The following is a 144,179-nucleotide window of genomic DNA, read 5'->3' as shown; positions in this document are numbered from 1 at the left end:
TCTGGAAGGTTTCTCGTACCGTGGCTTTTTCGTATCGAAGATTTAGGTTAGGGACCTTTAAATAGGCGAAGAGGCGGAGTCGGAGGGGTTACGGAGCCGCCACACAATAGGGGGCGCCCCCCACTGGGCCGCGCCAGCCCCATGTGTGGGCCCCCTGTGGCTCTCCTCTGGTGGCTCTCGGGTGTTCTGGAAGCTTCGTGGAATTCTAATATGCTGGGCGTTGATTTCGTCCAATTCCGAGAATATTTCCTTACTAGGATTTCTGAAACCAAAAACAGCAGAAAACAGAAACTGGCACTTCGGCATCTCGTCAATAGGTTAGTTCCGGAAAACGCATAATAATGACATAAAGTGTGAACGAAACATGTAGGTATTGTCATAAAACTAGCATGGAACATAAGAAATTATAGATACGTTTGAGACGTATCAGCCGGCCCAGCAGCGCAGCGGGCCGCCCGACAGCGTGGGGTCCACGCGTCAGCGTGACTTAACCGCTGAAACGGTACGCGCCTTTCCGCGCCGTAGGATTAGGCGAGGATCGGACGGACGACGAGCGTCGTCGTCTCCGACGAGAGATGGCCACTGGCGCGGCGACGGTGGGGGGTCGTAGACTCACCGGCGGCGCGGCGATGGTCGGCGACGAGCAGCGGAGTGGTTGTCGACGATTGTCGAGGGTGCTCCTCGGCAATGCCCTCCGATAGGGGCTTAGGGTTGATGGAATCCTGCAAGCTGGCACGAGTCATCGGTTCACAGACAAGCGGGGAGAGCGATTTACCCAGGTTCGGGGCCCTCGATGAGGTAAAACCCTTACGTCCTGCCTGTCTGTTCTTGATTATGATGAAAACAGGTTACAATGGGGTGCCGAATAGTTCGGCTGTGATCTCGTCGAGATGGCTAATTGCTAGGGTAACCTAGCTCTAAGCTCCTGTTGGCTAAGATTGCTCAGATTGATTGTGTCCCTCGATAGCCCCTCTCCTGGTCTTTATATAGGTGGCCAGGTCACGAGAGGTCTAATCGAGTACGAGTAGGTTTACAGTAGATCTATCTCTAAACTTTCCTTGTTCGGCTTCTTCCGTGTTTTGTACTTCAAGTAATCTTCCGCCGCACCGTCCTAGTGGCCCATCTTGCCATCGGGTACCTTCATGGGCCTTCAGCTGGACCGTATAGGGTAGAGCAACATTGGTTACCCGAAGGGTAGTGCCCACGTCAGTAGCCCCCGAGTGTCTAGCCGAACATAGTTCGGGTAGAGACTGAAGCATGCCTTCTTCCGACGTCCTTCTCTTTGATCATTCTTGCTTTTCTTCTGTCTGTATTATTCTCTTCTATCGGGTGCGCGTCAGCGCTCCCGATGGGAGTAGCCCCCGAGTCTAGGTACGGATGTTTACAATCCGTGCGTAGACTCAAGTTGTACCACTCGAACATCTTCTGCCGAAGTTTTTTCCTGCAAGTCTTCGTAAGTCATCCGATATATTTTCTTTATGCAAGAGATAATGAATAACGTGCCCAACTTTTGTTGGTTAACTGCCGATGGCAAAACAACGTTACCCTACACAGAATCAAGTCCCCGGGCATGATCCTGGAGTGTGAAAAAAGTTCTGTCGGGTGCGCGTCCAGCGCTCCCGATGGGAGTAGCCCCCGAGTCTGGACACGGGCGTTTTCGTCCGGGTGCAGACTTGAGTCAAATTTTTCCTTCGAGTCCTCATTCTGTCGGGTGTGCGTCCAGCGCGCATCTGTACCTAGACTCAAATTGTCCATTCGATAGCTTTTTATTCCTTCGTATGCAATTATTTTGCATGACGTCATTGATGACGTTTTTCTGACACCTCAATTCTGACTGATAAGACGTGACCCGCCGGCCCTTTTTTCGAGCAATTCCTGCTCTTCTTACACGGTTAGCGAGGCACCTCCTCGATTTCTGCAACCATTAACTGAAGAAAAGGTCCACTAGCAGTACGAGGCCTTCCTTAAATCTTCCAAAGGATAGAAATCCCTAATCTTCTCCTTCATTCATCACAACATCCCTTCGTTGTTCTTCCTCTTCTCCCTTTCGCAACTACTTGCGCCGCCACCACTGCTTTCCAGGTTTTCCCAGATCTCGTGATGGTGAAGAAGAAGAACCCTAGCGCCGCTACCAGCTCCACGAGCGGAGGCGCCGCCGCCAAATCTTCCTCGATTCTTCCGAAGGAGGGCGCCCCAAACGCTCCTCCCCCAGCTCCGGCGCCGCCGGCGCCACCGGGCTCAGTAGCCAGGCCCGGAGATTGGATAGCATCGACCGTCACCAGGCGTGACGAGAAGAGATCCCGAAGCCTGGGATTGATCTCCTCCGATGAGGGGAATGTGATCTTTCCAGGTGCGATTTCTCGACCTAATCCCCCTGCTGGCTTTACCGTGATGTTCTTATCGTTCTTATATCGGGGTCTTTCGCTTCCCGTTCACGAATTCCTCCTCCATCTCTTGCGAACTTACGAGATCCAACTATGGCAACTCACTCCCAACTCAATCCTCCACATTGCTGTGTTTATCACCCTTTGCGAAGCATATCTGGGCATTGAGCCTCATTTTGGGTTGTGGAAAAAGATCTTCCATGTGAAGAGATACAGCAGTAGTAACGGATCCTTTGTCACCGGAGGAGTGGGATTTGTAGCTCGTTCGGATGTCAACTACTTCAATTTCCCAATGAGAGAGTCCGTGCAAGGGTGGAGATTGAAGTGGTTTTACGCCAAGGACTCCTTGTCACCCGAATCTCAGCTTCCTCGCTTTGTCGATGTCCTTGAAGCCAAGCCTAAGAATTCCTGGAAGAATATTCTCTCTCCCGACGAAAAAGTAGCAGCCGATGAATTATTTGCTAGATTTCTTCGAATCAAGGAAGCTGACGGCCAAACTATGGTCGGCACAGAGGTGGCGGCGGTGTTCCTGAAACGTCGAGTCCAAGCAGTCATGGCCAGAGTTCGCCCAATGTGGTTGTATTCTAGTCCGAAGGATGAGACCAGAATTAATGCTGCCGAATTGTCGGAAAAGGAACTGCTCGATGAAGTCTGTCGCCTCACTTTCTTTAGACAAGAAGACTTGATCCCATTGATGTCTTCGTATACTCCTTTTGATGCCGATCATCCACCACCAGAGGTAACTTCCCTTCTCAAATTCTTATTATGCTACTATTTACTTAGTCGACATAATTGCCGCTGTTCTCATCTGTCTTTTCTTTGACAGACCCTTGTAGCCTCCGGAGACTTGCATAACTCGCCAAACAATATTTCTGAGGGAAGAGGCTCTTCAGAACCTGTTGATTTTCACACTGTCGAGCATACAAGCCCGAAAAACGATCACAATGATCCGATAGATTCGAAACCGTTCACACCAATCTCCCTCCATCAGCCGATGATACTTGCGACACAGAGGGATCAGTGCGTGATGATGACGCTGATCACGATGCCTTTGTTAATGCAGCTGTGGAGGAGACCAGGGCTCCGCCTATGAAGAGATCAATCGGCGGCTTTGCCGATGAAGATGATCTCCTCGATATGTAAGTATCTTCCTCCTCTTTGCTATATCTTGCCCCTTTGTTTCTCGCATTCTTCTCATAACTTTTGTCGATCATGTCCTTCTTGTAGTGACGAAGTTTTCGCTGAGCCTCCATCTAAGAGGGTCAGATCTGATGCTGTTTCACCGGCCGCCGCGGCTTCCAAAGCTTCTGCTCCTAAAGCAGCACCTGTGGCGCAAGCATCGACTGCTTCCTCCCTTTCTAAGGGGAAAGATGTTCCTGCCGCTACCACAGCTCCTCCTTCTGTAAGTCCTTTTCGAATATGATGTGAATTCCTTTGGAGTATGCCTTGCCTAATGATTCTTTGTAAAACACATTTTATTTTTTCTTAAGGACCTGCGAGGTGTGATATCCTCTCTAGAGGCCTTCGCGTCTCAATTTACCTCTCTAGAGGCGGACAAAGCTCGACTGCAGGAGGAAGTTAAGTCTTCCTCTTCAAAGTTGGACGGCGCCATTAAAAAGGCTGCCATAGCTCGCCAGGAGGTCGACTCCCTAAAAGAGGAGTTGAGCAAGCTGACGGAGAGGCTGAAGGAGGAAGAAGCTCGGGCAGCTGAAAAGGATGAACTCCTTCGACAATCTGCTTTGGCTCTACTTGGTAAGCTCTTTCACACATCTCTGTCGATTATTACTCTTATGAATCCATTTCTTTATCAATGATTTTCTCCAATTTGATTTCTTGCAGAAGCCGCCAGTATCCTGCTACTGCTTTGGACGAAGTTCCGAATAACTCCCCGGCAAATGGTGTGTCGATGGCTCTCGCCTCCCACCAGCTTATCCGGGAGCTTCTTAACAAGGGAAAGGGTGCCCTGGCACGGATGCATTCGATGATTTTCCCCAAGGTCAAGCAGGAGAAGACTTTGGGGCAGCTGATTGATGCCTTCGCGGTTGACACCAAGGAAGTTATTGAGGTATTCAAGCGTACCTCGCGTACCTATGGTGCCCTCCTTGCCTTCCAACTTATGATGGGTTACGGCTTTAAGGCTGACATCGAAGAAATGACTAAGGAGTTGCCGAAAGAAAAAGATGGGCGATTTGTTGACTTAAGCGCCTTTACAGTGTCTGCCCGTACTTGTGCTCGCCAGCTCCTCGAACTAGTTTCGTCAGGAAAGACGTCGGCTGGCCCCAGCCTATCGACTCAGACCCAGGCTCCTTGATTGTTGTAATCAATTTTATCCTCGGGCTAGAGTGAAACATTATTCTGTTGCAAAAACTTAAGTTTGTAATGAACACTGTGCTGGCGATGTTGCCAGCACACCTTTGTCATAATATCTTCACTTGTACTTCTCCTGATAGGAATTACTTGTACTTCTCCCGATGGGAGTTACGTTGGATGCTTGATTTGACCATATTCGTCATCCTTTTTAACGCTGTTTCCTGCAGGTTTTCCCGGTGCCCTCGTTTGTCGACGACTCGTCGGGTGTTCTTCCCGAAGGTGATCGGATCCAGCGGATGAAGGATCAGATCACCCAGATGGAAAAGTACCTACGCAGTATGTATGCCCTAGCTGCTATTGTCAATAAGAAGAGCGAGATTGCATCCGACGTGGAGCGATATGCCCTTACTGAGCTGCATAAAGCTACCGAGAGCTTGAACTGTGAGTTTCTTGATCCCTGCGCCCTCTTGTCGACAACGCCTTATCTGATCCTTCATTTATTTCTTTGCCAGTCATAGCTCTGAACCGTGCGAAAGAAAACAAACGGATTCATGAGCGAGTGCGTGCATTAACCCAGCTATCCTCAGCCGAAGAGATTTTCTGGCGGGAGCACTCGAAGGCTTCGGCTGTCGCGCAATTTCAGGATCGGGTTCAGTAGGTCCACCACTTTTTTGACAAGTGCTACAAGGCTATGAGGGTGGTTTGGAAAACGATGTTCCCTTTGAACGCAGTTCCTCCCACGCTCCTTGCATTGATGTCTGAGTTTGGTAATGCCAAGAAGACCCGAGACTTGGTGCGTGCGCAAGTTTTTGCAGGGGCCAGGTTTACACTTGCTCTTGTACTCGCCCGTTATCCCTCAGCGGGTTTGTTGTCGATTGCCAACGCAACTGGAGACTTGGAGGCACTGGATCCGAAGGTATTGTTGCCTGCCAACATAATTGTCGACAGACTCGAGGAGGACTCAAAGGTTCCTGAAAAAAGAGGAACTCCGCAAAGGTGATTTCAGGGATTTAATGTTTGTTTTGTAAATAGATAATTTGGCTACTTCATCCAAGTTTTTGGATTATGTAATGATGCCTTTTCATTCGGTAGATACATGCATATGTACTTTTACCATGTTATTGCCGTTGGCAAGTTTTGACTTGAGCGAATCTGAGTTGCTCGTTTAAATGTATGTATATTGGTTGGTTAGCAAATCTTTTGAGTGATTAGCTCGTGTTGCAGGTTTTGCTAAACCTGTTGTATGCGCAACTTTTCTTTCAACCGTTTTATGTTTCGACAGGCACTCCCGAATATTTCGGGTGTAGTGGTTCTGCCGATGAGCCCGTTGTTCCTTGATATTTCCATAAGTAAAATATCGAACGTGTGTTGTGTTTATATGTATTTCCAAACTCTTGCTATTTACGACACTCGTAGAGGCATCTATAGTAGAGGGAAAGGTGAACGTCTTTTAGCACTCGTAGAGGCTTTTTGAAGCACGATCTTCTGCCTCGTACTATGTTTGCATAGTGATGGGGCTTGGAAGTTTGTAGTTACTGCAATGCTTAACAAAGAAGAGAAGCTTAAGTTCTCATTAATAAGGTAAGCACGAGGCTAGAGGGCGAAAAAAGGAAGGCCCTGTTTAAGATAAAGGAAAAAAAGAAAATGAAGGCTGATAAATTGCTTAAGCAAGGAAGGGGTTCTTCTCTTCTTCTGGCTTCTTCACCACGTTAGTGGTTGCTGCAACGTTGTTTATTTCATCAGGGGTTTGGGCAGTGGTTGTCAGTGTCTTGCTGTCTCCTATGCCTTCTGTGCCATCAACTGCCGAACCTTTTGCTGCCGAGGCTTCTGCTGCCGAAGCTTCCGCTGCCGAAGCTTTAAGGGCAAGACCGGCTGGCTTCTTCTTGGTTTCCCTGACATCTTTTTCCTCCTTGATTTCACGTAATGACAGCTTGGGTAAGGGATCGACGATTTCTTGCTGTGACCCGATCTTTGCAGCAATCCTCTGAAAGTCGCGATCACAATTGTCCGAGCGTGAAAAACTTCCATAGACTGTGATGTTTGTCCCGTTGTTCCCAGGCATTTTCAGCTTGAGGTATGCATAATGCGGCACAGCCATGAACTTGGCATACGCTGGTCTCCCGAGTATAGCGTGATACTGTGACTCCCAGTTCACCACTTCAAACTCGATCTTTTCCTTCCTAAAATTGTCGGCTCTGCCGAAGATAACATTCAGGTAGACTTTGCCAAGAGAGTAGCCCGGTGCAGTTGGAAGGATCCCATGGAAGCAGGTGTCTGTTTCTTCCAGCATCCTCATGGTGATCCCCATACTTCTGATTGTGTCGACGAATATCAGATTGAGCCCGCTTCCACCATCCATAAAGACTTTGCTCATCTTGAATCCCCCAATTTGTGCTTCAACTACCAAGGCAGCATGTCCTGGTTTTGGTATGGTCATCGGGTGATTTGCTCGACTGAACGTAATGTTCTGAGAAGACCACTCGACATACTCGGGGATGTTTGCCATGATGCTTTCTGCCAAGTTGATCTCTCGGGTGAGCTTCTTCATCTCCCTTTTCGAAACACCTGTCCTATGGATCATGCTCATCTGCCCACGTGGTGGTGGGAATGCCTCGTTGGGTTGGTGAGGTTGAGCCTGCTGGACTTGGTGCTGCGGTGGAGGTGGGGGTGGCGGTGGTAGCTGTTGCTGGCCTGACTGCTGGATGAGTTTGTGCATGTCAAGGAACTGCCGACAGTCCCTGAGCAGGTGACTCGACTTCGTTTTGCCGTCCTTGGAATCGACATACGAATGCAGGTAACAGGGGGCGTTGATCTGCTCAGCGTAGGGTAATCCAGGAGTCCTCTGCTGTCATGGTTTATAGTTGCCACGGTTCCCAGAGTTGTTCCGATTACCGTCGTGTCGATCGTCTCGATCGTCCTGTCGATCGGAATACCCTGCGGCTACCAGATTGTTATCATCATAGTTGCGGTTCTTTCTTCTTTTGTGACGATCCCTTCGGCCACCCGAGTCGTGCTTCGGCTGGTCATCGTCTTCGTCGTCACTGCGCTGTCGTGGCCTTCGTACATTGTCCTCGCCATCAGCCCAACTGTTGGCGATTTCCATTAACTTGGTTATAGTTTTTGGCTTTTTGCGCCCGAGTTCTTCTATGTAGCTCTCCCGCTGGACGCCATCGCTGAAAGCGTTGATTGCTCTGTCGATAGATACGTCTTCGGCAGCGTTCAGGAGTTTTGTGAATCTCCCGATGTATGAACGCATCGACTCCTTCTGCTTCTGTCGGCAATTCCGCAACTCTTCGATCCCAACGGGCCTCTTGTATGTTGCTTGGAAATTGGCAACGAAGGCATCTACTAGGTCGTCCCATGATTTAACGGAACCTTTCGGCAGCCCCCTTAGCCAGGCTCACGCTGAATCCTTCAAGTAGAGCTGTAAGCATTGCATTGCTGCTATCTGGTTTCCTTTGTGCAGGATCACAGTCTGCAGGTAGTCGTCTATCCAGGATCTTGGTTCCTGCTGCCCATCGTACTTGGCAGCGTCGGTAGGGGTAGGCTTGAACTTTTTGGGCGGCATCGTTTCACGGATTTTGTAACTTAGACAGTCGGCTCCCCTGAGCTTGCCGTCGTACTCCTGATCTTCATCCGAAGAATCGCTATCGTTGTCCTTTCTAGCGGCGCGTCGTCGCCTTGCTTTGTCGATCTTGCTCTGGGTGATTTCGTCCCGAGCATCTCTCGCATGATGTTTCGAACCACTGCCTTGCACCGTGGTCTTTTCCTTTTGCGGGACTAGGTTGTTCCCCAATATCGCGAGACTCTCCAGGGCACCTCGATGAGCTTGAGCCATGGATCCTTCGGGGCGCTGGTTGATGAGGTATGCGGCGAGGTTGGCCGTTGCTCCTGCAACGGTTTTCGGCCGTGGCATGCCCGCGGTATCCATAGTCATAAAGGATTTAGTCAGATTCGACGTTATTTCTCTGGCGTCATCTTCCGAAAGCCTGGATAGTCTCGACCGGTGCTTGCCTGTTCCCTGATTGTTTCGGGAGGCACTCCCTTGCGAGCCCCTTCGCCGCTCACTAGATCGATCTGCCGCAGATAGGCGTCTCTCGAGGGTGGCTTGCTCTTTCGATAGGTGCTCCCGGTTTTTCTCTAATATAGAGCGATAAGCATTGAGGGTTCCAACCGAAGTTCCTGCGGGGAGTGGTGTGTTGTTGAGTACTGCTGCCCTGGCTGCTACCCACTCCTCATCCGCTATGGTGTAGTCGCTATCGCGGTTGCTGGCGCTGTTTTCAAAACTTGCCCTTCTACTGGAACGGGGAGTATGGTCCTCGTCTCCTCTGCGCCTTGTGTTTCCCGTGTTATTGGCGACATAAACCTGATGACGTGCCGTTTTTTGGGTGGTTCCCTGGATGATGCTGTCGATACTGTCCTCTCCCAATGAATACTGGGCGTTGCAGATGAACGGCGTGTCGCTCAATCCCAGCCCGTGCCTAGTGTCGCAGTTCAGGCAGTAGTACGAAGTTAATTCCGAAGATGTGGGATCGTCAGACCCCACCAACATGGAGGACACCGAGCGGGGAGTCGAGGGCACGGGTGAGCACGTCGATCCTGTCAGACCAGCCGATAGGTCGATTGACGATGACGCGATTGAACTCGTCGATCCGGAAGTGGGCGATTCCAGCAATCGAAGGATTCCTTCTGCGTTGACGTTGTAGTGGACGCTGCCGAAGGTCATTGATGTCTACGCCCCCTCCTTTTCCTGTAGACAGTGTTGGGCCTCCAAGAGCAGAGGTTTGTAGAACAGCAGCAAGTTTCCCTTAAGTGGATCACCCAAGGTTTATCGAACTCAGGGAGGAAGAGGTCAAAGATATCCCTCTCATGCAACCCTGCAACCACAAAGCAAGAAGTCTCTTGTGTCCCCAACACACCTAATAGGTGTACTAGTTCGGCGAAGAGATAGTGAAATACAGGTGGTATGAATATATATGAGCAGTAGCAACGGTGCCAGAAAATAGCTTGCTGGCGTGTAGTTGATGGTGGTAGTATTGCAGCAGTAGTAACGCAGTAAAACAGTAAACAAGCAGCGATAGCAGTATTTAGGAACAAGGCCTAGGGATTAGACTTTCGCTAGTGGACACTCTCAACATTGATCACATAACAGAATAGATAAATGCATACTCTACACTCTTGTTGGATGATGAACACATTGCGTAGGATTACACGAACCCTCAATGCCGGAGTTAACAAGCTCCACAATTCAATGTTCATATTTAAATAACCTTAGAGTGCATGAAAGATCAATTCGACTAAACCAAATACTAGCATAGCATGCACACTGTCACCTTCATGCTATGTAGGAGGAATAATACACATCAATACTATCATAGCAATAGTTAACTTCATAATCTACAAGAGATCATAATCATAGCATAAACCAAGTACTAACACGGATGCACACACTGTCACCATTACACCGTGTAGGAGGAATAAAACTACTTTAATAACATTGCTAGAGTAGCACATAGATAAATTGTGATACAAAATACATTGCAATCATAAAGAGATATAAATAAGCACTTCACTATGCCATTCATAACAGTGAATAAGTATTCTGTGAAATATAGCCTAAGAGACCCACACGGTGCACACACTGTCACCTTTACACACGTGGGACAAGGAGTCTCCGGAGATCACATGAGTAAAATTCACTTGACTAGCATAATGACATCTAGATTACAAGCATCATCATATGAATCTCAATCATGTAAGGCAGCTCATGAGATTATTGTATTGAAGTACATAGGAGAGAGATGAACCACAAAGCTACTGGTACAGCCCCGAGCCTCGATGGAGAACTACTCCCTCCTCATGGGAGCAGCAGCGGTGATGAAGATGGCGGTGGAGATGGCAGCGGTGTCGATGGAGAAGCCTTCCGGGGGCACTTCCCCGTTCCGGCGGCGTGCCGGAACAGAGACTCCTGTCCCCCAGATCTTGGCTTCGCGATGGCGGTGGCTCTGGAAGGTTTCTGTGGGTTTCGTCAATCGTATCAGGGTTTTCGCGACGGAGGCTTTAAATAGGCGAAGAGGCGGCGCAGGAGGGCTGAAGGGGCGACGACACTATAGGGCGGCGCGGCCAGGGCCTGGGCCGCGCCGGCCTATGGTCTGGGGGCCCAGTGCCCCCCCTCTGGTCCTTCTCGTGTGTTCTGGATGCTTCCGGTGAAAATAGGAACCTGGGCGTTGATTTCGTCCAATTCCGAGAATATTTCGTTACTAGGATTTCTGAAACCAAAAACAGCAGAAAACAGCAACTGGCTCTTCGGCATCTTGTTAATAGGTTAGTTCCGGAAAATGCATAATAATGACATATAATGTGTATAAAACATGTAGATATCATCAATAATGTGGCATGGAACATAAGAAATTATCGATACGTCGGAGACGTATCAGCATCCCCAAGCTTAGTTCTGCTCGTCCCGAGCAGGTAAAACGATAACAAAGATAATTTCTGAAGTGACATGCCATCATAAACTTGATCATATTATTTGTAAAGCATATGTAGTGAATGCAGCGATCAAAACAATGTATATGACATGAGTAAACAAGTGAATCATAAAGCAAAGACTTTTCATGAATAGCACTTCAAGACAAGCATCAATAAGTCTTGCATAAGAGTTAACTCATAAAGCAATAATTCAAAGTAAAGGTATTGAAGCAACACAAAGGAAGATTAAGTTTCAGCGGTTGCTTTCAACTTGTAACATGTATATCTCATGGATAATTGTCAATGCAAAGCAATATAACAAATGCAATATGCAAATATGTAAGAATCAATGCAAAGTTCACACAAGTGTTTGCCTCTTGAGGTGGAGAGAAATAGGTGAACTGACTCAACAATAAAAGTAAAAGAATGGTCCTTCAAAGAGGAAAGCATCGATTGCTATATTTGTGCTAGAGCTTTGATTTTGAAAACATATAGAGAGCATAAAAATAAAGTTTTGAGAGGTGTATGTTGTTGTCAACGAATGGTAGCGGGTACTCTAACCCCCTTCCCAGGCAAACCTTCAAAGAGCGGCTCCCATTTTATTTTATTTTTGGATGGCACTCCTTCCAACCTTTCTTTCACAAACCATGGCTAACCGAATCCTCGGGTGCCTGCCAACAATCTCATACCATGAAGGAGTGCCTTTTTATTTTAGTTTTATTATGATGACACTCCTCCCAACCTTTGCTTACACAAGCCATGGCTAACCGAATCCTTCGGGTGCCGTCCAACAATCACATACCATGGAGGAGTGTCTATTTTTGTTAATTAATTTGGGACTGGGAATCCCATTGCCAGCTCTTTTTGCAAAATTATTGGATAAGCGGATGAAGCCACTAGTCCATTGGTGAAAGTTGCCCAACAAGATTGAAAGATAAACACCACATACTTCCTCATGAGCTATAAAACATTGACACAAATCAGAGGTGATAAATTTTGAATTGTTTAAAGGTAGCACTCAAGCAATTTACTTTGGAATGGCGGAGAAATACCATGTAGTAGGTAGGTATGGTGGACACAAATGGCATAGTGGTTGGCTCAAGTATTTGGATGCATGAGAAGTATTCCCTCTCGATATAAGGTTTAGGCTAGCAAGGTTGTTTGAAGCAAACACAAGTATGAACTAGTACAGCAAAACTCACATAAAAGACATATTACAAGCATTATAAGACTATACATCGTCTTCCTTGTTGTTCAAACACCTTACTAGAAATTATCTAGACCTTAGAGAGACCAATTATGCAAACCAAATTTTAGCATGCTCTATGTATTTCTTCATTAATGGGTGCAAAGCATATGATGCAAGAGCTTAAACATGAGCACAACAACTGCCAAGTATCACATTACCCAAGACATTATAGCAATTACTACATGTATCATTTTCCAATTCCAACCATATAACAATTTAACGAAGAAGAAACTTCGCCATGAATACTATGAGTAGAAACTAAGGACATACTTGTCCATATGCTACAGCGGAGCGTGTCTCTCTCCCACAAAGTGAATGCTAGGATCCATTTTATTCAAACAAAATGAAAAACAAAAACAAAAGCACACAGACGCTCCAAGTAAAGTACATAAGATGTGACCAAATAAAAATATAGTTTCAGGGGAGGAACCTGATAATGTTGTCGATGAAGAAGGAGATGCCTTGGGCATCCCCAAGCTTAGACGCTTGAGTCTTCTTGATATATGCAGGGGTGAACCACCGGGGCATCCCCAAGCTTAGACTCTTCACTCTTCTTGATCATAGTATATCATCCTCCTCTCTCGACCCTTGAAAACTTCCTCCACACCAAACTCGAAACAAACTCATTAGAGGGTTAGTGCATAATCAAAAACTCACATGTTCAGAGGTGACACAATCATTCTTAAAACTTCTGGACATTGCCCAAAGCTACTGGAAGGTAATGGAACAAAGAAATCCACCCAACACAGCGAAAGAAGCAATGCGAAATAAAAGGCAGAATCTGTCAAAACAGAACAGTCCGTAAAGACGAATTTTAAAATGGCACCAGACTTGCTCAGATGAAAATGATCAAATTGAATGAAAGTTGCGTACATATCTGAGGATCAGTCACGTAAATTGGCATAATTTTCTGAGTTACCTACAGAGAATTAGGCCCAGATTCGTGACAGCAAGAAAACAGTTTCTGCGCAGTAATCCAAATCTAGTATTGACTTTACTATCAAAGACTTTACTTGGCACAACAAAACACAAAACTAAGATAAGGAGAGGTTGCTACAGTAGTAAACAACTTCCAAGACACAAATATAAAACAAAGTACTGTAGCAAAATAACACATGGGTTATCTCCCAAGAAGTTCTTTCTTTATAGCCATTAAGATGGGCTCAGCAGTTTTAATGATGCACTCATAAGAAATAGTAGTTGAAGCGAAAGAGAGCATCCAGAGGCAAATTCAAAACACATTTAAGTCTAACATGCTTCCTATGCATAGGAATCTTGTAAATAAACAAGTTCATGAAGAGCAAATTAACAAGCATAGGAAGATAAAACGAGTATAGCTTCAAAAAATTTAGCACATAGAGAGGTGTTATAGTAACATGAAAATTTCTACAACCATATTTTCCTCTCTCATAATAGCTTTCAGTAGTGTCATGAGCAAACTCAACAATATAACTATCACATAAAGCATTCTTATCATGAGTCTCATGCATAAAATTATTACTCTCCACATAAGCATAATCAATTTTATTAGTTGTAGTGGGAGCAAATTCAACAAAGTAGCTATCATTATTATTCTCATCATCAAATATAGGAGGCATATTGTAATCATAATCAAATTTATCCTCCATAACAGGTGGTACTAAAAGACCAATATCATTATCATAAATAGGAGGCAAAGTATCATCAAAGAAAATTTTCTCCTCAATGCTTGGGGGACTAAAAATATCATGCAAACCAGCTTCCCCAAGCTTAGAACTTTCTATATTATTATCAACAATGGTGTTCAAAGCGTTCATACTGATATTACTACCATCATGCAAATAAGATTCCATAGGTTTTTTAATTTTCGCATCAAACAATCCATGTTTTAAATCAGGAAATAGAATAAGAAGATCATTCTTGTCCATTATGCCAAACTAGTGTAAACAAGAAACAAAAAGATGCAATTGCAGGATCTAAAGGAAATAGCTTCGAGTACTTACAACGGCGAAAATAGCTTAGTAGCCGAGATCCGGAGTGTGAGTACCTTTTACCTTTCCTCCCCGGCAACGGCGCCAGAAAATATGCTTGATGTCTACGCCCCCTCCTTTTCCTATAGACAGTGTTGGGCCTCCAAGAGCAGAGGTTTGTAGAACAGCAGCAAGTTTCCCTTAAGTGGATCACCCAAGGTTTATCGAACTCAGGGAGGAAGAGGTCAAAGATATCCCTCTCATGCAACCCTGCAACCACAAAGCAAGAAGTCTCTTGTGTCCCCAACACACCTAATAGGTGTACTAGTTCGGCGAAGAGATAGTGAAATACAGGTGGTATGAATATATATGAGCAGTAGCAACGGTGCCAGAAAATAGCTTGCTGGCGTGTAGTTGATGGTGGTAGTATTGCAGCAGTAGTAACGCAGTAAAAAAAGTAAACAAGCAATGATAGCAGTATTTAGGAACAAGGCCTAGGGATTAGACTTTCGCTAGTGGACACTCTCAACATTGATCACATAACAGAATAGATAAATGCATACTCTACACTCTTGTTGGATGATGAACACATTGCGTAGGATTACACGAACCCTCAATGCCGGAGTTAACAAGCTCCACAATTCAATGTTCATATTTAAATAACCTTAGAGTGCATGAAAGATCAATTCGACTAAACCAAGTACTAGCATAGCATGCACACTGTCACCTTCATGCTATGTAGGAGGAATAATACACATCAATACTATCATAGCAATAGGTAAATTCATAATCTACAAGAGATCATAATCATAGCATAAACCAAGTACTAACACGGATGCACACACTGTCACCATTACACCGTGTAGGAGGAATAAAACTACTTTAATAACATTGCTAGAGTAGCATATAGATAAATTGTGATACAAAATACATTGCAATCATAAAGAGATATAAATAAGCACTTCACTATGCCATTCATAACAGTGAATAAGTATTCTGTGAAATATAGCCTAAGAGACCCACACGGTGCACACACTGTCACCTTTACACACGTGGGACAAGGAGTCTCCGGAGATCACATGAGTAAAATTCACTTGACTAGCATAATGACATCTAGATTACAAGCATCATCATATGAATCTCAATCATGTAAGGCAGCTCATGAGATTATTGTATTGAAGTACATAGGAGAGAGATGAACCACACAGCTACCGGTACAGCCCCGAGCCTCGATGGAGAACTACTCCCTCCTCATGGGAGCAGCAGCGGTGATGAAGATGGCAGTGGAGATGGCAGCGGTGTCGATGGAGAAGCCTTCCGGGGGCACTTCCCCGTTCCGGCGGCGTGCCAGAACAGAGACTCCTGTCCCCCAGATCTTGGCTTCGCGATGGCGGCGGCTCTGGAAGGTTTCTGTGGGTTTCGTCAATCGTATCAGGGTTTTCGCGATGGAGGCTTTAAATAGGCGAAGAGGCGGCGCAGGAGGGCTGAAGGGGCGACGACACTATAGGGCGGCGCGGCCAGGGCCTGGGCCGCGCCGGCCTATGGTCTGGGGGCCCAGTGCCCCCCCTCTGGTCCTTCTCGTGTGTTCTGGATGCTTCCGGTGAAAATAGGAACCTGGGCGTTGATTTCGTCCAATTCCGAGAATATTTCGTTACTAGGATTTCTGAAACCAAAAACAGCAGAAAACAGCAACTGGCTCTTCGGCATCTTGTTAATAGGTTAGTTCCGGAAAACGCATAATAATGACATATAATGTGTATAAAACATGTAGATATCATCAATAATGTGGCATGGAACATAAGAAATTATCGATACGTCGGAGACGTATCAGTCATCTCCATGTTTCCTTGTAGATCTGAAAAGTTCGAGCGAGAGGAATCGCTGTGCGGAGTGAACTCGTAGGAGCCGAATCGAATCGGGCTTCCCTGGATCGGCGATGATGGTGTCGACGAAGTTGCTGATGAAGTTGTCGGCGAAGCCACCGGTGTCATGATTGGATATGCCGATGCCCTGCCTTGTGCCGACAGGTTTCCCACAGACGGCGCCAATTGTCGAGGGTGCTCCTCGGCAATGCCCTCCGATAGGGGCTTAGGGTTGATGGAATCCTGCAAGCTGGCACGAGTCATCGGTTCACAGACAAGCGGGGAGAGAGATTTACCCAGGTTCGGGGCCCTCGATGAGGTAAAACCCTTACGTCCTGCCTGTCTGTTCTTGATTATGATGAAAACAGGTTACAATGGGGTGCCGAATAGTTCAGCTGTGATCTCGTCGAGATGGCTAATTGCTAAGGTAACCTAGCTCTAAGCTCCTGTTGGCTAAGATTGCTCAGATTGATTGTGTCCCTCGATAGCCCCTCTCTTGGTCTTTATATAGGTGGCCAGGTCTCGAGAGGTCTAATCGAGTACGAGTAGGTTTACGGTAGATCTATCTCTAAACTTTCCTTGTTCGGCTTCTTCCGTGTCTTGTACTTCAAGTAATCTTCCGCCGCACCGTCCTAGTGGCCCATCTTGCCATCGGGTACCTTCATGGGCCTTCAGCTGGACCGTATATGGTAGAGCAACATTGGTTACCCGAAGGGTAGTGCCCACGTCAACGATGGTGAAGCAGATGGAAGCAGCGGCGGCGCCTGGGGTGCACTGCAATGGCTCCTCCCCTTCGCTGGACTCCGGCGGGCACCGATCTTCCAATTCCAGCGAGGGAGTGGCTAATGTGGAGGGGAGAAGGGCTAGGAATGCTCAGTGGTGAGAGGGAGGAGTGATGGTGTGGTGAATTTGAAGAGAGGAGGGCTCCTTTTATAGCGGCGAGGCAGTGTCGCGGTGCTGTGGCGATGTCATCCATGGCGACGCGGCTACAGGGACGTAGGGGCACTGGTGATGATGCACGCGGGCAGGCGACGTCCTGGCGATGACGCAGCGCTTGAATGCGCCAAAAATGATGCGCTGGCGAGCTCGTGAGCTTGACGGGAGCTTGCAGGTCAGTGGCGGGTCTCGTCGACGGTGACGACGGCCACATCTCTCCCGCGGTCAAACGGTCGTGTCTGGGTGTCTCCTGGTGGCTTGGCGCAGCGACTGACAAGCGGCGGAGGCAAGTGGTGGCGTGGAGCGTCGGGCGACGTCATGCTCTGGCGTGCCCGTGGCGTTCGCCGTGCGCACTCTGGCGTGCGCGTCACTGGCACGTCTGGGCGTGGCTCGTTCCGGTCAATGCGGTGCACGAATTCGTCGAGTGTGGTGTCTGGCATGATCAGGAGAGTGAGAGGGAGCTAGAGGACATGGTGGTGCAGGGTGGAGGTGACCAGAGAGAAGGGTGGCATGGTGGTGCATGGCACGCCACGACATGGGCTGGTTTTGGTCATAGTGACCAAGATCCAGTGCTTGCAGAGGCTTGGACTGGTGCTGATGGGTGAGGTGAGGTTCCAGAGCAGCAGAGATGGCCAGGGTTGGACTTGGTCCAAGGTAAGAATTCAGTATGGGCTTCAATTTCATCCCTGCCTGCAAGGTGTTTGTGAAAAAGGCCGCAAGAAATTTACTTTTGAATTTTGGAAATATTTTTGGTGGATTGTAATCTTATATTATTTGAAGTAGAATGGAGGTGGTGGTGGTCAAAATGGTGTTGAAATGCAAAATTCCAAAATGCATATGATCTTCATTTTGCATTATGGTTCCAACTTTGCTTGCTCACCATTTGAATTTGAGAAAGAATTTGTAGGGGTTGTTTTGGGCAAAGTTGTTCACCTTGATGTTGTCTTGGATGAGGTGCAAAGAGTTGGCAAAGTTTAGTTTGAAAAACTTCCAAACCAGGGGCTCAAAGATGGCATCAGGCTAAGATTGTCAAAATTGACCAATATTGTATGTGAGTTGATTTTCAATTCAAACTTGATTCAATTTGAGTTTCTTTGTTTCCAAAAGTGTTTATAAGTGTTTAGTAACCATTTCCAACCAATGGTGCAAGCCAAAAGGGTCTAGGTTAAAGATTTGCAAAATTGGCCATAGCCACATATAGGCGATGAAGTGCATTTTTCTTAATTTCTTATTTTCCTTCTATTTGCTTCACTTAGGCATGGTCTAGGGTCCATTTAGGATTAGATGAGGTTTAGTGTTGGTTTCAAAACATTTGGGCAAGGTAGAGGTGCTTAGGTCAAGTTTTGGCAAAATGGCTATGTGCCACATATGCCTCTATGCATATGTTTATTTTATTTTTGTTTCTCACTTGATTGGGTTGGTAAGTACTAAGTTAGGTTTGTTGGTGTTTACAAAACCTCTAAACAAGGTAGAAAATCCTAGGTAAAATTTTTACCAAAAATAGCCATAGGCACATAGGCCCTTTTCTTATTTAATTTCAATTCTTTTTATTTATTTTATAAGAGATGGTGACAAGAGAGATGAGGTTTAGGGTTTTGGAATATTTTAAAGTAGTTCACATAAGCATCATGGTAATAACACAAGCAATCATCATGGCAACATGCACACTAAAATAATTAACAAGGTGATTTATATGCATAGCACTATATGGAGATAAAAAGTTTTTGTTGGTTCTCAAATTTGTGCTTTGGAAACTCTCCTTTTCTCTTTATTGAAAAGTTGGGATGTTACAAACCCTTCCCCCTTAAACAAATCTCGTCCCGAGATTTTAAGAAAAGTTAGGTTCTTAAGAGAGATTGAGAAATTGGATTAAGAGGAACACATACTTGGCATGGCTTGAGGTGCTTCATGTGCTTCTGCTGCATTCATGTGGTAGAGGTGGCCGTTGCGGTTGTTCCGGTTCCTTCTTGCTGCAAAGCGACGCTGTTGCTGGGCAGGTGCAGCGGTGTTGGCGGCAATCTTGGCAAGCTTCTTGGGGCACTCATTGGAGTAGTGACCCACAACTCCACATTCATAGCAGTTGATGGTGGACTTGTCCTTGGGGTTGACGGGAACAGCGTTGCTTCCAGTCATTGGGGCAGTATTGGGGTTGTTGTTGTTGCCATTGGGGTGGTTGTTGTTGTTGGTGTGGTTGCCGTTGTGGTTGGTGTTGTTGGTGTTGTTGTTGCTGTTGTTGTTGTTGTTGTTTGGGCAGTATGTCTGAGCAGGGGGCTTGTTGTATCTTGAGGCAAATCCTCCAGTTGAGCTGTTGCGGTACTTCTGGGCGTTGTTGGGTCCATTCTGGTTCATCATCCGGCGCTTGCGGTTCTCGTTGGCTTGATGCAGTTTTCCTTCCATTTGTATGGCTGAGTCTACCAGGGCTTCTAAGTCAGCGAACGGTATGTTCACCAACACCGTTTGCATCTCATCGTTTAGTCCGTTCAGAAATCTCTCCTTCCTTTTCTCGTTGGTGTCGGTCTCATCCGGGGCGTACCTTGATAGAGTAAGAAACCTGTCGCGGTATTCTACCACGGACATTCTTCCTTGCTTGAGTTCGCGGAACTCGTCTCTCATCTTCTTAATCAGTCCTTGGGGCACGTGATACTTGCTAAACTTCAGCTTGAAGTCTTCCCAGTTCATTATTTGTCCGGCATTCATTGCGCGGGCACTTGTCCACCAGGCTCTGGCAGGTCCTGACAGATAGTGTGTGGCAAATAGCACTTTCTCTGCGGCTTCAACTCCCGCAACTTCTAAGTTGTTCTCCATGGTCTGGAGCCAGTCGTCAGCATCAAGGGGCTCTTCTGTCTTGCTAAACATTGGTGGATTAGTGTTCTGAAAGTTCTTCAACTTGGATCCAGGGAGATCATGGTTCCCATGGCCTTGATTATTCTGAGCTATCTGCTGCAGTGCGGCGATATTGGCTTGACGTTCAGCTCTCTCGGCTTCGCGGTCTGCCATCATCATCTGGAGCATCTGCATCATTGCATCTTGGTTGGTGGTGCGGGTTGGTGGGGCCATCTGATCATTGGGGTAAATGATAAGATAAGAGGGAAATTTCTATGGTTTGTTTGAGTTAAAGTTCACAAGGTTTCAAAACTTGAGTAGTGTTGAGGGGGTGCAACCAACAACACTTTTTCAGTCATACCAAACATCACATATTACAAAGCTAACACACCGTTGGTTTTAAGAACCATTCATCGCTCTACGATACAAGGGGATCCTGATACAAACTCACACCTACACATGTGATCAAGTGAAACTACTACTCACTATCCACATCTATCGGGGTGTGGTTATCTTCTCAAGCTTCCAGAAACTCATAGTCTTCCATATCAGTGTTCTCATCTTCCTCAAGGTCATCGTCATCACTCATGAAGGCTTCTCCTCCCTGAAGGTCTTCACCTTCCTCTTCCAGCTCATTCAGCTGGTCCTCTTGGGCTTTGACAGTTGCCTCCAAGGATACTATCTTTGCGCGGAGGCGCGCAATGGTAGCATCCTTCTTGGCATGCTGCTTGCGGAGTGTCTTGCGCTCATAGGCAAGGATCCTGACGGTATCAGTCTGCCGCGCTAGGTGGGCGCAAATCTGGTTGGTGTAGACGCGATAGTTGTCCAGCTCCTTCTGGGTGTCATGCAGCATAACATCCAGGTGCTCCACGTGATATTTCAGCTCCGGGTGGGGTGACAGTGCCATGGGTCCTCCGATGGAGTCATGCATTGCAAGGTGAGCAAAGCGAGTCCCATAAAGCTCAATCACATGCTGCCCACACAGACGGGCAAGTGCTTCCTGCATGGCTCTAGCAAGTCCGGCTAGCCAGTGGCTTTCCATGACAGAGAAATGGATCCTCATAGAAATAGGAGGCTCCCGCTTGCCTCTCAGGTCCGCAGTGATAACCCACTGCAGTTCCCTTCCGGGCTGGTCGTCCATTTGAGTTCCAAGGAACTCCGGGTGCGGGCGTCCAAGATGCTCAGACAAATCGTCTAAGTCCTTCTGGAACATCATGTTCCCACCATTCCCCGACCGGTAAAACTTGGTGTTGTGGGGCAATGCCATCTGAAAATGAATTGGATGAGTAAGTTAGAGATGGTGAACAAGTGTGACAAAATTTTATGTGTAATTTCAAGAAAAGTATAGCATGAGTTTCTCTTTTGAAAAAGATCTCAAAGGTAAGAGTGGGAATAAGTTTTCAGAGATATTTACTTCATTGGTTTTTGAAACTACATTTTTCAGACGTCAATTCTAACTAGGGTCTCCTAAGGTCAACAATGGCTCTGATACCAACTTTGTCAACACCCGGATTTTTAAGTCCAGATGCCTATTATGCCATTCATCGCAATCCCAGGAATATTGTTTTTGCAAGACATAATAGATTGATATCACAACACATCATTCATTACAACACATAATCGTCTTACAACAAAGGATCACATGATCCAGTCTTAATACATCATAGTGGATCTAGAGATCCTATTACAAAACACATAGCGGAAGCGAAGTAGCGGTCTTGGTTCATCTGTTCCACAGGCAACAATTGACGTCAGGAGTGGTCCTAGTTGTCATAGACATCCTGCTGTCCATCTTCCTCGTACTGCTGTTCTCCTTCATAGTCTGGCCATTTGAATAGCCAGGGACAAAGCCATGAATACTTTAAAGTACTCACAAATTAATACTAGTGTAAGCACTATCAACTATAGTAAGGGCGTGCTAAGCTCTAAGTTTATTTGCATAAAGCCAATTTTAGTTCACAAACATTTAGTAAAATCCTCTTCATTTGCTAACTAACTCAAGTGGGAACCTTAGTGTCATTCCCACAACTCTGTTGTGATTCAAGTCAACATTCACCTTTTCAAATTCAAATCATCAGTCACCTTTCACATGTCACATTTTGAAAATGATCTGATGACGGAACAGTATGGCCTTTCCAACCGTCCATAACCGTGGACGCGGCTATTCGAATAGTTTTACACTCTGCAGAGGTTGCACACTTGTGCCACAACATTTGATTACATCCGTCAGGGATAACCCTGAATAATCGTAACTCAGTACACGGATCATCAACCATAACCTTTCACTTACATATCCTAGTATAGGCACCTCTCCCCATGTGCTTGGCCTCCCAGTGAAGACAGACAGTCAGCCTGGGAACTGCACAGGGCTTGGACCGGACATTCACCTCATTTCACGTCATTTCTCATCATTGCTTTTTTTGTAGAGGCAGCTTTCAGCATAACCCCGATGACGCTTGTTTAGAGGGAACCCATACTAAGACACATAAACTTCCAGTTAAGCCCTACCCATAATCAGGTATTGTGGGGGTACTTGTAAATTGGAATGGTATCGCATCCGAACCCAACCATCAGTTTTTGTAAAGTTCACCATGTCATTCATAAGTCATATTCACCTTTAAAATCTTTCAATAGAATGACTCATCATTCCAAGGTTTTCAAAGTAATTTCATTTCACATGTTCCCATCTAGAGTAGTCAATTTTTATTTGTTAGCACTAGCAACTAGTCATGAGGGGTGCTAACTAGCTTTGATTCCTCTAGGCTAAATTTGATACTCTTGTACTACTCCATATCTAGACCAAGTGAATCATAAATCAAAAAGGAAACTTTGATAAACCAAAGTCAAAAACTTGTAAGGTAAAAACTTGGGATAGGATCATTAAGCATAAAGTAAATTATGATGAGGCCTTGCTCTTGTAGAGCTTTGCCTTTGGGTAACTTGCAAGAGTATAGCTTGCCTTGGTTGGGGAATTGGTCAAAGTGGTCTTCTTCTCCTTCAAGGTAGACCTCCTCCTCCTCTTGATACTCCTCGGTACTAGCGTCTAAAATACGAGGTATACAGTCATCATACCAAACTTAAGTACTAGACTAAGCACACACATGAGTCACACAAACTTAGGCTAGCATCACACATTACTAATAGGTTGATTGACTTTGTTTTCTTCTTTAACAAAAATAATTTCCTCTCATTTTATTATTAAGATTTAATTTCCTTCATGAACAAATATATGAACTAGGTTGACCAAAGTCAACCTCTTCATACTCATCCTTTAAGAAAATGATTTAAATGAGGTGAAGCACCTCATGCAATTTAATACCAACCTAGCAATGATTTAAATCATCAAACAATTTTACATGAGACCTAATAGACCAGGGTCTCTATCTCATTTGGAATTGTTTGTGACAAGATTTAAATGAGAGAAACACTCCCATACTATTTAATAAATAATTTGGCACCATTTTAATTGGACTAGAATAGCCATAGAGCCATTTTTTAAACTAGGCCATGATCATACAAACAACTATGTGATGTTTTTGCATATTCTTATAGACAATATGATATGTGATTTTTGAGAGTTGGAATCAACTCAAAAACATGTTTGGTTGATTTTTAACAAAGGTTTGAAGTTACCAAAGGCCCTGCCTTGTTTATTTTGTCACTTTAATTCTACACCAAATCTAGGGTTGAGACCAGTGTAGTGGTGTAGAAAATTTGCTCAGCTTTCCAGAGATATAAAATTTGTGAAAATTGGCCAAGTAGATTTGTCCCTATTAAATTTTGAAATTGGCATCAGATTGCAAATTAACCTAAACTGGAATTTAAATTTCAAACGAAATTGGGCTGGCGGGAAAGTTTAACAGGCTACGCAGAGGTGAAGGGAAATGGGCTGGCCCAGCAGCGCAGCGGGCCGCTCGACAGCGTGGGGTCCACGCGTCAGCGTGACTTAACCGCCGAAACGGTACGCGCCTTTCCGCGCCGTAGGATTAGGCGAGGATCGGACGGACGACAAGCGTCGTCGTCTCCGACGAGAGATGGCCACTGGCGCGGCGAAGGTGGGGGGTCGGAGACTCACCGGCGGCGCGGCGATGGTCGGCTGTTGCGGTCAGAAACCCACCGGCGAGCAGCGACGGGCAACACAGGAGAGCCGGGAGCAACTTAGGGCTGCGGCTGGCCCTGGTCCCTCCGAGCGACGGCCCGCAAAGACTCCGGCACGCACGTCCGATGCTGGTGCAAGGGCGTGCCACCTGACCTATACCTGGTCAGGAAGGTGATGGAGATGCCTCGCTTAGTTTCCTGCATGGCATACACGTAAACATTAAATACGAGCCTCGATCGGCTCTCAGGTTGTCCTGTGAATCGGCTCAAGGAGCCGATCCACCCATGATTCGTACGAGGTGCACGAATATATGGTGGTCCTGCTTGATCAAGATAAAGCTAAAACGATCTACGACGATTTAGGGTTTTCACCACATAATCGGAACGTCCTACTCACGATTGGGCCTCGCGACCACGCACGGTGATCGTAAGCCGATCCTAGACAAGGCCTAAAAACCAACACGAGGTTCATCCTCGGAACATCCTGTCTAGGGCTAGCAAACTACACCCTACGTGCCGCTGGATCCTCCAACCCTTTGTAAGGCCTAACTATTGCAGATATTAAACTAATCCTTGAAGAACAAGGAGCAACCATAACGGATCGGATCTACTAAATAATGATCAAGCGGGGTGCCGCCCCTACGCCTAAGATAGGCGTAAGGGCGGCTAGATGTCTGATGGCGTGTATTTCACACGTTCGTTGGGCAACCCCAAGAGGAAGGTATGATGCGCACAGCAGCAAGTTTTCCCTCAGAAAGAAACCAAGGTTTATCGAACCAGGAGGAGCCAAGAAGCACGTTGAAGGTTGATGGCGGCGGGATGTAGTGCGGCGCAACACCAGGGATTCCGGCGCCAACGTGGAACCTGCACAACACAACCAAAGTACTTTGCCCCAACGAAACAGTGAGGTTGTCAATCTCACCGGCTTGCTGTAACAAAGGATTAACCGTATTGTGTGGAAGATGATTGTTTGCAGAAAACAGTAGAACAAGTATTGCAGTAGATTGTATTTCAGTAAAGAGAATTGGACCGGGGTCCACAGTTCACTAGAGGTGTCTCTCCCATAAGATAAACAGCATGTTGGGTGAACAAATTACAGTTGGGCAATTGACAAATAAAGAGAGCATGACCATGCACATACATATCATGATGAGTATTGTGAGATTTAATTGGGCATTACGACAAAGTACATAGACCGCCATCCAACTGCATCTATGCCTAAAAAGTCCACCTTCAGGTTATCATCCGAACCCCTTCCAGTATTAAGTTGCAAAGCAACAGACAATTGCATTAAGTATGGTGCGTAATGTAATCAACAACTACATCCTTAGACATAGCATCAATGTTTTATCCCTAGTGGCAACAGCACAACACAACCTTAGAACTTTCTGTCACTGTCCCAGGTGTCAATGCAGGCATGAACCCACTATCGAGCATAAGTACTCCCTCTTGGAGTTACAAGCATCTACTTGGCCAGAGCATCTACTAGTAACGGAAAGCATGCAAGATCATAAATAGCACATAGGTATAACTTTGATAATCAACATAACAAGTATTCTCTATTCATCGGATCCCAACAAACGCAACATATAGAATTACAGATAGATGATCTTGATCATGTTAGGCAGCTCACAAGATCCGACAATGATAGCACAATGGGGAGAAGACAACCATCTAGCTACTGCTATGGACCCATAGTCCAGGGGTAGACTACTCACTCATCACTCCGGAGGCGACCATGGCGGTGTAGAATCCTCCGGGAGATGATTCCCCTCTCCGGCAGGGTGCCGGAGGCGATCTCCTGGATCCCCCGAGATGGGATCGGTGTTGGCGGCGTCTCTGGAAGGTTTTCCGTATCGTGGCTCTCGATGCGGGGGTTTCGTCTCGGAGGCTATTTTTAGGCGGAAGGGCAGGTCAAGAGGCGGCACGGGGGCCCCACACCACAGGGCCGCGCCTAGGGTGTGGCCCCCTCGTGGCCCCTCTTCGTCTCTCCTTCGGACTTCTGGAAGCTTCGTGGAAAAATAGGCCCCTGGGCTTTGATTTCGTCCAATTCCGAGAATATTTCCTTACTAGGATTTCTGAAACCAAAAACAGCAGAAACAAAGAATCGGCACTTCGGCATCTTGTTAATAGGTTAGTTCCAGAAAATGCACGAATATGACATAAAGTGTGCATAAAACATGTAGATAACATCAATAATGTGGCATGGAACATAAGAAATTATCGATACGTTGGAGACATATCAGCATCCCCAAGCTTAGTTCTGCTCGTCCCGAGCAGGTAAAACGATAACCCAGATAATTTCTGGAGTGACATGCCATCATAATCTTGATCATACTATTTGTAAAGCATATGTAGTGAATGCAGCGATCAAAACAATGTATATGACATGAGTAAACGAGTGAATCATAAAGCAAAGACTTTTCATGAATAGCACTTCAAGACAAGCATCAATAAGTCTTGCATAAGAGTTAACTCATAAAGCAATAATTCAAAGTAAAGGTATTGAAGCAACACAAAAGAAGATTAAGTTTCAGCGGTTGCTTTCAACTTGTAACATATATATCTCATGGATATTGTCAACATAGAGTAATATAATAAGTGCAATAAGCAAGTATGTAGGAATCAATGCACAGTTCACACAAGTGTTTGCTTCTTGAGGTGGAGAGAAATAGGTGAACTGACTCAACATTGAAAGTAAAAGAATGGTCCTCCATAGAGGAAAAGCATCGATTGCTATATTTGTGCTAGAGCTTTGATTTTGAAAACATGAAACAATTTTGTCAACGGTAGTAATAAAGCATATGCATCATGTAAATTATATCTTATAAGTTGCAAGCCTCATGCATAGTGTACTAATAGTGCCCGCACCTTGTCCTAATTAGCTTGGACTACCTGGATTATCACCGCAATACATATGCTTTAACCAAGTTTCACAAAGGGGTACCTCTATGCCGCCTGTACAAAGGTCTAAGGAGAAAGCTCGCATTTGGATTTCTCGCTTTTGATTATTCTCAACTTAGACATCCATACCGGGACAACATAGACAACAGATAATGGACTCCTCTTTTAATGCTTTAAGCATTCAACAACAATTAATTCTTTTCTCATTAGAGATTTGAGGATGTTTGTCCAAAACTGAAACTTCCACCATGGATCATGGCTTTAGTTAGCGGCCCAATGTTCTTCTCTAACAATATGCATGCTCAAACCATTCAACTCAGTATAGATCGCCCTTACTTCAGACAAGACGAACATGCATAGCAACTCACATGAAATTCAACAATGAATAGTTGATGGCGTCCCCAGTAAACATGGTTATCGCACAACAAGCAACTTAATAAGAGATAAAGTTCATAATTACATATTCAATACCACAATAGTTTTTAAGCTATTTGTCCCATGAGCTATATATTGCAAAGGTGAATGATGGAATTTTAAAGGTAGCACTCAAGCAATTTACTTTGGAATGGCGGAAAATACCATGTAGTAGGTAGGTATGGTGGACACAAATGGCATAGTGGTTGGCTCAAGTATTTTGGATGCATGAGAAGTATTCCCTCTCGATACAAGGTTTAGGCTAGCAAGGCTTATTTGAAACAAACACAAGGATGAACCGATGCAGCAAAACTCACATAAAAGACATATTGAAAACATTATAAGACTCTACACCGTCTTCCTTGTTGTTCAAACTCAATACTAGAAATTATCTAGACCTTAGAGAAACCAAATATGCAAACCAAATTTTAGCATGCTCTATGTATTTCTTCATTAATGGGTGCAAAGCATATGATGCAAGAGCTTAATCATGAGCACAACAATTGCCAAGTATCACATTACCCAAGACATTTATAGCAATTACTACATGTATCATTTTCCAATTCCAACCATATAACAATTTAACGAAGGAGAAACTTCGCCATGAATACTATGAGTAGAAACCAAGGACATACTTGTCCATATGCTACAGCGGAGCGTGTCTCTCTCCCATAAAGTGAATGCAAGGATCCATTTTATTCAAACAAAACAAAAACAAAAACAAACCGACGCTCCAAGAAAAAGCACATAAGATGTGATGGAATAAAAATATAGTTTTAGGGGAGGAACCTGATAATGTTGTCGATGAAGAAGGGGATGCCTTGGGCATCCCCAAGCTTAGACGCTTGAGTCTTCTTAATATATGCAGGGGTGAACCACCGGGGCATCCCCAAGCTTAGAGCTTTCACTCTCCTTGATCATGTTGCATCATACTCCTCTCTTGATCCTTGAAAACTTCCTCCACACCAAACTCGAAACAACTCATTAGAGGGTTAGTGCACAATATAAATTAACATATTCAGAGGTGACACAATCATTCTTAACACTTCTGGACATTGCATAATGCTACTGGACATTAGTGGATCAAAGAAATTCATCCAACATAGCAAAAGAGGCAATGCGAAATAAAAGGCAGAATCTGTCAAAACAGAACAGTTCGTATTGACGAATTTTAAAATGGCACCAGACTTGCTCAAATGAAAATGCCCAAATTGAATGAAAGTTGCATACATATCTGAGGATCATGCACGTAAATTGGCTTAATTTTCTGAGTTACCTACAGGGAGGTGGACCCAGATTCGTGACAGCAATGAAATCTGGAACTGTGCAGTAATCCAAATCTAGTACTTACTTTTCTATCAACGGCTTAACTTGGCACAACAAAACACAAAACTAAGATAAGGAGAGGTTGCTACAGTAGTAAACAACTTCCAAGACACAAAATAAAAACAAAGTACTGTAGGTAAAAACATGGGTTGTCTCCCATAAGCGCTTTTCTTTAACGCCTTTCAGCTAGGCGCAGAAAGTGTGTATCAAGTATTATCAAGAGACGAAGTGTCAACATCATAATTTGTTCTCATGATAGAATCAAAAGGGTACTTCATTCTCTTTCTAGGGAAGTGTTCCATACCTTTCTTGAGAGGAAATTGATATTTTATATTACCTTCCTTCATATCAATAATAGCACCAACAGTTCGAAGAAAAGGTCTTCCCAATATAATGGGACAAGATGCATTGCATTCAATATCCAAGACAACAAAATCAACGGGAACAAGATTATTGTTAACGGTAATGCGAACATTATCAACTTTACCCAAAGGTTTCTTTGTAGAATGATCAGCAAGATTAACATCCAAATAACAATTTTTCAGCGGTGGCAAGTCAAGCATATTATAAATTTTCTTAGGCATAACAGAAATACTTGCACCAAGATCACATAAAGCATTACAATCAAAATCTTTAACCTTCATCTTAATGATGGGCTCCCAACCATCTTCTAACTTTTTAGGAATAGAGGCTTCACGCTCTAGTTTCTCTTCTCTAGCTTTAATGAGAGCATTTGTAATATGATGCGTGAAAGCCAAATTTATAGCACTAGCATTAGGACTTTTAGCAAGTTTTTGCAAGAACTTTATAACTTCAGAGATGTGGCAATCATCAAAATTCAAACCATTATAATCTAAAGCAATGGGATCATCATCCCCAATGTCGGAAAAAATTTCAGCAGCTTTATCACAGGCAGTTTCAGCAGTTTTAGCAGTTTCAGGCAGTTTCTCGCGCTTTGCATTAGAAGTAGAAACATTGCTAACACCAATTCTTTTATTAGTATTAGTAGGAGGTGCAGCAACATGTGTAGCATTAGCATTACAAGTGGTGGTAATAGTCCAAACTTTAGTTACATTCTTTTCTTTAGCTAGTTTTTCATTTTCTTCTCTATCCCACCTAGCACGCAGTTCAGCCATTAATCTTATATTCTCATTAATTCTAACTTGGATGGCATTTGCTGTAGTAACAATTTTATTATGATGATTTTCATTAGGCAAAACTTTTGATTTCAAAAGATCAACATCAGCAGCAAGACTATCAACTTTAGAAGCAAGTATATCAATTTTCCCAAGCTTTTCTTCAACAGATTTGTTAAAAGCAGTTTGTGTACTAATAAATTCTTTAAGCATGGCTTCAAGTCCAGGGGGTGTGTTCCTATTATTGTTGTAAGAATTCCCATAAGAATTACCATAGCCGTTGCCATTATTATAAGGATATGGCCTATAGTTGTTACTAGAATTGTTCCGGTAAGCATTGTTGTTGAAATTATTATTTTTAATGAAGTTTACATCAACATGTTCTTCTTGTGCAACCAATGAAGCTAATGGAACATTATTAGGATCAATATTAGTCCTATCATTCACAAGTATAGACATAATAGCATCAATCTTATCACTCAAGGAAGAGGTTTCTTCGACAGAATTTACCTTCTTACCTTGTGGAGCTCTTTCCGTGTGCCATTCAGAGTAGTTGATCATCATATTATCAAGAAGATTTGTTGCTTCACCAAGAGTGATGGACATAAAGGTACCTCCAGCAGCTGAATCCAATAAATTCCGTGAAGAAAAATTTAGTCCTGCATAGAAGGTTTGGATGATCATCCAAGTAGTCAGTCCATGGGTTGGGCAGTTTTTAACCAGAGATTTCATTCTTTCCCAAGCTTGAGCAACATGTTCAGTATCTAATTGTTTAAAATTCATTATGCTACTCCTCAAAGATATAATTTTAGCAGGGGGATAATATCTACCAATAAAAGCATCCTTGCATTTAGTCCATGAATCAATACTATTCTTAGGCAGAGATAGCAACCAATCTTTAGCTCTTCCTCTTAATGAGAAAGGGAACAATTTTAGTTTAATAATGTCACCATCTACATCTTTATATTTTTGCATTTCACATAGTTCAACAAAATTATTAAGATGGGCAGCAGCATCATCAGAACTAACACTGAGAAAATTGCTCTCGCATAACAAGATTCAAGAAAGCAGGTTTAATTTCAAAGAATTCTGCTGTAGTAGCAGGTGGAGCAATAGGTGTGCATAAGAAATCATTATTATTTGTGGTTGTGAAGTCACACAACTTAGTATTTTCAGCGTTGGCCATTTTAGCAACAGTAAATAAAGCAAACTAGATAAAGTAAATGCAAGTAAACTAATTTTTTTGAGTTTTTGATATAGCAAACAAGATAGCAAGTAAAGTAAAACTAGCAACTAATTTTTTTGTATTTTGATTTAGTGCAGCAAACAAAGTAGTAAATAAAACTAAGCAAGACAAAAACAAAGTAAAGAGATTGAGAAGTGGAGACTCCCCTTGCCGCGTGTCTTGATCTCCCCGGCAACGGCGCCAGAAAATATGCTTGATGGCGTGTATTTCACACGTTCGTTGGGCAACCCCAAGAGGAAGGTATGATGCGCACAGCAGCAAGTTTTCCCTCAGAAAGAAACCAAGGTTTATCGAACCAGGAGGAGCCAAGAAGCACGTTGAAGGTTGATGGCGGCGGGATGTAGTGCGGCGCAACACCAGGGATTCCGGCGCCAACGTGGAACCTGCACAACACAACCAAAGTACTTTGCCCCAACGAAACAGTGAGGTTCTCAATCTCACCGGCTTGCTGTAACAAAGGATTAACCGTATTGTGTGGAAGATGATTGTTTGCAGAAAACAGTAGAACAAATATTGCAGTAGATTGTATTTCAGTAAAGAGAATTGGACAGGGGTCCACAGTTCACTAGAGGTGTCTCTCCCATAAGATAAACAGCATGTTGGGTGAACAAATTACAGTTGGGCAATTGACAAATAAAGAGAGCATGACCATGCACATACATATCATGATGAGTATTGTGAGATTTAATTGGGCATTACGACAAAGTACATAGACCGCCATCCAACTGCATCTATGCCTAAAAAGTCCACCTTCAGGTTATCATCCGAACCCCTTCCAGTATTAAGTTGCAAAGCAACAGACAATTGCATTAAGTATGGTGCGTAATGTAATCAACAACTACATCCTTAGACATAGCATCAATGTTTTATCCCTAGTGGCAACAGCACAACACAACCTTAGAACTTTCTGTCACTGTCCCAGGTGTCAATGCAGGCATGAACCCACTATCGAGCATAAGTACTCCCTCTTGGAGTTACAAGCATCTACTTGGCCAGAGCATCTACTAGTAACGGAAAGCATGCAAGATCATAAATAGCACATAGGTATAACTTTGATAATCAACATAACAAGTATTCTCTATTCATCGGATCCCAACAAACGCAACATATAGAATTACAGATAGATGATCTTGATCATGTTAGGCAGCTCACAAGATCCGACAATGATTGACAAGGGATTAACTTGTCAATGCCTATGGATTGTAGGCTAGGGTTTAGTTAGAAGTAGAGGGCAAGTAGATCTCGAAGGTTTCAGCCGAAAAGTACTCGACGACTATGAAAACTAGGGTTTGCAGACAATGATTCGATTTATTCTTTGTCCCTCGACTCCCCCTTATATATGAGGTGGAGCCGAGGGATTCGTGCTATACAAGTTTACATAGTCCGGGACGGTTTCTAACTCATCCCGCCAGATCACAAACAACACTTCCTATTACAACTCTATCTTTCCTTAGTAAATCTTGGGCTCCCGAATCTTCTTATTCTTCGGGTATTGGGCTTCCAGTAAACCCCGGGTACCATCTTCGGCAGGCCCATTTGGGATGCCTATGTCAGTAGCCCCCGAGATTTTGCTTGAATCGTAGAGTCAGGGAAAATCTCCATTGTTTATTTTTACTCGAAAGCTTTAACCTTTTATATTTCTTCACATAAAATTCTATATTGTACAGGGATACTGGTAATTGGGGCTAGTTCATCTGACGGATCAGGTACTAGTTAACTGCTCTAGTGGCAATCCGCAAAAACCTACTTCAAAATCACGTCCCCGGACATGATCTCGGGATCTTTGGTGTAAACGTCGACGAGTGCCGCTTAAGGTCTTACCATTCTGTCGAGTCCCGATCAAATTTATCGGGTACCTAACGCGTCCGTTAGGATTTTTCTTCGTATCTGTTGATACGGATAAAAATGTGAGCGCAGTCTTTGGCGATGCCACGCCCAGCGAAACGGATCTGGGGTCTTACCTTCGCAAATTTTGCGGCATTCAGTAAATTGATCGCAACTTCGGCGTTCTGAGAATATATTGTCGAGTGCTTTTCGGCTGTTGGAATGGCACATTTTATCGAGTCATATATGACTTATATTGTTCTCCGATGGGAGTATATGTAGAGTTAATTATAACTCGAAATATACTCTCTTGTTTTTCTATTTTTGTTAATTTCATCGGGCACGCGAACAGCGTTCCCGATGGGAGTAACCTCGAGGCTACAACCAAGAACTTGTGCTTGGTTGTAGGCTCAACATTTTAGTCCACCTTGTCGCTATATTTTCATTACTTCCCAATATGATCTCTTTCTTCTTCTCTCTTTTTTTATCTCTCGGGTGCGCGAACAGCGTCCCGATGGGAGTAGCTTGAGGCTACAGCCAAGGACTTGTGCTTGGTTGTAGGCTCCCGCAATTTCTATATTTGTCATACTCGAAAATTTACTTTTTCTGAAGTAGCCCCGAGCATTTGGGCAAAAACTTGTATTTGATCAAAGGCTCCCGAAGTATTGAATAATTCTTTCTGTCGCCACTTTTCTTTTATTTTTCTTGTCGACATACTTCCCTTAATCAAATTTACTTCATCTTTCTCGAATAGTCGTGAGTTCTCTGCCCTGTGGGTCCATTGCTTCGACCATGTTGACACGTCGTGCAAGTGGGGGACACACGTCCTCCGCTTTCTGGCGCACGTACGGTAACGCCTATCTCAATAAAAATACTGTTTTGCCCTTGTGTCTAGAAGATCCATTCTCACCACACGATTTCTTCATCCAACGGCACACTGCTTCACCCGATTCTTATATAAACCCTTCTTCAACCTCCGTTCATCCTTGCTTGCGCCGCTTACTGTTCCTCTTCGCAAAACTTCCCTGCGCCCAACTCTCTCCAATCTTCCGTTCGCACATACATTGCTCTGCCCACTTGCCGTTGATGCCACCGCGCACGCGTCGACTCGCCACAAGACGCCGGAATCCAAGATGGCCGCCGAGGATTTTGAGTGGGAGAGATCCAAAATCTCCAATCAAGACATCAACACGCTGAAGAGGCTCGGCCTCATGACGAAGGAGGACGCCATCCGCTTTCCTAGCGAAGAAAGCTACCCCAAGCCTCCAATGGAGTATCGGGTTAGTTTTGTTGATCACCTGATCCGCGGCCTTTCAACCCCAATCCACGATTTCCTCCGCGGCCTTCTTTTCGTTTATGGGATTCAACCGCACCGGTTGACTCCCAATTCCATCCTTCACATTTCTATTTTTATCACACTTTGCGAATGCTTCCTCGGAATCCCTCCCAATTGGGCTCGTGGAAGCGCATTTTCCGCCTCCGCCGTAATGGCTCCCACAACGTCACTTATAACATAGGTGGCGTTGTTATCTGTGTTCGGACTGATGTCGATTATTTCGACGTCAAGTTTCCCGATTCTGTCCAAGGATGGCGCAAAAAGTGGCTCTACATCCACGAAGAAAGCGCCAATTCTGTGGAGCACAACATAGTTCCTTTTGACGGAAGTGCCGTGATTCAGCGTCGCCGTTCTGGGATGCCGAAGCTTCGAAGAAGAGAAAAGGCGACAGAGGCGCTCATGGCTCGTATCCGTCATCTTCAAAACACTCGAGGCAAAGAGCTATCTGGTGTTCAAATTACTGCCTACTTCCTTAGGATTAGAGTGCAGCCTCTTCGGGCTCGCAAAAATCCCCTTTGGACGTATTCTGGTGAAAATGACGCCAGCAGAATCTCCAGTGATCTTTCTGTAAAGGACTTGGAAAAATTGGTTCGAAGAATTTCTCGATTAGGCAAGAAGGATACTATTCCCTCCTCCTGTCGAGTGGAACAATACAGTGCTTCCAATCCTCTTCCCGAGGTATTTTCTCTTCTCGAAGTTCTATCTTGTTACGAACTGTTCCTCGTATCTTATTGCGGTGGTATCTCACTTATTCTCTTTTGTCACTATTTCCTTGTAGAATCATCCTACTATGGCTTCCCTTCCTCCTCTTCCCGAGGATGGAGAGGTGGAAGAAAGAGCCGTTGTCGATGATGTCAACCAGAGACCCCCTCTTTTGTAAATGAACCCGCATGATTCTCGAAAATCTGCGGGATCTACCGAGAAGGATGCTGCCTCTCGAAGATACAACATCAGCGCAATCTCCTCCTCCTGCTGTTTCTCCGAAGAGCAAAAGGAAAAGGAGCAATGCCGAAGATTCCGGGACCTCGAAACCCGAAGAAAGCTGCTCTGCACCTCGAAAAGCAGCTTATGATCCATACATCGAGAGTATCATCACTCGTAGGTTCCTTGCTCTTTTCCTTTTTTATTTGAAGAATTTTATCTTGCCTTGCTTTTATGCTGCCGCTATTTTGTCACGGTGATGATGAAGAAACACCAACTTTAGATGTGGCTGCTCGAACGAGCACGTCACATACTTTAGTTATTTCAGAAAAACCAGCTTGAAGGGGAGGAATCGTCGCCTCCTCAACAAAATGTTGATACATCTACTCCTTCGAGCCCCGTGCCCCTTCACCAAAAAGGGCACGGGTTGAAAAGATTGTTGATCCTGCCCCTCGGTTGGGCAGTTCGTCGCCCCGCTCCTAGATGATGTAAGTTTGTCGACATCTATATTTTCTTTATTTTGTTTCTTCACATCTTTTTTTTTTATTATTTTTTTTTTTTTTTTTTTATGCCGATTTTTATATTAATTTTTTAACGTTTAAAAGCCTATTATAAAGGATCTTATCCGCAACGGTTCCCAATTTATTGGGTACCGTGAATATGGTAAAAGACCCAAAGGTAACGAATTTCATACTTGTCGTTTTTCCTTAATTTGTCACTCCCGTTACTTGCCGCGATTTTTGATCTTTCTTCTCTCTTTTTTCCATATCTCGACAGAGAAACTTGCAGAGGATAACGAAAGCGCCGACGCAATGGCTCAAAAACTTGAGCAAAGTGAGGCGGCTCGCAAGAAAGCCGAACTCGCTGATAGCAAAGCCAAGGTCGAAGCCGATGAAGCTAAGGCGAAAGGCTGCCGGTGTCGAGGAAGCTGAGAAGAAACTTGAGGATGCGACAGCTGCCTTGGATGAGCACAAAGCTGCACAAGCTTCTCGTGACGAAGGAATCCTCAAGCGTTTGAAGTCGCAAAGTCGACGTACTACGAGTAATATTATCAATCCCTTTTATTTCTTGCACTTCCTGTTTCTTGGTTGTTGACTGATGTCTTGTCTCGTGTGGCAGCCCAAACAAACCAGGATTTTGATCTGGATAATCCTGTCAACGATCCTCTCCTTGACGCACTTTCTCTTCTGGAGTTTCACGGGCGCGAAATTCGTGAAGGCGTGGCAAATGCTAATGCAGGATTGTCAGCGTTGTTCCCTTATTTCTTCCCGAAGAAAGAAGAACCCGCAACTTTCCTTAACCTCGCCAAGATGTTTAATGCTTCGGAAGACCTGGGATTGAAGATGCGTCGGGGAGAATATGAAGGTTCTTTGTCGAGAATCTTGTTGCCCTGGTTGCTTGACAGCCAACAGACGCTTGATTGGATGAAGGTTGGCGACACCCGATCGAGATAGAGCAGTCAAGATGGAGGTCGCTGATCAAGGCGGCCAAGCCCAACACGAAGAAGATCTTGGCGTATCTGGGGATCAAGCCAGCTTCAACTCCTAGCTCCTCGAGGCCGGAGGTCTAGTTGCATGCCTCTGTTTTTCTTTCTGTTTCTTTTGCTTCTGTCGCCAAAGTAGTCATTTGGCGACACGTACTTTCTTAACTCCACTGTAATGCCCTTGTAATTATTCCAAGAGATTAATGAAGACTTCTATCTTTGCTTGTTATTTGATGTTGTCTTGTTTATTTTTCAGTTGATATTTGATAACTATACTCCATCTTCTGCTCCTTCCAATGTTTCGCCTTCTTCTTCCCGCGAGGAAAGCTTTTGGTGATACCGCTTCTGTCGACGATACCTTGTCGCAAGAACTGGATGAACTTCGGCAACAACTTCAGTATGCGAAGAAGCAAACACTTGTGATGATGGAGCAATCTCGTAAGTCATCTGAAGCCGAAAAAATTGCTCTTCAACAAGCTCGCGAGGCTGTAGCTGCTAAGGAAATTGCTGCTTCCGAGGCTGAAAAGGCGACTATTCGAGAAAATTTCATGCTCGAATTAATGAATGAAGCCAAAGCAGATATGTCGGGTATGCCTGTTTCATCTGCGATATCCTTTATCTGCATACTATTGTTTCTTTGAAGGTTTCCGTTTTTTGTTTTGATAGGTGCCTTTGCGATGCTTGCTGCCGAGGAAGAGAGGGTGAATGCTAGGACAACCCTCCTTGTTAATCTCTCCTTGGACCATGGTTCTTTGTTTTGGGCTACCCCGGAAAGGACCCGCCAAATTGTCAGATTTCAAGATCGCGCCTCTCAAACTCGTGATTTCCTCGACTTCTGTACCAAGACCTTGTCCATGGTTTACAACTCCATGTTTCCTCGGAACGTCCAACCAAAAACTCTTCCTGAATTGATGGAAAGGTTCAAGGATGCTCGCAGTATCCATGATTTTGTCAAAGCTCAACTAGTAGCCGGCGCCCATTTGCTCTTATCATGCTCCAAATCTGCCACTCGAAGCTTGACCTTACCCAGGTTGTCGAGAAGGTTCACCAAAAAGTAAAACGTCGGAGAGTTGGTGTTGACAGGATTAACACGAAGGTTACGCCTATAGCCGAAGAAATGATTGAGGACCTACTTCGGATGGATGCCGACTTTTTTGCCGATGGCCATTATGCCGATTTTCTTGGTGCTGCTCTGAGGAAAACAGGGTTACTCTTGATGACATATTGAATCAAGACTAGTTAGTTTCTTCTTGTAGATATTTTTTCTTTGTAATCCACGACTATATTGTAAAGCAATCATTATATTTCTCTGTTTGTTTAGCCCCAGTGTTTCGGTGACTCTTTACTATATTTGTATACTTGCGAGGTTTTGAACCAAGGCATTTATATATTTAAGGCGAATATGAGCCCCCAAGCTTTTTATTGAGTACTATTTTGTATTTTTGTTGACTCACGAGGTATTTGAATACCAAGGCAAGTTTTTCCTTTTGTTGATGAACTATATTGAAATTCGTCGGAGCGAAGACTTTGGTCATGTCGATAAAGAAGAAAAAGTTATATTGTCACTATCTTTATTATATTGCAGCACCGCGAGCCCGCCTCATTAAAAACCTTCTCCGGCCCCACTCGGTGCCCCGAAGAAGGAAAAGAGTGCGTCTGAAAACTCGCGGGCGTTTCAGTACATTGAAGCTTTACAAAGACTATATTTTGACTCTAGGCGTAAAAACGCCTAAGTTGCGCCACGTTCCAGGGGTTTGGCTCCTCCACCCCTGTCTTCTTGTCCTTTATTCTGTATGCTCCTCCTCCAATTACTTCCGTGACAATGTAAGGGCCAAGCCATGGTGACTCGAGTTTTTCATGACTTTTTTGCGTGAGCCGAAGAACTAGGTCTCCCACCTGAAAAGATCTTGGCCGCAAACGTCGACTGTGGTAATTCTTCAAATCCTGTTGATATTTGGTTACCCGAGATAATACTTCATCTCGAGCTTCATCAAGTGCGTCGACGTCGTCTTCTAGCACTCTTCTCGACGTTTCTTCATCATATTCAGCGACACGTGGAGAGTTGTGCTCTATCTCGATTGGTAGTACTTTTCGCTCCATGAACCAGGAAAAACGGAGTTTCTGCGTTGCTGTGTTTGGTGTTGTTCGGATGCTCCACAACACGCTTGGTAGTTCTTCTGGCCATGTATGTCGAGCTTTTTCCAGTGGTCCTAATAAGCGCTTCTTGATACCATTGCAGATGATGCCATTGGCTTTCTCGACTTGCCCATTGGTTTGAGGATGTGCAACTGACGCAAAGTTCAGCTTAATACCCACCTCTTCGCAATAATCTTTGAATTCATGGGATGTGAAGTTGCTGCCGTTGTCCGTGACGATCTTGTGGGGCACTCCAAATCTGAAGACGAGGCCTTTTACGAATTTTATCGCGGATGCTCCATCTCGGTGAATTTATCGGCTTCGCTTCTATCCACTTTGTAAACTTATCGACAGCTACTAGCATGTACTCCTTTCCTCCTGGCCAGGATTTGTGTAACTTACCCACCATATCAAGTCCCCATTGAGCAAAGGGCCAAGACAATGGTATTGGTGCTAACTCTGCTGCTGGAGAGTGAGGTTTTGCGGCGAACCTTTGACATGCGTCGCAAGTTCTTACTATGTCCTTGGCGTCCTCGATTGCTGTCAACCAGTAGAATCCTGCCCGAAAAACCTTGGCTGCGATAGCTCGACTACTTGCGTGGTGGCCACATATTCCTTCGTGTACATCCTTCAGGATTATTCTTCCTTCTTCGGTGTAACGCACCTTTGCAAAACGCCTGAAATACTTCGCTTATACAATTCTCCCTTGACCACCGTAAAAGCTTTGGAGCGTCGAATTACTCGCCTTGCTTCAACTGGATCATCGGGTATTTCTTTCCTCATGATGTGTGATATGTACGGCTGCATCCACGGTATCTGTATCACCATGACCAAGTCCTGATCCTCTTCTTCGTCCTCTTGCTTTTCCTTGGCAGCCCCCGAGGGTTTCTTCTCCTTCTTTTTTGACTTTGTTGGCTTAGTGGATCTCTCTGTTATCTCTTCCCAGAATACACCCGGCGGACCGGAAGGCACTTTGTGACCCGATGTTTGCAAGAACGTCGGCTTCGTCGTTGCTCAACCTGCTAATATGATTTACTTCGCATCCATCGAATAACTTCTCAAGCTCGTTGTACACCTCCTTGTATGCCATCATGCTATCATTGATTGCATCACATTGGTTCATAACTTGCTGAGCCACCAACTGTGAGTCGCCAAAGATTTTTAATCGAGTTGCTCCGCAGGCTTTCGCCATCTTCATCCCGTGTATGAGGGCCTCATATTCTGCTTCATTGTTAGATGCGTTAAGGAACGTCATCCGGAGGATGTACTTCAATTTGTCGCCTTCGGGTGATATGAGTACTACTCTGCGCCAGCTCCTTCTAGTCTCTTGGACCCATCAAAGTTCATGGTCCAAGTTCTCGATAAATCTGGAGGTCCTGTATTTTGCAACTCCATCCATTCTGCGATGAAGTCCGGCGTATTTGCGACTTTATTGCTTTTCTTTTTCATACGTGATGTCCCGAGGGAAAGTTCTATTCCCCAAAGGGAGACACGACCCGTAGCTTCGGGTTATTCAAGATATTTGACAAGGGAGCTTCATTGACCACTATGATCGGGTGTGCCGAAAAATAGTGGCGCAATTTCGTCTTTGTCGTGAACACTCCATATGCTAGCTTTTGGTGCGAGGGTACCTTTGTTTTGAAGGTGACAAGACTTCGCTCACGAAGTATACTGGCCGCACTCCATGGATTTTCCCTTCTTCCTCTCTTTCGACAACTAATACCGTGCTAACCACTTGGGGCGTGGCTGCAATATACAGCAGAGAGGTTCCTTTTCCTTTGGAGCCACCAGGATGGGTGGTGTCGAGATTTTTCGCTTCAGATCCTCGAAAGCTCTGTTGGCCTCTTCGTTCCACTGGAATTTATCTCCTTGTTTTATCAGCGCATAAAATGGTAACGCCTTTTCTCCTAACCTGGCGACGAACCTGCTCAAAGCTGCGACTCGCCCGATTAGCTACCGTATTTCTTTCAACTTTGTTGGCTTTCTCATTGTTACTATGGCTTGTATTTTGTCGGGATTTGCTTCAATCCCTCTTGCCGAAACTAGAAACCCCGAAGTTCTCTATTTGGGACGCCAAAAGAACACTTCGTCGGGTTCAGTTTGAGGCAGAATTTGTCGAGGTTGTCAAAAGTTTCTTTGAGATCCTCGATCAATGTTGTCCCCTTTTTTGATGTTATGACGACATCATCGATGTATACTTGCACGTTTTTCCCGATCTGTGTTGCTAAACACTTCTGCATCATCCTCTGATATGTTGCTCCCGCATTTTTTAGACCAAAGGGCATTGTTTTGTAGCAAAACACGCCGTAAGGTGTAATAAACGCTGTCTTGGCTTCATCATCTTCTTTTAATCTGATCTGGTTATAACCAGAGTATGCATCCAAGAAGGAAAGACGTTCGCAACCTGCCGTGGAGTCGATAATTTGATCGATCCTTGGGAGGGGAAAGTGATCCTTAGGACAATGTTTATTGAGACACGTGAAGTCGACGCACATGCGAAGGACTGTCGTGTTTTTCTTCGGCACCATCACTGGGTTAGCTACCCATGTGGCTTCAGAGATATTTCTCGATAAAACCAGCTTCTTCGAGTCGATTTATTTCTGAAAGCATGGCTTTGCGGTTTGGTTCGAAAACGCCGCAAAGGTTGTCCGATTGGTTTCGCTGTTGGATCCAAATTTAGGTGGTGCTCGGCAAGTTCCCTGGGTACTCCTGGCATGTCACCGGACACCATGCAAAGATTTTCCAGTTCTCACGGAGGAACTTGACGAGCGCGCTTTCCTATGCGATATCCATATCGTTTGCGATAGATGTCGTCTTTTTGGATCTGTCGGGTGAATCTGCACCTCCTTAGAATTTTTCTCGTGTTGAAAGTTGATTCTTTATTTGGCCTTCCAGTCTGGGCAAGACGTCGTAATCAGTCATGCTTTTTGACGCCAAGTACTCGGCTTGCATCCCGAAAGTTTCTGCCAACCTGTGAAAATCTTTGTCGCACTTATCGGCTAAGGCAAAGCTTCCCTTGACTGTGATTGGTCCTCTTGGTCCGGGCAACCTCCACAACAGGTATGTATAGTGTGGTACTGCCATAAATCTAGCATATGCTGGTCGTCCCAACAGAGCGTGGTATTGTGATGGAAAATCCACGACTTCAAATTCGAGCTTCTCGATTCTATAATTTTCTCGGGTCCCAAATTGAACATCGAGATTGATTTTTCCCAATGGATAACTTGGTTTCTCTGGTGTAATGCCGTGGAACCTTGTGTCTCGTTGGTTTCAAGTTTGCTAAGGATATGTTCATCTTCCTCAATGTATCTGCATACATGAGGTTCAAGCTGCTGCCGCCGTCTATGAACACTCGAGAGACATCAAATCCTGCGATAACTGCGGCGAGAATAAGTGCTGACTGCCCTGGTCGAGGAACTTGCTGCGGATGATCCGCTATTGTGAAGCCGATATCTTGTCCTGACCAATTAAGGTACTCAACTGTTGGTGGAGGCATTTTCTCTGCCATAAACACCTGTCGTGAGATTACTTTTTGAGCTCTATTGGACGGCCTTCCCTTCTGAATCATCAACACTGCTCCGTTGGAATTAGGATCAACATAGGGTGGTGGTGCAGGTGCTGCCGCTATTCTTAGCTGGTGTCGATTGTCCTCTGTAATCGCGGGAGGTGGCGGGAGATGAACCTCGCTCCTAGGCTCCCGAGGGTTTCTCTGTGCTGCTCGAGCGTGAGCATTTTCTCGCGTATCCGAACATTGCACGAAAATTTCGACAGTCTTTCTGCAGGTGCCCTGACCGTCTTTTCCCGTTCTTTGTCGAGGAAGAAATGCATCTGGCACGGTCCGTTCAGCATTTCCTCGGGGGACACGAAAGGTCTTGGAAACCTCGGCCCACTATTTTGCCTGTTGCGTGAATCATCCCTATTATCACCTCGCTGTTCACTGCTTCTCTGGTAATCATCTCTGTTGCCTCCTGTATTTGTCCGAAAACCTGCCGAAATTTGTCCTGGGGCGTCGTAGTTCGATACGTCCGAGGAAATCTTCGCCTCGGTTGATAGTTTCGACCACGGTCCTCCTCACGGCGACCTGTGTCGTTTGTTGTGGACAGCGTCTTCTCCATCTGCCCATTTATTTGCTATCTCCATTAACGCGGATACTGTCCTTGGATTGGTCCTTCCCAAATCCTCGACAAAGTCTCCACGCCTGACTCCTGCGACAAACGCATCTATTGCTCTCTCGTCAGATATGTTTTCTGCCGAGTTTTTGATGATATTCCACCTCTGGATGTACTTTCTCATTGGCTCATCTGGCTTTTGTCGACACGCTCTCAACTCCTCTAACGATGCGGGTTTTTTGCACGTGGATCTGAAGTTCTTGACGAACACGTCCTCGAAACTTTCCCAGCTGTCGATGGATCCTGGAGCGAGTTTCTTTATCCATGATCGTGCGGCACCACTCAGGTGCACCTGGATGCTTTGCATGGCTGTTGCCCTAGTTCCTCCTGTCAGCTTCACCGTCTCCAGATAGTCGACTAGCCAATCCTCTGGATCTTGAAGGCCGTCGAATTTCTTGAAATTATCGGGTAACTTGAATCCTGAGGGGACTCGCGTTTTCGGACTCTCCTCGTGAAGCATGGTAAGCCGCACATATCTTCGTCGTTAAGTTCGGGGATTGCCGATGATCCCTTCGCTTTGCCGCGCTCTGTCGACTCTTGCTTGTGCTGCTGTGTCTCTTGCTCCACTTGGCCCTTCGAGTCTTGCCGCTGTTGCTGCTGCGGGTCGCGGACTATTTTGCCTTGCCACTCCTTCGGGAGGCGTTGATATAAACGCTGTCCCCATAGCTCCAACTCCTGCTACCGCCATATTGTACAGTGTTTCCCTTGGGTCACCCGGAGGTGGTTTAGATGCAAGGATAAAAGCATGTGTCGCCATATACCCAGCCTCTGGTGTCTTAGGGATGATGTTTCCTCTTGTATCTATCGACATAAAGGACATGTCGAGGTTTTGAACCAAGTGCTCTCTTTCCGCTTCGGGTATGTGTTGCAGTCTTGACCTTGCTCTATTCCGCGCCTCCCGATGGCTATCACCCGTAGTTCTAGATTGTCGACTTAGATCTGCCCTTCTCCTGCTGGATGCAGAAGCTGCCTCCTTTCTCCTGTTCAACTCAGTACCTGTTTTTCCAATTCCCTGGCAGCTCGTGCGAGCCTATATTGATATGCTTGCAATTCTTCTGGTGTGGCTGTGGTAGCCATTGGTTCTGTGCCGTTCATAGCTCTCGCAGCTCTGTCCCACGCTGCTTGTGAAAGTTGAACTCTATCTCGCGGCTCTGGCCCGACGTATTTGTTGCCCAAGCCTTGTCGCAGATTGGAGGGATCGACGTATGGATTTCCCAAACTGTCGAAAGCCTCAGATGTCTCTTCTTGATCTTCAATGGCGTAAATCTGATGATACTTTGTACTCAGATCTATGTTGGGTTTGGTGACATCGTCGTTGAGATTGATGAAGACCTTGCCCACTGTCAAAGATTTGTCGATGAAGTCGTAACTGTCGACATTGCTTGAACCATCGCTTATATATGAATCCGCAGATGACTCAAACGACATGTCGTTGAAGATCTTGGCGAGTTTCTCTCTTGCTCTGATGCTGACGTAGCGTGTCGCCGAGGTTTCTTCTTCTCCTGATTCGTTTGACGATGTATAGCTTGAAAAATCGGAATCGGCCACTGATGATTCCGACGAAATCGGAATCTCGACACGATACGATCCTTCCTTCTCGACGCGAAAGTGGAACCTTCCGAACGTCATCTCCATGGGCTCCGCCAGATACGCATATGCATCCAAACGGGAGGGTGGGTGAGGAACAAAATCGACAAGACCAGTAGCGATCTGTTTACCTCGATCCATTGTGTTGCTTGCGGTTGACGATGTCGAAGATCTTGAGCGTGCCATCGAGATCAGCTCCTTACGCCTCTAATTCCCACAGACGGCGCCAATTGACAAGGGATTAACTTGTCAATGCCTATGGATTGTAGGCTAGGGTTTAGTTAGAAGTAGAGGGCAAGTAGATCTCGAAGGTTTCAGCCGAAAAGTACTCGACGACTATGAAAACTAGGGTTTGCAGACAATGATTCGATTTATTCTTTGTCCCTCGACTCCCCCTTATATATGAGGTGGAGCCGAGGGATTCGTGCTATACAAGTTTACATAGTCCGGGACGGTTTCTAACTCATCCCGCCAGATCACAAACAACACTTCCTATTACAACTCTATCTTTCCTTAGTAAATCTTGGGCTCCCGAATCTTCTTATTCTTCGGGTATTGGGCTTCCAGTAAACCCCGGGTACCATCTTCGGCAGGCCCATTTGGGATGCCTATGTCAATGATAGCACAATGGGGAGAAGACAACCATCTAGCTACTGCTATGGACCCATAGTCCAGGGGTAGACTACTCACTCATCACTCCGGAGGCGACCATGGCGGTGTAGAATCCTCCGGGAGATGATTCCCCTCTCCGGCAGGGTGCCGGAGGCGATCTCCTGGATCCCCCGAGATGGGATCGGCGTTGGCGGCGTCTCTGGAAGGTTTTCCGTATCGTTGCTCTCGGTACTGGGGGTTTCGTCACGGAGGCTATTTGTAGGCGGAAGGGCAGGTCAAGAGGCGGCACGGGGGCCCCACACCACAGGGCCGCGCGGCCAAGGGGGGGGGTGCGTCGCCCTAGGGTGTGGCCCCCTCGTGGCCCCTCTTCGTCTCTCCTTCGGACTTCTGGAAGCTTCGTGGAAAAATAGGCCCCTGGGCTTTGATTTCGTCCAATTCCGAGAATATTTCCTTACTAGGATTTCTGAAACCAAAAACAGCAGAAAACAGCAACTGGCACTTCGGCATCTTGTTAATAGGTTAGTTCCAGAAAATGCACGAATATGACATAAAGTGTGCATAAAACATGTAGATAACATCAATAATGTGGCATGGAACATAAGAAATTATCGATACGTTGGAGACGTATCAATGTCTAAGGGTTGCACTACGACAGCATATGATACGAAGAACAATGCTAACCCTAACACACCTAAGATAACTACGTTGCTCGCCATCAAAAAGGCTTCAGTACGAGCAACGCATGAACAATGAATAAGCTTGTACTGCCTAGATCGCAAGATGCGATCTAGGCAGCATGATGCTTACCGGAAGAAACCCTCGAGACGAAGGAGTTGGCGATGCGCCTAGATTGATTTGTGGTGAACGTTGATTGTTGTTTTTTTCATAAACCCTAGATACATATTTATAGTCCGTAGACTTTCTAACGTGGGAATAATCCCAACCGTGCACGAGACAAACTCTAACTAACCGACACGTATCCTAATATATTACAGATACACGGGCAAACTAGCCCAAACTTTGCATAACAGGCCGATTCACGTATTTCTTCCATGTATATTCTTCAAGTCCATCTTGATCGCGGCCCACCTCTGACTCGGTCAAATTCTGGTGATAACACATGCCCCCCTGGTTTTGGAATTGATAATTCCAAAATCACTCTGATTCTCTTCGTCGGGTCATGTCGTGGCAGAGCAGAATCGTCACAGTATTCTCCATCATGATGTCTTGCCTTCTCAACTTCTCTGCAAAATTTGATAGCTTTAGCACCACTTCCTTGAAAACTGCAATGGCATTAAATCCCCATTAGGCTCCCCCTTATTTAATTGTGCCGACTGATTCGCTTTTTTATCCCCCTCCTCTGTTCTAGCTATCGGCACCGAAAGGCCCTCTTTCCCTGTAGCAATGTCTTCTTCTTCCTCCGTCTCCTCCGGCCTCTCTTTCCAATCTTCTTCCTCGAGTGAGCCGATGTCAGAGCCCGAGTGGGACTTCGACCTCTTGTCAGATGGCGACATGCCCCTGACTGATGGGGAGGGCGACCTCCAGTTCCTCATTGAAGGGGAACTGGAGAGCGAGAGCGAGGATGACCTCCACTCATGGAGGAACCCCACTTCCTCCGATAAGGAGGAGGAAGAGGGAGACGAGGAGGAAGAGGAAGAAGAGGAGGAAGACGACTCCTCCTCCGCTGGGTACCCGCCGGCGAAGCGCTTCCGTGCTTGGGCGGACAGTGAAGACGACGATGATGACGAAGAGGAAGAAGCTCCGGCCGAAGGCTGGGGCAGCAGTGACGAGGAGCTCTCCGGAAGCAGCGCCGGCGGCAGCTACGACGCCGACGACGAGGGCAGCGAGGATTAGTAAAATAGGATCAGTAGTATGCGAGCAATCGGCTCTTCTTTTGTTCCCCTTTTCTTTGAGCAATCGGCTCTTCATTGTAAAAAACCCTCCTTTTATTAATGAAGAAGTATTTCCAGTCAACTTTTTGCCGATAGTCAAAGTCAAACGATCTCCCAAAAGAGCCGATGGCATCGCATCGGTCTCTACCATAAAAACACGAGTCAGGTCGACCTAGCCGCCCCTCCAAACGGTAACCTGCGACCTCCGCCTGAGAAAACAAACTCAGATCCCCAAATCGCTGCCTGAGCAGTTCCAACTCACGGCCACCTGCATCCCAGATCTCGACCGCGCCGCCCCCAACTCTACAGCGCATCCAATGGCGGAATCATCCAATACCAACGCCATGGTCTCCGATCTGAAGGTAATCCTTAATCCCCTCTGGCCATTCGAATCGACGTTAGGATTAATAGCAAACACCTGAATTAATGTTTTGTTCCGTTATTAATTTAGGTTTCAGACATCCTACTGCCACATCCTTCTCTTGCAAATTCTATGTGCCTCGGTCCTCGTTCTTCCGAGAGTCCCGCCCTCTTAATTTCATGCGAAGCTAACAGAATCCCCTTCGTGAATCAGAACTTAGATCTGACTTCCTGGGCCGACTGCCTGCGAGCCTGGCCTAATCCTCCTGAGGGTTGGGTGGCATGGTACAATAGAGTATCCAAAACTCATTATGCCACCTGGGAAACCATAGGGATAGCCGATGCCTTGTCATTATCATTGTCTCCTCTTGAGAAGAATGAAAATATTCTGAAAACCATCGGCTACTTCTGGTCTGACGCACTGAACTGCTTCATGTTTGGCCATGGCCCTATGACACCAACTCTGCTAGATGTGGCCATGATCACAGGCCTAGACATTGCATCCCCAATCCCTTCTGCATTCAAACTGCCGAAAGTCCCTTTCACCCTTTCTTCTAAAAAAGAGTGTACCAGCTGGGGTGCCTACCTCACTCGTTATATGAAAACCAAGGGCCCTGTGACAGAGAGAGAACACACAGCCTTCCTGAACTTCTGGTTGGAGCACTTCGTATTCTGTGGCCCATCACTTGCTCCTACCAAGAATTACCTTTCCCTGGCCTATGAACTTGCCAAAGGCACCCAACTTGGCCAAGGCAAACTGTTTCTTGGGGAGGTCTATCGATCTCTCCAACTGATGTCTGTCAAACTGTTCTCTCAAAAGACAGTTAAAACTGGCGGCCCCTGGTGGTTTATTCAGTTATGGGCGCAGCTATACTTTCAGAACCAGATCCCAGACTTCCCACCTTTGACCACCTGTACCTTTCCAGATGCTAATGGAAAGGATATGAGTACCTCGAATCGGATCATCAAGCCTGGTTATGAGTGTTACCAACCGGTAGTGGTAGCCCGACAGCTTGGTCTTGGACAGGTGCCTCCACACTTCTTCCTACACCACCCGGCCAAAGCGTAGCTGAACCGCACGACATCCTTACTGGCCAAAGGTGTTATACCTTCTTTGATGCTTTGGCCATTCCAATTCCCCACAACCTCCGTTTCTCCTTCACTACCGATGGTTTCGAGACTTGGTGGTCCATGTGGAAGACCCATGTCTTCAGAAGGGCTCTAGGACCGCTGTTGAGACAACTTGATGCCGAGTATGACGTCCCTGCAGACCAGGTACCATTAAACATTTCTTGTAACGGCTTCTGGTGATTGTCTGTGACCTGACTCCATCTCCTGGCAGCAACAAGATGGTCCGGCTCCCACGCAAGCCGATGGCTCCCCCTTCGTATTCCTTCCTCCAGCCCCAGTGGTTCTCTTCTGCCAGAGCTCGCCCCCCTGAAGAAAGTCATAATGCAGAGTCAGCCGATTTCACCGAAATCGGCTCCCAAGAGTAAAGCATCTTCGGGGCCAGTTGCCCCCCGAGCCTCGACTCAGGCGAGGATGGCAGTGAGGAAGGTGGCTGCCAGGAAGACCCTGAAGCGAAAAGCTACTGCCCAAGAAAGCTTGCACGTAAGTTGATTCGTGCCCTGTCCACATTTATCCCCTGGTGGTTTATTCAGTTATGGGCGCAGCTATACTTTCAGAACCAGATCCCAGACTTCCCACCTTTGACCACCTGTACCTTTCCAGATGCTAATGGAAAGGATATCCGATGCACCAGCTATGGCCAAGCTTTGTATGGTCTCCCAGGCAGCAGGCTGATCCCTAAGGAAGCAGCAGGGTGGTTCAAGATTTTCTTCCAAAGTTTGGACAACCCCCTGTTCTTTCCTTATACTGAATCAGAGCACTTTGAAAACCCAGTCTCCTTTCGATTGGATAACTTTGCCGATGACGCTAGCACCCAGCATCTGTATTCTATCATGATTCGTCCTTGCTTCCTCCCCGTTGGCATGAGTACCTCGAATCGGATCATCAAGCCTGGTTATGAGTGTTACCAACCGGTAGTGGTAGCCCGACAGCTTGGTCTTGGGCAGGTGCCTCCACACTTCTTCCTACACCACCTGACAGCAAGCAGAGCTGAACTGCCTGACATCCTTACTGGCCAAAGGTGTTATACCTTCTTTGATGCTTTGGCCATTCCAATTCCCCACAACCTCTGTTTCTCCTTCACTACCGATGGTTTCGAGACTTGGTGGTCCATGTGGAAGACCCATGTCTTCAGAAGGGCTCTAGGACCGCTGTTGAGACAACTTGATGCCGAGTATGACGTCCCTGCAGACCAGGTACCATTAAACACTTCTTGTAACGGCTTCTGGTGATTGTCTGTGACCTGACTCCATCTCCTGGCAGCAACAAGATGGTCCGGCTCCCACGCAAGCCGATGGCTCTCCCTTCGTATTCCTTCCTCCAGCCCCAGTGGTTCTCTTCTGCCAGAGCTCGCCCCCCTGAAGAAAGTCATAATGCAGAGTCATCCGATTTCACCGAAATCGGCTCCCAAGAGTAAAGCATCTTCGGGGCCAGTTGCCCCCCGAGCCTCGACTCAGGCGAGGACGGCAGTGAGGAAGGTGGCTGCCAGGAAGACCCTGAAGCGCAAAGCTCCTGCCCAAGAAAGCTTGCACGTAAGTTGATTCGTGCCCTGTCCACATTTATCCGCTTTCCCAGTCTTTTGCAACACGCTCGTCTTCTTTTCTACAGACTTCCCCCGAAGAAACCTCCAGCGAGGCCGCAGAATCCAGCCAGAGGGATTCGAGCTCGGGCAATTCCGAGAGGTCCACTACCCAGAGCCAGACGGCTTCGCCAGTGCCGGCTTCCAAGAAAAGGTCGATTCCCGAGCCTCCTGCTCCCCAAGCCCCGACCAAATCGGGGTCACGCGTGAAGCGTCGATGCGTCAAAAGGGCTCGTAAAAACCCACGAGCTTCTCCATCAAGCCAGGAGGTCTCAAATGTAATTATCTCCCCGGTTTCACTTCATGTTAACCCATTGCTATTGGGATCAGCTAACCACTTCCTCCTGCAGACCGAAGAAACCTCTAGCGGGGACGTCGAGGAGGTACTGATGCCGTCCGCCACGCTAGACCTAGCCACCTCGATGATCACGGCTGACCAAGTGGCTGACCTAGCCAAGTCCAGAAAAAAGCCGATTATCACTACATCGGCTGCTCCTCCTACCTTGGGAGAGGTATACCCCCTTTCCTTGGCTTTATTACTTTCTTCGTTGTATGCTAAACTCACTTTGTTTGCCTTGTCAGGGTTGTGATCTCTCGAGCTTGCTGACGTTCGATCCAGAATCCATCGAACCAACTACTTCCAAGGCAAGTGGAGAGCCCAGTCCTAGCACGGTCCATGGTCCACTCCAGCGTCTCAAGGATTTGCTCTCTTCCTCAATTGAGACCCTGATTGAAAATTCCGAGGAAGTCAGAGGCATCCTCGAAGATATCCAGCCCCATCTCCCTATGACACTGCAAGTAAAGCTCTGGCCAGCTGTTACTCTGTCGGTTTTCAAGTCAAGGGTGCAATCGGCTCGACAAAGGATTATTCTTCGCCACACCCAGCTTCCATTGAGAGCCGATATTGCAGACAAGTGTCAACGGCTCAACGAGAAGAAGGATGCTTTGGACGCCAAAACGGACACTTCTGCCAATAGCGCCGAACTCGAGACCCTGCGCAAGGAACTGGAGAGCCTTGAAGAGAGGGTCAGGGTGACCAAGCAGCTTATCCAAGACAAGGAAGCCCTTATTGCCCGTTCTCGAGAGGAAGCAAAGGGCCTCACAGCCGATCTAAAGACCGATCTGGCTGAAATTCGTTCCCTGAGCAGCCAGCTGGTGACGGGTAAAGACGAGGATGACGAGGCTGAGATCGCCGAGGTGGATCGCATCCGTGTTGACGCCCTTCACGCCCTCGGCGCGTTTCTTCAGTAGGGCCTTCAGAGACAAATGTTTCACTGAACTTGCTCTTCTCTGCTTCGGCTGTACTTGCTACATTTTTTTTTTCATTGTTTACTGGCCGATTTTCCATCGGCTCCTAATATTTTATTGCCCATGCGTCTGTCTACCTGATCGTGTGCCCCCCCCCCCCCCCGAGCCGAATCTGTCAGGTTACTGCAGATATCGGCTCTGCGGTTATTGATAGGACTATGCCTGAACATCGGCTCTGCAGTCAGGACTAATGCCGATTTCCTTGAACTCGCAAGCCGATGTAAACCCATACCCCAGCCTTCCGTCACCTGTTAAATCGACGCTGAACGCAGGCGAAGCGTATGGCAAGGATAATACGGGGCGATTGCTGGAATTGGCCCCTATCTTGATTGTATTGCTCAAAAGAGGCTTACATCTCGTTGTGCCAGCCGATGTCTCATCACCGGCTTTCCTTCGTTTGGGGCGCCATACTCTCCTTTGTGGTCGACCCTCTTTGTCCAGGGTTCGTCGAACTTTTGCGGCCAGATCAGGCCGCACCTTCCTTAGCGCGTGCAGGTATTACCTTTCGGCTTCCTCTAAGCCACATCGTCGCTGAACCCTACGCCTTTGGGAACGGCTGAGTCCATCCGGGCACCACCTTGGCTGGTGGCATCTGTCCTCTTCTCTTTCACAGTCATCTTTTAGCCCCTCGAGGTCTTCTTCCCGAGAGGAATCAGCTTTCTTGTTCTTGGATGGGAGAGGCCCAAGCCGTTCAGTGAATACCATGTGAGCGGGTTCTGCGAAAGGAGCCGATGAGGTCGGCTTCGAGGATCGCTTTGACCCCGTCATACTTCTTCTTGAGCTCCTCGGTCAGATCCTCGTACGTGACTGGAGTGCTGTCCGCCATCTCAGATGTAGATGGCGATGTGGTTGATGTCGAAGATGGTCCCACTGGGCGTGCCAGAATGTGTTGCGGTCAGAAACCCACCGGCGAGCAGCGACGGGCAACACAGGAGAGCCGGGAGCAACTTAGGGCTACGGCTGGCCCTGGTCCCTCCGAGCGACGGCCCGCAAAGACTCCGGCACGCACATCCGATGCTGGTGCAAGGGCGTGCCACCTGACCTATACCTGGTCAGGAAGGTGATGGAGATGCCTCGCTTAGTTTCCTGCATGGCATACACGTAAACATTAAATACGAGCCTCGATCGGCTCTCAGGTTGTCCTGTGAATCGGCTCAAGGAGCCGATCCACCCATGATTCGTATGAGGTGCACGAATATATGGTGGTCCTGCTTGATCAAGATAAAGCTAAAACGATCTACGACAATTTAGGGTTTTCACTGCATAATCGGAACGTCCTACTCACGATTGGGCCTCGCGGCCACGCACGGTGATCGTAAGCCGATCCTAGACAAGGCCTAAAAACCAACACGAGGTTGATCCTCGGAACATCCTGTCTAGGGCTAGCAAACTACACCCTACGCGCCGCTGGATCCTCCAACCCTTTGTAAGGCCTAACTATTGCAGATATTAAACTAATCCTTGAAGAACAAGGAGCAACCGTAACGGATCGGATCTACTAAATAATGATCAAGCGGGATGCCGCCCCTACGCCTAAGATAGGCGTAAGGGCGGCTAGATGTCTAAGGGTTGCACTACGACAGCATATGATACGAAGAACAATGCTAACCCTAACACACCTAAGATAACTACGTTGCTCGCCATCAAAAAGGCTTCAGTACGAGCAACGCATGAACAATGAATAAGCTTGTACTGCCTAGATCGCAAGATGCGATCTAGGCAGCATGATGCTTACCGGAAGAAACCCTCGAGACGAAGGAGTTGGCGATGCGCCTAGATTGATTTGTGGTGAACGTTGATTGTTGTTTTTTTCATAAACCCTAGATACATATTTATAGTCCGTAGACTTTCTAACGTGGGAATAATCCCAACCGTGCACGAGACAAACTCTAACTAACCGACACGTATCCTAATATATTACAGATACACGGGCAAACTAGCCCAAACTTTGCATAACAGGCCGATTCACGTATTTCTTCCATGTATATTCTTCAAGTCCATCTTGATCGCGGCCCACCTCTGACTCGGTCAAATTCTGGTGATAACATCGGCGACGACCGGCGGAGAGGTTGTCGACGATGGTGAAGCAGATGGAAGCAGCGGCGGCGCCTGGGGTGCACTGCAACGCCTCCTCCCCTTCGCTGGACTCCGGCGGGCACCGATCTTCCAATTCCGGCGAGGGAGTGGCTAATGTGGAGGGGAGAAGGGCTAGGAATGCTCAGTGGTGAGAGGGAGGAGTGATGGTGTGGTGAATTTGAAGAGAGGAGGGCTCCTTTTATAGCGGCGAGGCAGTGCCGCGGTGCTGTGGCGATGTAATCCATGGCGACACGGCTACAGCGACGTAGGGGCACTGGTGATGATGCACGCGGGCAGGTGACGTCCTGGCGATGACGCAGCGCTTGATTGCGGGGAAAATGATGCACTGGCGAGTTCGTGAGCCTGACGGGAGCTTGCAGGTCAGTGGCGGGTCTCGTCGACGGTGACGATGGCCACAGCTCTCCCGCGGTCAAACGGTCGTGTCTGGGCGTCTCCTGGTGGCTTGGCGCAGCGACTGACAAGCGGCGGAGGCAAGTGGTGGCATGGAGCGTCGGGCGACGTCATGCTCTGGCGTGCCCGTGGCGTTCGCCGTGCGCGCTCTGGCGTGCGCGTGCGTGTCACTGGCACGTCTGGGCGTGGCCCGTTCCGGTCAATGCGGTGCATGAATTCGTCGAGTGTGGTGTCTGGCATGATCAGGAGAGTGAGAGGGAGCTAGAGGACATGGTGGTGCAGGGTGGAGGTGACCAGAGAGAAGGGTGGCATGGTGGTGCATGGCACGCCACGGCATGGGCTGGTTTTGGTCATAGTGACCAAGATCCAGTGCTTGCAGAGGCTTGGACTGGTGCTGATGGGTGAGGTGAGGTTCCAGAGCAGCATAGATGGCCAGGGTTGGACTTGGTCCAAGGTAAGAATTCAGTATGGGCTTCAATTTCATCCATGCCTGCAAGGTGTTTGTGAAAAAGGCCGCAAGAAATTTACTTTTGAATTTTGGATTGATTTTTGGTGGATTGTAATCTTATATTATTTGAAGTAGAATGGAGGTGGTGGTGGTCAAAATGGTGTTGAAATGCAAAATCCCAAAATGCATATGATCTTCATTTTGCATTATGGTTCCAACTTTGCTTGCTCACCATTTGAATTTGAGAAAGAATTTGCAGGGGTTGTTTTGGCAAAGTTGTTCACCTTGATGTTGTCTTGGATGAGGTGCAAAGATTTGGCAAAGTTTAGTTTGAAAAACTTCCAAACCAGGGGCTCAAAGATGGCATCAGGCTAAGATTGTCAAAATTGACCAATATTGTATGTGAGTTGATTTTGAATTCAAACTTGATTCAATTTGAGTTTCTTTGTTTCCAAAAGTGTTTATAAGTGTTTAGTAACAATTTCCAACCAATGGTGCAAGCCAAAAGGGTCTAGGTTAAAGATTTGCAAAATTGGTCATAGCCACATATAGGCGATGAAGTGCATTTTTCTTAATTTCTTATTTTCCTTTTCTTTTCTTCACTTAGGCATGGTCTAGGGTCCATTTAGGATTAGATGAGGTTTAGTGTTGGTTTCAAAACATTTGGACAAGGTAGAGGTGCTTAGGTCAAGTTTTGGCAAAATGGCTATGTGCCACATATGCCTCTATGCATATGTTTATTTTATTTTTGTTTCTCACTTGATTGGGTTGGTAAGTACTAAGTTAGGTTTGTTGGTGTTTACAAAACCTCTAAACAAGGTAGAAAATCCTAGGTAAAAGTTTTACCAAAAATAGCCATAGGCACATAGGCCCTTTTCTTATTTAATTTCAATTCTTTTTATTTATTTTATAAGAGATGGTGACAAGAGAGATGAGGTTTAGGGTTTTGGAATATTTTAAAGTAGTTCACATAAGCATCATGGTAATAACACAAGCAATCATCATGGCAACATGCACACTAAAATAATTAACAAGGTGATTTATATGCATAGCACTATATGGAGATAAAAAGTTTTTGTTGGTTCTCAAATTTGTGCTTTGGAAACTCTCCTTTTCTCTTTATTGAAAAGTTGGGATGTTACAAATATAATATGTATTGCATTTCACCACTTGACTGGTTTTTTTTTTTTGGATTTGATTACATTTTATTATCTTATGAAGACTTCCCTATTTTCTCAAGAATTTTTTTTAGAGGCAATCCCAACCAAACAGGTATAATTTTCCTTACATGTATGTTCTATAGTTTCCGTGTCAAAAACCCTATACACCTCATATCTAGTAATTTTCCTTACATGTATGTTCTATAATTGTTTAGAGGTAGTAACGGAGGTGGTAAAATGTAAGGGTGCATTTTAAGCATTGATGCCCACTACTTAATATTCATCAAAGCAATTTAATTGTACGAGTCTTTTCCGGTGACTGAAAAATCAAAACATAAAGAAATGGGTGCATAAATTAAAATATGTTTGCCTTCTTATTTTCGTTTTTTTGTATAGGAGATTTGCAACCACCTTTCTTGCATTTCTACGGCCATGCAACTCATGAATATCATCAGTTCCGTAATCGCTTTTCGTTAATACTAAAACTCACTTAGGAGAAAAAGGACAAATGTGTTAGGTTTAGTCCTAGAATTATTCTTTTTGCCGAATTTACCGGAGTAATTATTGATCAAAGGTATGTCATAACAAATCAAAACATATGATATATATTTGAGCCAAGGAAATAAACACATTGTATTTACGATGATTTTTGAGTGGCTCTTACAACTGGTATTTATAGACACGCACGTACAAAAATCAACTCAAGTCGACGGGCAATTGATATGATCCATCTCTTAACTGGATTAGATTGGTATAAGGTACTCCCTCTATCCCTAGAAAAAACTACTCAATTTTACCTAGATACAAATGTATATAGATATATTTTAATTATAGATACATCGGTATCTAAAAAAATTAAGCAGATTTTTACTGAAATGGAGGGAGTACTCATGATCCCGCATGAATAGTAAAATTGAAACAGATGTTAAATAAAATGAGAAAAATACGGTACACGTTTTTGCATGTAGAAAATGTATCATGCATTTGCACACCAAAATCAAAAGTACGTAACTTGGGTTAAAAAGACAGAGTACGGAATAAACAGTCCAATTAAAGGATTTCACCGTCCAAGTTTCGTGTTTCTCTTTTTTTTTTTTCTGCGTATGCTAACAGTGCATGCCCATGCTCTTGATCATTCCACTGTCCATTTGCGGCGAACGGCTCTCACGAGCCGCCGGAGTTGAACGGCCGGGAGGATCGATACGAACAGGGCCATCCCCGTCCGTCCGGCCGGTGTGTCCCTGTCACGCCTGCTTGCAGCGCGTAGTGGCCAGTGGGTCGTGCACGTGTTGGACGATGCAGACTAGAGGGTCAGCGTCGTTGTGCTGTATTGGTTGCTGTCGTACGTACGTTCAGAAAGCCCCTCGCGAGTTCGTCCCTTCCCGTTGTCAGCACGAGCTAGGCACAAGTTGCTATGCGCGCCATTGGCAAAAAAATACGAAAAATATGAAAATGGGATTTACGGGGCTCGATCGGAGCATCTCTAGCAAATACTGCAAATAGCAGCATGTAAAAATATGAGTACAAGCCACTAAAAATACGTTTGTTAGATCAAGAACTCATTCCGCAGATCAGCACCCATACTGGAAACTGAATAATTGAAAGAAAAAACTGTATTAGTGGGAGAATTAAGAAGTGATCAAGCAGGTCATCGAAACATTGATCGCAATTGAGTTCATGAAGGCGGCAGCCATTGAGAAGCTCCTCCTACTTAAGAGCATCTCCACTCGTCTTCCCGACGAGGCCCCCGAAGGACGTTTTTTCCATCCGGACGGCGTAATTTGGCCCAGTCGCGTCCCGGTTCCTCGTTTTCGTCCGGATTTGGGCCTAAATTCATCCGGCGATCCCACGCCATCCCCGGCCCCCCGGGGAGCGCTCGGGGACTCCGGACGAAACGAAAGCGCGGGAAACACCGAGGAAACTTCCCGCGCGTCTGGTGGCCCCAACTTGTCGGTGAGAGAAACCAATCGTCGTCCTCATCGCATCGTCTTCCGCGCGCTGTAAAAGCCTGCCGCCGGTCTGCATTCGCCGGCCACGCGGCGAGTTAATGTCGTCGTCTTCCGCGCACGCATCGTCTTCCGCGCGCACTAAAGGCTGCCGCCGGTCAGCTCGCCGCGGACGCGTCGCATTCCACGCGGCATTAATCACCAGCGCCAGCCGCGCCTATATACGCCGGTCCGCTCGCCGCGAGGCGTACCCCGTGCTCCACTCTCCCTCCACTCTCCCTCTACTCTCCCGATGGCGTTCTACAACGACGACGGCGCAGCCAACAACGGCTTCCCCCGCCGGTCGCTCCACGCGTGGGAGGGGCACCTCCTCCACCAGGCGGGGTACCCCTGCCCGCCGGACACGAGGCCTCCCGGCAGCGGGTGGCGGCTTAGTGCTGGCGGCGTACCAATCCCGCCGCCGCCTCATGGCCACGCCCTCGACGTCGCCATCGAGGAGGCGCGGATGACCTTGACGGATGAGGAGCGCGCCGAGCCACACCACCACCCCGACAACTACACGGCGTGGAACTCGTACTTCCTACGGTGGTGGGAGCGGGAGCTCGCCTCCTACGACGGCCCGCCGCCTCCGCCTCTGCGCAACAACGCCGCGGGCCGCCGACGTTGGTGGAGCGCGCCGGGCCGGACACTCGAGGCCGTCCTCGATCACATCGAGGGCGGAAACTTCCCGGTGCTCACGATGCCCCCTCCATTGAGGGCATCGGCGAGCCGCCACCGGGGAAACGTCTGGCAGCCACGGCGCATGGCTGCCAGCTCGTCGTCTTCCGGATCGGCGCCGAGGTCATCCTTGGCGCCGGTGAAGAGGGAGGAGGCGACGTCGCCTTCGACGCCGGTACGCGTCAAGAAGGAGCCGGCGTCTCCGCCGCCGACCAGAGGGCGCAGCAGCGGCGCCCTCGTCATCCGCGACCAACCCTCCCAGCCTGGGCGGAAGAGGAAGGCGGCGAAAAAGGAGGACGCCGCGGCCGCCGCCGCAAACAGGCTCGCCGAGGAGGAGGCGAAGCGCGCGGAGGACGCCGCCGTGGCGGAGGCGATCGCCAGGTCGCTCAACGACCTGGTGCCCGCCGACAACACCCTCCCCGAGGACGCCGCCCTGGCGTGGTCCAGGCGCGAGTGGGAGCGCGAGGAGGCGGAGCAGCAGCGGCGGCTGATGGACCTGGCCGCCGCACGCCGACTCGCCGCGCGCCGCTCCAACCACCGCCGACGACGCCGCGCGCTACCGCCGTCCTGCGACGCCTCCATCCGGCGTCGTTGCCCCCGTCGTCGACCTCGAGTCCTCGGACGACGAATGGTACAAGCCATTCCCGGGGTGGGGAGACGCCGGCCAAGGCAGCAGCCGCCAGGCCGCGCCGCCGAAGGTACCGAAGGTCGAGGACGACGGCTCCGACGACGGCGGCGACGACTACACGGTGTTCTACCGCCGTATGGGCATGTAGAGCGCCGTGTTTTAAAATGAGCATTTGAATTCCCCTAGCCGAATTCGAAATATAGTCGAATTCGGCCTCTATGTATTAACTCCGCCCGTTTTAGTCTAAATATCATTAAATTTAGTCTATATTTGCCCGAATTTAGCCGAAGTTTATCAAGTTTCCGTTTTTCAAACTCGCATCGTCGTCTTCGCCTGGGCACGCGGCTGGGAAACTACTCCTCCCCACGCCAAATCTTCCTCCAATCCGGACGAAAATTTCGCCGGATTTGGGCGTGGGGAGCGCCAACGAGTGGGGATGCTCTAAGCTCGATGCACTCCATCCTCACATGGTGGGCGGCGGCCTCCCGCTAGAACTCCTCATTCTCGATGAAGTTGGCTTCCTTGAAGATCTTGACCGGCAGGGGGCGCCGGCTACTCTTCAGCCTCCGTGCCCCAACCGTCTTTGGAGGGGGTAGGGGAGCGACGACAACGGCGCGAGGACGGAGATGGCCCCGCGCCTCCCGAGCGTACCTGTACACGTGGAGGAACGGTGGCGGCATCAGGCCGTTGTTGGTCCACCTCTTCACCGCGCGCTTCTTCGCGTCCTCCGACCGGACCCATTCGTGTGCTTCTTGGCTAGGGTGTCGCGGAAGCTTCTGATGCTTCATCGTGAGGCGTTGCCGGCCGGCCCCTGTTTGAAACCACCGCAATTAAACATGGCAGAGTGGTGGATGCGGTGTACGGGAGCGGGGGGATTGCTCACCGGAGATGCGGCGGTCCGGAAATAGGGTTTGAGCCTGTTTCTGCCGCATCGACCACTACTTGTAGATGAGTGTGAGTTCACGGGCTCACATGAAATTTTTTTGGACTGGAAATCAGCGGGCAAAATCGAACTAAAACTTTAAACCCGTCAGATTTTAGATTTTTAGAGTTTGTGGCCGTTTTAGCCTATCCATGAGTTGCTCTCACGGTTGATTCGGTACACACGCGCCCGCGACGTGTGGCGAGAGCGCGTGGGGAAGTTTGGTAGCGGACAATGCTAGAAATCCTCCGGAGGTTCCAAACTTTACAGCCTCCTACGTGCATGCGTGACATGTGTCTACTTTCGCCTGAAATATAGACTTTGCTTCATTGCAGCAAAAAACCTTCCGAAGCAAAAACGGTTCGACTAAAAATAGAAGGAAAACACTTACGAGCCCCCGGATGATCGCGCGTTCTATCCTCCGGGTCGCTGGCTCGCCACGCGTCCTTCTTGCTGGCAAAACGTCTTCCGCGCGTCCTCCTGTAGTGCGAGCGAGAGAGAGCGGGACCCACCATCCTTATCCTTTCCTTCCCAATTTCTTCTTCCTTCCGCATCCTCCTCCGCACGCCGCTCTTCCACGCCCGCGCGCCCTCCTGTAGACTTGATCCCAGCGGAGAGCTCGGATCGACTCCCCACCACGCCTTGCAGCTGCTGCCCAGCCACACATCGTAGGCCCAAACCCCGGCACCTCCTTTTCCCCAACTTCGCCCACGCGAGCTCGATCTCGTCATCCTCTCCTACGTACTGCGGCGCGGTCGACAACTATAGTTACAGCGAGGTTGGCCGTCATGGAGTAGGCCAAGCCGCCACTGATGGCTGGGGGCGGCGAAGAAGTTGTGAGGCGCGAGACCGGAGTTTACTGGTATGATGATGTGACCGGTGTTGGCGTCCGCTACTAGTGGAGGCTGCGGCTGCTAGAACCGGCGTTGGCGTCTGCTACAATCGGCGTCGGCGTCTGCTACTTGGGGGTGGCGTGGCTGCAATCAGCGGGGGCTTATGCTACAAAGGGCGTCCGCGTCTGCTACTCGTGGCGGCGGCGTCTACTACAAAGGGCGTCAGCATTGGCGTGTGCTACTTGTGGCGGCGGCATTTGCTACAAACACCGACGGATAGAGCTACAGTTGCTGCAAACGCCGGTTGCTGACTTGCTGTTGCCAGTTGCTACAAGCCTACAAACAGGCCGCTGCCGTGCTGCAAGGTCGACGAGGCTTGCGGAAGTGCTTCCCCAGGCCGGTGATGAAGCTACAAGCCCAGCACGGCGATTCTACCGGAGCTAGCAGTGGTGGTGCCGGTGCTGGAGTGGCTTCTGTCGAAGCGGGCGACGGTGCTGCCGAAGCGAGTGGCGCTGCTGTCGGAGTGACTTCTGCCGAAGCCAGCGGAGGTGCTGCACCGGACTTGCTACAAGGCCGACCGTTCGTTGCTACAAAAGGCGGCTTGCTTTTCTACCATGGCGCGGTGGCGCTGCTACCATGGCGCGGCGGCGTTGCTGCAAGGCGGCGCAAGACTTGCTACAAGGGAGATGGGGCGTTGCTACAAAAAACGGCATGCCTTGCTACCATGGCGCCGCCGGACTAGCTACAAGGCCGACCGGACGTTGGCGCGGCAACGCTGCTGCAATGTGGCGCCTGACTTGCTACAAGGGCGTTGCTACAAAAAGCAGCATGCCTTGCTACCATGGCGCGGCGGCGTTGCTGCTAGGCGCCGCCGGACTTGCTACAAGGCCAACCGGACGTTTGTACGGCGGTGCGGCTGCCGGCTTTGCTACCAAGGTACATCCACGCTGCTATCGTGCACCATCGGCATTGCTACAAGCACCTACCGCTGCATCGGAGACGGCCATGGCCGATAGAGGAGCGACAGCGGCGGATACGGGAGGCAGAGCTATGAGGAGGGCTGCTATAACGGCGAGAAGGTTGGGATGCTACTTCAGCGACCCCACAACGGGAGTTCTCCGGCAACGGCCCGACGGGGGTTCTCCGGCGACGGCATGGCGTCGTTCTCCAGCGACGCCACGGAGATGGACCACCAGCAGTGGTGCCACAAGTGCAGGCAATGGTTCCTGCGAGGACGAAGCTGTCATAAGTCAGAATCCTTTTCGTGTGTGTGACTTTTTTTTCTGTTTTGTTTCTGTTCACACGGAGGAACCTTTTGACCCTATCTACGGTTGTGATTACGCCATCGTACGGTTGCCGACCCGGGGATCGGGGATCTGATCCCCGGGGACGCTCAGCACGCCCCAAAATAGAAAGAGAGTTGCAACTTGTTCAGACTTTGTTTTGTCTCAGCAAAAAACCTCCCGCTTTTGCTTCATTGAAGCAATAAACGGTTTGACTAAAAATAGAAAGAGAGTTGCAACTTGTTTAGACTTTATTTCGCTGCTGCAAAAAAAAGTCCCGCTTTTGCATCATTGAAGCAGAAAAAAATGGTTGACTAGGAGTAAATAAAAATGATCCGTCCGACGTGGACCTCGCCGGAGACATCACCGGAGTCCTTGTAGCAACAAAAATGTACTAAAGTAGCAGAACCACAAAATATTTGCAGCAAAAAATTTATACTATTGTAGCATCGTTAGATACTAGTCGTTGGTGCCACCGTCGGCAACATCCCAACTCCGGATGGCAGCACCTCACTTGCTTCTTGCAGCACCATCATTTACTCTTGGCAGCACCGCCGCCAGCTTACAGCACCACCGCCAGCGATAGTAGCATACGCCACCCCAGCTTGCGGCACGCGCCACCAATCGTAGCATTCGCTGCCCCGACTTGCAGCACCGATGCCGCCTGTCATGACACCTGTCGTCGCCGGTCGTAGCATCCACCACCCCGGCTTGCAGCACCGCCGCTGCCGGTCATAGCATCCGCAGCCCGGCTTCAAACCGACACCACTGAAAGCACTGCCCGACGCTATCGGAAGCACCGCCGTTTTCGGTGGGCAGCACCGCCGACGTCGCCTAGCAGCACAAGCCGTATCGTGTGGCAGCAACAAGTGCTCTTGGCTCGCAGCACCCGCCATGGGCAGTCGTAGCACCCATAGCCTCCATCTCCAGTCATAGCACCCATGGCCCCCATCTCCGGTGACCCATGGCCTCCATCTCCGGTGACACCGAGGGACCTGTGCTTACAAGGCGGCGGCGGCAGCCCACTAGGCCACTAAGAGTGCGGCGGCGGCGAAGTCCCACGGCGCGGAGATGGTGTGCTGGCCGGCAGCGGGGTGTGCTGGACGGCGTCGAGAAAGGCGCTCCGGCCGGCGATGGGGAGAAATTAAGGAGCCGATGAGATGGGGAGAGAGGGTGTCGGGAGGAATCACCGTCGCGACTCGCGAGGATAACGCGGAACGAGTGGAGGAGAATGAACCCAGAAAAGCAGTTACCAATCGCTGCGTCGTCATCTCCATCAAACGGCCACCGAACCGGAGGCTGGAACCAAAGCATTTTCCTTCCGCCATTCCAGCCCGCGCGAGAGCGACGCATACGAGGTAACGACCCATCCCCCCGCAACCGGCCAAACGCCAAGAAGACGACGGACGAACGCCTCTCTCCTCCGGGCCCAGGCCGAAACCTACCTCGGATCGCCATCGATCCTCTTTGTCCCGCAATCCGGTAAATAGTTTATTAACCTCAACTCCTCCTCTCTTCCGGATCGGAGGCTGGTAAAAGTGTACTATCAGGTTAATTTTGGTAGGATTTGTGGCGGCTGGCGGCAATGCGTCGTTCGACGAATTCCGTCAGATTTTGATTCAGCTGGTTTGATTGTGCAGATGAGTGTTTCGGGATCGGAGAGTGAGGCCTCGCGGCGGTCGTCCAAGAAGCCCAAATGTACGTGGCCGCATTCGTGCCCCTTTTCCTTATTCCCTTCTGATGATGTTAATGTGTTTGGCATTTTGAGTCTATTCTGAAATCTATCTCATACAGTACATCAATCGGTAATATTGTCCCAATTTCTTGAGAAACTCTGGCGCGTGCTCATTTCCGCGGTTAAATTGATTTCCCAATTATTATTTCTGGCAGATTCCAAATTCACGCAGCAGGAGCTTCCAGCATGCAAGCCACTGCTAACTCCCGGAATTGTATGACGATACGTCGTTCCTCTCGGTTCCAAATGTAAAATGATGGCCTGCAGCTTCTTAGCCTGAAACTAACATGGCACCATCAACAATCATATAGGTCATCGGCGCCTTCTCGCTCATCGGCATCGTCTTCGTCCCGATAGGTCTCGCTTCGCTCTCGGCGTCACAGGAGGTAGCTCGATATATGGCCGGCCTATTGTAAATGCATATTCATATGCCATTAATTTTTCTAGGTTTCCTAATCTGCCATTGTCGGCGATGTAGATCGTTGAACTGGTGGACAGATATGACGAGGAGTGTGTTCCTGCCAGTGACAAGATTGGGTTCATTCAGGACACCAAGGTCAACAAGGCGTGTACCAGAAAGATAACGGTCAGTTCTTGTGTTTGCCTGACTAGCTACAGATAGTGGCTCTGTCTATTTCCTGGATACCATCCTGTCATATAGCTTGCCTCTTTATTCATTTCGAAGAAACGATGCATTAAATATTCGGCAAATAGTAATCTTCTGTTCAGAAATGCATGTCTTTCCTCAATGTTTACATCATGTGGACTTTAACTATTCCTTTTGACAGTAAGATAGTACAGGAGTAATACACATAACACGTAGTGTCACATAAGTTTATGAGAGAAATATAATTGCATTACTGTCATAGAGTGAATTAATGTATTTTCTCATATACTAGGGGTCAATCTTTTTCAAAAAGATAAATAGAAACTGCATGTGCCCTACTATTACACATACTTGCAAAACAGAGGTACTACTGCACTACTGATGATAACTTGATAAACCGCATGTTTCAGGTGCCCAAGCCTATGAAAGGCCCCATACATATCTACTACCAGCTTGAGAACTTCTATCAGAACCATCGACGGTACACCCCAACACTTCGATCTTCCATAAAGCATGCCAATAAACCACTGCTTTAGTAATTTCCATCCCAGATTAGACCACGTACAGTTGTGTATATTGTGTCCAATAAAATCAATAATCTGTAGTAACCAATACTGTCAGCTACGTGAAGAGCCGAAGTGACCAGCAGCTGCGTTCCAAGGATTACAAGGACCCTAAGGCCGTCATCAAGAGCTGCGACCCTGAAGCCACCACCGGTGATGGATCCCTAATCGTGCCGTGTGGCCTTATCGCGTGGAGTCTGTTCAATGACACCTACGCGTTCTCCGTTAACAAGAAGGAGGTTCAGGTGAACAAGAAGAACATCGCGTGGGCCAGCGACAAGAACAGCAAGTTTGGAAGTGATGTTTTCCCCATCAATTTCCAGAAAGGCGGGCTCATCGGTGGCGGCAACCTAAATGATAAGTTACCTGTTAGTGCAAAAACAACCTCTGAATTCCCGATGCAGCATTTCCTTCTGAAATATTCTTGTAAGGAATGCAAAGTTTTGATAGTTTTCTTCTGAACTTGCCATTTATTTGTTTTTTTTCAGCTGAGTGAGCAAGAAGATCTCATTGTGTGGATGAGGACCGCGGCGCTACCAACATTCAGGAAGCTCTACGGCAGGATCGAGTCCGATATCATGGCTAGTGACGAGATCACGGTGGTGATACAGAACAATTACAACACGTACAGCTTTGGGGGCACCAAGGCGCTGGTCCTCTCCACTGCCTCGTGGATCGGCGGCAAGAACAACTTCATTGGGATCGCGTATGTTGCCGTTGGTGGCATCTGCCTCTTCCTAGCCATGGGCTTCGTGGTCCTCTACGTCATCAAGCCAAGGTATGTAGATATGGGGTCAAGAATGACAAGTGTTTTTGCATGGTTAAACACGTCAAGATCCTTGTAAATGTTGAAGCAAGTGATGTGGTTTTTGAGTTACTGCTTGGATCGATTTCAGGACCCTTGGAGACCCCTCTTACCTGTCGTGGAACAAGGAGGACGCTGGTTACTCACATTGAATGACTGGAATTTGTGTCCATTTTGTAGAGGCAGGCACTGGCCTGCAGTTCTCTGTATTTTTCTTCTTCTGTCTTCTAGACATGTCCTCCTGTTGTGCCCTTAGCACATATGTTTGCTGTTGTCCCCTTTCTCATCTTTGCTGAGCTAGGAAAGCATGGTGATATGACGTAGGTACTTGTTGGAGAAGCATATATAATGCATAATATTTGTTACGGCTTCTAGTGAATGTTATTCTCTCTGTCTTGTAATATAAGATGTTATTATAAGCTGCTATTTCATATTTTTGCTATAGCTAGCTAAGTGCACATGTGTTGTTACCAATCTATCTCTCAAGTATCGCCTTCAGCTATGTCTTCAATACAACGTATCGTGTTATTGTGCATATGCAAAGAATATTAATCAGGCGTCCCTCTCTCACTCCCTCTTCACTCCTAAGCAATTTTCAATTAACATCATCTAAAAAAATCCAATTAACATCCGTTTGTTTCGATGTGCATGGGAAAAAGTATTTACCTCCACTGCTAGTACTGAGTAGTTTCTAAACAGTTATCCACTTACTAATTCTTTGTGCTCATCGTGATAAAACGTTGCTAAGAAATAGATCTCACTAAGTTCTCCCTTTTTCTCAAGGCAGAAGAAAAAATTTAAAATAAATTAGCATACTATGAGCTAGATTTCTACATTTTTTCTCCCTTTTTTTTGCCTTAAGATGTTGATTTTCTTATTTGTTTTGATAGAATATGTGGGCAACATCTTCTTTTGCAGGTTAAAATGTGTTAGATGCGGCAGTGATCAAGCTAGATTACTTGGTAAATGCATTACAACAACTACGATTTCTTTACCTACAATAACAATTTGTGGCGTTCACCGTACAGATTCTCCCATCCGTAATTCTCGCTAGAGGAATAGCACTCGCTTCCATGATCAGCAATTTCGGCTTGAGATGGACAATGTAAACCATGATCAAAGAATTGCACGCTATGCTGAAAAATCTATTTGTTTTTAAGAGGGCAAAGATGAGAGATTGTGGGACACTTCTCCCGTAGGAGGTCTGGTCGCCTCATCTACAATTTGGCTTGATTTTTAGCTAGATTGAAGATGAATAGGAAGGAGAAGGGAGCCACGAAGGTACATGTTTTTCCAAAAAAAAAAATTGGGTCGAACAATAGTGTTTTATTTGATGAAGTTGTCCATTATGAATTGCAGATTTGATAAGGTTGTTTATGTCACTTTAGAGTGGCAACAACTCTAAACCCAGCACACATGAGAGTGGAAATGTCATGGACCATATTTCACACCAAGAGCAAGAACAAGAAGTTAAAAAAGAGATCGAAAATTTTATGGGCGCAAACAAGTGGAAGAAGATATTAAATATTCAGTATATGTATGTTTGTACGTTTTAGACAATTTTAATTTTTGCATCAATTCTTTTACGCTTTAAGTTTGCCTGACCTCAATTTTTTTTGTCTTTCGCCACTAACCTCCACACACTATCAACTCCACTACTATCTATTTTGTTGCATCTGATAAAAAAATTCATGCGGCCAACTTAATTCGAGAAGATTAATTAATTAGGCCTATTTAATTTTTCCTCTAATCAAGATTTTTTGGCTGCATGCTGTGGGATTAGTTTTTAGTTGGGCATCTAATCCCCTTATTTTTGGATTTGTGATGTTTTTTTATGGACCTTATCATTCTTTTGTTGTGATCATGTGTGATATATGTTGCATACCAGATGGTCTAATGCGCCTGATGAAGAGTTTTGAGTGTCGAGCGAAATATCATCATCACCAACTTTTATTTAATAGTAAGATAACATCATATTTTGAAAAGGAAGAAAACACTTGTTTCTTCGCTAGCAAATATCCTCTAAGAGTAGCACTCTAAATGCATATATAATAGATCTAGATATTTCCATGCTTCTTTAGAAATGTATATTAACTTTTTAACTAGTATAACACGATGTCCAAGAGTAAACTCTCGTGCACGCTGAGAAAGCATATACCTCTTTTTTACAAATTGCTCTGCTTATAAATTTGGGTCAAATTAAAAATTATAAAGTTTGACCAAATATACAAAAAAAAGATACTAACACCTATTTTATCAAATCGATGTGCCCACCCCGAATGTGTTAAGCTCCATAGCATGGCGCCTTGGCCGAAAGCGGTGCTCCATAGCAAGGCACCCCCGTTAAAGGCGACTCCATGCTTGACGAGGGCACGGTATGGAGCAGGATGGTCCGGTCTCGTGCAAAGGAATGGTATGTCTTCTTTAACATTTGTGCGTGAGGTCGCCTCCTGCGCCATTGTGCCATCAACAAGTGTTGTAACCGACATATAGATTTGCCCAAGATTACCCCTCCCATATAGTAGCCGGAAACGCGATACGGTGGGCCATCCCCTGATCCCGGATCATTGAACCGGATTGAAGATCGGGGACGATGTGCGGGACGAAGTAATTAGATCTAGCAACACGACCCCCTACGGCCGGCAGCAGGTTGCCGGCATGGTGGTCGAGTGCGGTGGAGGGGCTGCCTACGGCGGATGCTAGAGTCACCAACTCCACTATCATGCTCATCCTGAGATCCCTGTGGCTCGAGCGGAACGCCAGAGTCTTCGAGGATACTGCCTCTACGGTCGATCATGTTATCGATGTAGTTTGCCAGGATTGGGGCATGTGGCTTTCTTGTAGGCGTGGGTTGGCGAGAGGAGTAGTGTAGGTGTTGTCAGCCGCTTTTATGCGGCATGGTGGATGTTCTGAGCCCATGGTTCGGGTGTAATCATTTTCCCCTTAATCTTAATGAAATGACGCGCAGCCTGCGGGTTCTCGAAAAAAAAGGAACACGACCCCCGAAACCAAGGAATGATGTGTAATCACGATAGTTTTGTACGGCGGCAGCAGTGTAATGGTATCATCTCGAGGGAGTATGGCTGGTGGTCTCCTAGGCTTCGATAGACCATCAACACCCATACATACAAAACTAGAAGTCCAGAACTAACAGCTATAGCCTAGTACAAGTAATATCAGCCCAGTTTAATTTGTATCCCTCTCGATCTCGCGCTTGTCCCCGAGTCATCCTTCCCAAACTATCAGGGTCACGTCCAATCCACAAACCAAACGTATGGGAGATGTATACCCATCTTGTTTCCTAGTTTTTACAACTACCAACTCTCGAATCTCGTTCTCATCCCTCGACCTGATCGTTTCGAAAACATGGCTACTAAGATCCTTCCCCTTGACGATTTTCCTAGCACCAAGTTATACTGTTTGGAGTTCAAAGTAGGGAGAAAACTAACGAGTTAACATGAAAATGAGGGAGACATAGAGAAATTAATGAGTAGACATAAAAACATTTTTATTCATATAAGATACGATAAAATGCATGGGAAGAAGTTGGTCCTATTCACGATCTTGGCGAGGTTGAGAAGGCGCTGGGGAAAACTATGACAAAGCTTCATGATTGGAGCAAAAAGAAATTTGGAAGGGTGACGGCTGAGCTTCAGAAATCGAGATCACGCTTAGAAGAGCTGATGAACATGAACGCGGATAGGCGCGAAATACAGGAAGTTACTGATAAAATGAATGAACTTTTATACCGAGAGGAGATGATGTGGCTTCCATAGTAAATCTGTCTGGAGAGTAAGGAAGAACAAAATCCGTAAATTGGTGGATGATCATAGCGTGGAGCATGAGGAAGAAAACACTATGCAGAATATGGCCAATGAATACTTCCAAAAAATTTACACAGTCGATGATACTCTAGTGCCACAACCTGTGGTTGATTTGTTTGAAAAATGTGTATCGGATGAAGCTAATGGACGTCTGTGTGATGATTTTTCGGCAAAAGAAATCTCAAATGCTTTATTTCAGATCGGACCTTTGAAAGCACCAGGGCCGGATGGTTTCCCGCCAGGTTTTTCCAGCAAAATTGGGGGACCCTAAAGGAGAAAATAATTGCTGCGGTTCAGGAATTTTTCAGAACAGGTGTAATGCCCGAAGGAGCTAATATTACCTCTATTGTCTTAATTCCAAAGGTAACTAATCCTTGCAAGTTATCTGAGTACCGCCCAATAAGTCTATGCAATGTGGTATACAAAGTGGTATCAAAATGTTTGGTAAATAGGTTGAGACCTATGTTGGATGATATTGTTTCTACTTCACAAAGTGCCTTTGTTCCCGGAAGTATGATAACTGATAATGCTTTGTTGGCCTTTGAGTGTATTCACCATATTAAGCAAGAGACGGATCCAACAAAGAGTTTTTGTGCCTATAAGCTTGACTTGTCTAAGGCATATGATCGGGTTGATTGGTCATTCTTGAAGCAGGTGATGCAAAAGTTGGGGTTCTCTCATCGTTTCGTTGACTGGATAATGGTATGTGTCACGTCGGTGAGATATTCTGTGAAATTGAATGGAACCCTCTTGGATTCATTTGCACCGTCGCGCGGTCTTTGGCAAGGTGATTCTTTATCTCCGTTCTTATTCCTTTTTGTTGTTGACGGTCTCTCAGCTCTTCTAAATAAAGGAATTGAAAGAAACTTGATATCTCCAATCAAAGTGTGTCGCCGTGCTCCTGGTGTTTCCCACCTATTATTTGCTGATGACACACTGTTATTCTTCAAAGCCACAAAAGAACAAGCTAAAAGGGTTAAAGAAGTTCTGGACACTTATGCCTCTTCAACCGGCCAACTGATAAACCCCTCAAAATGCTCTCTGTTGTTTGGAGACTCATGCAATGAAACCTCTCAAGAGGACATCCGGTCTGTTTTGGGGGTTACTGAGTTAGTTTTTGATGAGAAATGCTTGGGTTTGCCGACTCCCAATGGTCGTTTGTCAAGAGGAAAGCTCCAGAACCTTCAAGCCAAATTAACAAAATGATTGCTGATGTGGGTTGATGGCAATCTAGCTCAGGCCGGAAGGGAAGTGTTCATCAAGGCAGTAGCCCAGGCTCTGCCAACATATATAATGGGGATTTTTAAGTTGCCTATTTCAGTTTGTGATGATCTAACAAAGCTGGTTAGGAACTTTTATTGGGGAGCCAAAGAAGGTAAAAGGAAAACGCATTGGCGTTCTTGGGAGAAAATGCAGCGTCCAAAACATCAGGGAGGCCTAGGATTCCGTGATTTCAGAGTGTTTAATAAAGCACTTCTTGCACGCCAAGCTTGGAGATTAATTTCCAAGCCGGATAGTCTATGTGCCCGAGTGCTAAAGGCAAAATATTATCCTAACGGGAGATTAGAAGACACTGTCTTCTCTGGGAACACATCCTCAACTTGGCAAGCAATATCACATGGTTTGGACCTCCTAAAAAGGGACTAATTTGGCGTATGGGCAATGGGCAAAGTATCAGAATTTGGAGAGATCCTTGGATCCCTAGACCTATATCATATAAACCAGTTTCGGCAAATGGAAGGTGTCGATTGCGTTTTGTCTCGGAATTAATCGATCAGTTTGGCTCTTGGAAGTTGGATCTGCTCAATAAATATTTTATACCTGCTGATGTGTCTAAAATAGTAAAGCTCACACCTTCCTCTAGACTTGGACCAGATCATCTTGCTTGGGCCCCTGTTAAACATGGTATCTTTACGGTGCGCAGTGCATATGACCTTGTTATGAATGAAGTCTAGCATGCCTCGACGGAATCGTCTAGTTCAGCTCCGAATGGTATGCGGAAAATCTGGGACCTCATCTGGAAATCTTCTGTCCCTCCAAAGGTACAAAATTTTGCTTGGCGTCTAGCCACAGATTCTCTTCCGACATGGAAAAATAAATGCAAACGTAAGTTCGAAGTTACTGATCAATGCCCGGTTTGTGGTACTGAAACAAAAGACAATTTCCATCCCTTTGTTAGATGTCCACTGGCTCGACAACTCTGGAATTTCATGGCAGAAAAATGGGTTTTACCAGCTTTGGATTCTATAGAGCATACTGGAGTGGAGTGGCTTGTGACTTTGGTTGGAAAGGTCCCTGGTGATAGTGTTTGTAAACCTCATGGTTCTTTGGCGTGTGTGGCACGTACGAAACAAAGTTGTGCATGATAAATGTCATCCTTCCCTTGAAGCATCGAGGCGTTTTTTGATCAGCTATATGGAATCGCTCTTGTTGATCAAGCATCATCCAGCTGAAAAATATTGCAAAAGGGAAGTTCATTCTAGATGTCGAAGAGAAGCGCTTTTATACACCCAATGTTGCTGTCGTAGAACCGATTCTGCCTTGGTCTCCGCCTCCTGTAGGCTGGTGCAAGCTCAATACTGATGGCTCCTTTGGAGTTAATGGGGATGCCGGAGCGGGGGCAATTGTTCGTGCTGAAAGTGGTGAAATTGTCTTCTCGTCACGCAAGGTACTTACCACGTGCAGAGATGCCCTAAGAGCAGAATTGCTAGCTCTTTTAGAAGGATTATCACTTGCTCTACATTGGTGCAATCAGCCATTGATGGTAGAAACAGATTGTTTGGAGACTGTCAAGCTAATCAAGAACAATGAAATGGATCGGTCTGTCTACACGATCATAATAGAAGAGATTAAAACCTTATTGAAGGTTCGTCAGTCTTGTATTACTCATGTTAAGAGATTTTAGAACACTAATTGTCATTTCATGGCAAATTTTGCTAGAACAAATGCTCGTACGGCATTATGGCTCGCCTCTGGTCCAGAGGGTTTAGCGAGTATGTGCCATAGAGTTTGTAATTCCTGATGTTTTTGAGTAATACAAGGTATTTCGCCAAAAAAAGATACGATAAATATTCAGTTTTAAAAAATAATTATATTAAACAAAATCCGAGAGAAAAATAAATCCCCTTTTCATTTTATCAGCTCCAAATCGCATGTAACACCACCGCATCGACCAAATCGCCGCCTCCTGCACATCCTCTCATCTCTTTTTTAAACATAAGGCACAAAGTGCCCAGCTTTAAATTAATAAAGCCCAAACGGCTGATGATACAAGAATGCTGAGAACAGCTTACAACAACCAAAACTATAGCAAACACAAAAACAAGAAACCCAGCTGAAGTCCTCGATGTCCTCAAGCGAAAACGAAGCACCCGTGAGCGACGGAGGTGAAGCGAGGTAGAAGCATCGAAAGCGAAGCAGCGGAGACCCGCTTGCCCCCTGATCTATCTGTCGCCTGGCAGTACTCCTCCATTGTCGGAGAGGGTCCCTACCCCCTCGTCCTGGCTCGAAAGGACGCCGAACCGCCGGCAATGGAAATGCTCCCCTTGAGCAGAGCACATAGCAGGAACCAAGCCTAAACCTAGGGCAAGAACAGAGCCCCAATACTCGCAGCCCGAGATCACCTTGCGAAGCCATGTCGCCTGCCAAGGGTTCACCCACGCAGAGCCGAAGCCGCGGACTTGGTCGTTGATGTAGAAGAACAGTGTCGCGGAGCAACACCGCCACCACCCAACTGCACGAAGGCAACATCCGCACACCCCGAAAGGTCCCAACATCAACGCCTACAAGGAGGACACGATGCCCGTGGCGCCGCTGCCGCGCAACAGATCGAGTTAGGGTTTTCACCCCGGGAGCGCAACAGGGGTGGGGTGAAGGGAAGGGAGTACCTCGACGTCGCCACCAAGGAGGAAAACGGCGCCACTCGGGCGTCGCCACCGTCGCAGCCGGGACCGGCAAAGGGATTTCTCCCGGACTCCACTTCCAGCCACCAGCACCACCTCCAGCCATGGAACCGGCGGCCCAAGGCCCACGAGTTCCAGATCCAGCGTGGTGGGAAGCACCTAAGTGCAGTTGAGAGGATACTTCTGATCTGGCGCCGCCAGCCACCGGAGCAGCCCCGCGCCACTACCGTCGTCCGCCGGAACCTCGCCGCCCACGCGGCCGAGATGCCGGACTGCATCTGCGTCCACCGCTCGCCGTCGAAGCCGGTGGCGCCTCACCGAGCAAGGCCGTCGCCTCGCAGTCCCGAGCCCCCACCGAGGGAGCCGCTAGACCAGCTCTTCCGCGCCATCCGCCGAGCCAGAGGCCGGCCGTTGGAGAAGAGAGCCCGTCGCGCCACCTCCAAGGTCATGGCGAGCCCGCCGCGGAGATCCTCCACCTAGCCACCGCGGGAGGAGCCGAGAGCTAAGATCCCCACCGCCCCCTTCACCGGCGTTGCGGGCTTAGCCCGGCAGCGCCTCTGGGAGCGGCGGAGACGGGAGAAAGGAGGGGAGGGGGGGTGGCGGCGGCGCGCGTTAGGGTTTCGCCTCCCCGGTCGCCAGGAGGGGGCGACGCGAGGAGGAGATACCGTTTCCTCCTTCTCAAAGGACTACTTCGACATCCTCTCATCTCTCCGACTCTTCTCAGTCAGCAGCAGGCCCCAGAAAATCGGCAGGGGGCAGCGCCTGAGTATGGCGGCCCGGCGGTCGCGATGTATGCCGGCGCAGGCGAGGAAGAGGACAGCGGCCTGCGCTGCCGGCGGGTCAGGTCCTACGACCGCCTGCTCGAGGGCGGCGCTGTCGGCGCTCTCTCTCTCTCGGGCGCGCGTCGGGGGGGCAGGGTAAGTCGGCAGCGGCCGAGACAGCGCAGCGGGATGACGAAATCGCCAAATCGGGGCTGGAAAGCTCCGTGGCAGCGCGGGAGGGAGGAGTCAAGGCAGCGGTTGCTGGATGCAGCGCCTCCCATCGACCAGAAATTTGCCGTGCGAGGTACTGATTTTGCACTTCAGTTTGCTGGATCGGTTGGAGCATGTTTTTTTCATGCGTGTTTGCTATTTTTGCAGATGCGGTGCTGTCTAGGGTATCAGCTGGAGATGCTTGTACGCCGCAAATTCGTGGTAACAGCTAACTTGATCATTCCAATATTGTCCTGAATATGTCAAGAGTCACTAAATTTTTTCCAGCACGTAGTTTTGTGCAACACACAACTATGGTTTGAGCAAATACACAAACTATATATACGCCATGGTCTGGATGATATTATCATGGGAATGACCAGTTAATATCTAGCCGGCGACATCGACTGACTCAGATACATTGTCACAGAAAGTTTCCACTACATCCATCACAATCTGCGTCTCTCAGTGAGGGGGTATTTAGGCAATCTAAGCTATCCATATTACGAATATCAATTTGCAGCCAGACAAGTCATTTTCTTTGTTATACCAGTCTACTCCACTTCGATGCAAATTGCACATGTGGAAGGTCTATGACGCAGCCTCGATTAATTCCTTGTCCTCGCTCCCATAGTCGACTACAAATAAATACTCCAGATCCAGAAGGAAGAAGCAGTAGCCGCAACTACTTTAGAAGGCCTTGCTGCTGGAAAGGCAGCTAAGCCATGGAGGCGACTCCTCTCCTGTCGGCACACAAGATGGGTGAATTCAACCTGACGAACAGGTCAGATAACTATTTATCGTTTCTATATCCTGTTCCAATATTCCATCGTAAATAAAATTTCCATTTTTCCAAATTCGATGCTTATGTTCCTTTAGAGTCATTAATCTTCAGGAGTACATGATATTTGATCATGTTTTACAATCTCTTGCACTTGTTTTTCGCATGTTGCGGCTGCGTATCACAGAGTTGTTCTAGCGCCACTGGGCCGGTGCAGGTCGTACGGGAGCCTTCCCCAGCCGCACAACGTTCTGTATTACGACCAGAGGGCGGCGCAGGGCGTCCTCCTCATTGCGGAGGCCAACGCCGTGTCCGAGACCTCGCGGGGTTACCCACACATGCCTGGCCTGTGGAGCCAGGAGCAGGTTGAGGCTTGGAAGCCAGTGGTTGACGCCGTGCACGCGAAAGGGGCCGCCTTCTTCTGCCAGATATGGCACCATGGCCGTGTTTCCCCACCTGGTGCGTGCCTAGTCCTCGCTTGTAGTTTTGCTAACATTTCATAGTTTCACTTCACTGATTGTTGAAAGTGTTGAGACTTTCATTTAATCGATCCATTCACAATTATGTTGCAGAGTTCCAACCTAATGGGCAAGCTCCGATCTCAAGCACGGATAAGAAAGTCACACCTCAAGTTATCCATGATGGCAGTATCGTGGAGTTTGCGGCGCCTCGAAGTCTAAAAACAGTTGAAATACCCGACATCGTGAACGAATTCCGCATTGCCGCCAAAAACGCGATAAAAGCCGGTAACAAGATCCTCGATGTTATGATATCACACACTATAACAACACTGCACTGATGCTGCAAACATGTCTCTAAAATACTCGCAATCTATTATCTTGGAAGGATTTGACGGTGTGGAGATCCATGCAGCCAACGGGTATCTGATTGACCAGTTCATGAAGGATGGCGTCAACGACCGCACCGACGAGTATGGCGGCAGCCTGGAGAACCGCTGTCTCTTCGCTGCAGAGGTCATTGTGGCCGTGGCTGCTGAGATCGGTGCAGATCGCCTCGGCGTGCGGCTCTCCCCATTTGCCGACTACATGGATTGCGTCGACTCTGACCCAGAGGCGCTCGCGCTGCACATGATATGCATCATGAACGGGATCGGGATCCTGTACTGCCACGTGGTCGAGCCTCGGATGTGCGTGAACGAAAACGATGGCAAATTGATGATCCCATACCGCCTGCTACCATTCAGAAAGGCGTTCAAGGGCACTTTCATGGTGAATGGAGGGTATGACAGAGAAGAAGGGGACAAGGCCATCGCCGACGGCTACGCCGACCTGGTCGCGTATGGGCGGCTCTTCTTGGCAAACCCTGACCTGCCTAGCTGAGAGGTTCAGGAAGAACGCGTCTTTGAACAAGTATGACAGGAGCACCTTTTACACCCCTGATCCTGTTGTTGGCTACACAGATTACCCTTTTCTTGATGCTGATGTTAAGGAAATACTTGAGTGAAAATTATGTTCCCATCACTCAAATTTGTGGCCGTTTGATTGGAGGGACTTGTCCTCACCATCCGGAAAATTTGAGTGATACCATCTTCCCAGTCACTTAGAGCATCTCCAACAGACGCGCTATATAGGCCGCGCGGCATAAAAACGTCCGATATAGCGCGCGCGGGAGGGAATGCGGCGCTCCAGCAGGCGCGGTAAACGGCGCGGCGCTGTAAAATTTTTAGGGCGCGCGGCGTTTTGCACAAAAGGGAGCGGCATATCTGGCGCGTCGGCTACAGCGCGGCAACGCTCGTCCAAGCGCGAAAAGCCAACGGTTGGAAAATTCCTCCCCCCCCCCCGCGTCCGCGCCCTCATTTCCCCACCTACCGCCGGCGCGAAATCCAGCCGCCGCCGGTCGATTCCGCGGCCGCCCCCGCTTCTGCGCGCCGCCACGCCGTAGATCCGCGTCGCCCGCACCTCCTCCTGGCAGCAGCGGGCGCTCCGCCGCACTGTGCCGCTCGCGCCGCCGCCAGCGACAGGTTGTGCTCGGCACTCCTTCTCCGCGGCGCGCCGCCGTCGCGTTCTCCTCCGCGCAGGCGTCGCCATGTCGTCCTCGTCGTCCTCGAGCTTGCTAGCAACATGGCGCGCCCATGGTGCTCGTCCATTTGCTCGCAAGGTATGAACCTCCTCCGGCCGGCCTCCATTGTCGCCTATTATCTACAATAGTTCATAGTGAAGTAATTTTATACATATGTTTGTAGAGTTCATCATATGATTCATCGGATGACGAGTTCGACCAAGAAGAAGAGGAGAACATATCGATACTATTAGCATACCGCGCCGTTAAGAGGCCAAAATTTGGTGGATCGGTGTTCGGTAGATAGAAGTTGTGGAGAAGGATTGAAGGGCATGAGAAGTTGATGCGGTCGCATTTCAATGAGAATCCGATTTTCCCCGAAAGCAATTTTCGGCGGCGTTTCCGGATGAGTCTCAACTTGTTCAAGCACATTGCAACGGAGGTCACCAAATATGATCGCTTCTTTGAGCAATGGAGGAATGCCGCCGGAGAACTTGGTCATAGCACATATCAAAAGGTGACCGCCGCCTTGCGTATGTTGGCATATGGTATACCAGCGGATCTTATTGATGATCATTTGGCCATGGGAGAGAGCACTTCTATCTTGTGTGTGAAGCGCTTTGTCATTGCAATTGTCAATGTCTTTGGCTCCACATACTTGAGAGCCCCCAATGCTCAAGACGCGGCAAGACTTTTAGAGATCAACGCCAACCGGGGGTTTCCCGGTATGCTTGGTTCTATTGATTGCATGCATTGGAGTTGGAAGAATTGTCCAGCGGCATGGCATGGACAATTCAAAGGCTACAAGAAAGATGCCACCATAGTACTTGAAGCGGTGGCCGACCAAGAGACTTGGATATGGCATGCTTTCTTTGGAATGCCCGGATCTTGCAATGACATCAATGTTCTTCAACGGTCACCACTAATGACAAGACTTGCAATGCGGGAAGGTCCATTGGTGGAGTTTGAAGCAAATGGCCACAAGTACAACTATGGCTACTTCCTCGCCGACGGCATATATCCAAGGTGGCAAACATTTGTGAAGCCAATTATTCAACCAAGAGGTAAGAAGCAAACCCAATTCCACAATGCACAAGCGGCGGCTAGGAAAGATGCAGAGAGAGCATTTGGGATTTTGCAAGCCCAATTTGCCATTGTTAGAGGACCGGCTAGATTTTGGGATCAAGAATGCCTTTGGTATATCATGACCGCGTGTGTAATCATGCACAACATGATTATAGAGGATGATCGCGGAAAAGATGTGGATCATACCCACTACGACTTGATGGGGGTTCCCGTGCAAGTGAGGAGATCTGCACATAGGATTGCCCGATTCATTGCCTCATACCATGCCATTCGGTGCAACGACACACATGATGAGCTTCAAAAAGATCTAATGGAAGAATGGTGGAATTGGAATGGAAGGGGTGGCCCGACCTTCTCAGTAAGCAACGGTGGTGATGATGATCACGGGGTGATAGCAGCGGAGGAACACGACGATGTAGTGGATGGTAACTTGTATGACGCATCGAGATCTCTCGATTGGTCCCTGTCGCTAATGCAACAGCTCTCAACCCTGCAAGATATTCGCAACTCCACACACTTGCGCATGTAGCCGCCGACCACGAAGCGGTAAGTTGCAACCGCCTAATTCCCAATGGAATAGCAGATCACACAAGACTTTTTCAGGATCTACACAATATCAAGCAATATGGTGTAGGGATTCAATAGTTTTGCATAAGCAAACAACTAAGAACTAGGGTTTATCTTAAACGTGGTCTAAAGCAGCTAGGGGGGCGTCCTGGGCACTTATATAGGCATCCGGGACGACTCCAGGTCGAAAAGATACAAAAATAACCGACCCAGAATAGATCTGGTCGAGACAGACTCGGACGAATCCGGTCTGGAATCCGGTCGACCGGGCTGTCGACCGGGCGGGCCGGTCTGTGGTCCGGTCAACCGGGCGGCAACCGGGTCGGCCGGTCAGGGGTCCGGTCAACCGGGCGGCAACCGGGCGTCAACCGGATAGTTGCGAGGTTTCCGGTTTTCTTCCGGTACGATAAGCTGCATCCGGTTGGCGCCCGGTCGACCGGGCCAGTGACCGGGTTGGCCGGTCTGGCGGCCGGTCGGACCGGGTGCTGGACCGGCCTGGACGTCTTCTTCTCCTCTCGCGCATGCCTCCCGCTCCTCCCTCGCGCGTCCATGAGATATCTTCATGTCCAGCTCCATGTCCAGCTTCATGTCCATCTTGACGTCCGTCTTCACGTCCAGCTGCTCCTCTACTCCTCGTGCGATGCTCGTCTCCTCTTGATACCTGATGATACATAAGTAATAGGACTTAGGCAGTATAAAGTTCTCATCAATCAAAGTACCGTTTAGAAACAAGTTCACCTGTTGTTTAAGTAGCTTCGCACGAGCCCTTGTAATTGGTCCAATCCGAACTTCATTGGACTTGAGCTTCACAGCAGGTTCATCTTCAACTTGCAATGACGGAGGTAGTAGTGAGATAGGGATGTCCTCATCATCTCCCCCCCCCCTTCAAAAGGCGTCGACCCCGACGCTCCAAGGTCTTCTCCGTCATATGGTGTCAAATCAGCAACATTGAAAGAATTACTGACACCAAACTCATCAACTGGAAGATCTATCGAGTATGCATTATCATTGATCTTGGCAAGCACTTTGTAAGGACCAGCACCACGAGGCTTCAACTTAGACTTCCGCAGCTTCGGGAACCTATCCTTGCGAAAATGTACCCAGACCATATCACCAGGCTTGAACAACATCTCTTTGCGCTTCTTATTCATCCTTGCAGCATTGCTCTTGCCTTTCTTCTCTATCAACTCTTTAGTCTTCACATGGATCTTACGCACAAAATCTGCCATCTTGGATGCCTCCATATTAACTCTTTCATGTATGGGCAAAGGCAACAAGTCAAGTGGAGTAATGGGTTTGAAACCATACACCACCTCAAAAGGACACAGCTCCGTGGTAGAATGTACCGCCCTGTTATAAGCAAACTCTACATGCGGCAAACAATCTTCCCACTCCTTCAGGTTCTTCTTGATCATGGATCTCAATAGTTGTGACAATGTTCTATTCACCATCTCAGTTTGACCATCAGTTTGGGGATGACAAGTAGTGCGAGCAATGACTTTGTCCCTAGCTTTCCCCACAGCGTCTTCCAGAAGTAGCTCATAAACTTCACGTCACGATCAGAAACAATAGTCTTCGGAACTCCATGAAGTCGAACAATCTCCCTGAAAAACAGGTTAGCAACATGCGACGCATCGTCGCTTTTGTGGCAGGCAATAAAGTGTGACATCTTAGAAAATCTGTCCACTACCACAAATATAGAATCATGGCCTCTCTTAGTACGCGGAAAACCCAACACAAAATCCATACTAATATCCTCCCAAGGTGTAGTAGGTGCCGGTAAAGGAGTATACAAACCGTGAGGCTTCAGCTTGGAGTTGGACTTGTTGCAAGTAATGCACCTCTTCACATACCTGTCCACGTCCCGCCTCATCTTTGGCCAATAAAAGTGGTCAGCTAGCATGAGTAGCGTCTTCTCACGCCCAAAGTGACCCATCAAACCTCCAGCATGTGATTCCTGCAATAAGAGCAAACGCACAGACGATTCTGGAACACATAGTTTGTTAGCTCTAAACAAGAACCCATCATGTATGTGATATTTTTCCCATGCTTTACCAAGAGCACATAAGCGATATGGTTCAGCAAAATCATGATCAGTAGCATATAAATCACATAGTACTTCTAATCCAGGAATTTTAACATCAAGTTGAGTTAATAGCATATTCTTCCTAGATAGAGCATCAGCAACAATATTATCTTTTCCCTTCTTATGTTTAATAATGTATGGAAAAGACTCAATGAACTCAACCCACTTAGCAAGACGCTTATGCAAATTAGACTGAGCTTTCAGGTATTTCAAAGCTTCATGATCAGAATGTATGATAAATTCTTTTGGCCACAAATAATGTTGCCAAACCTCAAGAACTCTAATTAAAGCATACAATTCTTTATCATATATAGGATAGTTCAACTTAGCACCAGATAGTTTCTCAGAAAAATATGCAATTGGGCGACCCTCTTGCATCAACACACCACCAATTCCAATACCACTAGCATCACATTCAATCTCAAATTGCTTAGTGAAATCAGGAAGTGCAAGCAACGGTGCAGAAGTTAACAATCGTTTCAGTTCATCAAAAGCATGATCTTGGGCTGCGCCCCACTCAAAAATAACACCCTTTTTAGTCAAGTCATTCAAATGTGCAGCAATAGTACTAAAGTTGGGCACAAATCTTCTATAAAACCCAGCTAGACCATGAAAACTTCTTACTTGACTCACATTCATGGGAGTAGGCCAATTTTGAATAGCTTCAATTCTAGACACATTTACTTCTACTCCATGCTTAGAGACAACATAACCCAGAAATATGACCTTATCTTTGCAAAATGTGCACTTCTCAAGATTACCATAGAGTTTATTATCACGCAACACTTGCAAAACATGTCGAATATGTATAGTATGATCCGATTCATTGCGGCTGTAGATTAATATGTCATCAAAATACACAACCACAAACTTGCCAATAAAATCACGCAAAACATGGTTCATCAGTCTCATGAAAGTGCTAGGTGCATTAGTTAAACCAAAAGGCATTACTAACCACTCATATAAACCAAATTTTGTTTTAAAGGTTGTTTTCCACTCATCCCCTTCTTTCATCCTAATTTGATGATAACCACTACGCAAATCAATTTTAGAGAACACAAAGACACCACTCAATTCATCTAGCATATCCTCTAAACGGGGAATAGGGTGACGATATCGAATAGTGATATTGTTTATAGCTCTACAATCTACGCACATACGCCATGTACCATCTTTCTTAGGAACTAGAATAACAGGAACAACACAAGGACTAAGGCTTATGCAGATATAACCTTTGTCGAGTAGCGCTTGTACTTGCTTCTGTATCTCCTTCGTTTCTTCGGGGTTCGTTCTATATGGTGCCCGATTGGGTAGCGAAGCTCCGGGGATCAAGTCGATTTGATGCTCAATACCTCGCAATGGTGGAAGTCCTGCGGGTACCTCATCCGGAAACACGTCGCCAAATTCCTGCAAAACATTAGAAACACCAAGAGGAAGAGGTGTCATGTCGTTAGAAACCAAAACCGTACCCCTGTACAAAAGCACAAGAGGCATGGCTGTAGGATCCTCACTAAATTCTCTCATGTCTTCTTTGGTGGCTAATGAGACTAGGGAATTCACTCTCTCACTTTTCGTTATATCACTCACAACATTACAATTCTCTCGCCTATCTAAAGATGCATCCTCCAAGTTCACTTCAACTTTCTGACGAGACTCATTGACAATTTACTGTGGTGTCATAGGCTGTAAGTTAATTTTCTTGCCCTTGAACTCCAAGTGATATGTATTGGCACGGCCATTGTGTTGCACAGAACGGTCATAAAGCCAAGGCCGATCCAATAATAAGTGACACACCGTCATAGGAACCACATCAAAATCAATGCAATCCTTATACGGTCCAATAGCAAATTCAACACGCACCATGTGGTTTACCTTCATCTCACCATTGTCGCTCAACCACTGAATATAGTATGGATGCGGGTGCGGTAGATACTTCAACTTCAGCTTGGTACACAACTCCTTGCTTGCTAAATTGCGGCAACTCCCGCCATCAATAATGACCTTGCAAGCCTTGTAAGGACCAACTAAAGCTTTTGTTTGGAACAAATTGCAGCGCTGAGTAGATGCACTAGGCAACACATTAAGGGCACGCTGCGACACAACAATGGTGCGAGCATCAGACGGATATGCATCTTCACCATCAGTGTCATAGTCATCATCTTCTGGAGCATTAGGATCAACATCATCTCCAGTCTCATACTCATTGTCGTCATTGATAATCATGACTTTACGGTTAGGACAATCTCTCTTGAAGTGACCTTTGCCACCACATGTGTGACAAACCATATCACGGTTACGCGCAGTAGACACATTAGAGCTACTCGTACTTGCAGCAGATTCGGACTTCTTTGTGTTACACATTGGAGACCGACTTACTAGGCGGAGTAGAGTAGGGGCGGAGCGCGTCGAAGGCGCCGGCGCCGTAGATGGGGCCGCGCGGGGTGTGAAACGCCCAGCTCCTGTAGCTCGTCCTTTGATCTTTGCTTCGTCAGCCAACTGTGATTCAGCTTCTCTTGCATGATGTAACAATTGATTCATATTGGTGTAGCTGTAGTGACGAACAATGCCTTTGATATCATACTTCAAACCATTCAGAAAACGCTGCATTGTCATCTCAAGAGACTCACGGACACGGCCACGCTGCAAAAGCATCTCCATCTCCATGTAGTATTCATCAACAGTCTTCACACCTTGTCTCAATAGAGTCAGCTTATCATATATATTCCGCAAGTAATTTGTAGGCACAAAGCGAGAAGTCATCGCCTCCTTCATGGCACGCCATGTACGTATAGGTTGCTCACCATCCTCGTCTCGATTACGAACAAAAGCATCCCACCAACGCAATGCATAGCCATCAAATTCAGAAGAAGCAAGCTTGATCTTCCTATCTTCAGTGTAGTGCGGATGTAGATTCCATAGCTTCTCAATCTTGAGCTCCCAAGTGAGGTATTCTTCAACATCAGCACCTCCTTCAAACTTGGGTATAGAGAATTTGGGCTTACCCAATCCATCTTCCTCATCATGTCCACGACCATTGAGGCCAAGTGGAACCCAACCGCGAGCACGATCACCACGAGGCGCACCACGAGCATTGTGTGCGTCATTGAAGCTCAAGATCTTCATCATCGTCTTGTTGTTGTCGTGCGGTCAAATTCTCAACAAGTAAGCGCAAGTCAGTAAGACTGCGTTGTATATCCGTCGTTTGATCTTGCATCCTTGTGACGGTCGCACTTGTAGCATCCAGCTTTTGGGAGATCTCTTGGACCGTCCCTTTAAGCTCATCATCCTGAGCGCGGAATTCACGTCGCATCTTATTACGAAGAGCCTCATACTCCCTCCATATCATCAAATCCGCGGAGTTCTTGTTCTCCTGGTTAACAATTTTCTCATCACTAGCAGACATGGTTAGTAGGTTAGTGCACTAAATCAAAAATATATGGTGGTACTCTCACAACTCACTCAAAAACTGATAAGAAAAGGAGATCTTACCGTTCCAAAGTAAATTAGTGTTGCTTACCACTTGTAGTAACAACTAGTGCACGGATGTAGCGAAGCGAATATCAAGGGTATAAGAACAAATCACACGGCAAAGCAGGATATATGTGGGGCTGTAGGTAGGCTACCTATTTGCACCAATAACAAGCTCTAGCGCTGACCGTAGATAACCAATGATACTCACACAGGGCGATATAATGGGGCAATGCAATTATATGTGGGAAAGGTTGCAAAGAACACGAGAGACGCTAGCTAAGCTCAACGAGACAGGCACAAGATTGCTCAACTACGGATGCAGCAAAGTAAACTTAGTCCTTCACTTGATCAACTAGCACTTCACTTTTTCTTTTTGGATTTTTCTTGTTGTAACACACGCAGCTATGTAGCTCTTTTTGCTTCTTTTCAATTTTCAATTTTTTTTTGATTTTATGACTCAACTCCTTGATAACACGGCCAACAAAATATGCAAAGCACCAAACCCTAATGAGCAGCCTGACGAGTGATACGTCCAAAACGTATCTACTTTCCCGAACACTTTTGCTATTGTTTTGCCTCTAATTTGTGTATTTTGGATGCAACTAACACGGACTAACGCTGTTTTCAGCAGAACTGCTCTGGTGTCTCGTTTTTGTGCAGAAATCCAACTTTCGGGAAAAACCTCGGAATTTATGCAGAAGGCCCTATTTTCTCAGGAAACTAACGGAGCCAGAAGGGCAATTGAAGTGGAGGCCCGAGGGCCCCACACCATGGGGCGGCGCGGCCCAGGGGGGGCCCGCGCGGCCCTGTGGTGTGGCCCCCTCGGCCGGCCTCCGACGCCCTCTTTCGGACTACTTATTCGCCTCGACCTAAAAACACCGAGAGGAGAAGTCGAAGTCGCCGAAACCCTCCGTAACGCCGCCACATCGCGAAACTCCGTCGCGGGAGCCCGAAGTCTCCCTTCAGGCACTCCGCCGGGACGGGGAATTGGAGGAGATCATCGCCGCCATCACCGCCATCACCTCTACATCAACCAGCCATGTTTCCCCCATCCATGTGTGAGTAATCCCCCCGCTGTAGGCCGAAGGGGATGGTAGGGATTGGATGAGATTGGTCATGTAATAGCATAAGATTGTTAGGGCATAGTGCCTAGTGTCCGTTATTGGTACTTTGATGATATTGTTGCAACTTGTTAAGCTTAATGCTTGTCACTAGGGCCCGAGTGCCATGATCTCAGATCTGAACATGTTATTGTTTCATGAAGATAATCATTGTTTATGGTCTTATCTATAAGTTGTATACACATGTCGCTGTCCGGAACCGATGGCCCCGAAGTGGCCAATCGGGACAACCGGAGGGAATGGTAGCGATGTGAGGATCACATGTGTTCACGGAGTGTTAATGCTTTGCTCCGGTACTCTATTAAAAGGAGTACCTTAATATCCGATAGTTTCCCTTGAGGCCCGGCTGCCACCGGCTGGTAGGACAAAAGATGTTGTGCAAGTTTCTCATTGCGAGCACGCACGACTATATATGGAACACATGCCTATTGATTGCTTTGTACTTGGACACCGTTTTATTATTATCTGCAAATGCCCTGCTATGATTGTTACATGAGTTTCTCTCATCCATGCAACGCCCGTCATCCGTCCCCGTGCCTACGTATTTTAATCCTGCTGTTTACTATAATCACTACCGATGTCTACATTACTCCTTTGTTATTTCACTACTGCTACTGCTATAAAGCTGTTACTGCGATAAACTCTTGCGAGCAAGTCTGTTTCAGTGCAACTGAATTGACAACTCCGTTGTTAAGGCTTCCAAGTGTTCTTTGTCTCCCCTTGTGTCGAATCAATAAATTGGGTTTTACTTCCCTCGAAGACTGTTGCGATCCCCTATACTTGTGGGTCATCAAGACTATTTTCTGGCGCTGTTGCCGGGGAGCATAGCTTTATTTGGAAGTTCACTTGGATTAATATTGTTCGCTGCAAATTCTCCATCATGGGTAAACCTCGCGATACTAAGATCGCCATATTACCATCCACTACAAGAAAAGGTACAATTCTGAGTACCTCCGCTACACTTGATTCACCATCTGTGATTGATAAACTTGTTTCACCGCCACATGCTTCGCATGTGGGTACATCTGCTGAATCTGAACACTCTCATAATATTGATAATGTTTCTGCTTTGTGCTTGATGATAGTGGTTCATTGGGATCCTTTCTAGATGCTACAATTGCTAGGTCTAGACAAATTGAAAATACTGAAACTCCTAATGCTACTACACCTGTTAGTTCACCTGAACTTGGTTATTTTAGTGATGATCCTGAGGAAGATTATGTGGAGCTTGATGATGATTTTATTGAAAAATGCAATGCTACTACTGATGCAAGAAAAATTAAAAAGTTGCTTGCAGAACATACTATTAGATATAAACTGTCTCCTGATCCTAAATTTGCCACATCTCCTATAAACATTAGGGATAAAGATTATGATTTTTCTCTTGATCTATCTCATATAGCTATTGTTGAGAAAACACCTTTCTGTGGTACTGAAAAAGAAACTGCTGTTGACCACATGACTGAGTTCTCTACTTTGAGTAGCTTGTTTTCGGATGCCGTTAAGAAGCGTACTTACTTTGTTGCTAAAATATTTCCATTCTCATTGAAGGATGACGCTAAAACTTGGTATAATAATTTGCCACCTAGTTCTATTAAAAGTCCAAAAGAATTGCTTGCTGTTTTCTTTCGGAAATATTTTCCTGCTAGTGCTCAACATGTCGCTTTGCAGAGAGTTTATAGTTTTGATCAGGAGATGAAGAGAAATTGCACGAGGCTTGGGCGAGATTTTGCTCTCTTATTAGAGCTTTGCCTGACCATGATTTAGAAAAGCATGAATTACTTGATATATTTTATAGTGGACTAACCATTGATTCTAGGGCATACCTGGATAGTTGTGCTGGTTGTGTTTTCAGGAAAAGAACTCCACGACGCTGAAGAATTATTGGCTAAAATAGGCCGGAATTATGATGATTGGAATACGCCTGAACCAACTCCAACGCCAATAGTGAAGAAGAGGGGTTTAATTAAATTGAATGATGAAGATATGAGGGAAGCCAAGAAGTCTCTCAAGGAGAAAGGTATTAAATCTGAAGATGTGAAGAATCTACCTCCTATTGAAGATATATGTGAGATAATTCCCCCTTCGTCCATGATTGAGGTAAACTCCCTTCAACGCTTTACTAGGGAAGATATTCCGTATTCGAAACCTCCTGCACAATGCTTAGATGAGTTTGATAATTATATTGTTAAGCAAGAAAATTTTAATATGAGAGTAGAGAATCATTTAATGGAAAATTCTCAAGCTATTAGTGAATTGCATGATATTGTGGAGAGAACCTCCAATGATGTTAAGATGCTTGTTAAACATTTTCAAATGATTCAAACTCAAATTGATCAACTCACTAAAGTGCAAAATGACTTGTTAGGGAATAATTCTAAAGAGAAACATGCTTATGAAGTAACAACTAGAGGTGGTGTCTCTACCCAGGATCCTCTATATCCTGAAGGGCATCCCAAAAGAGTTGAACAAGATTCTCAACGCATTGAACCTAGTGCTCATTCTAGGAAGAAAAAGAAGAAGAAACATAAAAATGTTGTAGAATCCTCTGAACCTGCTAATGATCCTAATAGTATTTCTATTTCTGATGCTGAAACCGAAAGTGGTAATGAACATGATAATGATAAAGATAATGATAAGAATGATACTCCCGATAAAGAAGAGGCTGAAGAAGAACACGAGAAGCATGCTAAAAATAAAAAGTATACTAAAGAAGATTTTATTGCTTTGAGAAACATGGTAATGAAAGAGAACCTTGGGTGCAAAAGCAAATGCCTTTTCCTGCTAAGAAACTAAAATCAAAGGAAGAAGAACACTATAATAAATTTTGCGAATGGATGAAACCTTTATTCTTGCAAATCCCTTTGGTGATGCCATTAAATTGCCTCCTTATTCAAAGTATATGAAAGATATTGTTACTAACAAAAGGAAAATCCCCAATGAGGAAATTTCCACTATGCTTGCTAATTACTCTTTCAATGGCAAAATTCCAAAGAAGTTGGGTGACCCAGGTATACCTACTATTCCTTGTTCTATTAAGAATAATTATGTTAAAACTGCTCTATGTGACTTGGGAGCCGGTGTTAGTGTTATGCCTTTTTCTCTTTATAAGAGACTTTACCTAGATAAGTTGATACCTACTGATATATCTTTGCAAATGGCTGATAAATCTACTGCTATTCCTGTTGGTATATGTGAGAATGTTCCTGTTCAAGTTACTACTAACTGCTTGATATTAACTGATTTTGTTGTGTTGGAAATGCCTGAAGATGATAATATGTCTATTATTCTTGGGAGACCTTTTCTTAACACCGCAGGGGCTGTTATTGATTGCAATAAAGGAAAGGTTACTTTCAATGTTGATGATAGGGAGCATACCGTTTATTTTCCCAAGAGGATTGAGAAGGCATGTGGAGTTAATACTATTTTTAATGTGAGAACTATCAAAGTGGGAACTATTGATTGTCCTATATATGAGCCTAAGGAAGAATATCACACTCTCGTGATTGGATCCATATCAATACAATTCAAGGTAACATGATTGATTTGAGGTTTATTTCTTCTTATGCTATGAAAAAGTTATTTGGTGACAAGACTTGATCAACCTTGTTAACGGATACTTTTTATATGCATGGAGAGGGTAAACAACATCTCTTTCTTCCTCCACTTGCTCTAGTTGCTGTAGCACTTTTAATTTGCAAAGTTCTTGAGTTATTCGAAGATTTCAAAATTTTTCCTGGCCAGTAATAATAAACTAAATACCCAGAAATGTGCGTTTTTCAAAGTTTTCAAAAATTCGCGAAAATTATACCGTTGGTCCTATTTTTCGACGAGGCACTGGGAGTACCAGAGGATGACCTGTGGGGCACCGAGGGCGCCACACCACTGGCCGGCGCGGCCAAGGAGGTGGCCGCGCCACCATGTGGTGTGGGACCCCCTCTGCCCCACTTTGTCATCTCTTTCGCCCAGAACAGTCTCTCTCCCGAAAAAACTCGTACCAAGTTCCTCTCACTCGCGTTTTTGCTCCAGAACTCCAGATTTTTCGATCTCTTTACTCAGCCCAGATTTACATCTGAAATTTGGCACATTTGCTCTTTGGTATGTGACTCCTCCACCCATCCAAGTAGAATTTCGTTTGGTTGAGTATATCTTGAATATTTTGCTGCTGTAGGTAACATGATTAGTGAGCTTGCATGCTTGTTCTAAGTGGTAGAAACTAGTTTTGATGCATGATTAGTACTCTAGCAAGTTCCTATTGTAGTTTCCCTCAATTATATGTCACCAAATCAAATTTTTATGTCATTTGTTGAAAATTTCAGAGAAGCTATGAAGAAGTTTAGCTTTGGAGAGTTGTTCAAGAAGGGGACAACCAGCACCGGGAGGCCTTCTAGGGCCGCCACCCGGATTAGGCAATCATACAATGAAGACATCCTCGCGCCGAGCTTCGCCCGAAGAGGACCACGGTCCCCCTAATGCTTCTACTTTTCCATGTTATGATTTTCTAAGGAATGCAGTGGATACTTGGAGGATTTCTTGACCCTTGTCAACAGGGCAGGGTTAACCACCTATATGAGCGATGAAAGGGAGCAATACCACATGCTCACCAAGATCTTTGTCGAGAGTTTCCGATTCGACAACAAACAATATGAGCCAACGGTTGCATTCAGAATCTATGGTAAGACCGTGACTATGCCGTTGAAGGATTTTTGTTGTGCTTTGGACATTGCCCCTGTAGGTACAGCAAGTAGGATTGATGACAACCCCGGGACTTGCTGGAGCTCTACCGAGGATCACCGAGGATGATTGTCGCACCATCCGGCGGGGCAAGATAAGGAACATCCAACTTCCCGCCATTAAGTATTTCGCATACTACATTGCTACTAGCATTCTTGGTAGGGAGAACACTAGTAATATCTCTAGTTACCATCTTGCTTTCTTGCATATTGCACTTACTGGTCAAACCTCCTATCACCTCGGTGCTCTTATTGCTCGCCGCGACTACCAGGGGGCCTATTTTTGGAGGAACTATCGCATTGCGTGTTTTAACATATCTTAATCTTCCTCTTGATCCTAATGATGTGCCATTGGCCCCTAGGAGACTCGATATTACTGCTATGAAGAGTCATCATTTTGTTACCACTGACTCTACTTTAGATAATATGGTGTATAGAATGTTGTTTTCTCGACGGGAGGAGAAGGAAATCCCTCTTCCCCAACCTGGTTTGTTAAGTATTGACAGGCAATCATGGTCGTGCACCAAGGAGGAGGTGGATGAACATATGAAGATACAAGAATTCCACCAGCAACATGACTCCGAGGATGTCGGGACCTCCTACGACCACACCGTCACATATCCGGGTGCTTCTTCTAGCACATACCCGGAATACGACCCATCTTCTTCATATTACGGAGACACTACTTCATGGGATCGATGGGATTGAACTCCACTTAGGCCAAAAGCCTAAGCTTGGGGGGAGGTATACCGGCATCACTCAATCTTTGCATATTATGATTGCTGGATACTTGCACATACTTGTTTTGTTCGTTTGAGTGGTTTTCTAATGAGAGGAAGATGATATTTGGGGAAGTGCTGCCTGAAAACAGATTCTGGAACGTTACTGTAAAAATCGTCAAAAATAGCCAGAACGTCATTTTAAGCTGCAAATTTTTGTGCAGGTTCCCCAGGTTGTTATCTAACTTTCATTAGTTGAACACTTTTCGATCTGAGCAACGTAAGATTTTTGTAAAAATCGATTTCTGTACTGCTGTCAGGTTTTGGCAGATTTCTGTCATCCTGCTTTTCTGTGTTTCTTTTAGTTCGCTATTTCTTGTTTTTGTTTTGTTTCCTTCCCAAAACACAAAAAGACCAAAAATATTTCTGTTGTTTCTCTTCACCATTTGTTTGCTTTGGTTTCTTGCATTTGTTTCACTTTATTTGCTATTGCTAGTTTGCTATAAGAAAACCCAAAAAGATTTTGCTTTGTTTGTTTGTTTCCTCTTGTTCTTATTTGCAATTTGAAAACACCAAAAATATTTGCTGTTCTTCTCTGGTTTGTAAAGTTCTTTTTGAGTTCAATGGTCTTCGGTGGCTGGAGCGTGGTTTTCATTTCATATTATCCAAGCTGCACAAGTGAAAAGGCAATAATGACGATCTACGACAATCTGATTGTGGTGAGAGGCTGGTATGAACTCTATTTGTTTTCATTTTTGTACATATACTCATCCATGTGAGCATGCTTAGTTGGTTCATGTGAGGTATATGTTATTTGAGAAAGTCTAGTAGTTCATGATCTCTCATGTTTAGCTCCAATTTATTAATATGAGTAGCATGTCATGTATGTTTGTTTGCATTGTTTTATTCATAAGTAAGTATGGCATTGTGGTATCCTCCTCTGAATAATTCATTTATATCGACTTGGCACATGCTCACGCATGCATATGACTGAACAAAAAAGTCAATTAAGCCTCGATGATCTATATTGCTTCAGAGTTCTTGTATCACTTTTATGCCTCCGTTAATTTATTTTGCCGCAAGCATGATTATGACAGTTACTGCTCTCTTGATTTGTCGCTCCCTAGTCTATTGCTAGCCTTCACTTGTACTGAGCGGGAACACTGCTCGTGCTTCCAACCACATGAAAACCAAGTTACTCCAGCGTGTCCACCATAAATACCTATGCATGGCATTTCAAACCATTCCAAGTAAATTCTCATGCGCTACCTTTAAAACCTTCAAAATGCTTCTCAATTTGTGTTTATGTTTCATAGCTCATGAGGAAGTATGTGGTGTTTAGCTTTCAACCTTGTCATTTACTTTTGACGGACTCTCATATGGACTAGTGGCACATCCGCTTATCCAATAATTTTGCAAAAAGAGCTGGCAATGGGATTCCCAGTCCCGAATTAATTAACTTAATTAGACACTCCTCCATGGTTTGTGATTGTTGGACGGCACCCGAAGGATTCGGTTAGCCATGGCTTGTGTAAGCAAAGGTTGGGGGGAGTGTCATCATCATAGTAAAACTAAAATAAAAAGGCACTCCTTCATGGTATGAGATTGTTGGCAGGCACCCGAGGATTCGGTTAGCCATGGTTTGTGAAAGAAAGGTTGGAAGGAGTGCCAAATAAATATGCAATAATTCATGGGAGCCGCTCTTGAAAGTCCGGTTGGCGAGGTAGTTAGTGTACCCATTACCATTCGTTGACAACAACAAACACCTCTCAAAATAATTTTACTCCTGTCTTTATAAAAATAAAAAGCTCTAGCGCATGTTAATCCCTGCTTCCCTCTGCGAAGGGTCAATCTTTTACTTTTATGTTGTGTCTCCATTATTTCTTTGAGCACTATCTTGAGAGCACAACTGTCATTCTTAGTATAATATGCTTGTCTCAAAATATGATTGATTGTGGTATAACTTTGATGCATTTACCTTTTGACAATCACTACTTCTAGTCTTTCTATGAACTCCAGAGGTGCCCGGGCATTTATGTTTTGCCAACCAAATACAGGCAAGCGAGATACCACTTTATCATGCTCTCTTATGAACATTACAATTCTGCTTATATACATGATTCATGATGCTTATTATTAATTGTTGGTGCTTCTCCATGATTGACATAGCTGTTAGATGATCTTATTTGCATGTATCTCATTATGAACTGCTTAAGTATTAGCCATACCATGAGAATATATACATCATATGAGCAAATGTGTTCGTGAAAGTTCTTTTATCGGTCTGTTTTTAACTTAATTTCTTGTCCTCTAGAAATAAGCTAAGGTTGGGGGGAGTTGATACGTCCAAAACGTATCTACTTTCCGAACACTTTTGCTATTGTTTTGCCTCTAATTTGTGTATTTTGGATGCAACTAACACGGACTAACGCTGTTTTCAGCAGAACTGCTCACAGTGTCTCGTTTTTGTGCAGAAATCCAACTTTCGGGAAAAACCTCGGAATTTATGCGAAGGCCCTATTTTCTCAGGAAACTAACGGAGCCGTAAGGGCAATTGAAGTGGAGGCCCGAGGGCCCCACACCATGGGGCGGCGCGGCCCGGGGGGCCGCGCGGCCCCGTGGTGTGGCCCCCTCGGCCGGCCTCCGACGCCCTCTTTCGGACTACTTATTCGCCTCGACCTAAAAACACCGGAGGAGAAGTCGAAGTCGCCGAAACCCTCCGTAACGCCGCCACATCGCGAAACTCCGTCGCGGGAGCCAGAAGTCTCCGTTCTGGCACTCCGCCGGGACGGGGAATTGGAGGAGATCATCGCCGCCATCACCGCCATCACCTCTACATCAACCAGCCATGTTTCCCCCATCCATGTGTGAGTAATCCCCCCGCTGTAGGCCGAAGGGGATGGTAGGGATTGGATGAGATTGGTCATGTAATAGCATAAGATTGTTAGGGCATAGTGCCTAGTGTCCGTTATTGGTACTTTGATGATATTGTTGCAACTTGTTATGCTTAATGCTTGTCACTAGGGCCCGAGTGCCATGATCTCAGATCTGAACATGTTATTGTTTCATGAAGATAATCATTGTTTATGGTCTTATCTATAAGTTGTATACACATGTCGCTGTCCGGAACCGATGGCCCCGAAGTGACAGAAATCGGGACAACCGGAGGGAATGGTAGCGATGTGAGGATCACATGTGTTCACGGAGTGTTAATGCTTTGCTCCGGTACTCTATTAAAAGGAGTACCTTAATATCCAGTAGTTTCCCTTGAGGCCCGGCTGCCACCGGCTGGTAGGACAAAAGATGTTGTGCAAGTTTCTCATTGCGAGCACACACGACTATATATGGAACACATGCCTATTGATTGCTTTGTACTTGGACACCGTTTTATTATTATCTGCAAATGCCCTGCTATGATTGTTACATGAGTTTCTCTCATCCATGCAACGCCCGTCATCCGTCCCCGTGCCTACAGTATTTTAATCCTGCTGTTTACTATAATCACTACTGCTGTCTCTGTTACTCTGCTGCTGTTATTTCACTACTGCTACTGCTATAAAACTGTTACTACTGATAAACTCTTGCGAGCAAGTCTGTTTCCAGGTGCAACTGAATTGACAACTCCGTTGTTAAGGCTTCCAAGTGTTCTTTGTCTCCCCTTGTGTCGAATCAATAAATTGGGTTTTACTTCCCTCGAAGACTGTTGCGATCCCCTATACTTGTGGGTCATCAACGAGCGGTAAAACTAGTCTCTTCTGGGGAAGTTCCTAGTCACGTATATCGATAGGCTGTGGCTATGGTTGGGAAAAGCACACTGTACGCTATGTGGACTCGGAGTAACAACAACTAAAACTAGATGAAAGTAGAGACTCAAACCCTAACAACTAGATGATAGACAAAGATACGCAAAAACAACTACGAAAAGCAACTAAAACTTGAAATTAGTGCAATCTAAGGCTATGACAAAGATGCACAACATGATTATAGAGGATGATCGCGGAAAAGATGTGGATCATACCCACTACGACTTGATGGGGGTTCCCGTGCAAGTGAGGAGATCCGTACATAGGATTGCCCGATTCATTGCCTCATACCATGCCATTCGGTGCAACGACACACATGATGAGTTTCAAAAAGATCTAATGGAAGAATGGTGGAATTGGAATGGAAGGGGTGGCCCGACCTTCTCAGTAAGCAACGGTGGTGATGATGATCACGGGGTGATAGCAGCGGAGGAACACGACGATGTAGTGGATGGTAACTTGTATGACGCAACGAGATCTCTCGATTGGTCCTTGTCGCCAATGCAACAGCTCTCAACCCTGCAAGATATTCGCAACTCCACACACTTGCGCACGTAGCCGCCGACCACGAAGCGGTAAGTTGCAACCGTTTAATTCCCAATGGAACAGCAGATCACACAAGACTTTTTCAGGATCTACACAATATCAAGATTCAATAGTTTTGCATAAGCAAACAACTAAGAACAAGGGTTTATCTTAAACGTGGTCTAAAGCAGCTAGGGGGGCGTCCTGGGCACTTTTATAGGCGTCCGGGACGACTCCAGGTCGAAAAGATACAAAAATAACCGACCCAGAATATATCTGGTCGAGACAGACTCGGACGAATCCGGTCTGGAATCCGGTCGACCGGGCTGTGGACCGGGCGGGCCGGTCTATGGTCCGGTCAACCGGGCGGCAACCGGGTCGGTCGGTCAGGGGTCCGGTCAACCGGGCGGCAACCGGGCGTCAATCGGATAGTTGCGAGGTTTCCGGTTTTCTTCCGGTACGATAAGCTGCGTCCGGTTGGCGCCCGGTCGACCGGGCCAGTGACCGGGTTGGCCGGTCTGGCGGCCGGTCGGACCGGGTGCTGGACCGGCCTGGACGTCTTCTTCTCCTCTCGCGCATGCCTCCCGCTCCTCCCTCGCGCGTCCATGAGATATCTTCATGTCCAGCTCCATGTCCAGCTTCACGTCCATCTTGACGTCCGTCTTCACGTCCAGCTGCTCCTCTACTCCTCGTGCGATGCTCGTCTCCTCTTGATACCTGATGATACATAAGTAATAGGACTTAGGCAGTATAAAGTTCTCATCAATCAAAGTACCGTTTAGAAACAAGTTCACCTGTTGTTTAAGTAGCTTCGCACGAGCCCTTGTAATTGGTCCAATCCGAACTTCATTGGACTTGATTTTCACAGCAGGTTCATCTTCAACTTGCAATGACGGAGGTAGTAGTGAGATAGGGATGTCCTCATTGTATTTGTTTGTAAACTATGTGTTGTATTGTCTGAAAACCATGTTGTATTGTTGTATGTTGGACGTGTTGTATTTGGTGTGAAGTATTGTTGTCAACAATGTATTGTATTTGGATGGTACAATTTATTTGTGAATTTTTATATATTGTTTGATCTTGTTGGATGCATACTTGTGGGTGTTTGTTGTTTGCACCGCGCCCGCGCGCTGCAAAATGGCGCGTCCACCGAAGGTGCTATTTTACCGCGCCAACGCGCGCTGCAATATGGCGCACCGGCAAGGGAAAAATCGGCACCGCGCGCGCTATCGGTTTACAGCGCGCATAATCGGAGATTTAGCGCGCCGCGATATAGCGCCTGCTGGAGATGCTCTTATTTCTTGTGTTTGTCAATCTATAGTTCTATACGTAAGGTTCGTGCACATGAGGTAGACATGCATCATATCATCTGTATGCAGTGTTGGCAGAAATCACGTCTTAGTTTTTCTAATCCATTTCGCGTGTATTTTGCATGTTTGGAAATTGTAAAACTGTAAATGTTGTAAAATATTACATTCCAATTCTCAACCATATATGCTACAATAGATAATCAAGTTCTGTTTAGCTTGAAAATGAACTGTACATTACATGTGCTCTAACATACGAGGTACTACTAGTTTACCGGTTTCAGTTAAAACTACGAAGCAGTGGCCGGCATGCTTTACAGCGCCTCCCCTCATGCTATTAAAGTACTGTCGACGACAAGCTCATCTCAGTGTAGAGATATAATAGATCTACGACGCCACATCGGTTCAGCCTCCTTGGCACATGCGTCGGACCGTCCCTAAAGATTTTATTCTTTTGTCTAACGTAACTTTCGTTTAGTCCATATTAGCTACCCGGATGCCTTCATATATTATGGTCTGGTTATAGAGTTCGACTCCAACGACACATGATCTACCCACACGGTTCAGGTTCAACACATGTTCAACACGTAGCCTATATATATATTCGACACAACTTCAACAATCTTCACCTTGATGAATATATCACCAATATGTAAATCATCAGCTTCACGCATGGTTTTCCTTATTGCTCACTTGCATGAATCGACATCTAAATCCTCATTGGACTCGGTTGCTAAGGCTGATCCCTCTCACTACGGGAGAAACTCCATGTGCCGACGGCCAGCCCATGTGCCGACGGCCAAATGTCGGGGCCGTCGGCACAGAGGCCCTCGTCGACCGGCGACGGAGCTGACCGTCGGCGTACGTTCACCGTCGGCACACAGCTGTCTACACCGACGGTCACCGTCGGCGCAACCCGGACCGTCGGCACAGAAACTTGGCGCCCGAAGGTCACCGTCGGCACAGCCACGGCCGTCGGCAGACGAGCAGACAGGCGGGCCCAGCCGTTAGGCTGTCACGGCGCCGTCTATAGTGTGCCGACGGTAGCCCACGGCGCAACGGCGGCCGTCGGCACAGGGACTGAAAACTGGGTCCCGCCTTCTGCTGTGCCGACGGTCACCCACGGCACAAAAAAGGCCGTCGGCACAGCAAATTGTGCACATTTTTTTGTTTTTCCATTTTTTTGGCACCAAAGAGATAATTATTAATCCCAATCATTTTTTTTGTTTATTTATTTCTCACTGCTATTTTGGCGAACCCCTTTGCGGGAAACCTATATATATGTATAAGGGCGGTATAGAACCCCTTCGCCAGAAATCGAACCTCGGAGGGGGTGAATGGCCCACACACGATACAAAATACTTAAGACCCACACACGATACAAAATACTTAAATAACTAGACTCACACACATACCAAAGCGCTTACAGAACTAGACCCACACACGAACTGAAACAGTTAAAGAACTACACCCACACAGAGGAAGCAAACACTTAAAGAAACTACACCCACACACATGAACCAAAACACTTAAAGAACTAGACCCACACACAAACCAAAGCATTTAAAGAACACTGGGTCGACACATGACCCGCTAGACACACGGACTCGACACACACATATTAATCAGAGAAGTCGAAATCTTCATCCTCGCTGGGGGTGTCCTCTGAAGCGGTGGTTGTGAGGTTCCACAACCACCGTTCATCATTCTCCCCCCATGTCGACGCCTCTCCTTTGGCGTACTCTGCTTCAACCTCGGCCTTCCTCTGCCGCTTTCCCGCCCTCCTCTCTCTCCTGTACGTCTGCTTCTCCTTCCAGAATGCGCGCGTTGCCTCGACGTCTCCGGGATGGTCTCTGCGCCACTGTGCCATGAACTGCTCGTCCGCCTCGGTGGTATCAATCCGCCGCTGGCCAGCCCTGGTACCGCCGCGCTTCACCCTGTGAGCGAAGTAGTGGCTCAGTAGAGAGACTCTGAGCTTCCGTCAGAGACCTGACCTCCGGGAAGTTCATTTCGTGGCGCGGCCGGCCAAACCTCCAAGCCGCAACGTCGTATGCGCGGGCAGCAGCCTCCTTCGTGTAGAAGGTGCCGAGCCACACACGCGTACCACCGGCGGTGATTTCAGCCGCGAAATGTCCCGCAGGCCGCAGGCGAACGCCGATGAAGCCCGTGTTGCTACGGCGACGAGGAGCCATCTCAGCGGCAGCTCAGCTCAGAGGATTTTGTGGTTCTATTGGATGAGAGAAGTGATGAAGGGAGAAATGTTGCTGGTGCTGTTAGTGGAGAAGCCATGGCTATATATAGGCCGACGAGGGGCTGAAATGGCGGGAAAACATGGCGGGAGAGAATGGGCGGGAAAGGGTGGGCGGGAAAAAAGGGCGGGAGAGAAGCAGCGGGAAAGGGTGGGCGGGAAAAAAGGGCGGGAGAGAAGGAGCGGGAAAGGGTGGGTGGGAAAAAAGGGCGGGAGAGAAGCAGCGGGAAAAGGGTGGGCGGGAAAAAAAGGGCAGGAGAGATTACGCATGTATAGGGGGAACTCCCTCGGAGGTGAACCGGAGAGAACCTTGGGATCATAGGGGATGGTACTTGTTTCCACATGTACCTATGACCTAACCAAGCTCAAACGCAGGCATACGCCCACCGGGGGAACCCCGATGGGACGCAGTCAAAGGGGTAGACGGCGCGGTCAACAGAACTAGGGTTTCGTCAGAAATCGAGCATCGGACCTAGGGAATGGCCCCAAAAGTTGTGTGTGTCCACATGGCATGCACAAAAGTGATTTGAGATGGTTCTATATCCAATGCTACCCCCTCCGGGTGTGCCCGGCTTCTCGGACATGGGGTTCCTACACTTAGGCAGATTCTGCGTGTATAGGGGGGAACTCCCTCGGAGGTGAACCGGAGAGAACCTTGGGATCATAGGGGATGGTACTTGTTTCCACATGTACCTATGACCTAACCAAGCTCAAACGCAGGCATACGCCCACCGGGGGAACCCCGATGGGACGCAGTCAAAGGGGTAGACGGCGCGGTCAACGTAACTAGGGTTTCGTCAGAAATCGAGCATCGCACCTAGGGAATGGCCCCAAAAGTTGTGTGTGTCCACATGGCATGCACAAAAGTGATTTGAGATGGTTCTATATCCAATGCTACCCCCTCCGGGTGTGCCCGGCTTCTCGGACATGGGGTTCCTACACTTAGGCAGATTCTGCGTGTATAGGGGGGAACTCCCTCGGAGGTGAACCGGAGAGAACCTTGGGATCATAGGGGATGGTACTTGTTTCCACATGTACCTATGACCTAACCAAGCTCAAACGCAGGCATACGGCCACCGGGGGAACCCCGATGGGACGCAGTCAAAGGGGTAGACGGCGCGGTCAACAGAACTAGGGTTTCGTCAGAAATCGAGCATCGGACCTAGGGAATGGCCCCAAAAGTTGTGTGTGTCCACATGGCATGCACAAAAGTGATTTGAGATGGTTCTATATCCAATGCTACCCCCTCCGGTGTGCCCGGCTTCTCGGACATGGGGTTCCTACACTTAGGCAGATTCTGCGTGTATAGGGGGAACTCCCTCGGAGGTGAACCGGAGAGAACCTTGGGATCATAGGGGATGGTACTTGTTTCCACATGTACCTATGACCTAACCAAGCTCAAACGCAGGCATACGCCCACCGGGGAACCCCGATGGGACGCGATCAAAGGGGTAGACGGCGCGGTCAACAGAACTAGGGTTTCGTCAGAAATCGAGCATCGCACGTAGGGAATGGCCCCAAAAGTTGTGTGTGTCCACATGGCATGCACAAAAGTGATTTGAGATGGTTCTATATCCAATGCTACCCCCTCCGGGTGTGCCCGGCTTCTCGGACATGGGGTTCCTACACTTAGGCAGATTCTGCGTGTATAGGGGGGAACTCCCTCGGAGGTGAACCGGAGAGAACCTTGGGATCATAGGGGATGGTACTTGTTTCCACATGTACCTATGACCTAACCAAGCTCAAACGCAGGCATACGCCCACCGGGGAACCCCGATGGGACGCGATCAAAGGGGTAGACGGCGCGGTCAACGTAACTAGGGTTTCGTCGTAAATCGAGCATCGCACCTAGGGAATGGCCCCAAAAGTTGTGTGTGTCCACATGGCATGCACAAAAGTGATTTGAGATGGTTCTATATCCAATGCTACCCCCTCCGGGTGTGCCCGGCTTCTCGGACATGGGGTTCCTACACTTAGGCTGTTTTTTCGTGTCTAGTGGGGACCGCCCTCGGCGGTGAACCGGAGAGAACCTTGGGATCATAGGGTATGGTACTTGTTTCCACATGTACCTATGACCTAACCAAGCTCAAACGCAGGCATACGCCCACCGGGGAACCCCGATGGGACGCGATCAAAGGGGTAGACGGCGCGGTCAACGTAACTAGGGTTTCGTCGAGAAATCGAGCATCGGACCTAGGGAATGGCCCCAAAAGTTGTGTGTGTCCACATGGCATGCACAAAAGTGATTTGAGATGGTTCTATATCCAATGCTACCCCTCCGGGTGTGCCCGCTTCTCGGACATGGGGTTCCTACACTTAGGCGGTCTGCGTGTATAGGGGAACTCCCTCGGAGGTGAACCGGAGAGAACCTTGGGATCATAGGGGATGGTACTTGTTTCCACATGTACCTATGACCTAACCAAGCTCAAACGCAGGCATACGCCCACCGGGGAACCCCGATGGGACGATCAAAGGGGTAGACGGCGCGGTCAACGTAACTAGGGTTTCGTCGAAATCGAGCATCGCACCTAGGGAATGGCCCCAAAAGTTGTGTGTGTCCACATGGCATGCACAAAAGTGATTTGAGATGGTTCTATATCCAATGCTACCCCCTCCGGTGTGCCCGGCTTCTCGGACATGGGGTTCCTACACTTAGGCAGATTCTCGCGTGTATAGGGGGAACTCCCTGAGGTGAACCGGAGAGAACCTTGGGATCATAGGGTATGGTACTTGTTTCCACATGTACCTATGACCTAACCAAGCTCAAACGCAGGCATACGCCCACCGGGGAACCCCGATGGGACGCAACAAAGGGCTAGACGGCGCGGTCAACGTAACTAGGGTTTCGTCGTAAATCGAGCATCGCACCTAGGGAATCGCCCCAAAAGATGTGTGTGTTCACATGGCCTGCACCATAGTGTTTTGAGATGGTTCTATATCCAATGCTACCCCCTCCGGTGTGCCCGCTTCTCGGACATGGGGTTCCTACACTTAGGCGGATTCTGCGTGTATAGGGGGAACTCCCTGAGGTGAACCGGAGAGAACCTTGGGATCATAGGGTATGGTACTTGTTTCCACATGTACCTATGACCTAACCAAGCTCAAACGCAGGCATACGCCCACCGGGGACCCCCGATGGGACGCAGTCAAAGGGGTAGACGGCGCGGTCAACGTAACTAGGGTTTCGTCGTAAATCGAGCATCGCACCTAGGGAATGGCCCCAAAAGTTGTGTGTGTCCACATGGCATGCACAAAAGTGATTTGAGATGGTTCTATATCCAATGCTACCCCTCCGGGTGTGCCCGGCTTCTCGGACATGGGGTTCCTACACTTAGGCGGGTTCTGCGTGTATAGGGGGAACTCCCTGAGGTGAACCGGAGAGAACCTTGGGATCATAGGGTATGGTACTTGTTTCCACATGTACCTATGACCTAACCAAGCTCAAACGCAGGCATACGCCCACCGGGGAACCCCGATGGGACGCGAACAAAGGGGTAGACTACGGCGCGGTCAACGTAACTAGGGTTTCGTCGTAAATCGAGCATCGCACCTAGGGAATGGCCCCAAAAGTTGTGTGTGTCCACATGGCATGCACAAAAGTGATTTGAGATGGTTCTATATCCAATGCTACCCTCCGGTGTGCCCGGCTTCTCGGACATGGGGTTCCTACACTTAGGCGGATTCTGCGTGTATAGGGGGAACTCCCTCGGAGGTGAACCGGAGAGAACCTTGGGATCATAGGGTATGGTACTTGTTTCCACATGTACCTATGACCTAACCAAGCTCAAACGCAGGCATACGCCCACCGGGGAACCCCGATGGGACGCGATCAAAGGGGTAGACGGCGCGGTCAACGTAACTAGGGTTTCGTCGTAAATCGAGCATCGGACCTAGGGAATGGCCCCAAAAGTTGTGTGTGTCCACATGGCATGCACAAAAGTGATTTGAGATGGTTCTATATCCAATGCTACCCTCCGGGTGTGCCCGGCTTCTCGGACATGGGGTTCATACACTTAGGCCGATTCTGCGTGTATATGTCGCAACTCCCTCCGAGGTGAAACGGAGAGAACCTTGGTATAATAGGGTATGGTACTTGTTTCCAGATGTACCTATGACCTAACCAAGCTCAAACGCAGGCATACGCCCACCGGGGAACCCCGATGGGACGCAGCCAAAGGGGTAGACGGCGCGGTCAACGTAACTAGGGTTTCGTCGTAAATCGAGCATCGCACCTAGGGAATGGCCCCAAAAGTTGTGTGTGTCCACATGGCATGCACAAAAGTGATTTGAGATGGTTCTATATCCAATGCTACCCCCTCCGGGTGTGCCCGGCTTCTCGGACATGGGGTTCCTACACTTAGGCGGATTCTGCGTGTATAGGGGGAACTCCCTGAGGTGAACCGGAGAGAACCTTGGGATCATAGGGTATGGTACTTGTTTCCACATGTACCTATGACCTAACCAAGCTCAAACGCAGGCATACGCCCACCGGGGAACTCGATGGGACGCAATCAAAGGGGTAGACGGCGCGGTCAACGTAACTAGGGTTTCGTCGTAAATCGAGCATCGGACCTAGGGAATGGCCCCAAAAGTTGTGTGTGTCCACATGGCATGCACAAAAGTGATTTGAGATGGTTCTATATCCAATGCTACCCCCTCCGGTTGTGCCCGGCTTCTCGGACATGGGGTTCCTACACTTAGGCGGTCTGCGTGTATAGGGGGAACTCCCTGAGGTGAACCGGAGAGAACCTTGGGATCATAGGGTATGGTACTTGTTTCCACATGTACCTATGACCTAACCAAGCTCAAACGCAGGCATACGCCCACCGGGGAACCCCGATGGGACGCAATCAAAGGGGTAGACGGCGCGGTCAACGTAACTAGGGTTTCGTCGTAAATCGAGCATCGGACCTAGGGAATGGCCCCAAAAGTTGTGTGTGTCCACATGGCATGCACAAAAGTGATTTGAGATGGTTCTATATCCAATGCTACCCCCTCCGGTTGTGCCCGGCTTCTCGGACATGGGGTTCCTACACTTAGGCGGATTCTGCGTGTATAGGGGGAACTCCCTCGGAGGTGAACCGGAGAGAACCTTGGGATCATAGGGTATGGTACTTGTTTCCACATGTACCTATGACCTAACCAAGCTCAAACGCAGGCATACGCCCACCGGGGGAACCCCGATGGGACGCAGTCAAAGGGGTAGACGGCGCGGTCAACAGAACTAGGGTTTCGTCAGAAATCGAGCATCGCACCTAGGGAATGGCCCCAAAATTTGTGTGTGTCCACATGGCATGTAAAAAAGTGATTTGAGATGGTTCTATATCCAATGCTACCCTCCGGTGTGCCCGCTTCTCGGAGATGGGGTTCCTACACTTAGGCGCATTCTGCATGTATAGGGGGAACTCCTCGGAGGTGAACCGGAGAGAACCTTGGGATCATAGGGGATGGTACTTGTTTCCACATGTACCTATGACCTAACCAAGCTCAAACGTAGGCATACGCCCACCGGGGACCCCGATGGGATGCGATCTAAGGGGTAGACGGCGCGGTCAACATAACTAGGGTTTCGTCAGAAATCGAGCATCGGACCTAGGGAATGGCCCCAAAAGTTGTGTGTGTCCACATGGCATGCACAAAAGTGATTTGAGATGGTTCTATATCCAATGCTACCCCCTCCGGGTGTGCCCGGCTTCTCGGAGATGGGGTTCCTACACTTAGGCGGTCTCGCATGTATAGGGGGAACTCCCTGAGGTGAACCGGAGAGAACCTTGGGATCATAGGGGATGGTACTTGTTTACACATGTACCTATGACCTAACCAAGCTCAAACGTAGGCATACGCCCACCGGGGGACCCCGATGGGATGCGATCAAAGGGGTAGACGACGCGGTCAACGTAACTAGGGTTTCGTCGTAAATCGAGCATCGGACCTAGGGAATGGCCCCAAAAGTTGTGTGTGTCCACATGGCATGCAAAAAAGTGATTTGAGATGGTTCTATATCCAATGCTACCCCCTCCGGGTGTGCCCGGCTTCTCGGAGATGGGGTTCCTACACTTAGGCAGATTCTGCATGTATAGGGGGGAACTCCCTCGGAGGTGAACCGGAGAGAACCTTGGGATCATAGGGGATGGTACTTGTTTCCACATGTACCTATGACCTAACCAAGCTCAAACGTAGGCATACGCCCACCGGGGACCCCGATGGGATGCGATCAAAGGGGTAGACGACGCGGTCAACAGAACTAGGGTTTCGTCAGAAATCGAGCATCGGACCTAGGGAATGGCCCCAAAAGTTGTGTGTGTCCACATGGCATGCACAAAAGTGATTTGAGATGGTTCTATATCCAATGCTACCCCCTCCGGGTGTGCCCGGCTTCTCGGAGATGGGGTTCCTACACTTAGGCGGATTCTCGCATGTATAGGGGGAACTCCTCGGAGGTGAACCGCAGAGAACCTTGGGATCATAGGGGATGGTACTTGTTTCCACATGTACCTATGACCTAACCAAGCTCAAACGTAGGCATACGCCCACCGGGGACCCCGATGGGATGCGATCAAAGGGGTAGACGACGCGGTCAACGTAACTAGGGTTTCGTCGTAAATCGAGCATCGGACCTAGGGAATGGCCCCAAAAGTTGTGTGTGTCCACATGGCATGCACAAAAGTGATTTGAGATGGTTCTATATCCAATGCTACCCCCTCCGGGTGTGCCCGGCTTCTCGGAGATGGGGTTCCTACACTTAGGCGGGTTACGCATGTATAGGGGGAACTCCCTGAGGTGAACCGGAGAGAACCTTGGGATCATAGGGGATGGTACTTGTTTCCACATGTACCTATGACCTAACCAAGCTCAAACGTAGGCATACGCCCACCGGGGGACCCCCGATGGGATGCAGTCAAAGGGGTAGACGGCGCGGTCAACAGAACTAGGGTTTCGTCAGAAATCGAGCATCGGACCTAGGGAATGGCCCCAAAATTTGTGTGTGTCCACATGGCATGCACATGTACCTATGACCTAACCGTCGACACACTTTGAGGATGGACAAAGGAGGTCTAACTAGAAGACAACAAACATGCATAGATAGGAGTCCGCAACCATTTTTACATTAGAAAGTGTGTTAGTCGGGGTTGAACTTGAGACCTCCCGACTCTTATATTATATTGAATTAATGCACTAGCTAATAATTCAAACGGTTAGAAAGGACTAGGCTATATATTTTAGCGGGCGATAAATGAGCATGGATGAGCACCGAGGAGAAGAACATGTGCGGTGTAGCCGTAAATCCTAAACCTTGGTATTCTTGGCTTGAAGTTTTGATAAAAAAAACATGTATATACATATATGGATGCATACACACATCTATAATACAAATAGAAAAAGAGTCTAAAAAAAAAAAAAAAAAAAAAAAGGTGTGCCGACGGTGACCGTCGGCACAAGCTGGCCGTCGGCACAGAACCCCACTTAAGTGGGGTCGACGCGGCCGCCCGCCTCATCCCCAAACACGCCCTTCCCCCGCGCCCACGCCTCCCCCGCGCGCGCCGCCGCCGCCTGCCCCGCGCCGCCGCCGTCCTCCCGCCGCCACTGCCGCCGCGCCCGCCACCCGCCCTGCCCCGCCGCCGCCGCCCTGCCGCCGCCTGCCGCCGCACCACGCCCTCCCCGGCCCGCGCCCACGCCACTGCCCGCGCCGCCGCCGTCCTCCCGACCCGCCGCCCTGCCCCGCGCCGCCGCCGTCCTCCGCCGCCACGCCCTGCCCAGCGCCGCCGCCGCCCTGCCGCCGCCACTGCCGCCGCGCCTGCGCCCTCACCCGGCCCGCGCACGCCCTGCCCAGCGCCGCCGCCGTCCTCCGGCGCCGCCACGCCACGCCCGCGCCGCCGCCCGCCTGCCGCCGCCACTGCCGCCGCGCCACGCCCTCTCACCCGGCCCCCGCCACGCCCAGCGCCGCCGCCGTCCTCCGACCCGCCGCCCCTGCCCAGCCGCCGCCGTCCTCCCGGCCGCCGCCGCCTGCCCCAGCGCCGTCCCGCAGCCATCCACCGCGCGTCCCCGCAGCCACCGCTTTGCCCCCGGTAAGTTTCTTTTTTTCCGCTTTTTAGTTTTTGCAATTAGGTAGGTAATTGTAATTGTAATGTAATGTAAATTTGCAAATTAAAATTGAAATGAAGTAAACAATTTGCAAATTGAAATTGAAATTGAATTGAAATTGAAATTGAAATTGAAATTGAAAATAGAATTCTAATTGTAAATTTTCAAATTGAAATAGAATTTGCAAATTGAAATTGAAATTGAAATGAAGTAAAGAATTTGGAAATTGAAATTGAAATTGTAATGTAAATTGAAATGAAAATGAAGGAATAGAAATGGAAATTGAAATTTGCATTGACAAATTTTTATTATTTTAACTAGGTACCGTAGTGAGCACCCCGCGTGACGACCCCGGATCTTGCGGCGCATCTCTACGGCCGTCGACATCGCCGGTTGTTCGACTACTTCCTCTACAGCCGAGGGTGAGCTGAATTGCCGACTCCCCCTTCGCATTTTTTATGTCATTAGATTTAATTTATCCGTCAAGTCGCGTAACCTAGGTGTCAATTCCCGTCCGCAAGCGTTACGCGGATAAATATGCATTAGTGGTCAGCATATTTTGAACCGTAACGCTTGTGGCATTTACTGAGACAGTCGCCGGACCCGTAGTTGGGTACGTTTTCCATGTTCTGCTCGGGTGCGAGACAGATTTCGTCGCCGCGCCTCCCTGTTGTTCTCCGGATGCACATCCTCTCGGCTTTTTGCCGAGACGTGTATCGGGAGAGCAGCGGGGAGGTGCTGCCGAAATTCTGTCTCGCACCCGAGCAGAACGTGGAGAACGTACCCAACTACGGGTCCGGGGGCTGCTAGGAGCCCACCTAGTAGAGATGTAGGTTGATGCACGCGTTTTCGCCGGTAGAAAAATAAAAATATGATGCATTCAATTTCATGCTACTATTTGTTGTTTGTCACGCAATAAAGCAGGATGGCTGATAATGAGTGGTTGTAAAGTGGGCGTGTTTGTTCGACTGATGTGTCAGATGAATGGAAATGGAAGACCGATTTGTTAGTGAATGAGTTAGCTCGTGGTTCGAAGGGGATTGTTCGTCCTCGTTGCCCTTGCAATGTCTGCAGGAGGCGTCATCCTAAGGATATTCTAGAGATGACTAAACACCTTTGGTGGAATGGGTATATGCGTGACTACGACCCGCCGGTCGACTTTTCTCGGCACGAACGTGATAGAGGTGAGGTGATGCGGCAGCGGATCGATGGCAATGAGAACGATGGCATCTTAAACTTGCTAGATGATCTTCGGGATGCCGACATGCCGTAGTTACCATGGGACGAACAAATGAACCGGAGGAACCGCCCGAACCGGAGGGACCGCCACAACCGGAGGAACTTCCGGAGGAGGAACCTGAGCCAACCGCGAGGGCCTTCATTGATATGATGGCCTCAGCTAGGAGGCCTCTATACCCGGGTGCAAAAATGTCTCAACTTGATGGCATCACGCAGCTTGCTAGCCGACAAGTGCATGTTTGAGAGTACTCGAGCATCCTTTGAAAAGACTACGAGCACAGTAGGTAACATGTTGCTCGAAGGTCATTGCTTGCCCAAGACCATGTACGAAACGAAGAAAATCTTGAAAGCATTGAAAATGGATTATGTAACATATGATGTCTGTCCAAAACTTTGCCTTTTGTTTTGGAAAGACTATGCGGATGACAAGTACTGTGCCAAGTGTGGTCACTCTAGGTATCATGAGGTAGATGTAGGCAATGGTCAGAAGAGGCAGACAAAGGTAGCCATAAAGATTCTTCGTTATCTCCCATTCATCAAAAGAATCCAGCGGCTTTACATGTTCGAGGAGACTGCCAAGCAGATGACATGGCATAAGACCGGGATAAGATTGCAAGACGAGAAGAAACGGGTACCCATGGTACATCCATCTGATGGTCAATCATGGAAGCGCTTCGATCAAAAGCACCCAAATGAGGCAAGTGAGGCTCGGAATGTTAGAATTGCGATAGCAACCGATGGATTCAACCCATATGGTATGTCGACTGCCGCGTACAGCTGCTGGCCCGTGTTTGTTATTCCGCTCAATCTCCCTCCCGGAGTCGTAATGCAAAGGAAGAACATATTCTTGTCGATGATCCTTCCAGGGCCTGAATATCCAGGGAAGAAATTGAGTGTCTTAATGCAACCACTTGTGGATGATTTGCACCACTCGTGGCATCACGGTACATTGACATACGACCGAGCATCAAAGAGAAACTTCATCATGAAAGTTTGGTTCCACTATTCGATGCATGACCTACACAAAGCCTGAGATTGTGCAGGGACTCGCCCCGGCTATGACGATAGATGAGTTCATGTCGGTAAGTAATTGTCAATGCGATTCTATGTACCGCGGCTAACTTGCAACTATATTGTTTGTTCTTCAAATGAGTTTTGATTTTGCAGGTTGTACCACATTGGGCTGATAATAATAAGAGGGCCGCCTTCATGGAGTTGGTCAAGAATTGGGTCGGCGAAAACCCCGATTTCAAGGCCGTGAGCGACCGGAACAAGGCCAACCGTGGTTCTCAGGGAACACACACTGCGGGGAGCAGCAGCACCGATCGCTATCGGGAGCGTCTGGTACATATAAAAATGGAACAAGCTGCATTTTTTTGATTTTCGATGATATGCATAACATTTGTTTTGTGATGCAGGGGAAGAAGCTCGGGAGGGAACTTGGTGAGATGGAAGCGTGGACGCACATGAAGCTGGTGACGCCCGGTCCGAACGAGCCTCGGCCCGCGCCTGAGATGTACTACGGCAAGGCCAAAGAGAACAAGGAAAGATACTGCGAGGAGTACGCCAAGCTCCATCCAGAGGTGGAGGACCCTATGACCGAGCCGGTCGACGAGGTGGCGATGATGCTGGCGGGGTCCGGCCAGCCGCATGGACGTCCCGCTCGCCTTGTCGGGGGTTTCAAGCCTCGCAGGAACTTCACGCAGATCAAGGCTACCCTCCCCTCCGGCAGCCTACGCTACCTCCTCGCGGACTACATGCCGTTCTCGGGTAGAGGTTGATGTAAGTCATCCACACTTTCATCCTCTGTTTTGACTCTTGTTCCTGAATGGCTATGTTGATGAGACGCATTATTTCTGAAATTGTAGACTCAGCTCGAGGAGGCCTATGCAGTAGCTTACGAGGAGTATCTCGAGAAGGTTAAGGAGCATGACCTTGTGAAAGATGCCTATGTCCAGTGGACGAGCAACCAGATGGCGGTAAGTTTCAATCTCTATGGTTGCAAAACATCATAAGTCCCCATGTTTGAATCTGAGCTATCTCTCCCGTTTCTTGCAGAGTTTCACTCGGTTCATGATGACCGGAGTGCGAGAGGAACCACTCCCGTAGCCACCTCATCCGGGGCCGACGCGGTGTTCCCGTCCAAGGAGGAGTTCTATATCATGTACAAGCGTCGGCGTCGGCTGACCCGGTAAGTTGCTAACTTGGCTAAGTTGCTAACTTGGTGTGACATGGCTAAGTTGCTAACTCCCTCCAACATGTAGGGATTGGGAGAATCCGGGAACGACACTCCTTGTGGTACGCCGATGCACCCCGGTCGCCATTCTCCTGGTGCTTCGCCGAACCTCGGCATTTTTCTCGGTTCCGGTGGCTCTCGTCGTGGTTCTACCTCCCCGAGCACCGTCGAGATACAGCGGCCTCACTTCACCCACTCGGAGCTAGATCGTCTGTAGCTAGATCGTCACTCGGGTGGTGCACCACCATAGTTTCTACATTGTACTAGCACATGATGACACGCTCCATCTTTGTAGTGGATCCGGTGTATGTACCATGGTCTTGTATGCTATATTTGTGCTATTTGTGAGATTTGATGCTATATTTGTGAGATTTGGTGCTATACGGTGATATCTGTGTGCTATATGGTGATATATATGTTACTGCATATTCAATCCTATAATATGTGCATTTTCTGCGATTTTCTGAGCAAACGAGGCCAAATTGGCAAAAATCAGAAAAATCGGACCTGGCTGTGCCGACGGTGTCACCGTCGGCACACGCCCGTAGCTGTGCCAAATGGCAGGTCTGTGCCGACGGTGACACCGTCGGCACAGTCCGGCCCAGCGCGCGTTTTTTTCCAGTTCAAATCAGCACGATTTCCCGCCGGTTCGGGGGAAAAACTGAAACTGTGCCGACGGTGAAACCGTCGGCACAAGGGGGCACGTTGACGGCAGCGGCGTGACGGCGAGATGAGTGTGCCGACGATGGGCAGGCCGACGGCCACCGTCCAGCCGTCGGCGTACGCCTGTGCCGACGGTGTCGTGGTACGCCGACGGTGCCCGCGCGAACCCCGACGCCATCTGTGCCGACGCCGGTACGCCGACGGTGACCGTCGGCAGAGACGGTGCCGACGGTGAGCTTACCTGTGCCGACGGTGCGGGGCCGTCGGCCCACGGCGTCTTCCCCGTAGTGTCTGCCGCTTCCTCCTCTTCAGCTCCACCTAGAATGATGCTCACATGCACTTTGTAGAGGTTATTTCTAGTCCTCCAGCCCTTCAGCATACACTTATTGTCCTTCTTGACTCGCCGTTGTCAACATGATAGACATAGTCGTTGCCATGGAGTTCTCCAAGTGAGATAAGGACATAAGGTTTCTCCGAGCCCTTGCCACGTATCTAACATCTTGTTCACCAGCTTATCACCATCCTGGGTCTTGATCTTGATATGCCCCATGCCCATAATGCCTTGATGTGCACCATCTCCAAAATTACAAAATTTGTAGGTAGCAAACCACTTGATAGACAACTCCAAAATTACTAGGCTTGTAGGTAGTCACTCCTTGTTAGATATCACATGATAAGAGCTTCTTGGATTCAACACCCATACATCATCGAAAAATTCACTTACTAAAGACAAAACTTCACTATCGAAATCAGCTGCAGAACTAACATCAATATTTGCAGCTTTGTTGTACATTGGAAAAATATTTCTGATATAACCCAACTTCTTATAGTAAAAACATTGTGTCTTTCCCTTCTTCTTCTTGCGACGTTTCTTACCATGATTACTCCTAACCATGAGCTCCTGACCACCACTAGCACCAACAGAAGCACCTTCTTCACAAATTCTCTTCTCTTGCTAGAAGAGATGCTTGTATTGCCGTACGTCAGAGTAACAACCAATCCTTTGTAGGACGTACGCAATGAAGTAAGCATGAGAAAACCCTATCCTCGTCCCACCTCGACCTCAATACGTGCTAAGTCTGATGAGACCACACGGTTCATGGGATTAATGTGTTCAGTAAGGTACACTCTTCTTGCATCTTTAGGACATCAAATTCCTGCATCAAATACAACTTATTGGATGAAGTCTTGTTTAGAAAATTTGCCTCCAATGTCTTACAGATCTCGCTCGTTGACTCCACGTCCATCTCATGGTACATGACCTGATTAGTTAAGTTGAGCCGTGTGGTACTAGCAACTTAGATTTGCATCTCAACCCAATCTTTAGGATCCATCTTGTTAGTCTTCACAACACCAACATTGAGTTTCCTCAGGAGTCCCTATTGCCTAGCAAATCCTTGATCCTCGCATGCCATAGGGGAAAGTTGCAAGTACCATCGAACTTTGTCACATCAACCTTGGTGGAAGACATCCTCCGGCTACTCTCCCACGAACAACCTTCGATCGAATCGCTTAGGTTAGAGCGACCGGACTGACCTGGGCTTCTCCTTCGGTTCATCAAAGCCTCTTCGTACGCCCTATTTTTCTTCTAAAATTTTTGTGCTCGAGTTTTGGGGCTAGGCAACTCGTGAGCTCTTTCCGTTGCACCCCCCGCAACCCTCTATTTATTGACAATAAAATACTTTGGATCTATCCTCACCTTCAATCCGTCCCCACGTGACTTTCCTAAGATTCAAGTCGCGCGTCATGTGATATCCTGGCACGGGACTTAAAAGGATTGATAGGATACCCATACAAATAAGTTGCAACTTATTTTGCGGAAGCTAATCTTCAAAATACTCTGATGTTAAGTGTGCTTGGCCTGAGGCAATTTGAGGATGGGTGACTGACCGGGAAGTCATCCATCCCCAAATGATTCTTTGGAGACCACAACCATGATGACATCAGAACCCCGATGCACACTTAACATCGGAGTTTCTTGAAGATTAGCTTTCCAGTGTCTCTAGACTTAGCCCCACAACCTTGACGATATTAGGATTCAGGGGCTCCTCGTCAAATTGCACCTAAACTTTTCTCGTCGAGACAGCCGGTCTAACCGCTCGAACCCGTTGCATCACATCAGTTGTTACGATCTCCTCCAACTTGTGCGCCAAGCAAATCAACCAAAGGTGCTTGCCGATTCATTCCTTTTTGATGATATTTTCGCTAGCAGTCCGAAATCAATGTCGTCCTTTGTTGATGGAGTTCCGCCGTCATCATCAACGCATACCGTAAGGAACCCTGCTTGCTTTGTCCTCCGCTCCAGAGCCCGACACGCACCAAAACACACCACCACCTCGTGTTCCTTTCGATCACCCGCACCATAAAGCCAATCTCTAACCTCGCTCCAATCCTACTTGTTAGCATAATCCACACCATCATTTACCGACAACGCTCCTGCCACGGGCGCTACGCTATCCCCGAAGATTTCTTCCTTTTATCTAATCTAGCTTGGTCAAGTCTATTTTTGGCTACCCTAGGTGACTTTATATATTATACTAGCCGAATGCATGTGCATTGCAACTTATACAAATTAAATGTTAGGTTGTCCCTGAAGATTTATCTCTTTTATCTAATCTAGCTTTCGTCTAGTCTATTTTAGTTATTTTTGATGCCTTTATACATTATATATAGCCTAGATTAGAGAGTTGGACAACAACACTTAACCTACCCGCACAGTCTAAATTTAAAATGTAGCCTATACACGCATTGGACACAAATTCAACACTCAAAGACATAAGAGAACTAATAAGCTAGAAAAATAAAGCATACCTCCTCGAAAAAATAAGGCGAGGAGCAAGTACTAAACTGTTCTGTTCTAATTAATTGTTCACTTAAATTGATACTAGACCATATAATTCGCAATATAGTGCTCTGTTTTGTTGACAGAGCTGATACATTCCTAGTGCCTGCACCTACACCCGTTCTACCGGCGGGCGCCCCGTTCGACAGCAGTCTCGATTCAGGTGCTGTGCCTAAACAGTATCATCACTCTCTCTCTGTCTCATCGTCAAGCACAAAAACTCGAGAGTCCAGATCCAGAAGAAAGAAGCAGTAGCCGGCGATGAGTTCAGAGGGCCGTGCTGCTGTAAATTCGGCCGAGGCAGGTACGGAGACGAAGACGAAGAGGACCCCTCTCCTGACGCCGTACAAGATGGGCGAATTCAACCTGGCGCACAGGTCAGTGAACTGCAGTATGTCTTTTCTACCTCCCGTCCCAATATTTCCGCCATGGCTGCTCGTGGAGCTCGGAGACGCAGCCATGTCCCCAAGGTCCACCGTGCCGCCGGATAGCTGCAACATCCGCGCCGCCGGAGGACGACGAAGCTCGCGGCAGGGTCCCCGTGTGGCGTGTGCTGAGGGATGTTTGGAGGGAGGAGGGGTTGGCCGGCGGCGCTGGAGGGAGGCGGGCAAGGCGGGGCTGGCCGGCGAGATGCTGGCGGTGGTTTGGCAGCGTGTCGCCACATCTCGGTGATGTGGAGGTCTTCAGTTAACCGCTCCGATCGGCGCGGTGATGGTCTTCAGGATAGGCTTTGTGGGTTCGGTGGAGGCACGGGTGCCTCCGGTGGTAGTCGGAGCCAGCGACGTTGAAGCAGGGGATTTGGTTACCGGACGAAATACCGTGGTTACCGGTCGGTAACCGGAATTCTCAGTCCCCTCCGGTAAATCAACTTATCGGCTAAAAAATCCCATTCCATTTGAATTTAGTTTGAATTTAGACTGATTCATTAGTCCAAACTAAACCGTACTGTTCCCGCTCCACTATAAGAGCAGGTCTAACAGACCCCGTAAAAGGGGCAAACCCATATAATAACCGTCGATTTGAGGGTTTCGGCTCTACCCGGCCGTCTAGCACGCCCTGTAAAAACGGTCCTCGCATCGTTTTTTGCTGTTTTCGAGTACGGGGCGGGTCGTCGCCCCCTACTTGTGCGGGGTGGGAGCGGGGATAGTGGGCGAAACCAGTATCGCCCACTCCACTGCGCGCGAAGCATTTCGCTGAAGCCAACCGCCGCCGCCGCCGCCCGATCTCCTCCCCCGCGCCCTTCCCGACCGGATCCGGCCGCCATGGACCATCCGCAAGAGCCGCCTACCGCCGGCGGTACACCTCCTTCGGGCGCGGTGGTTGATGTCCCCGTCGGAGGTCCGCCGACCGCCGGCGTCGTGTCGGCCATGATCGCCTCCACCATCCCGTCGAAGAGGAAGAGGATCCCGAAGCAATTTTTCGAAGCACCTGCGGCGGCCGCCGATTCACCGGGCGAAGCGCCGCCGGCTGCCAAGAAGACGGGCCGGGTGAAGACCAAGGCGGCCGGGCCGAGGGGCGCCGCGCCGGCCAAGGTGCGGACAAAGGCAATCAGCCGCATCGGCCTCGCGCCTCCACCGCCCTCCAAGGTCACGACTCCTCCTCCGCCCGTTCCGGCCGCGCGCCGCCGCGCCGCCGCCACCCACCATCGACGTAGACAAGGTGTTCGATGTTGAGTCCACAACATCCTACTTGGACATGCTCAACGAATCCGCGGTGAATTTGGACGCCGGTATCGGTGCATTCGATGGGGAGTGCAACGTTGAAGACTTTGATGACGAGGAGGAGGATGAGGGTGACGAGGAGGAGGTGGTTGAGGTTGATCCGGCTGCCGCCGGTTCTTCGTCGACGCCGAAGCCACGCACGGCGAACTACAGCGAGATCGAAGACGCCATCTTGGTCCGTGCTTGGAGCAAGGTGGGGATGGATGCGTGCACCGGAGTGGACCAAGGCGGCAAGCGCTATTGGCAGCGCATTGAGGATCTGTACCACCACCGAAGCCTCGCACGAAGAGCATGGCGACAGATCCTACCGCTCCCTTGAAGGCCGATGGAACATCATCAAGCCGGCTTGTTCTCGTTGGAGTGCCGCCATGGATCAAGTGGCCGACAACCCTCCTAGTGGATGCGTGCTTGGGAGGACTATGTAAGTTTTCCTTGTGTTGATGATGTGGAAACATCACAAGCTATCCATATTATGTGTTGATGATGTGGAAACATCTCCTCATACTATTGTTGTGCAGCCCAAGTATGCTCAACAACGGTACAAGGACATGGCCGGCTCGAAGAACAAGGAATTTCAATTTCAACATTGCTTTTCCATCCTTCAACATCTTCCTAAGTGGAAGTTGCGGGACAACGAGCCAAAGTGCAAGAAGGAGGCACTTCTCACCATGGATGATGAAGCAGAGGACATGAGTGGGAGAAACACCGGCAAGCCCGAGGGCAACAAGAAGGCCAAGGAGAGGGTCAAGGTAGAACTTGAAGCAGCTAGCTTCCGGGAGAAGTTGGATCAACTCATGAAGTCCAAGGAGGCATTGACGATGAAGACGTTGGAGACCAAGCTCCTCATCACCGACAAGAAGAGTAAGGTGAAGCTTGCCAAGGTGCAAGCAAGGAGGGAAGATGCCAAGTTGAAGGCCGAGCTTGACATGAAGATGATCGCAGCCAAAGAAGCCAAGACCATGAAGGAGCTCTTGGCCGAGGAGAGGGAAATCATGATGATGCGCACCGACGGCATGGACGAGGATCAGCTGGCGTGGTGGAACGAGACCAAGGCGGACATCATTGCGAGGAAGAAGGCTGCGCGTCAAGCTCGTGCTCAAGGTGAGTCTCCGGCAAGCGGTGGCACCGGTGGCGATGGATCCATTGATGGTTGATCACATTTGGGAACTTCCGTGGCTTGAACATTGCCTATGATCGCGTTGTGATGTTAAAACTATGAATTATGCATCACATATTTTGGATGTGCTATGTTTGATGTGAAATTGTTGTCCAAATTGCTGTCTAAAACCCTGTTTTGAGGGGCAGGAAACTCGGACGAGCTAGCAGAACCCGTATCCCCACCCCGTAAAACAGAATACGGGGTGGGGATACGGGTTCTGCTAGCTCGTCCGAGTTTTCGGCCGGTGAAAACCGGATACAGGGCCCTCTACTCGCGTTTTACGGGGCGAAAAAATACGGGGCCTGTTAGACATGCTCTAACCCCATGCCCCAATTTATTTGTCCGAATCTTTCACTTCCTTCTCCTTCAAACCTTATTTTTAAAATATTCAGATATTTTTTAGTTTGAAATTCAAATTTTGTTTGAGAATCTCGTGCGGCATTTGACCGGTTATCTCCGGTAACCATGGTTACCGGAAATCCCAGTACCCTCTGAGAATTTTTTGTAACCGGTATCCAAAAGCTACTTCCTTCCTCGAGGCTGGAGGCTCCGTTGAGGTGAGGTGAAGCTCTCTCCCTGCGATCTACTTTGGGGGAAACAACATTTTAATGTCGTTTTCCCTCTTGAGATTTTCTTCTTTGGAGTTGTGCTTCGATCGGAGTGACCAGCAGAAGACGGTGGTGGAGGGTCGATGAGTTTTGTCGTCCGCTAGATTGGGGCACGGCCTTGGGGTCGGTGTGGAATATCGAGTAGCGGCTCTTTCATTGGGTGTCAGGTTTGATCGCTCAGGCGGTAGATCCATCGATGCGCGTCCTTGGGGTCGGCGTGTGTGCCTTGTTGAGGTTGTAGCCGAATTGGCGGCTCCGGAGTCCTCTGATGTTTGTGTGTCTGCTCTTGTTGCTTGGGCGACAGAGTTGTTGGCTCGTCTAGTACACCGCCTTGGACCAGTGTGGGTGTCGGAGCGGTGGCTCTGGTGTGGTCGTCCTCGGTCACTTGGGCAGTAGAACCGACAACATTTTTGGTGTGTGGTCTCGGGGTTGGCGTGTGTGTCGCCTATGTATCGGTTTTCGCATGGTTTTCCGTCATTAACCGAGCAACTTTCTTCTTAATCAAGGGGACAGGCAAACCTGACTTTTTTTTGGTTTTCACTGAACTGGCGCATTGCTTGTTGCGGCCGCGAAATGGCAGGGTTGTTCTAGCGCCGCTGACCAGGTTCAGGTCGTATGGGAACCTTGCCCAGCCGCACAACGTGCTATACTACGCGCAGAGGTCGGCGCCGGGCGCGCTCCTTATCGGGGAGGCCACGGCCGTGTCCGAGACCGCGCGGGGCTACACGAACGTGCCCGGCCTATGGAGCCAGGAGCAGGTTGAGTCATGGAAACCGGTGGTCGACGCCGTGCACACCAAGGGAGCTGTCTTCTTCTGCCAGATATGGCACACAGCCCCTGCCTCGCCCACAGGTGCACTCACTTGTCCTAATTTCACGAATTGGTGAAACTGTCAAGTCTTTGACTTATTCGATCCGCTCACAATCATGCTACAGATTCCCAGCCTAGTGGGCAAGCTTCGGTCTCCAGCACCGACAAGCAAGTCACGCCTCAAGTCAGCCATGAACGCATTGTCAGGGAATTCGCGACCCCTCAGAGGTTTGAAACAGAGGAGATACCCCACATCATCAACGACTTCCGGATCGCAGCCAGAAATGCCATCAGAGCCGGTAACAAAGCCGTCAGTGTTGCCATCTCACACACTGCACTACCAATGTATTGGCTCGATCTTCCAAACATGTGCTAAACTGCTAGTATTGCTCTTGAAGGATTCGACGGCGTGGAGATCCACGCGGGCAATGGGTACCTCATCGACCAGAAGGACGGCACCAACGACCGGGCCGACGTGTACGGCGGCAGCCTGGAGAACCACTGCAGCTTCGCCGCCGAGGTGATCGCAGCTGTGGGCGCCGAGGTTGGTGTGGACCGCCTCGGCGTACGGCTCTCCCCGTTCTCCGATTACGTGGACTGTGTCGACTCCGACCCAGAGGCGCTCGCGCTGCGCGTGATAGACTTCATGAACGGGCTCGGCGTCCTGTACTGCCACGTGGTCGAGCCTCGGATGTACGTCAACAAAAATGATGGCAAACTGATGATCCCACACGGCCTGCTACCATTCAGAACGGCGTTTAAGGGCACTTTCATGGTGAGTGGAGGGTATGACAGAGGAGAAGGGGACAAGGCCATCGCCGACGGCTACGCCGACCTGGTCTCTTATGGGCGGCTCTTCTTGGCAAACCCTGACCTGCCCGAGAGGTTCAGAAAGAACACGTCTTTGAACAAGTATGACAGGAGCACCTTTTACACCTCTGATCCTGTTGTTGGCTACACAGATTACCCTTTTCTTGATGCTGATATTAAGGAAATAGTCGAGTGAAAAATATGTTCGCATCACTCAAATTTATGGTCATTTGATTGGAGGCGCCTGTCACCAACATCCGGAAGATTTGAGTGACACAATTAATCTTCCCTTCCCCCAGTTGTGTTTTTTCAGTCTAGACTTATTAAGGTTGGCATAAATATATGTCGGGGTTTCAATAAGTAAATAAATCAAGTTCGTGTGTATTTTGCATATTGTAAAATTGTACTACTGTTGCTCATATTGTTGGTTAAATTTTCAATTAGTAAATAAAAACTGCATGTCTACTACTGTTGCACACACTTGCAAGGTACTGCAGCACTACTGAAGATAACTTGCAAATGGGATAACATGTCATCTTTCAGGTACTGAAGCCCATTAAAGGCCCCATACGTATCTACTACCAGCTGGAGAACTTCTGTCAGAACCATCGACGGTACACCCCAATACTTCGATCTTCCATGCAACATGTGAATTAACTACTGCCTTCGTAATTTCCATCCCAGATTAGACTGTATACTGTGTATATCGTGTCCAATAACGTGTAGTAACTAATACTGTCAGGTACGTCAAGAGCCGAAGCAACAGCAGCTCTGTGCCAAGGACTACAAGGGCCCTAAGGCCGTGATCAAGAGTTGCAACCCTGAAGCCACCACCGGCGACGGCACCTTGATCGTGCCGTGCAGCCTCATCGCCTAGAGCCTGTTCAACAACAACTACGCGTTCCCCGTCAACAAGGAGGTTTCGGTGAACAAGAAGCACATCGCCTGGGCCAGCGAAAGAACAGCTAGTTCGGAAGCGATGTTTTCCCTGTCAATTTCCAGAAAGGCGGGCTCATCGGTGGTGGCAACCTAAATGAAAAGTTACCTGTAAGTGCAGAAAGAACCTCTGAATTTACGATGCTGCATTTCCTTCTGAACTATTCTTGCAAGGTTTCGCAAAGTTTGGTAGATTTTCTCCTGAACTTGCATGTATTTGGTTTTTCAGCTGAGTGAGCAAGAGGATTTGATAGTGTGGATTGCGGCCTGTGGCGCTCCCAACGTTCAGGAAGCTCTACGGCAGGATCGAATCGGACATCATGGCAAGCGACGAGATCACGGTGGTGATATAGAACAACTACAACACGTACAGCTTTGGTGGCACCAAGGCGCTGGTCCTCTCCACTGCCTCGTGGATCGACGGCAAGAACCACTTCATCAGCATCGCCTATGTTGCCGTAGGTCTTCTACGCCATCAAGCCAAGGTATATATTTAGAGATGGGTCTTGCTTCAAGAATGGTAAGTGTTTTTTACATGGTTACACACGTCAAGATCATTGTAAATGTTGAAGCAAGGGATGTGGTTTTTGATTTGATAGTTGAATCGATTTCAGGACCCTTGGAGACCCCTCGGACCTGTCGTGGAACAAGGAGGACGCTGGTTACTCACATTGAATGACTGAAATTTGTGTCCGCTTTGTAGAGGCAGGGACTGGCCTGCAGTTCTTTGTATTTTTTTTCCTGTTTTTTTAGACATGTCCTCCTGTTATGCCCTTAGCACATGTGTTTGCTCTTGTTCCCTCTCTCGTCGTTGCTTACAGCATTTTCACTGCCCCCCCCCCCCAAATAGTTGCCAGTAGAGGCGCCGACACCTCCGTATGGAGGACGCCGGCACTGCATCCTCTATTTTGGGAGTTGTTCCCACACCGGCGTCCCCAAATCGGCGCCCCCGATAGATGTCTTTTTATATAAACTAAATATTTTTACTTGAGTTTCATTTTAATGTCATTCAGATCGAGAAATAAATAATATTTTCAGCCAAATCCAAGTAAAACATACACTTCTCGACCCCGGATGATATATGAAACTTGCTTCATTTCTAGCCTACTACCTACTGGCCATCTGGCTTTATGGAGGTTGACGATCGCCCGCTACTCTCTCCGGTGCTCTCTCCCCTTCTCTCTCCGCTGCTCCTCCTTCGATGATCCCCTGCTCTCTCCGCCATGAACGTCAAGTAGGCGGCTCTATCCGCGGCCACCGCCTCGTGACGCAGTTGCGGCTCCAGGTCCTCCTGCCCCCGACGGTGATCCAACTCCTGCCTCTGTAGGCGGAGCTGCGTATCCGCCAAACACCGCCGCTCGCAGATTTCATCCTGAATCTGTGTCTCCTCCCGCTGCAACCGCCGCAGCGCAAGCTCCTCCCACCCCTTCTGCAGGCGCGCCTCCCACCAACGCTGGCTCAGCTCCTCCCGCCGCCGCCGCGCCTCCAGGAGCTCCAGCCGCTCCGCCTCCTCCCGCAACCCCGCCGCGTCACCCGCAGCCGCCGCGCCTCCTCGCTCACCCGCAGCCGCTGCTCCGCATCCTTCCCTGCCACTCGTCCGCGACATAGGCATCTATGGTCGCCGCTAGCACCCCCTCCTCCCACGCCTCGTACTCTGCGAGCTGCGGGTCCGCCTCCACGACTTCTACGGCCGCCTCTCGTCCCACGAATTGAACATTGTGCTATTTTTCTAGGGTTTTTGCACCAATGAGGTGGGGGAGGAGGGATAATATAGACCATCGGCGAGGCGGAAAACCTCCCGCACGGTGTCGTGGCGGGAAAATATCCCACGCGGCGACCTGGCGTCACTGACAGGCGGCTCCCAAGCCCAAAATTTCCCGCCTCGCGAGGCGCTGGCGTGCCCGATTCACGCCCTTGGTCAAGGGGCCGACACGAGGTTGCCGGCGATTCTATTAGGCTCAGAAATGCGTCGGCGCCGTTTGGGACGCGCCGGTGTGACCCTATTTTCGCTCCCGGCCCCCAAATCGCTATTGAGGCAGCTATCAGAGCGCCAGTGGAGATGCTCTTAGTTAGGAAAGTATGATAATATGACGCGGATTCTTGTTGGAGATGCATATATAATGCATAATATTTGTTACGGCTTCTAGGAATGTTATTCTCTCTGTATTATTTATTATAACCTTTTATTTCACACATTTGCTATAACTAGCTAAGTGCATGTGTGTTGCTACAAATCTTGTCAATCGACAGGGAACAATACCCTCTCCATGGGTTCAGTTACATGTTTATATAGGTGTGGAATATCCTCACATGTGGCAGTTCAAGAGGGGTATAATACCAATTAGAGTACTACTCTATAATGATATTATACGGTTGTATTACATAGTCTAACATCCCCACTTGAATCTTAACCGCAGGTGAGATTGAGATTATGCATGAACTCATCTAAATCTTTAAAACCTAAAAGTTTTGTGAAGCCATCACCTGCCTAGTTTTTGGTGAAATAAACCTGATATCAAGCAGTTTGCCTAAGTCACTCGTTCTCGATAAAGTGGTAATAAATCTTAGTATACTTGGTGTGAGCATGGAAAATGGGATTAGCTAAAAATTAAGTGGCTCCTAGATTATCACACCACCAGCATGGGCGTGTTGTTAGAGAGAATCCCGGCTCTCTAATAAGAGCTTCAACACAGACAGTGCTAGGACGAGATGCAATGACCTTTTTACGAGCACTTCAGGAGATCAAGTTGAGGATAAAAAGATAGCAATGATCTTGTCGCTAAAAGGACATAGATGTCGCCTAGAGGGGAGGGGGTGGTGAATGGGCGGTTTAAAACTTTTACGATGTGGGCTTAACAAATGCGGAATAAAACTAGCGTTTACTTTGTCAAGCCTAAAACATATATACTATGATTCACCTATATGCACCAACAACTTATGCTGAGCAATGCAAGCAACTATGTGATAGCAAGATATATATAACTTCAAGCACGAAGGCTATCACAAAGTAAAGTGCATAAGTAAAGAGCTTGGGTATAGAGATAACTGAGTCACATGGGAGACAATGATTTATCCCGAAGTTCACACTCTTGCGAGTGCTAATCTCTGTTGAAGAGGTGCGGTGTCTTAGTGCTCCCGAATGCCACAAGAGGCCTCACCTTTAGTTGTGGTTGCTCGATGCACACCAACGCCACAAAGGCCTCACCCCAAGATGCGGTAGACACACCACACACCGAGCGCCACAAAGGCCTTACCTTATTCTCCGGTGGCCCTCGCCACAAAGTTCTAGGTCACGGTTCCACTAAGAGATTTTCTTCAAGGCGGAAAACTGGACCTTACACAAAGGTTGGGGCACACATCAACAACTTATTTGGAGGCTCCCAACGAATCACCATAAAGGCCTAAAAGCCATCTAGGGTTTCAAGAATCCAAGAGTAACAAGCTCCTCACTTTCACTTCCACGAATTGCAGTGGAAAGCTCAAACCGATGCACCAAATGCAATGGCAAATTTTTCACTCCCAAATTCCACCAAAGCTACAAAAACTTGTGGGGGAAGAAGAGAAGAAGAACAAAGGAAATCCACAAAGAACTCCAAGATCAAGATCTAGAGGATTCCACTCACAAAGAGAGGGATTTGATTGGTAGAAATATAGTTCGAGATCTCCTCTTACTTTTTCTTCAAAAAGATTCAAGAACCATGGGAGGAATAGAGGGATAGGTACAACTCTCAAGGTCAACAATGATGGAGAGGAAAATAAGGAAGAAGAAGTGGGGGAGAGAGGAGGAAGAAAGCCTTAAAAAGGGGTCTTGGATTTCTTCCCATTGGGACAAAAATCGCGACTGGCAGGCAGTGCCGGCCTGGTGCCACCAACACTGCCGGGGTGCTCCCGGCGGCAGTTCTAGCCCCCCTGATTTTACACAAACACCTGATATGAAAACCTAAAGAAATTTTGCATCCGGACTCCAAATTCGATGACCTTGAAATCACAACAACAAGCTCTACAACAATATGCATAGAAACATTATAGGCCAGCACGGGAGTATAGAAACAAATGAATAAAGGTTTTACCCATCTATAAAAGACAAACCGATAAACCTCCAATATGGAAAATGCAACAACTTGAGTTAGGAAACTCGGATTTAGCTGAAACCAGTTTTGTTGTAAAGAGGGTGACAAGAGATACCCCACAAAGAGTGAAAAACTTAAGAACAAGTGTGGTAGATTTTTCTATGGATTTTATAGTGAAACCTCTCGACATGAAGAACCGAGAAAAACTCCAATATCGAAAACGCAACAAGTGATTCATGCGGAATCCGTTTTCGATAAACTAGAGCCTTCTATGGAAATAACCACAAGTTCTAAATCACCACATGGATAAGATCCAAAACAACCAAGAAAGATGATGCAAGGATGCAAAGGTTTGAGCTCTCTCCGAACGATACGATCAAGTTACTCACTTGAGAGCCCTCTTGATAGTGCGGTAACGAAATTATAAACCGGTCTCCAACTACACCATGAGACCGGTAAGAAACAAACCTTATCAAGAGATAACCTTAACCTTGCGCATTCCTCTTGAGCTCGATGATGATGATCTTGGCCGCAACAAGATGGAATGCCCTTCTTGATTGTGCTTGCTTGACAAAGTCTTGTGAATTGCTCCCCCATAATACACCTTGGGAGAGCTTATTCTTCGGCGCATCTTCACATATCCATGATCACTATATAGATGACTGATACGTCTCAAACGTATCTATAATTTCTTATGTTCCATGCTACTTTATTGATGATACTCACATGTTTTATACACACTTTATGTCATATTTATGCATTTTCCGGCACTAACCTATTAACAAGGTGCCGAAGAGCCAGTTGTTGTTTTCTGCTGTTTTTGGTTTCAGAAATCCTACAAAGGAAATATTCTCGAAATTGGACGAAATCAACGCCTAGGGTCTTATTTTTCCACGAAGCTTCCAGAAGTCCGAAAGGGAAACGAAGTGGGGCGACAAGGCGCCAACACAACAGGGCGGCGTGGCCAGGCTAGGGCCCGCGCGGCCCTGGAGTGTGGGGCCCTCGCGTCGCCCCCTGAACTACCCTTCCTCCTACTTAAAGCCTTCATCGCGAATATCCCAGTACTGAGAGCCACGATACGGAAAACCTTCCAGAGACGCCGCCGCCGCCAATCCCATCTCGGGGGATTCAGGAGATCGCCTCCGGCACCCTGCCGGAGAGAGGAATCATCTCCCGGAGGACTCTTCATCGCCATGATCGCCTCCGGAATGATGTGTGAGTAGTTCACCCCTGGACTATGGGTCCATATCAGTAGCTAGATGGTTGTCTTCTCCTCATTGTGCTATCATTGTCGGATCTTGTGAGCTGCCTAACATGATCAAGATCATCTATTTGTAATGCTACATGTTGCGTTTGTTGGGATCCGATGAATATGGAATACTATGTTATGTTGATTATCAATCTATCATCTATGTGTTGTTTATGATCTTGCATGCTCTCCGTTGCTAGTAGAGGCTCTGGCCAAGTCGTTACTTGTAACTCCAAGAGGGAGTATTTATGCTCGATAGTGGGTTCATGCCTCCATTAAATCTGGGACAGTGACAGAAAGTTCTAAGGTTGTGGATGTGCTGTTGCCACTAGGGATAAAACATCAATGCTTTGTCTAAGGATATTTGTGTTGATTACATTACGCACCATACTTAATGCAATTATCTGTTGTTTGCAACTTGAACTGTGGACCTCGGTCCATTCTTTACATCGAATACAATCTACTGCAATACTTGTTTTACTGTTCTCTGCAAACATCATCATCCACACTATACATCTAATCCTTTGTTACAGCAAGCCGGTGAGATTGACAACTTCACTGTTACGTTGGGGCAAAGTATTTTGGTTGTGTTGTGCAGGTTCCACGTTGGCGCCGGAATCCCTGGTGTTGCGCCGCACTACACTCCGCCACCATCAACCTTCAACGTGCTTCTTGACTCCTACTGGTTCGATAAACCTTGGTTTCTTACTGAGGGAAACTTACTGCTGTACGCATCACACCTTCCACTTAGGGTTCCCAACGGACACGTGCTGTACGCGTGTCAAGCTAAATTTCTGGCGTCGTTGCCGGGGAGATCAAGACACGCTGCAAGGGGAGTCTCCACTTCCAATCTCTTTACTTTGTTTTTGTCTTGCTTTATTTTATTTACTACTTTGTTTGATGCATTATATCAAAATACAAAAAAATTAGTTACTTGCTTTACTTTATTTACTATCTTGTTTGCGTTCTCCATATTAAAAACACAAAAAAAATTAGTTACTTGCATTTACTTTATCTAGTTTGCTTTATTTACTATTGCTAAAATGGGTACTCCTGAAAATACTAAGCTGTGTGACTTCACAAACACAAATAATAATGATTTCTTATGCACACCTATTGCTCCACCTGCTACTACAGCATAATTCTTTGAAATTAAACCTGCTTTACTGAATCTTGTTATGAGAGAGCAATTTTCTGGTGTTAGTTCTGATGATGCTGCTGCCCATCTTAATAATTTTGTTGAACTATGTGAAATGCAAAAGTATAAGGATGTAGATGGTGACATTATAAAATTAAAATTGTTTTCTTTCTCATTAAGAGGAAGAGCTAAAGATTGGTTGCTATCTTTTCCTAAGAATAGTATTGATTCATGGACTAAATGTAAGGATGCTTTCATTGGTAGATATTATCCTCCTGCTAAAATTATATCTTTGAGAAGTAGCATAATGAATTTTAAGCAATTGGATAATGAGCATGTTGCCCAAGCATGGGAAAGAATGAAATCTTTGGTTAAAAATTGCCCAACCCATGGACTGACTACTTGGATGATCATCCAAACCTTTTATGCAGGATTGAATTTTTCTTCGCGGAACTTATTGGATTCAGCTGCTGGAGGTACTTTTATGTCCATCACTCTAGGTGCCGCAACAAAGCTTCTTGATAATATGATCGATGATTAATTACTCTGAATGGCACACAGAAAGAGCTCCACAAGGTAAGAAGGTAAATTTTGTTGAAGAAACCTCCTCTTTGAGTGATAAGATTGATGCTATTATGTCTATGCTCGTGAATGGTAGTGACAATGTATTAACTTGTCAATGCCTACGGATTGTAGACTAGGGTTTAGTTGGAAGTAGAGGGCAAGTAGATCTCGAAGGTTTCAGCCGAAAAGTACTCGACGATTATGAAACTAGGGTTTGTAAACAATGATTCGATGATTTCTGCGTCCCTCGACTCCCCCTTATATAGGAGGCGGAGCCGAGGGATTCGTGCCGTACAAGTTACAGAGTCCGGGAAGGTTTCTAACTCATCCCGTAAGATTAAAAATAACACTTCCTATTACAACTCTGGTCTTCCTTAATAATATCTTGGGCTCCCGAATCTTCTTATTCTTCGGGTAATGGGCCTTCAGTAAACCCCGGGTACTATCATCGGCAGGCCCATTTGGGATGCCTATGTCAGTAGCCCCCGAGATTTTGCTTGAATCGTAGAGTTAAGGAAAATCTCCATTGTTTATTTTTATTCGGCAACTTTAACTTTTCTATATTTTTTCTCATAAACTTCTATATTGCACAGGGATGATGGGAGTTGGGGCTAGTTCATCTGACGGATCAGGTACTAGTTAACTGCTCTAGTGGCAATCCGCAAAAACCTACTTCAAGATCACGTCCCTGGACATGATCTCGGGATACTGGTGTAAACTTCGACAGGTGCCGCTTAAGGTCTTACCATTCTGTCGAGTCCCAGTAAAATTTATCGGGTACCTAACGCGTCCGTTAGGATTTTTCTTCGTATCTGTTGATACGGATAAAAGTAGCAGAGCGCAGTCTTCGGCGATGCCACGCCCAACAGAACGGATCTGGGGTCTTACCTTCGCAAATTTGCGGCATTCAGAAATTGACCGCAACTTTGGCGTTCTGAGAATATATTATCGAGTGCTTATTCGGCTGTTGGAATGGCACATTTTATCGAGTCAAAGATGACTTGTATTGCTTTCCCGATGGGAGTATATGCAGAGTTATTTATAACTCGAAATATACTCTTTTGCTCTGCTATCTTTCTTTTTTCTCTTTCTTTTTTCGCTTCTTTTTTCATGATTTCATCGGGCACGCGAGCAGCGTTCCCGATGGGAGTAGCCCCCGAGGCTACAGCCAAGGACTTGTACTTGGTTGTAGGCTCCACGCCTTATGCCGCTATATTTTCTTTTTATCTCCCGAAGTTTTATAATTTCTCGGGTGCGCGAACAGCGCTCCCGATGGGAGTAGCCCCCGAGGCTATGAACAAATATTTGTATTTGGTCATAGGCTCACGCCATTTCTATTTTGTCTTTCTGGATCTTTTTTCTTTTTTCCAAAGTAGCCCCCGAGCATTTGATCAAAAACTTGTATTTGATCAAAAGCTCAGCATTATTTTTCCATGTCGCCTTTTATGAAACTGTGGAGTCGAACTTTTTCTTCTGCCAAGGTGACGTTATTGCTGACGATAACCACGATTGCGAGTCAAAATTCGCGAAAATCCTTCTCCCACTGCCTTGCGGGCCCAGTTGATCCACTATCTTGACACGTCGTGCAAGTGGGGGACACACGTCCTCCGCTTTTTCTGGCGCACGTACCGTAACTTCTCCAATGTTGAATTACATTTTTACCCTCGTGTCCATGTGGCTATCATCTGCCACACATTTTTCTTATCCAACGGTCCGCCGCTTCACCGCACCTCTATATAAGATCTTCTTCTTCCTCCTCGAGCACTTCCGCTCGCGCCGTTCTCCTACTCTCATCTGCGAATTCTCCTCCTGCGACCCACAGCGTCCTAAGCTCATCGCCTCCAAGCTGCAAACCCTGCGTCATTGTTGATGCCACCGCGGCGGTTGACAAGGCACAGTACGCCGGAATCCTCCATGGCCGCCGTGGATCTGGGGGCGGCGGAGTGGGAAAGATCGAAGATTTCCACCCAGGACATCAACATGCTGAAGAAGCTGGGGATCAGCAAGAAGCCCAAAGCGCTGTGCTTCCCCAGTGAGGAGAGCTACCGAACCCCTCCAATGGGGTATCGGGTAAGTTTTGTCGACCACCTCATCCGCGGTCTTTCCGCCCCCATTCATCCTTTTCTCCGCGGACTGCTCTTTATTTATGGTCTGCAACTCCACCACCTCACACCAAATTCAATCCTCCATATCTCCATTTTCATCACCCTTTGCGAGGCCTTCCTTGGCGTCCAGCCTAACTGGGAGCTATGGAAGCGCATTTTCTTCTGCCGCCGTAATGGCTCGCCCAATGTCGCCTATAATATAGGCGGCGTTGTAATTTCTGTACGGCCCACTGTCGACTACTTCGACGTCAAACTCCCTGACTCAGTTCAAGGATGGTGCAAGAAGTGGTTGTATATTCAGGAGGAGAACCACGGATGTGCTGAAGACAACATCCCTCCTTTTGATGGCGCCGAAAAAATCCTTCGTCGCCGCTCCTGGGACGCAGAGGCTACCGAAGAAGAAAAGGCGTCGACGGAAACCTTGATGGCTCGCATCCACGAGTTGCAAAATACTCGCGGCAAAGAGCTGTCGGGTATCCAAATCACGGCTTATTTTCTTAGGACTAGAGTGCAGCCGCTTCAGGCTCGCAAATACCCTCTCTGGAAATATGCTGGTGACAAGGACGCAGATCGGCTGTCGGTGGATTTGGAGGTCAAGGACTTAGAAAAACTTGTCCGAAAAATCTCATCTCTCAGCAAAAAAGATCCTGTCCCTTCTTCTTGTCGTGTAAAACCATTCAGCGCCGCCAATCCACTTCCCAAGGTAATCCTTGTCGATTAATTTGTTGTTGCCTTGCTTATCTTTTTTGTAACTCCTTTTCTGATATCTTTCCTTGTTTCACTTTTGTTTTGTACAGAACCATCCAAACCTTGTCTCGCTTCCTCCTCTTCCTGAAGGTGGAGAAGTCGAGGAAAGGGCCGTTGTCACTGATGACAACCAAGAGGCCCCCTCTTTTGTGAATGAACCCGTGGATTCTTTAAAATCTGCGGGATCTTCTGAAAAAGATGCTGTCTCCGAAGGTACTGCATCGGCACTGTCTCCTCCTCCTGCTGTTTCTCCAAGGAACAAAAGGAAGAGGAATGATGTCGAAGATTCCGGAACCTCCAAAGCCGAAGAAGTTGATCCTTCACGCCAAAAGGCAACTTACGATCCCTATCTTGAATCCCTCATCAGCTCGTAAGTCACTTTGATTTCCTCCTTTTTTTTGTACTCGAAGTTTTTTGTCTTATCTTGCTTTTTATGCTGTCGATCTTTAATCATAGTGATGATGAGGAAGAAGTACCAACTCTTGATGTGGCTCCTCGAACGAGCACGTCACATACTTTAATTGTTTCGGAGACGCCAGTTGAGGGAGAAGAATCTTCGCCTCCTCAACAAAACATCGTCACCACCACTCCTCCTTCAAGCCCTCTTGCTCCTTCACCAAAAAGGACAAGAGTGGAAACGATCGTCGAGCCTTCCCCTCAGTTGGGTAGCTCCTCTAATCCTCTCTTAGATGATGTAAGTTTTTGTTTTCTTGCCAGTTTCTATATTTCCTTTGTTTGCTTCCTTATGCCTTCATATTTTTCTCGTACCGATGTTTTCTTTCTTTGTTCTTCTTTGACAGCCTATGATCAAAGAGCTTGTTCGCATCGGATCCCAATTCATTGGGTACCGTGAGTATGCCAGCAAGACTGAAGGTAATAACTTTCTGCTGCTCCTTGGTTATAACTTCTTGCTCCTATTTTTGTTGCAATTTTGACGATTCTTTTCTATTTTGGTAGAGAAACTTGCAGAAGCCAACAAGCTTGTCGAAACTCTTGCTCAAAAACTGGAACAAAGTGAAACGGCTCGCAAGAAGGCTGAACTTGACGCTAGCCAAGCCAAAGCAGAGGCTGATGAAGCCAAGGCAAAAGCTGCTGGTGTCGAAAATCTGCAAAAGAGACTTGAGGATGCCGAAACTGCTTTAAACGAGCATAAGGCCGCGCAGGCTACTCGTGAAAAGGGAATCCTCAAGCGCTTGAACACGCAAAATCGGCGCTTCCTCGGTAACTTTGTCGATCCCTTCTATTTTTCTTAGGACTTGCTTTTTTTTTTCTTTTTACTTGCTGTCGACCAACATATATTTTCTGTGGCAGGTCAAACAAACCAAGAGTTTGATCTTGAGAATCCCGCCAATGATCCTCTCCTTGACGCGCTCTCTTATCTGGAATTTCATGGCCAAGAAGTTCGCGAAGGCGTGGTGAATGCTGACGCAGGATTGTCGAAGCTGTTCCCCTACTTCTTCCCGAAGAAAGAGGAGCCCAAGACTTTCCTTGCCCTTGCCAAGGACTTCAATCCACCGGAGGATCTTGGACTGAAGATGCGCCAGGAGAATATGAAGATTGCTGTCGAGAACACCGTTGCCTTGGTTGCTGACAGCCAACAAACTGTTGACTGGATGAAGGTTGGCGACACCGAACAAATAGAGCAAACAAAATGGCGGTCATTGATCAAGGCAGCCAAGCCCAACACGAAGAAAATCCTGGCCTATCTCGGGATCAAGCCATCTGCAACTCCTAGCTCATCAAGGCCGGAGGTCTAGTTGCATGCCTCTTTTTTTCTTTTCTTTGCTTTCTCTGTTTCTTTTGCCCTTGTCGCCACTTTAGCTTTGGCGACAATTATCCTAGTAGTCCTTTTGGAGAACTTCTTTTGTAATGTCCATGTAAATTTTCTAGAAATCAATGAAATTCCTCCTGGCACTATCATTGATCCTGGGACTTTTCTTTTCCAGTTAATATTTGATAACTATTCGACCAATCCTTGCTCTGCCGATGCTTCACCTGCTTCTTCCTTCTCGAAGAAAATGCTAGTCGATGATAACCTCCTCGAAGGTTCTTCAAGCAAACATTTGTCGGCAGATTTGCAAGAACTTCGACAACAACTTCAGTCCATGAAGAAACAAACTCTGGCAATGATGGAACAATCTCGAAAAGCATCTGAAAAAGAGAAAATCGCTCTTCAACAAGCCAAAGAGGCTCTGGCTGCCAAGGATGCTGCTGTGTCGGAGGCTGAGAAAGCCACTACCCGAGAAAATAGCATGCTCGAGCTGATATCTGAGGCTAGCACAGATATGCTAGGTATGTTTTTCCAACTTCGCACTACCTCTTTTTTGCTTTACTGTGCCTCCCCTTAATTTTCTTGCCTTGTTGCTTAATAGGCTCGGTTCTTGATGCTGCCGCCGAAGACCAAAGAGTGAACGAGAGAACGAATCTTCTCGTCAACCTTTCCCTTAACCATGGGTGTCTGTTCTGGGCCACCCCTGAACGAACCTAGCAAATTGTCAGGTTCCAAGATCGTGCTTGCCAGGTGCGCGAATTTCTCAATTTTTGCACGACAACGTTAACCCTTGTTTACAAGACTTTATTTCCTCGAAATGAGGTTCCCAAAACTCTTCCTGGATTGCTGGAGACTTTTAGAGATGCCCCTCGCATCCATAATTTTGTGCGAGCTCAATTGACTGCCGGAGCAAGGTTCGCCATGATTATGATACACATTTGCCATCCAAAGTTGGACCTGACGAAGATTGTTGCTGATTGCCTGGCCAAGAAATCACGGCGAAAAAATGATATTGACACAATCAATGAGATGGTAACTCCTGTGGCCGAGTCGATGATGGATGAGCTTCTTCGGATGGATTCAAAATTCTTCGTCAAGGGGACTTATGCTGAACACAAAACAACCAGAGGCTTGTCCATAGATAGTATTTTAGGCCTCGATTGAGCTGTACTATATTGCAAGACATTGTGTCTGTATCTTTTTTGATTTCCTTTTTTGTTTCCAAAGAAATTTGTTTTATATTGTAAAGTGGTCTATATTGTTGAAGCCCCCGAGCCTTTGGCTAGAGTTTATACTGTTTTGCCATCTTGAAATTTTTTCCTCTTGTCGTAAGAAGATGCCTTTATTTTTCCATCGATAGGTTGCAAGCCCCCGAGTATCTTAGTGCTGAAGTTCTATATTTTTGTTGCGAGGTTTTTAGACCAAAGCAATAAGATTTTGATGGGTACACTATATTTATAATTGTTAGCTTCCGATGTTTATATTTGGTGAGGTATTAGTGTACCAAGGCGAAATATTTCGGTAAGACTAAGTTATCTATATTGTACATATTCTGTAACTTGAAGGCGTTGAGCCCCCGAGCATATCGAAGAATAAGAAGTATATCTCCACTATCTTTATTATATTGCAGCACCGCGAGCCCGCCTCATTAAAAACCTTTCCGGCCCCACTCGGTGCCCCGAAAAGGAAAAGAGTGCGTCTGAAAACTCGCGGGCGTTTCAGTACATTGTATTTTTACAGAGGAGGACTATATTTCGACTCTAGGCGTAGAACCGCCTGAGCTGCGCCACGTTCCAGGGGTTTTTCTCGGGAGCCCCTGTCTTCTTGTCCTTGATCCTGTATGCTCCTCCGTCGATGACTTCCGTGACGACGTAAGGCCCCAACCATGGTGATTCGAGCTTTTCAGTACTTTTTTGATTTAACCGTAAGACCAAATCTCCGACCTGGAAAGATCTTGGCCTTAACCGTCGACTGTGGTAGTTTTTGAGGTCCTGCTGGTACTTGGTGACTCGTGAAAGTACTTCATCTCGGGCTTCATCGAGTGCATCCATATCATCCTCCCGAGCTTTTTGTGATGTTTCTTCGTCATACTCTGTTACTCTTGGAGAATCATGCTCTATTTCAATTGGTAATACTGCTTCTGCTCCGTGGACGAGAAAAAACGGAGTTTCTTGTGTCGCCGTATTTGGTGTTGTTCGGATGCTCCATAAAACACTTGGCAATTCCTCTGGCCAGGTATGCCGAGCTTTTTCAAGCGGTCCTAGCAGGAGCTTTTTGAGGCCGTTGCAGATGATTCCATTGGCTTTCTCGACTTGGCCATTGGGTACGGGTGCCCAACTGACGCAAAGTGCAATTTAATGCCTACTTCTGCGTAGTACTCCTTGAATTCCTTGGACGTAAAGTTTGAACCGTTGTCTGTAACAATGCTATGAGGCACTCCAAACCGAAAAACGAGGCCTTTCACAAACTTTATTGCCGACGCTGTATCTGGTGAATTTATTGGCTTCGCTTCTACCCACTTGGTGAATTTGTCGACAGCGACCAGCAGGTACTCATATCCTCCTGGCGAAGCTTTGTGCAACTTGCCCACCATATCAAGTCCCCATTGGGCAAAGGGCCATGACAATGGTATTGGTGTCAGTTCTGCCGCCGGAGAGTGAGGTTTTGCGGCAAATCTTTGGCACGCGTCGCAAGTTCGTACTATTTCCTTGGCATCCTCAATTGCTGTCAGCCAATAGAATCCTGCCCGAAAAACCTTGGCTGCAATGGCTCGACTACTTGCGTGGTGGCCACATATTCCTTCGTGTACATCCTTCAGAATTATTCTTCCTTCTTCGGGTGTGACGCACCTTTGCAAGACGCCTGAAATACTTCGCTTGTACAACTCCCCTTTGACCACTGTGAAAGCTTTGGATCGTCGAATAACTTGCCTTGCCTCAACTGGGTCGTCGGGTATTTCTTTCCTGAGGATATATGATATATATGCTTGCATCCAAGGAACTTCTACCATCATTACAAGCTCTTGGTCCTCTTCGTCCTCCATGGTTTCTTTGAGGGGCGCCGAAGTTTTTTCTTCCTTTGCTTTTTTCTGCACCTTTTTCGGCTTCGTGGATCTCTCTGCTATTTCTTCCCAAAATACTCCTGGCGGGATTGGGAGGCACTGCGATCCGATGTTTGCGAGAACGTCGGCTTCATCATTGCTCAATCTACTGATGTGATTTACCTCGCATCCATCAAACAGCTTCTCGAGCTCGTTGTACACCTCCTTGTATACCATCATGCTATCATTGACTGCGTCACATTGGTTCATAACTTGCTGAGCCACCAATTGTGAGTCGCCAAAGATTTTTAATCGAGTTGCACCGCAAGCTTTCGCCATCTTCATCCCGTGTATGAGGGCCTCATATTCTGCTTCATTGTTGGATGCGTTAGGGAACGTCATCCGGAGGACGTATTTTAACTTGTCGCCTTCAGGTGATATAAGTACCACTCCTGCACCAGCTCCTTCTACTCTCTTGGACCCATCGAAGTTCATGGTCCAAGTCCTCGACAAATCTGGGGGTCCCGTGTTTTGCAGCTCCATCCACTCTGCAATGAAATCTGGCAGAACTTGCGACTTGATTGCCTTTCTTTTTTCATACGTGATATCCCGAGGGGAAAGTTCTATTCCCCAAAGGGAGACACGCCCTGTAGCTTCTGGATTGTTCAGTATATTTGAAAGAGGTGCTTCGTTGACTACTATTATCGGGTGTGCCGAAAAATAGTGGCGCAACTTCCTTGCCGTTGTAATTACTCCATATGCTAGTTTCTGGTACTGCGGGTACCGCTGTTTGGAAGGCGATAAAACTTCACTGATGAAATATACCGGTCTTTGCACTCCATGGAGTTTTCCTTCTTCTTCTCTTTCGACAATGAGCACCGTGCTAACCACTTGGGGTGTGGCTGCAATGTACAGCAGGAGAGGTTCCTTTTCCTTCGGCGCCACCAAGATTGGTGGTGTCGAGATTACGCGCTTCAGATCCTCGAAAGCTCTGTCGTCCTCTTCGTTCCACTGGAATTTCTCTCCTTGCTTTATCAGAGCGTAAAATGGTAACGCTTTTTCTCCCAGCCTGGCGACGAATCTGCTCAAAGCTGCGACTCGCCCAGTTAGCTGCTGTATTTCTTTCAACTTTGTTGGCTTCCTCATTGTTACGATAGCTTGTATTTTATCGGGATTTTCTTCAATCCCTCTTGCTGAAACTAGAAACCCCAGAAGTTCTCCTGCTGGGACGCCGAAAGAACACTTCGTCGGATTCAGCTTGAGGCAGAATTTGTCGAGGTTGTCAAAGGTTTCCTTGAGATCCTCGATCAGCGTCGCCCCCTTTTTTGACGTTATGACGACATCGTCAATGTATACTTGCACGTTTTTCCCAATCTGTGTCGCCAAACACTTCTGCATCATCCTCTGATATGTTGCTCCCGCATTTTTCAGACCAAAGGGCATTGTTCTGTAGCAAAACACGCCGTAAGGTGTGATGAACGATGTTTTTACTTCATCTTCTTCTTTTAATCTGATCTGGTTATAGCCAGAATATGCGTCCAGGAAGAAAAGACGTTCACATCCAGCCGTGGAGTCGATAATTTGATCGATCCTTGGGAGGGGAAAGTGATCCTTTGGACAATGTTTATTGAGACACGTAAAGTCGACGCACATGCGAAGGACCTTAGTGTTTTTCTTTGGCACCAACACAGGATTTGCTACCCATGTGGCCTCTGTGTGCAGCTCCTTGATAAAACCAGCTTCTCATAGTCGATCGATTTCTGACAGCATAGCCTTGCGGTTTGGTTCCGAAAAACGCCGCAAAGGTTGTTTGATTGGTCTCGCTAGTGGATCCAAGTTTAGGTGGTGCTCGGCAAATTCCCTGGGTACTCCTGGCATGTCAGCTGGACACCATGCGAAGATTTTCCAGTTCTCACGGAGGAACTCAACGAGCGCGCTTTCCTATGCGAGGTCCATGTCGTTTGCGATGGACGTCGTCTTTTTCGGGTCTGTCGGGTGAATCTGCACCTCCTTAGAATTTTTCTCAGTATTGAAAGTTGATTCTTTATTTGGCCTTCCAACGTCTGGCAGTACGTCGTAGTCAGTCATACTCCTTGACGCCAAATACTCAGCTTGCATCCCGAAAGTTTCTGATATCCGATGAAAATCCTTATCGCACTTATCGGCTAAGGCGAAGCTTCCTTTGACTGTGATTGGTCCCTTCGGTCTAGGCATCCTCCACAACAGGTATGTATAATGTGGTACCGCCATAAATCTAGCATATGCTGGTCGTCCCAACAGGGCGTGATACTGCGACGGAAAATCCACAACTTCAAACTCCAGCTTCTCGATTCTATAATTTTCTCGGGTTCCAAACTGAACGTCGAGATTAATCTTCCCCAGTGGATAACTTGGTTTCTCCGGTGTGATACCATGGAACCTCGTGTCTGTTGGCTTCAGGTTTGCTAGGGATATGTTCATCTTCCTCAATGTATATGCATACATAAGGTTTAAGCTGCTGCCGCCATCTATGAACACTCGAGAGACATCAAATCCCGCAATGACTGCTGGTAGGATAAGTGCTGACTGCCCTGGTCGAGGAACTTGCTGCGGATGATCTGCTATGGTGAAGCCAATATCTTGCCCTGACCAATTAAGATACTCGACTATTGGTGGAGGCATTTTTTCTGCCATGAACACCTGTCGCGAGATTACTTTCTGAGCCCTATTGGATGGCCTTCCCTTCTGAATCATCGAAACCGCTCCGTTAGAGTTAGGATCGACGTAAGGTGGTGGTGGAGGTGCTGCCGCTATTCTGAGCTGGTGTCGATTGTCTTCCGTAATCGCGGGAGGAGGTGGCAAGTGAATCTCACTCCTGGGTTCTCGAGGATTTCTCTGTGCTGCCCTAGCATTAGCATGCTCTGCCCACCTTAACATTGCTTGGAAATTGCGACAATCTTTCTGCAGATGTCCTGACTGTCTTTTCCCGTTGCTGTCGAGGAAAAAGTGCATCTGACATGGCCCGTTCATCATCTCTTCAGGAGACACGAAAGGCCTTGGGAACCTAGGCCCGCTATTTTGCCTGTTGTTCCGAGAGTCATCTCTATTGTCGCATCGCTGCTCATTGCTTCTCTGATAATCATCTCTGTTGTTTCCTCCTGTGTTTGCTCGGAAGCCTGCCGAGATTTGTCCTGGGGTATCATAACTCGGGTACTGCCGAGGAAATCGTCGCCTCGGTTGATAATTTCGACCGCGGTATTCCTCTGGCGACCTGTGCTGTTTGTTGTGAAAAGCATCTTCTCCATCTGCCCATCTGTTTGCTATTTCCATTAACGCGGATACTGTCTTTGGGTTGGTCCTCCCCAAGTCCTCGACAAAATCTCCACGCCTGATTCCTGCGACAAACGCATCTATCGCTCTCTCGTCAGATATATTTTCTGCCGAGTTTTTGATGATATTCCACCTTTGGATATATTTTCTCATTGGCTCGTCTGGCTTTTGTCGGCATGCTCTCAACTCCTCTAACGACGCAGGTTTCTTGCACGTGGACCTGAAGTTCTTGACGAACACGTCCTCGAAGCTTTCCCAGCTGTCGATGGATCCTGGAGAAAGTTTCTTTATCCAAGATCGTGCGGCTCCACTCAGATGCACCTGGATGCTTTGCATAGTTGTTGCTCTGGTTCCTCCTGTAAGCTTCACCGTCTCGAGATAATCGACTAGCCAATCCTCTGGATCTTGAAGGCCGTCGAATTTTTTGAAGTTATCGGGTAACTTGAATCCCGAAGGGACTCGAGTTTTTCGCACTCTCCTCGTGAAGCATGGCAAGCCGCACATATCCTCGTCGTTTAACTCTGGGGACTGCCGATGTTCCCTCCTGCTTTGTCGCGCTCTGTCGACTCTTGCTTGTGCTGCCGTGTCCCTTGCTCCACTTGGTCCTTCGGGAGCTGCTGCTGCTGCCGCAGGTCGTGGACTATTTTGCCTTACCGCTCCTTCGGGAGGTGTTGATACAAACGCCGTCCCCATAGCTCCAACTCCTGCTATCGCCATGTTGTACAGTGTTTCCCTTGGATCTCCTGGAGGTGGTTTAGATGCGAGGATAAAAGCTTGTGTCGCCATATACCCAGCCTCTGGTGTCTTAGGGATGATGTTTCCTCTTGTGTCTATCGACATAAAAGACATGTCGAGGTTTTGGATCAGGTGCTCTCTTTCTCCTTCGGGTACGTGTTGTAACCTCGATCTTGCTCTATTCCGAGCCTCCCTGTGGCTATCACCCGAAGTTCTAGATCGTCGACTCAGCTCTGCCCTTCTCCTGCTGGATGCAGAAGCTGCCTCCTTTCTTCTGTTTAACTCAGCTGTCTGTTTTTCCAATTCCCTTGCAGCTCGTGCGAGCCTATATTGATATGCTTGTAATTCCTCTGGCGTGGCTGTGGTGGCCATTGGTTCTGAGCCATCCATAGCTCTCGCGGCTCTATCCCATGCTACTTGCGGGAGTCGAACTCTGTCTCGCGGCTGTGGCCCGATATATTTATTGCCTAAACCTCGTCGCAAATCAGAGGGATCAACGTATGGATTTCCCAAATCGTCGAAAGCCTCAGATGTTTCTTCTTGGTCATGGCTTGGTTCTCCGATGACATAAATCTGATGATACTTTGTATTCAGATCTATGTTGGGTTTGGTGACACCATCGTTAAGATTGGCGAAGACCTTGCCCACTGTAGTAGATTTGTCGATGAAGTTGTAGCTGTCGACACTGCTTGAGCCATCGCTTATATATGAGTCCGCAGATGACTCAAACGACATGTCGCTGAAGATCTTGGCGAGTTTTTCTCTCGCCCTGATGCTGATGAAGCGTGACGACGAAGTTTCTTCCTCTCCTGATTCGGTTGATGATGTATAGCTTGAAAAATCGGAATCGACCGCCGACGATCCCGACGAAATCGGAATTTCGACACGATACGATCCCTCTTTCTCGACGCGAATGTGAAACCTTCCGAACGTCATCTCCATAGGCTCCTCCAGATACGCATATGCATCCAAACGGGAGGGCGGGTGAGGAACAAAATCAACAGGACCAGTAGCGATCTGTTTACCTCGATCCATTGCGTTGCTTGCGATTGATGAAGTCGATGATTTTGCCGTTGATGAAGTCGATGATCTTGAACGTGCCATCGAGACCAGATCCTTGACGCCTCTAGTTCCCACAGACGGCGCTAATTGACAATGTATTAACTTGTCAATGCCTACGGATTGTAGACTAGGGTTTAGTTGGAAGTAGAGGGCAAGTAGATCTCGAAGGTTTCAGCCGAAAAGTACTCGACGATTATGAAACTAGGGTTTGTAAACAAACTTTCGATGATTTCTGCGTCCCTCGACTCCCCCTTATATAGGAGGCGGAGCCGAGGGATTCGTGCCGTACAAGTTACAGAGTCCGGGAAGGTTTCTAACTCATCCCGTAAGATTACAAATAACACTTCCTATTACAACTCTGGTCTTCCTTAATAATATCTTGGGCTCCCGAATCTTCTTATTCTTCGGGTAATGGGCCTTCAGTAAACCCCGGGTACTATCTTCGGCAGGCCCATTTGGGATGCCTATGTCAGGTAGGACTAGTGTTGATCCTAATAATGTTCCTTTAGCTTCATTGGTTGCCCAAGAAGAACATGTTGATGTGAACTTCATTAAAAATGATAATTTCAACAACAATTGTTATAGGAATAATTCTGGTAACAACTATAGGCCATATCCTTCTAATAATAGTAATGGTTATGGTAATTCTTATGGGAATTCTTTCAACAATAATAGGAATATACCCTCTGGTCTTTAAGCCATGCTTAAAGAATTTATTAGTACACAAACTGCTTTTAACAAATCTGTTGAAGAAAAGCTTGGTAAAATTGATATACTTGATTCTAAAGTTGATAGTCTTGCTGCTGATGTTGATCTTTTGAAATCAAAAGTTATGCCTAATGAAAATAAAGATATTAAGTCATTTGCTACAGAAAACGCCATCCAAGTTAGAATTAATGAGAATATAAGATTGATGGCTGAATTGCGTGCTAGGTGGGAAAAAGAAGAAGATGCTAAAGAGAAGAATGTAGCTAAAGTTTGGACTATTACCACCACTAGTAATGCTAATGCTTCACATGTTGCTACACCTCCTACTATCAATGGTAAAATAATTGGTGTTGGCAATGTTTTCACTCCTAATGCAAAGCTTGCAAAACTGCCTGAAACTGCTAAAACTGCTGAAACTACTTGTGATAAAACTGCTGAATTTTTTTTCAAATGTTGGGGACAATGATCCCATTGCTTTAGATCATAATGGTTTATATTTTGATGATTGTCACATCTCTGAAGTTATAAAGTTCATACAAAAACTTGCTAAAAGTCCCAATGCTAGTGCTATAAATTTGGCCTTTACAAAACATATTACAAATGCTCTCATTAAAGCTAGAGAAGAGAAACTAAATCGTGAAACTTCTATTACTAGGAAGTTAGAAGATGGTTGGGAGCCCATCATTAAGATGAAGATCAATGATTTTGATTGTAATGCTTTATGTGATCTTGGTGCAAGTATTTCCGTTATGCCTAGGAAAATCTATAATATGCTTGACTTGCCACCATTGAAAAATTGTTATTTGGATGTTAATCTTGCTGATAATTCTACAAAGAAACCTTTGGAGAGGATTGATAATGTTCGCATTACGGTTAACAATAACCTTGTCCCCGTTGATTTTGTTGTCTTGGATATTGAATGCAATGCATCTTGTCCCATTATATTGGGAAGACCTTTTCTTCGAACTGTTGGTGCTATTATTGATATGAAGGAAGGTAATATTAAATATCAATTTCCTCTCAAGAAAGGTATGGAACACTTCCCTAAAAAGAGAATGAAGTTACCTTTTGATTCTATCATTAGAACAAATTATGATGTTGACGCTTCATCTCTTGATAATACTTGATACACACTTTCTGCGCCTAGCTGAAAGGCGTTAAAGAAAAGCGCTTATGGGAGACAACCCATGATTTTACTTCTGCACTTTTATGTTATATTTGAGTCTTGGAAGTTGTTACTACTGTATCAACCTCTCCTTATCTTTATTTTATTGCATTGTTGTGCCAAGTAAAGTCTTTGATGGTAAGGTTCATACTAGATTTGGATTACTGCGCAGAAACAGATTTCTTGCTGTCACGAATTTGAGTAGTATATTCTCTGTAGGTAACTCAGAAAAATCTGCCAATTTACGTGAGTAATCCTCAGATATGTACGCAACTTTCATTCAATTTGAGCATTTTCATTTGAGCAAGTCTGGTGCCTCTGACAAATTCGTCTTTACGGACTGTTCTGTTTTGACAGATTCTGCCTTTTATTTCGCATTGTCTGTTTTGCTATGCTTGATTGATTTCTTTATTCCATTAACTTTCAGTAGCTTTGTGCAATATCCAGAAGTGTTAAGAATGATTATGTCACCTCTGAACATGTGAATTTTTTATTATACACTAACCCTCTAATGAGTTTGTTTTGATTTTGGTGTGGAGGAAGTTTTCAAGGATCAAGAGAGGTGGATGATACAATATGATCAAGGAGAGTGAAAGCTCTAAGCTTGGGGATGCCCCCGTTGTTCATCCCTGCATATTTCAAGAAGACTCAAGCATCTAAGTTTGGGGATGCCCAAGGCATCCCCTTCTTCATCGATAAATTATCAAGTTCCTCTAGTGAAACTATATTTTTATTCCGTCACATCTTATGTGCTTTACTTGGAGCGTCTGTTTGCTTTTGTTTTTGTTTTGTTTGAATAAAATTGGATCCTAGCATTCATTGTGTGGGAGAGAGACACGCTCCGCTGTTGCATATGAACACATATGTTCTTAGCTTTATTCTTAATGTTCATGGCGAAGGTTGAAACTGCTTCATTAATTGTTATATGGTTGGAAACAGAAAATGCTACATGTGGTAATTGGTATAATGTCTTGAATAATTTGATACTTGGCAATTGTTGTGCTCATGTTTAAGCTCTTGCATCATATACTTTGCACCTATTAGTGAAGAAATACATAGAGCTTGCTAAAATTTGGTTTGCATGATTGGTCTCTCTAAGGTCTAGATATTTTCTAGTAAGGGTTTGAGCAACAAGGAAGACAGTGTAGAGTCTTATAATGCTTGCAATATGTTCTTATGTGAGCTTTGCTGTACCGGTTCATACTTGTGTTTGCTTCAAACAACCTTGCTAGCCTAAGCCTTGTATTGAGAGGGATTACTTCTCATGCATCCAAAATCATTGAGCCAAAAACTGTGCCACTTGTGTCCACCATACCTACCTACTACATGGTATTTCTCTGCCATTCCAAAGTAAATTGCTTGAGTGCTACCTTTAAAATTCTATTCTTTGTCTTTGCAATGTATAGCTCATGGGAAAAATAGCTTAAAAACTATTGTGGTATTGAATATGTACTTATGTATCTTATTTCCTAATAAGTTGCTTGTTGAGCGATAACCATGTTCCTGGGGACGCCATCAACACTTTGTTGAATATCATGTGAGTTGCTATGCATGTTCGTCTTGTCTGAAGTAAGGGTGATTTATCATGAGTTGAATGGTTTGAGTATGCATATTGTTAGAGAAGAACATTGGGCCGCTAACTAAAGCCATGATCCATGGTGGAAGTTTTAGTTTTGGACAACAATCCTCAATCTCTTATGAGAATATTATTTGTTGTTGAATGCTTATGCATTAAAGAGGAGTCCATTATCTGTTGTCTATGTTGTCCCGGTATGGATGTCTAAGTTGAGAATAATCAAAAGCGAGAAATCTAATGCGAGCTTTCTCCTTCGACCTTTGTACAGGCGGCATAGAGGTACCCCTTTGTGACACTTGGTTAAAACATGTGCATCGCTAATTAGGACAAGGTGTGGGCACTATTGGTAATCTATGCATGAGGCTTGCAACTTGTAGGATATCTTATACATAACACATATGCTTTATTACTACCGTTGATAAAATTGTTTCTTGTTTTCAAAATAAAAGCTCTAGCACAAATATAGCAATCCATGCTTCCCTCTGCGAAGGGCCTTTCTTTTACTTTATGTTGAGTCAGTTTACCTACTTCTCTCCATCTTAGAAGCAAACACTTGTGTTAACTGTGCATTGATTCTTACATACTTGCTTATTTGCATTCATCATATTACTTTGTATTGACAATTATCCATGAGATAAACATGTTACAAGTTGAAAGCAACCGCTGAAACTTATATCTTCCTTTGTGTTGCTTCAATGCCTTTATTTAGAATTTATTGCTTTATGAGTTAACTCTTATGCAAGACTTATTGATGCTTGTCTTGAAAGTACTATTCATGAAAAGTCTTTGCTATATGATTCAGTTGTTTAACCATTGTCTTTACCATTGCTTCGAATCGCTGCATTCATTACATATGCTTACAATAGTATTGATCAAGATTATGATAGCATGTCACTTCAGAAATTATCTTTGTTATCGTTTACCTACTCGAGGACGAGTAGAAACTAAGCTTGGGGATGCTTGATACGTCTCAAACGTATCTATAATTTCTTATGTTCCATGCTACTTTATTGATGATACTCACATGTTTTATACACACTTTATGTCATATTTATGCATTTTCCGGCACTAACCTATTAACAAGATGCCGAAGA

The 144,179-nt window shown here is 47.1% G+C and overlaps 3 protein-coding genes and 1 pseudogene across 7 annotated transcripts; all 4 read left to right on the top strand.

Moving 5' to 3' along the window:
* Positions 1-63,447: 63,447 nt before the first annotated feature.
* On the top strand, positions 63,448-120,640 carry LOC127326156 (ALA-interacting subunit 3). 2 transcript variants are annotated; one of them, XM_051353030.2, is made up of 8 exons: positions 63,448-63,565; positions 63,758-63,816; positions 63,914-63,988; positions 64,081-64,188; positions 64,620-64,690; positions 64,831-65,140; positions 65,261-65,550; positions 120,461-120,640. In XM_051353030.2, exons 1-8 carry the CDS (start codon positions 63,508-63,510, stop codon positions 120,519-120,521), a joined length of 1,032 nt encoding a protein of 343 aa, XP_051208990.1. In that variant the 5' UTR covers positions 63,448-63,507; the 3' UTR covers positions 120,522-120,640. The 2 variants fall into 2 exon arrangements, with proteins under 2 accessions (XP_051208990.1, XP_051208983.1); XM_051353023.2 differs by lacking the exon at positions 120,461-120,640 and adding an exon at positions 65,669-65,961.
* On the top strand, positions 74,004-76,618 carry LOC127326146 (12-oxophytodienoate reductase 1-like; annotated as a pseudogene).
* On the top strand, positions 109,075-112,226 carry LOC139835048 (uncharacterized). The gene is made up of 4 exons (XM_071825019.1): positions 109,075-109,143; positions 109,229-109,405; positions 109,480-109,773; positions 112,182-112,226. The coding sequence occupies exons 1-4, from the start codon at positions 109,075-109,077 to the stop codon at positions 112,224-112,226; spliced, it is 585 nt and encodes a 194-aa protein (XP_071681120.1).
* LOC127326124 (putative 12-oxophytodienoate reductase 11) lies at positions 113,941-120,640 on the top strand. Of its 4 annotated transcripts, none has more exons than XM_051353003.2 (8): positions 113,941-114,179; positions 117,871-118,142; positions 118,226-118,399; positions 118,499-119,012; positions 119,454-119,524; positions 119,653-119,957; positions 120,076-120,331; positions 120,461-120,640. In XM_051353003.2, the coding sequence occupies exons 1-5, from the start codon at positions 114,064-114,066 to the stop codon at positions 119,458-119,460; spliced, it is 1,083 nt and encodes a 360-aa protein (XP_051208963.1). In that variant the 5' UTR covers positions 113,941-114,063; the 3' UTR covers positions 119,461-119,524; positions 119,653-119,957; positions 120,076-120,331; positions 120,461-120,640. The 4 variants fall into 4 exon arrangements, with proteins under 4 accessions (XP_051208963.1, XP_051208953.1, XP_051208970.1 ...); XM_051352993.2 differs by having other exon boundaries at positions 120,076-120,366; XM_051353010.2 differs by having other exon boundaries at positions 119,454-119,558; positions 120,076-120,366.
* Positions 120,641-144,179: the final 23,539 nt, after the last annotated feature.

The sequence above is a fragment of the Lolium perenne genome, chromosome 1, assembly GCF_019359855.2.
Source record: "Lolium perenne isolate Kyuss_39 chromosome 1, Kyuss_2.0, whole genome shotgun sequence".
NCBI lineage: Eukaryota > Viridiplantae > Streptophyta > Magnoliopsida > Poales > Poaceae > Lolium > Lolium perenne.
Note: the sequence above shows the minus strand (reverse complement) of the source record. Positions and strands in the feature narration are given on the sequence as shown.

Coding starts and splice junctions, on each gene's coding strand:
- LOC127326156 (XM_051353030.2), top strand. CDS start 63,508: ATGAGTGTTTCGGGATCGGAGAGTGAGGCCTCGCGGCGGTCGTCCAAG. Junction 63,566..63,757: donor GTCGTCCAAGAAGCCCAAAT/GTACGTGGCCGC, acceptor TATTTCTGGCAG/ATTCCAAATTCACGCAGCAG. Junction 64,691..64,830: donor TTCTATCAGAACCATCGACG/GTACACCCCAAC, acceptor CAATACTGTCAG/CTACGTGAAGAGCCGAAGTG.
- LOC139835048 (XM_071825019.1), top strand. CDS start 109,075: ATGACCTACACAAAGCCTGAGATTGTGCAGGGACTCGCCCCGGCTATG. Junction 109,144..109,228: donor CGATAGATGAGTTCATGTCG/GTAAGTAATTGT, acceptor TTGATTTTGCAG/GTTGTACCACATTGGGCTGA. Junction 109,774..112,181: donor GGAACTTCACGCAGATCAAG/GCTACCCTCCCC, acceptor AATGTCTTACAG/ATCTCGCTCGTTGACTCCAC.
- LOC127326124 (XM_051352986.2), top strand. CDS start 114,064: ATGAGTTCAGAGGGCCGTGCTGCTGTAAATTCGGCCGAGGCAGGTACG. Junction 114,180..117,870: donor GAATTCAACCTGGCGCACAG/GTCAGTGAACTG, acceptor GCGAAATGGCAG/GGTTGTTCTAGCGCCGCTGA. Junction 118,143..118,225: donor AGCCCCTGCCTCGCCCACAG/GTGCACTCACTT, acceptor ATCATGCTACAG/ATTCCCAGCCTAGTGGGCAA.